Source organism: Helianthus annuus, chromosome 16, assembly GCF_002127325.2.
Source record: "Helianthus annuus cultivar XRQ/B chromosome 16, HanXRQr2.0-SUNRISE, whole genome shotgun sequence".
NCBI lineage: Eukaryota > Viridiplantae > Streptophyta > Magnoliopsida > Asterales > Asteraceae > Helianthus > Helianthus annuus.
Window position 1 is genome coordinate 3,697,357 of NC_035448.2, and position 144,179 is coordinate 3,841,535.

The 144,179-nt window shown below is 38.7% G+C and overlaps 3 protein-coding genes and 3 long non-coding RNA genes across 6 annotated transcripts; 4 read left to right on the forward strand and 2 right to left on the reverse strand.

The window, feature by feature from the left end:
* Positions 1–8,683: 8,683 nt before the first annotated feature.
* On the reverse strand, positions 8,684–11,228 carry LOC118488421. The gene is made up of 2 exons (XR_004884656.1): positions 10,963–11,228; positions 8,684–8,894 (listed from the first exon to the last, which is right to left on the reverse strand). It is a non-coding gene; the product is annotated as an uncharacterized LOC118488421 (long non-coding RNA).
* Positions 11,229–27,565: 16,337 nt separating this feature from the next.
* On the forward strand, positions 27,566–28,915 carry LOC110918825 (mitogen-activated protein kinase kinase kinase 17). Its single transcript, XM_022163106.2, has one exon. It carries the CDS (start codon positions 27,758–27,760, stop codon positions 28,913–28,915), a length of 1,158 nt encoding a protein of 385 aa, XP_022018798.2. The 5' UTR covers positions 27,566–27,757.
* A 17,834-nt stretch (positions 28,916–46,749) lies between these two features.
* LOC110916049 lies at positions 46,750–47,380 on the forward strand. The gene is made up of 2 exons (XR_002579449.2): positions 46,750–46,936; positions 47,135–47,380. It is a non-coding gene; the product is annotated as an uncharacterized LOC110916049 (long non-coding RNA).
* A 7,996-nt stretch (positions 47,381–55,376) lies between these two features.
* On the reverse strand, positions 55,377–58,386 carry LOC110917409. The gene is made up of 3 exons (XR_002580550.2): positions 58,258–58,386; positions 56,988–57,076; positions 55,377–55,515 (listed from the first exon to the last, which is right to left on the reverse strand). It is a non-coding gene; the product is annotated as an uncharacterized LOC110917409 (long non-coding RNA).
* An 11,848-nt stretch (positions 58,387–70,234) lies between these two features.
* On the forward strand, positions 70,235–72,647 carry LOC110918826 (mitogen-activated protein kinase kinase kinase 17). Its single transcript, XM_022163107.1, has 3 exons — positions 70,235–71,576; positions 72,430–72,482; positions 72,581–72,647. The coding sequence occupies exons 1-3, from the start codon at positions 70,410–70,412 to the stop codon at positions 72,645–72,647; spliced, it is 1,287 nt and encodes a 428-aa protein (XP_022018799.1). The 5' UTR covers positions 70,235–70,409.
* Positions 72,648–81,049: 8,402 nt separating this feature from the next.
* Positions 81,050–82,445, forward strand: LOC110917501 (mitogen-activated protein kinase kinase kinase 17). The gene has a single exon (XM_022162041.2). It carries the CDS (start codon positions 81,215–81,217, stop codon positions 82,361–82,363), a length of 1,149 nt encoding a protein of 382 aa, XP_022017733.1. The 5' UTR covers positions 81,050–81,214; the 3' UTR covers positions 82,364–82,445.
* Positions 82,446–144,179: the final 61,734 nt, after the last annotated feature.

Consider the following 144,179-nt stretch of genomic DNA (forward strand, 5'->3'; position numbering starts at 1 on the left):
AATGACCCATGCACTCATGTCGGAGCTTAATTGTGAGGCATAATCTTCTTGACATACGAACATTGCGTTCCTTTATCTTAGGTGGCACTCGAACCACAAGCACGTGTTTAGTTGTAGACTAAACACACCAGATAGTCCATTACATCAATGAACTTGAAAAATTCATCAAAAGCTACAGATGTAACCTTTTAGAACTTTTGGTACACTAATGTTATCGGGTATATTATATAGGGTTATTGGATTTTATCACCCTCAAGTATAGTGTAACACCTCGGAAATTCCTGTCCATTGAAATAAAGACACGTGTCACGAGAGACAGACGTGTCAGAAAAGCCGGATTAAATAAAAGATGTTTGGTAGGATTTTTAGGGCGTCATGTTATTTAAAATACCTCTGAACGACCCGAGGACGGCATGTTATTAAAACACCTCTGAGCGACCCGAATTTTTATAAATCCCAAGATCCTTAAATCTTTTGAAAATCATCTTATATGATAACCGGCTGCTCTCAAATAAATAAAGTTGCATCTTTATTAAGGACTTTGGAATTATAGGTTGTTACTACTGAAAATGTTAAATAAAATCCTTGTAAAAAGGAATCAATATAATTATTTTCCTTGGCCAACTATTATGAGAATCCAAGACTCATTCTTGGTAATCTCCGTCACTTTGCAAGACCCTCGAGAGTTGAAATTGAATGGGAAACATGTAAGAGCATGCTAGGCATGCAATGGCTGATCAAGATGCTCCCACATCTGAAAACGAGGGACTGATTTCGGAGTTAGTTTGATTGCTTGGTTAAGACTTAAAAGCTCACAAAATTTTGTCCTCTGGCCATCGGTTACGGACCTTAAAGCCTTAGGCTTACGGTCCGTAAGGAGGATACCTGGGAGCTTACAGCAAGGTCGGATACGGACCGTAAGGATTTAAGCTTACGGTCCGTAAGAAACGCATACGGACCGCAAGGCCATGTGCTTACGGTCCGTAAGGTGGTCGCTGGCAGCAGATTTTGGACAACTGCCTGTTCAACCTGTTAACCGACTTAAAACGTAAATATTTGAAACCAGGGGCTTGCTAGGCAGTATTTAGTCTTATAGGGGCACCTGGGATCATCTCCTAACTATCCTAGAGTTACTTGGCAAGATCCTAAGGCACTTGGCTTACTATAAAAGGAGCTTGTATTGTAACCATTTTTCACTTGCTCACTTGGCACTCTTGTTCAAGATCTCTTGGAGCTTCTCTGGACATCACCAAGTTTTCTTAGGCTCCATAATTCTTCTTAGGACTCTTGTAAGTGTCCTTAAACCCCTCTAATTACTTTTAGCTTAGTTAATTAGCTAAAAGTCAAACCATCGTAATTAAGGTTTGACTTCGTGATTACTTATAATGTGCTCTGTCAAATCACGAATTAAAGATACCTTTAAGTAGGTAATTATGTGGGTAACAAACCCTTAAAAGGGTATTTCCAGATTCCCACTTTAAGCATGCAAATTGTCGAGTCAAAGCTAACTATAAAAAAGTCAACAGAACGCTTAACTTCAAATTAACTTAAAATTAGCAATGTAGGTTACATGCAATCTGTTTGATCATTAAAATAACTTGGTAATTAATGTAAGAACATGTTCCAACATGTTCAACTCGACAATTTTCAGTTTAGGCTCGGTTTGGAACCGAAAGTCGCAAAGTTTGACTTCTGCTTTGACTTTCAGTTCTGACCCGTTTAAGCCAAGATTAGGATTGCCTTAGAGCTTCTTTTGAACCTATTTTCATATTAGTATAACTCTCTGAGTTTATACAACCCGGTTCAATAGATATCCTATTCACATGCATGTTTCCGTTAATTGCTTATATGTTGACCATTATGCCCATTTGACCCTAAAACGTGATTTTTGAAAATGTAAAAGGGTAGGCACCTTAGTTGCTAATTTATAAACTTGCACCCAAAATTTGAAGTCAGTTTGAGGTCTAGATTAAGAGTTATGCTCAATAGCGTAATTAAGAGCTTCTTTACTAATTAAATGGCGTAAATTACGTATAGCCTATTAAAACCCAAATTTTATACTAAACTTTTTACCCACTGTTATAAAATAATATTTTGGGAATTTTGAAGATTTTTATTGATTTTTAGGCTGAGCATAACTTAGTGTTCTAAGGTTTATTCGGTTTATGCCGGTTTTGCCCTTTTTAGCCATAAAATGAGTTTTACAAAACCTTTTGACCTCAAACCAATTTCTACTGATTTGTTATGATAAATAAATTATTTTGAGCCTTCTAGAATATTAAAAATATCAGCTTTTTACAGAAAACCCGGAAATGGCTCCAAATCGCCTTTTTAGGCATTTTTTTTAACACATAAGTGTGCATTAGAACCTTATTAAGCCTAAGGGATTGAACCTACTGATGTGATTAGCAAGTTTTTATATTTTAAACAGTAGGCAAATGTTTTGAACTCAGAATTCCAGAATTGACCTTTTTGGCACTTGTGAAATTACCAAAATGCCCCTACGGTGCATAGTAAGGTTAAAGATAATAAATTTCACATAATTTTGATACCCTACTGTTATAACTTAGTAAATTAAGTATATTTACTAATGTAATCAGACCTGTAACTCAGGTCATTAATTTAACTCTTTTACACCTTAGAAAATGACCAAAACGCCCTTATGAGGCATAGTTTGGTTTAAAAATCATTTGGGGCATAATGGAAGTTATCATTCTGATATCACAACATATTTTAAGCATAATAACTTCAGAAACTTGTATTTAACTCCTATGGTTACTCGTTACGCATTATACGCGTTCGGATCGGCTTATGTGGTTAATTTGACCCTTATAGCCGAAACGGGTCAAACCATATCTTTTTGGTCGCAAAATTCAGAATGTGATTATATTACCCATATAAAACAAGTGTGCAAGCTTGTTGGGTCAAAACCACGTTCTTAAACGGTCTTCGCCTTATTGTGCGTTTAAAACCGTAATCTTTATATAAAACTAACCGGTCTAAGCTTAAGACCCGCTAGGATTCTAATAGGTTATTAAAACCTTAATTTCCAGATCTAGGAGCCCAGTAAAAGCTACTTGCACTCATTATATTTGGTTTATACTTGCTCAGGTAAATACATTTAACTTATTTTCCCTATACGGGCTTGGGGTACGGTATATAAAATACCGCTTGGTCGGGGAATTGACCTTAACCAGTTGATGGTTAAGTGCTGTCAAATTAACTCGTTTGAAAATGCTGTTTTGTTTGTTTAACGCCTTTGGGGGTTTAATGACCATATCCCGGATATCCTTGGCATCATTCCATGAATGGCCACGAGCTTAGCACACGGGTGTAGGCGTACACCCGTAGTGTATTTTATTGCATATAATCGTCGACACGGGAGGAGTCTCGCGGCGATTTATATTAAGTGGTGTGTCTATTGAGCTTTAACCCGGCACGACCTGGGCTACTGAACGCAGAACAAACATGTAATTCTTTTACAAGATTATTAAGCAAATAATTATCCCAAGTTATAAAAAGTTTTATGCCACGTGCATTTAAATCAATTTTAAATGTTTTTCAAAATGAGTCAGTTGAATTGTATTTACCAGTGTAAACTGACGTATTTTCCAAAAAGACTAAGTGCAGGTACTACGCGAAATAGGCTGGTCACTCCTTAAGCATCCATAGAAGTCTCGCAAGCTTAGGATGCATGAAGTCTGTTGAAATGAAGTTTCCTTTTTGTTTGATTCTGCCTGTGGATTTTATTTCGACATTTTGTGATACTTGGATATTACAATAAATTTTAAGTTGAAATAATTCTATCTTTGCTTCCGCTGTGCATTATAATTTGTGTTGTTTGACTATGACGATATCAACTACGTCACGATAATCCCCCACCGGGCCCACCGGTGACACGTGGAAATGAGGGGTGTGACAGGTTGGTATCAGAGCCAACACTGAGTGAATTAAACACTAGCCTTTTGTGTTTAGTCTCAGTGCACGAATTGCACATTCTTCGAGTTCCGATGTCTAGACAGAACATAGGACAAACTCTGTTTTGTTTTATTTTTGGGTCTTATATTATTATATTGTGGTTTTCTAAAACTTGTATGCAGGTCAATATGCCACCAAGGTTTCTTCGCGGACGAGGCAAGGCCCCTGTCACGGGTCACGACCACGAAGCCGGGCCTTCGCACCGGCGTACCCCGTCCATCACCATGAGCACTAGCCCACAAGAGCCGTGGAGGCTCTATGTTGAACCCGGGAGACGATCAGTTTCCCTCAGCTCTTCACCTTCTTACCAGCATTCATTTGGGCCCCAGTCAGAAAATGAGCCCAACGAACAACCACCCTCTTTCATACCTCTGCAGAGATCCAACTCCCACCACTCCTTTGGTGACCCAACCCCAACCTTCCAGAGTCGGTTCAACCCGGCCAACATTTTTCCAGAACCCGTGGGTTTTAACCCACTTGGACCGGAAGACCACTTCTCTGGGGATAACGATATGGACGAGGATACTGACCCTATGGAGCCTGCTACGGGGACGCCCAACCACCCGATAGAGATCTCTGACGGATCATCTTTTCATGGATCACCTTATCGCGGTCCAGACAGCTACGAGGAGAGGTTCCGAAACATCGACTGGTATTTTACCCCCTCACACCACTCGTCCCCCTACCACCAGCAGCAACAGCAGCAGCAACAGCAACAGGATCCTTCTCAGGATTCTCGTTTCGTGGCAGATACTCCGCCACCACCACCACCAGTGGAACAGCAGCCGCCTCCGGAGCAACCGAGGCGGAGGAGATCGAACGCACGGATGTCCGTGCGAGGGGGTGTCCGCATCAGCACACCCCAACCATCAAGTGGCAGCCATTATCCGCCACTTCAGGAGGAAGAGGAAGAACCACAATTGGGGGGTCCATCAAGCCCCATTCCAGAAATCAACTCAGTACCTATGGCACCTCCGTTGGGTTTTGACAACCCAATCCCTGCATACGCTGGTTCGGCAGCGTATAACCCCTTTGAGCAGCCAGCGCATACTCACTACAACTTCGGCTATGCGGAGGTCGATCCATATCAAGTAGCTCGGGACTACAACGCTCTTCATCCTGAAGGACCATACGGAGGACCATGGACCACTGGTTACCCGACTTATGGGTACCAGCATCCACCACCTCCTCAACCTATGTACCAGCCGCCGCAGCCACAGCTGATTCCGCCGGAACATCAACAGGAGGTTCTAGAGAGGTTGCACCAAGTCGAACAGGAAGTTCGAGAGGACCGCAGGGAGCGGCAAGGCTTCTTCAAGGGCCTGTCAGACTTGCTAAAGGGGAAGTCTAAGAGGAGGGGTCATTAAGGACCTTTGATGTTTGTCTGCTTAGTTGTAATCAGTTCCTGCGTGGACTTTATGTTTCTGTATTCAGCTCCTGCGTGAGCTTGTCTTTTAGTATTCTGCCCCTGCGTGGGCATGTCTTTCAGTTGACCCCTGCGTGGGTTTGTTTGTTGATTTATTTGTTGTATTTCGCCCCTGCGTGGGCATGTTGTTGTAGAAGTCCCGTTTTGGGCAAATGATGTACTGTTAAATCTTGATTTAGTGAAATGTTGCATTTAAAATTTTTATGATTGTTGTTATAAATAAGTATATGAATAAACTTAAAATAAAATGAAAATAACTTTTCCTAAAATAAAAGAAGACCTACCATTTGTGTAAAATGGCAAAATCTAAAAAGGGACAAGACCTAGCCACATGTCATTTTTAAGACAAGGCCAAAATGGTATCTCCATAATTAGATTCAGGTCCATAATTAACGTCTCAACTTAGGATTGATCTACGTTATAAAGAGAATCTAAGGGGTAAAAGCCTAGCCACGTGTCGTTGCAGACATGGCCAAGACGGCAGAACCTGTCTAAAAGATTCCAAATTCTGTCAACATCTGTAAGTATGTTGACATATTGGGCAAATTGTGACCCAGTAGAAGTCACATAGACCATCATTGAAAATTTGGTTAATTTAAGATTCCCTGTAAGTAAATGACCATTCCTTAAGAATGAAGTACCTACGGGTAGTAATTAATGTCCTAGGGACTAAAAGACAGTTTGAGTCTGCAACTCACTGTCTAGAATAGGGTAGTGAACTGTGATTCAAACCCTAATGCCTTGATTCTGTAAGAATCCGGGTTATAAGCTAACACTGTCCTTGTGACTAAGTTATATGTTAATTCTTAACTATAATATAGGGTTATAATGCAGACCCTGAATTTATGTTTAATTAATAATTTAACCTGCAATGGCTATTTAAAACCATGGTTAATAAAATACATAAAATACTGTATTAACTATTAAATAAAACCTTGCCCATTATTGTTTATATGTAGCAATTGAAGCTACATGGCGGAGTCGGATGAAGTGAATAGTCGTCCGGTGGAGAACCACGATAATGCAAAGATACAGTTAACTGGTGCGGAGTTGAAAGCACTGGTAGATGATGCGGTTACTAAGGCTTTAGAAAGACAGTACAGTGAGTACAGTGGGACCCATAGTAGAACCCTGTCTACACCGCATAATAAATCTAAGACTCATTCAGAGGCTCACAGCAAGCCACCTTCTATCAAACCCAAGTCTAAAAAGGAGGAATCCAAGAAGGAGGACTCCAAGAAGGAGGATGATAGACATTCTTCGAATGAAAATGATAATCATTCCAAGAAGATTGTGCTTTATGATGCCCCACGTGCCAAGGGTTGCACGTATAAATACTTTGTATCTTGTAAACCCCAGGATTTCACTGGGGAGAAGGGGGTAGTAGACTGTATGACTTGGCTTGATGAGATGGAGATGGTAGTGGATATAAGTGGCTGTGCTGAAAGAGATATTGTGAAGTTCGTGACGCAATCCTTCAAGGGTGATGCCCTGCAATGGTGGAAGTCGTTGATTCAAGCCACCGAGAAAATACCTCTATACAACATGTCTTGGGAACAATTTGTTGCCCTAATCAAGAAGAATTATTGCCCACAGCACGAGGTCGAGGGAATAGAGTCTGATTTCCTATCTCTGGTTATGAAGAACCTGGACTGCCAGGCTTATCTCACAACCTTCAATACCTTGTCGAGGCTAGTTCCCTATCTTGTAACACCCGAACCAAAGAGGATAGCCCGTTTCATTGGGGGTCTGGCCCCAGAAATTAAAGCAAGCGTCAAGGCCTCTCGGCCCACTACTTTTCGATCGGTGGCTGACCTATCTCTGTCCCTTACAAAAGATGCAGTTAGACAGAGATCACTGAGGGCCGCAGATGCCGAGAAACAGAAATGCGAAGATGATGGGTCGCGACGCTTAGATAAGAAGCGGAAGGGCAATGACGACCACAAGAAAGGGTCGGGATCCAAGAAGGGAGATCAACAGTCGGGTGAGAAGCCCAGGTGCAAGGTTTGTAAGAAGCACCATTTCGGGAAATGCAGGCAGGAGTCTAGGTCCCAATCTCAGCAGAAACTATGTGGGATTTGCAAGTCCCCGGATCATAAGGCATTAGATTGCAAGAAACTTAAGGATGCCACCTGCTTCAATTGTAATGAGAAGGGACATATTAGACCGAACTGCCCGAAGCTTGCCAAGAAAACAGAAGAGGGAAAGAAGACTAATGCAAGGGTCTTCCGCATGGATGCAAAGGAAGCTATTCAGGATGATAATGTCATAACAGGTACTTTTCTCATTAATGATGTCTACGCAAGGGTATTGTTTGACTCTGGGCGGATAGATCCTTTGTAGATAATAAGTTCTGTGAACTGTTGAAATTACCTGTTAAAGTTTTAAGTATGAAATATGAAGTGGAATTAGCTGATGGAACAATAGAAACAATTTCGACTGTGTTAGATGGATGTGTCCTATCCATTAGGAACCACTCTCTTCCTTTATCCTTGTTACCCTTTAAGCTAGCAGGCTTTGATGTAGTATTAGGAATGGATTGGTTATCGCGCAACCAAGCCCAGATATTGTGCAACAAGAAGCAGGTAGTAATCAAGACCCCATCTGGTGAGCCACTCACTAATCAGGGAGATACTCAACACGGAATACCAGAGCATATGGCCATGCTTAAGGCATCCAGATGCACGAGTAAGGGTTGTGTCATTTATATGGCACAAGTAACCATTGACGAGAAGAAGCCCAGGATCGAAGACATACCGGTCATTTCTGACTATCCCGAGGTTTTTCCGGAGGAACTACCTGGTTTGCCGCCAGATAGGCAGGTGGAGTTTAGGATTGACATCATCCCCGGAGCTGCACCAGTGGCCAGAGCACCGTATAGATTAGCACCAACGGAGATGAAAGAATTAAGGACACAGCTAGATGATTTGCTAGCTAAAGGCTTTATCAGACCTAGTTCATCTCCATGGGGAGCGCCAATTCTGTTTGTCAAAAAGAAGGATGGATCAATGCGTCTATGCATTGATTACCGTGAGCTAAACAAGGTTACTATCAAGAACAGATATCCTTTGCCTAGAATCGATGATCTATTTGACCAGCTACAGGGAGCGAGTTACTTTTCCAAGATAGATCTCAGGTCTGGCTATCATCAATTGAAAGTCAAGGAGGAGGATGTACATAAGACCGCATTTAGGACTCGTTATGGTCATTACGAGTTCCTAGTGATGCCTTTTTGTTACGCCCTAATTCGTATTTGTCAAAAGTCGCAGCGGAAACACGTACCATAAAATTTCTTTCACTATAAATACCTCAACTTATTTAAGATTTAACTTTAACACAGTTCTTTCTCATAAATCCGTCATCCTCTTATTTACTAGTTAAAAACATAGCTTATGTTTACTACATTATGTACATCAACGTTTCCGTACAATCTCTCTAGTGACTCGATCTTCGATCTCCAATCCTTGGATATCCTCATGACTGGTACTACCTGCGCTCACCACATAAAATTTCACATCATTAGTACGTGTTATAAACATACAAGGTTTGTTCACGTTTACTTCTCGTTTCGTTAACTCTTTACATCCCAGCTTTCCCATCCTGATCATATGATCCGTAGTGAGACTTCTTTGGTATTCCTGCGTTACACTTCATTCACCAAGCACGCAACTATTACCGTTAGTACTCAATTTCATTAGATGCATGCGTACATACCTTTCATACAAACTGATACATACCTTTACGGTCACAAATAGCAACTGTCCTACATACGTACCTGCATACATACGTACGTACCTACGTACGTGCATACCTAGTTACATCCATTCCTACCTACATACATACATACCTACATTCATACATACATACATACATACATACATACATACATACATACATACATACATACATACATACATACATACATACATACATACATACATACATACATACATACATACATACATACATACATACATACATACATACATACATACATACATACATACATACATACATACATACATACATACATACATACATACATACATACATACATACATACATACATACATACATACATACATACATACATACATACATACATACATACATACATACATACATACATACATACATACATACATACATACATACATACATACATACATACATACATACATACATACATACATACATACATACATACATACATACATACATACATACATACATACATACATACATACATACATACATACATACATACATACATACATACATACATACATACATACATACATACATACATACATACATACATACATACATACATACATACATACATACATACATACATACATACATACATACATACATACATGCATACATACATACATACATACATACATACTTATTACATGCCTTCACACAAACCTACATACGTGCATACCTTCATGTATGGATCCCCTCGTGAGCCCATATTCATCTAAACGCATACATACGTTCTACCTACCTACACACCAACATACATACATTTAAACGCAAAAGACATTCATACGTATATACCTTTCTTACATCTTTACATCCACGCATATGCTTATGCCTATCTTTATGCATACTTACATGCACCTCTACATACATACATACCCTTCCTACATCGTTACGTACATGCATACACTCGTACATATCTTTATACATGCATACATACACATCTACATACGTACATACTTTAACAAACACGTACTAGATCACGCGTACCTCTTACATAATCATACATCACTAACATGGGTCTTAGACTTAGCTTTATAGCCCATAAACATCTAAGGAACCATCAAAATCATGTTTGGAAAGTCCACCGTAGTCCACGGATATCAAACCGAAGCCCACGGTACATAAATTAACTTAAATAACAAGATTTCAGCTTTTGGGACTTGGGAAGGCCGTCGCCGACGCCCCTAGGGCCGTCGGCGACGGGCCTTGCATTTACCCGTAGCCCAAAAACCCGTAGACAGGTAATTAACCCGTCAGCACAAAAACTGGTTTTCTAGAGCCCGTCGGCGACGCCCTCTAGATTTTGCATTTTTCTGCAGCTCCGTTTCGTCGTCCGTACGCACTAAAACGCGCATAACTTTTGAACCGTTTACCCGTTTAACCTCCCGTTTCTTCCTACATGCTTGTAAATTCATATTCTATCATATGAACTTAAAATCCCACATCCGGATTAAGGAAATTCTTATCTTACGCTCTATTGACTTATTGTCATTTCCTAATTATTTGACCCGTTATGGGTATTTGCGCATTAATTGATCTAAGACTAGCAAAACCATACTTTCCACTTCCATACTTGTCCAAAACATTACACTAATCGTATAACTTGTTTCTAAACCACTTATTAAAATCGTTTACCCAAAATACCCATCAAGGGCATTTTGGTCAACTTAATCCCATCCTTTACGACATAAGACTACAACACATATTTGACCTCAACCATCATGTTTAATTAATCAAAACGCCATATCACCCAACCGAACATAAGAAGTGATTACAGAATCACTTACCTTATACGTCCGTGCTCGTATCCGATTCCTCGCCTTTTCTTGACCCGTTATCCTTTCATGCTTGAGTCCGTCACGACGTGATTCCTATACTTTCATTTCATCGAAACCACGCTCATATTAGCATACTCATTTGTACATGTAACAATCATATCATTCGCATAATTCATACTTAACTTTCCATAGTCATTACTATCAAACATTAAAACATCTAATCAACTTCATATCCTTTCCAACACACATAATTCATCGGGTAATCCAAATTAACACATATTTACCTATTCTTACCAACAACGATTTTCGCTAACATGCATACGACATAATTTGTCAACCACGATATTTAATATCTTCGAAATCCAAATTCATTATCACACATAACACATAATTAATGCCCACATACTCATATCTTCATAACGCTACATTTGACAACCATGTCTTATAAAAATCAAATTAGCATAATCCTAGCATCATCCTTGGTTAGTGAGGTTATATGCTATGTATATTTAGTACATGTTCACTTTTAACCGTAATTAAGGGACTAGTAGACCACATAGCAACCTCACCCGTTCAAACACAATGTACAAGCTCCTAATGCATAAATTTGACCAACATATACCTTCAACCCGAATTCATGTACGAATTCCATCTAAGGCACATTTTTCAAGTTAGTAAACTACTACTTTCATCACAATCGCTTTTTATACATATAAACTTACAACTTGCATACAATTTCACTTTCTAACTTCATCTAGCAATTTCATCGAACACTTGGCGTGCGCACTAACATTTAAGCACATTGTACAAGAAATTTAAGCATATTCTCCCCACATTCACCTCATGAATCCTTTTATTCAAACAAGATCACATTTTCAACTTCATCATATTACTATCAAAACCTAATACGTAACACATGCATCAACATAATCAAAATAATCCATATACACATGCTCATCATAATCATTATCATACTCATAAACATGGGTTTCATTCTAAATCACTAGATAACTAAAATTTAACCAAGATTCAGCTTAAACATGATAACATAGCAAGATTTCATCCTGATTTAGATCAAACCCACGAATTTAACAAAACCCACTCCTTGGTTGTTCATCAAAACTGAAAATTAAGACTTACCTTGGCTAGAACTTGCTTAGATAATCACTATTTCGACTCATGTAAGTTCGAATTCAGCCCAATTCGCATCCAATTTCGTTGATTAGGGTTCATGAGGGGTTTCCCCCTTTCTTTCTCTTCTCTGATCGAACACACACACACGCTCAGGTGTGTGTGTTTGGGGGTTTTTATTTTTGTTTTATATTTAGACTTTCCCTTTATTCAAAAACCACCCCTCATGTTTGTTACTTGCTCATTATTTAACTCAATTTCATAACCTATTTGTTTTAACCAAGTTTTTAACTAGGTTTAATAACCTAGTTATTCCATTCCTTTCTTTTAAACGTGATAACATACTAATAGCTAACGAACTCGAGTTTTTGGGGTGTTACAAGTCTATCCCCCTTAAATGAGGTTTCGTCCCCGAAACCTTTCTCATTCAAACTAGACCAATTATACTCTTACCCCTTTCAGGTTGTTCATTCACTATACTTACTACAACCTAAGCGCATTCGGGACCTTGGCAAAGGTTTTATTCATGCATGAACGTAATTGTACACATCGTTCATATGCCCTCATATTAAGTAAGTTACTTTCATAATTATACTTATGTCCGACTCTTCTCCAGAGCTCTTATTAGTGTCTTGTACTTTATAATACTAGCCCTTAACACATAGCATTACTACGTTTCTTTCATCGAATTTATTCCAATTGTTTATAATTATAAATTGTACAAATCTAAGTACGCGGCTTGTTTCTAACTCCCTATTTAAGCATATCACATTCATATATTTGCTAATCAAAATAAATCGATTTACTTTATACTACTCATTCATCATGTGCCATCTTTCATTTTGTTCAAATGAACATGGCCAACAAGCCGAGCATCAGGGTTAGCATTTCTTAACGATACTTCCTTTCTCACTTCCATTTATACATACACCTATCATGTTTGACTTCTTCTTAACAAATCTATACTTCCCATGCCATACTTCCACGTAACCTTCTCATTTCCTTGACCGACTAGTAATAGTTCATCGTCCCTATATATTCAAACCTATATTAATGCTTACTTATAAAGGCATTCATTACATCCTTTTATGTTTTAAATCCGTCCCACGGATTTAAACGTAACATTCATACCCTTCATTCCTTCTATGTTTGAATCCATCTAGCGGTTTCAAACATGTCATTCTTACCTTTTCTTTCTTACATGTGTTTAACAAAAACTTAAAGTTTTACCTACCTTCAGCAACAAGGTTTTAAGGTTAGTCATCTTAGTTGTCGAATCATAATTACTTCATTTTAGTTCTATTCATATAGGAGCTTTCTTCTTTCTTACACATTCAACTACCCAAGTAAATGGGGTTCGGCATAAACGCTCTCAATGAGAGTTAAGCATACACATTCGACTACCCAAATAATTGGGTTTCGGCATAAACACTCTCAACGAGAGTTAAGCATATATATTCCACTACCCAAATAACTGGGTTTGGCATAAGCACTCTCAACGAGAGTTAAGCATACACATTCCACTACCCAAATAACTGGGTTTGGCATAAACACTCTCAACGAGAGTTAAGCATACACATTCCACTACCCAAATAACTGGGTTTGGCATAAACACTCTCAACGAGAGTTAAGCATACACATTCCACTACCCTAATAACTGGGTCTTTCGCTTTTAATCATAACTTCTTCTTTCAATCCGTATAACGGATTAAGCTTCTAGCATTCATTAGAGCATTCAAAATCACCCGTTTAAAAAAACGGATGGTAGCTTATTCTTATTCGACTTGTTCGCTAGAACCGGTCGACTCGCATAACCTTTCATAACCTTCGTTAGCATAACCAAATCCGCAATGGATTTGCTTTTTCGCATTCGCTACAACATAGCGCCCACCTGCTACCCAGTTCTACCGGACATACCTGCAATAATTGCCACGGTCTCACGAACGTCATATGCTTCTTGCGTACTGGCCAGGTGCGCAATTCACACACTAATTTCGTGCCTTCGTGTAATCATCGCCTTATGCCCGAGAAATGGGTTTCAGTTTCGTGCATATTTCTAAAACTTTCCCAAGACCACATCATTGTCTTTCGTTTAATAATTACCCTCCCAAGGAGACCCCTTCCTTTTTCTTTTGACATCGGTACTCATACATGTTAGTAGTGTGTACCTGGGGTTAATTTGCCTATTTGCACCTTTGCCCGCCTTAGCGTTCATCCTATTCTGCATTCACGGATCATCCTCTTCAAACTCTTAAGCTTACCTTGCACATAACATACTATTAGTTTCCTTGAAATACATAATCTAATCATACTTACATTTGCTTTTGCATTTAGGCCTCGATCGAGTCTTGGATTGTACGGGTTCTTGATTACGAGAGCACACCGGTTTGAGTTCAAGCATTTACTTTCTATTACTTGATTCTCTCAAACCAGGGCTCTGATACCAACTTGTTACGCCCTAATTCGTATTTGTCAAAAGTCGCAACGGAAACACGTACCATAAAATTTCTTTCACTATAAATACCTCAACTTATTTAAGATTTAACTTTAACACAGTTCTTTCTCATAAATCCGTCATCCTCTTATTTACTAGTTAAAAACATAGCTTATGCTACATTATGTACATCAACGTTTCCGTACAATCTCTCTAGTGACTCGATCTTCGATCTCCAATCCTTGGATATCCTCATGACTGGTACTACCTGCGCTCACCACATAAAATTTCACATCATTAGTACGCGTTATAAACATACAAGGTTTGTTCACGTTTACTTCTCGTTTCGTTAACTCTTTACATCCCAGCTTTCCCATCCTGATCATATGATCCGTAGTGAGACTTCTTTGGTATTCCTGCGTTACACTTCATTCACCAAGCACGCAACTATTACCGTTAGTACTCAATTTCATTAGATGCATGCGTACATACCTTTCATACAAACTGATACATACCTTTACGGTCACAAATAGCAACTGTCCTACATACGTACCTGCATACATACGTACGTACCTACGTACGTGCATACCTAATTACATCCATTCCTACCTACATACATACATACCTACATTCATACATACATACATACATACATACATACATACATACATACATACATACATACATACATACATACATACATACATACATACATACATACATACATACATACATACATACATACATACATACATACATACATACATACATACATACATACATACATACATACATACATGCATACATATATACATACATACATACTTATTACATGCCTTCACACAAACCTACATACGTGCATACCTTCGTGTATGGATCCCCTCGTGAGCCCATATTCATCTAAACGCATACATACGTTCTACCTACCTACACACCAACATACATACATTTAAACGCAAAAGACATTCATACGTATATACCTTTCTTACATCTTTACATCCACGCATATGCTTATGCCTATCTTTATGCATACTTACATGCACCTCTACATACATACATACCCTTCCTACATCGTTACGTACATGCATACACTCGTACATATCTTTATACATGCATACATACACATCTACATACGTACATACTTTAACAAACACGTACTAGATCACGCGTACCTCTTACATAATCATACATCACTAACATGGGTCTTAGACTTAGCTTTATAGCCCATAAACATCTAAGGAACCATCAAAATCATGTTTGGAAAGTCCACCGTAGTCCACGGATATCAAACCGAAGCCCACGGTACATAAATTAACTTAAATAACAAGATTTCAGCTTTTGGGACTTGGGAAGGCCGTCGCCGACGCCCCTAGGGCCGTCGGCGACGGGCCTTGCATTTACCCGTAGCCCAAAAACCCGTAGACAGGTAATTAACCCGTCAGCACAAAAACTGGTTTTCTAGAGCCCGTCGGCGACGCCCCCATGCCCGTCGGCGACGCCCTCTAGATTTTGCATTTTTCTGCAGCTCCGTTTCGTCGTCCGTACGCACTAAAACGCGCATAACTTTTGAACCGTTTACCCGTTTAACCTCCCGTTTCTTCCTACATGCTTGTAAATTCATATTCTATCATATGAACTTAAAATCCCACATCCGGATTAAGGAAATTCTTATCTTACGCTCTATTGACTTATTGTCATTTCCTAATTATTTGACCCGTTATGGGTATTTGCGCATTAATTGATCTAAGACTAGCAAAACCATACTTTCCACTTCCATACTTGTCCAAAACATTACACTAATCGTATAACTTGTTTCTAAACCACTTATTAAAATCGTTTACCCAAAATACCCATCAAGGGCATTTTGGTCAACTTAATCCCATCCTTTACGACATAAGACTACAACACATATTTGACCTCAACCATCATGTTTAATTAATCAAAACGCCATATCACCCAACCGAACATAAGAAGTGATTACAGAATCACTTACCTTATACGTCCGTGCTCGTATCCGATTCCTCGCCTTTTCTTGACCCGTTATCCTTTCATGCTTGAGTCCGTCACGACGTGATTCCTATACTTTCATTTCATCGAAACCACGCTCATATTAGCATACTCATTTGTACATGTAACAATCATATCATTCGCATAATTCATACTTAACTTTCCATAGTCATTACTATCAAACATTAAAACATCTAATCAACTTCATATCCTTTCCAACACACATAATTCATCGGGTAATCCAAATTAACACATATTTACCTATTCTTACCAACAACGATTTTCGCTAACATGCATACGACATAATTTGTCAACCACGATATTTAATATCTTCGAAATCCAAATTCATTATCACACATAACACATAATTAATGCCCACATACTCATATCTTCATAACGCTACATTTGACAACCATGTCTTATAAAAATCAAATTAGCATAATCCTAGCATCATCCTTGGTTAGTGAGGTTATATGCTATGTATATTTAGTACATGTTCACTTTTAACCGTAATTAAGGGACTAGTAGACCACATAGCAACCTCACCCGTTCAAACACAATGTACAAGCTCCTAATGCATAAATTTGACCAACATATACCTTCAACCCGAATTCATGTACGAATTCCATCTAAGGCACATTTTTCAAGTTAGTAAACTACTACTTTCATCACAATCGCTTTTTATACATATAAACTTACAACTTGCATACAATTTCACTTTCTAACTTCATCTAGCAAGTTCATCGAACACTTGGCGTGCGCACTAACATTTAAGCACATTGTACAAGCAATTTAAGCATATTCTCCCCACATTCACCTCATGAATCCTTTTATTCAAACAAGATCACATTTTCAACTTCATCATATTACTATCAAAACCTAATACGTAACACATGCATCAACATAATCAAAATAATCCATATACACATGCTCATCATAATCATTATCATACTCATAAACATGGGTTTCATTCTAAATCACTAGATAACTAAAATTTAACCAAGATTCAGCTTAAACATGATAACATAGCAAGATTTCATCCTGATTTAGATCAAACCCACGAATTTAACAAAACCCACTCCTTGGTTGTTCATCAAAACTGAAAATTAAGACTTACCTTGGCTAGAACTTGCTTAGATAATCGCTATTTCAACTCATGCAAGTTCGAATTCAGCCCAATTCGCATCCAATTTCGTTGATTAGGGTTCATGAGGGGTTTCCCCCTTTCTTTCTCTTCTCTGATCGAACACACACACGCCCAGGTGTGTGTGTTTGGGGGTTTTTATTTTTGTTTTATATTTAGACTTTCCCTTTATTCAAAAACCACCCCTCATGTTTGTTACTTGCTCATTATTTAACTCAATTTCATAACCTATTTGTTTTAACCAAGTTTTTAACTAGGTTTAATAACCTAGTTATTCCATTCCTTTCTTTTAAACGTGATAACATACTAATAGCTAACGAACTCGAGTTTTTGGGGTGTTACACTTTTGGGCTCACTAACGCGCCTGCCGCATTCATGGATCTCATGAATCGCGTATGCAAGCCTTATCTAGATAAATTTGTCATCGTCTTCATCGACGACATCCTTATCTATTCAAAGAACCTAGCTGACCATGAGAGGCATCTTCGGTGCATTCTTAAGCTGCTTCATCAAGAGAAGCTTTATGCCAAGTTTTCAAAGTGTGAGTTTTGGCTTCGCGAAGTCCAGTTCCTTGGTCATGTTGTGAGCGAACGTGGAATTCAAGTGGATCCCGCAAAGATAGAAGCTATTATGAATTGGCAAGAGCCAAAGACACCTTCAGAGATTCGTAGCTTCCTAGGCTTGGCTGGGTACTACAGGCGTTTTATTGAAAACTTCTCAAGAATTGCTGCACCCTTAACGTCGTTAACACGTAAGAACCTTAAGTTTAATTGGGGGCCTAAGCAGCAAGAATCTTTTGATATCTTGAAGCAGAAGTTGAGTAACGCACCAGTGCTGACCCTACCAGAAGGCATTGAAGAATTTGTGGTATATTGTGATGCGTCACACACCGGGATGGGTTGTGTGTTAATGCAAAAAGGGAAGGTCATAGCCTACGCTTCACGTCAATTGAAGGTGCACGAAAAGAATTACACCACCCATGACCTGGAGTTGGGCGCCGTTGTATTTGCACTTAAGCTTTGGAGGCATTATTTGTATGGGACGAAGTGTGTAATCTATTCCGACCATAAGAGCCTTCAACACCTGTTCAATCAGAAGGATTTGAACATGAGACAGCCACGATGGATGGAAACCTTGAACGATTATGATTGTGAAATAAGGTACCATCCAGGCAAGGCCAATGTAGTCGCAGATGCTTTAAGCAGGAAGGAAAGAGTGAAGCCGATAAGGATCAATGCCAAGAGCATTGAAATTAAAAGCAGCTTGAATGAAAGGTTGTTAGCTGCACAAAAGGAAGCTGTGTTGGAAGCTAACTATTCCGAGGAGAAATTAGGAGTAACTGAAGAACAGTTGTCCTACGATAAAGATGGAATGTTGAGATTAAATGGACGAATATGGGTTCCTGTACATGGAGGACTTCGTGATGTTATCGTCAAGGAAGCCCACAGTTCCAAGTATTCTGTCCACCCTGGAGCTGATAAGATGTACCAGGATTTAAAGCCGAATTATTGGTGGATAGGCTTGAAAAAGTCTATAGCTGCTTATGTAGCTAAATGCTTGACGTGTGCTAAGATCAAAGCTGAACATCAGAAGCCGTCAGGTTTACTGCAACAGCCTGAAATTCCCACTTGGAAATGGGAAATGGTGACGATGGACTTCATCACCAAATTGCCTAAGACGCCGAAGGGAAATGATACTATATGGGTCATAGTTGATAGACTGACTAAGTCAGCACACTTCCTGCCCATTAGAGAGACCTTCAGCTCTGACATGCTAGCCCAATTGTACGTAGATAAGATTGTGGCCTTGCATGGTGTGCCAGTATCTATTATCTCGGATCGGGATACTAGATACACATCTCATTTCTGGAAGAGTTTCCAACAGTCTCTGGGCACTCAATTGAATTTCAGTACGGCTTACCACCCCCAGACGGATGGGCAGAGTGAGCGTACCATTCAGACGTCGGAAGACATGCTGCGTGCATGTGTGATTGATCTAGGAGGAAGTTGGGACAGGCATTTACCGTTAGTCGAATTCTCCTACAATAATAGCTACCATACTAGCATTAAGGCTGCGCCTTTCGAGGCACTATATGGTAGAAAGTGCAGAACGCCCATTTGCTGGGCAGAAGTGGGAGATACGCAATTATCAGGTCCTGACTTAGTCTTCGAGACAACGGACAAGATTGTCCAAATTCGCGACCGCCTGAAAGCTGCTCGAGATAGGCAGAAGAGCTATGCGGATGAAAGGCGAAAGCCTCTCAAGTTTGAGGTTGGCGATAAGGTTTTGCTCAAAGTATCACCTTGGAAGGGGGTGATGCGATTTGGCAAGAAAGGTAAGTTAAGCCCAAGGTATATAGGACCTTTCGAGATCATCGAATGTGTAGGATCAGTGGCTTATAAGTTGAACTTACCTGAGGAGCTCGATGGTATTCATAATGTATTCCACGTCTGCAATCTAAAGAAATGTCTAGCTGACGAGTCGCTAGTCATACCACACACGGATGTGCATATAGACGAGAGCTTAAAATTTGTGGAAAAACCTGTGTCAATTGAGGATCGACAGGTAAAGAAGCTTCGGAGAAAGCTTGTGCCTATTGTCAAGGTAAAATGGGATGCTCGTAGAGGTCCTGAATATACATGGGAGTTAGAGTCCAAAATGCAAGAGAAATACCCTCAACTGTTTCAGTAAATCTCGAGGTCGAGATTTCTTTTAAGGGGGTGAGGATGTAACACCTCGGAAATTCCTGTCCATTGAAATAAAGACACGTGTCACGAGAGACAGACGTGTCAGAAAAGCCGGATTAAATAAAAGATGTTTGGTAGGATTTTTAGGGCGTCATGTTATTTAAAATACCTCTGAACGACCCGAGGACGGCATGTTATTAAAACACCTCTGAGCGACCCGAATTTTTATAAATCCCAAGATCCTTAAATCTTTTGAAAATCATCTTATATGATAACCGGCTGCTCTCAAATAAATAAAGTTGCATCTTTATTAAGGACTTTGGAATTATAGGTTGTTACTACTGAAAATGTTAAATAAAATCCTTGTAAAAAGGAATCAATATAATTATTTTCCTTGGCCAACTATTATGAGAATCCAAGACTCATTCTTGGTAATCTCCGTCACTTTGCAAGACCCTCGAGAGTTGAAATTGAATGGGAAACATGTAAGAGCATGCTAGGCATGCAATAGCTGATCAAGATGGTCCCACATCTGAAAACGAGGGACTGATTTCGGAGTTAGTTTGATTGATTGGTTAAGACTTAAAAGCTCACAAAATTTTGTCCTCTGGCCATCGGTTACGGACCGCAAAGCCTTAGGCTTACGGTCCGTAAGGAGGATACCTGGGAGCTTACAGCAAGGTCGGATACGGACCGTAAGGATTTAAGCTTACGGTCCGTAAGAAACACATACGGACCGCAAGGCCATGTGCTTACGGTCCGTAAGGTGGTCGCTGGCAGCAGATTTTGGACAGCTGCCTGTTCAACCTGTTAACCGACTTAAAACGTAAATATTTGAAACCAGGGGCTTGCTAGGCAGTATTTAGTCTTATAGGGTCACCTGGGATCATCTCCTAACTATCCTAGAGTTACTTGGCAAGATCCTAAGGCACTTGGCTTACTATAAGAGGAGCTTGTATTGTAACCATTTTTCACTTGCTCACTTGGCACTCTTGTTCAAGATCTCTTGGAGCTTCTCTGGACATCACCAAGTTTTCTTAGGCTCCATAATTCTTCTTAGGACTCTTGTAAGTGTCCTTAAACCCCTCTAATTACTTTTAGCTTAGTTAATTAGCTAAAAGTCAAACCATCGTAATTAAGGTTTGACTTCGTGATTACTTATAATGTGCTCTGTCAAATCACGAATTAAAGATACCTTTAAGTAGGTAATTATGTGGGTAACAAACCCTTAAAAGGGTATTTCCAGATTCCCACTTTAAGCATGCAAATTGTCGAGTCAAAGCTAACTATAAAAAAGTCAACAGAACGCTTAACTTCAAATTAACTTAAAATTAGCAATGTAGGTTACATGCAATCTGTTTGATCATTAAAATAACTTGGTAATTAATGTAAGAACATGTTCCAACATGTTCAACTCGACAATTTTCAGTTTAGGCTCGGCTTGGAACCGAAAGTCGCAAAGTTTGACTTCTGCTTTGACTTTCAGTTCTGACCCGTTTAAGCCAAGATTAGGATTGCCTTAGAGCTTCTTTTGAACCTATTTTCATATTAGTATAACTCTCTGAGTTTATACAACCCGGTTCAATAGATATCCTATTCACATGCATGTTTCCGTTAATTGCTTATATGTTGACCATTATGCCCATTTGACCCTAAAACGTGATTTTTGAAAATGTAAAAGGGTAGGCACCTTAGTTGCTAATTTATAAACTTGCACCCAAAATTTGAAGTCAGTTTGAGGTCTAGATTAAGAGTTATGCTCAATAGCGTAATTAAGAGCTTCTTTACTAATTAAATGGCGTAAATTACGTATAGCCTATTAAAACCCAAATTTTATACTAAACTTTTTACCCACTGTTATAAAATAATATTTTGGGAATTTTGAAGATTTTTATTGATTTTTAGGCTGAGCATAACTTAGTGTTCTAAGGTTTATTCGGTTTATGCCGGTTTTGCCCTTTTTAGCCATAAAATGAGTTTTACAAAACCTTTTGACCTCAAACCAATTTCTACTGATTTGTTATGATAAATAAATTATTTTGAGCCTTCTAGAATATTAAAAATATCAGCTTTTTACAGAAAACCCGGAAATGGCTCCAAATCGCTTTTTTAGGCATTTTTTTAACACATAAGTGTGCATTAGAACCTTATTAAGCCTAAGGGATTGAACCTACTGATGTGATTAGCAAGTTTTTATATTTTAAACAGTAGGAAAATGTTTTGAACTCAGAATTCCAGAATTGACCTTTTTGGCACTTGTGAAATTACCAAAATGCCCCTACGGTGCATAGTAAGGTTAAAGATAATAAATTTCACATAATTTTGATACCCTACTGTTATAACTTAGTAAATTAAGTATATTTACTAATGAAATCAGACCTGTAACTCAGGTCATTAATTTAACTCTTTTACACCTTAGAAAATGACCAAAACGCCCTTATGAGGCATAGTTTGGTTTAAAAATCATTTGGGGCATAATGGAAGTTATCATTCTGATATCACAACATATTTTAAGCATAATAACTTCAGAAACTTGTATTTAACTCATATGGTTACTCCTTACGCATTATACGCGTTCGGATCGGCTTATGTGGTTAATTTGACCCTTATAGCCGAAACGGGTCAAACCATATCTTTTTGGTCTCAAAATTCAGAATGTGATTATATTACCCATATAAAACAAGTGTGCAAGCTTGTTGGGTCAAAACCACGTTCTTAAACGGTCTTCGCCTTATTGTGCGTTTAAAACCGTAATCTTTATATAAAACTAACCGGTCTAAGCTTAAGATCCGTTAGGATTCTAATAGGTTATTAAAACCTTAATTTCCAGATCTAGGAGCCCAGTAAAAGCTACTTGCACTCGTTATATTTGGTTTATACTTGCTCAGGTAAATACATTTAACTTATTTTCCCTATACGGGCTTGGGGTACGGTATATAAAATACCGCTTGGTCGGGGAATTGACCTTAACCAATTGATGGTTAAGTGCTGTCAAATTAACTCGTTTGAAAATGCTGTTTTGTTTGTTTAACGCCTTTGGGGGTTTAATGACCATGTCCCGGATATCCTTGGCATCATTCCATGAATGGCCACGACCTTAGCACACGGGTGTAGGCGTACACCCGTAGTGTATTTTATTGCATATAATCGTCGGCACGGGAGGAGTCTCGCGGCGATTTATATTAAGTGGTGTGTCTATTGAGCTTTAACCCGACGCGACCCGGGCTACTGAACGCAGAACAAACATGTAATTCTTTTACAAGATTATTAAGCAAATAATTATCCCAAGTTATAAAAAGTTTTATGCCACGTGCATTTAAATCAATTTTAAACGTTTTTCAAAGTGAGTCAGTTGAATTGTATTTACCAGTGTAAACTGACGTATTTTCCAAAAAGACTAAGTGCAGGTACTACGCGAAATAGGCTGGTCACTCCTTAAGCATCCATAGAAGTCTCGCAAGCTTAGGATGCATGAAGTCTGTTGAAATGAAGTTTCCTTTTTGTTTCATTCTGCCTGTGGATTTTATTTCGACATTTTGTGATACTTGGATATTACAATAAATTTTAAGTTGAAATAATTCTATCTTTGCTTCCGCTGTGCATTATAATTTGTGTTGTTTGACTATGACGATATCAACTACGTCACGATAATCCCCCACCGGGCCCACCGGTGACACGTGGAAATTAGGGGTGTGACAGGTAGGCTATTGGCCGCTGCCATCCTCAACTATCACTTTGGCACCTGTCACCCCCAACTTAACTCTTAGCGTGTTCTGTCACCACGCCGTTAACTAATCACTAACTTTTGATCTTGTTACTATACTTTTGGGGTGTCGTAAGATCCCTAAAACCTTTCTAAGATCACTCTGACACCCCGAAAAGTATAGTACCAAGATCAAAAGTTAGTGGTGAGTTAACAACGTGGTTACAGAACATACTTAGTGTTAAGTTGGGGTTGACGGGTGTCAAAGTAAATAGTTGAGGGTGATCGCGGCCAATAGCCAATATGTAGGGGTGGTAAAATCCAATAACCCTATTTATATTATCTTAAAAATAAAGGTCAGTGGCTACAGTGCCACCGACACAAATTACAACTTTACCCTTTGTTTAGAGCTTCATTTCAGCCTACATTTAGACAAACACGGTACAAATTTCCAGGTCCACCCAAACAGTTTTTACAGACCTCCTCCTTGTCCACCTTAGCGGTGAACCACCGTCGACCTCCGGCTCCGTATTAAGTTGGACAGATAACACAACGCTTCATATTTTTTTTAACTTTCACTGCATGATTTTACCTGGCCCTTAAAGGTACATTTGTTCGGAGGGCGTTTTCTCCACCCACTACAACATCCCCCAATGGGTTCTACCGCCACCACCGCCGCTAAGAGGCGGTTTCACCACCGCAGCCACAACCGCAACCGCAACCACAACCACGCCATCGCCAGGTACTACAACCACTACCACCTCCACTATCCATTTTTTCAGATTTGTTCTTTCAGTGGGTTGATGTGCTAAAAGTTTGGATTTTTTAGAGAGAAAAATAGGGTTTTCAAAGAGAAATGGAAGCTAGAGAATTGGAGAAAAAAAATATTGGAACTTGGTGAGAGATTGTGGTAGTGGCTGCGGCGGACTTGGAGTGTGGAGGTGGTGTGGCTACGACGGTGGCAGTGTGGGGAGAAAGGAAATAATAGAGGGAGGGAGAGAGTGAATGGTGGCAATTTTGTTTGATGGTTTTAAAAATCCAGTTGTATTAACCTAATAATATTTATTAAAATCCTGATAAAAAATATAAATTCTCAAAATTCAGAAGTAATTCATTAGTTTTCTCAAAATAATTAATAAAAGGATTGTTTTAAAAGCCTCTATCATCATTTTCACTTTGTAGTTTTTCTTTTGATAAAAATAAAGTGAAATAAAAAATATATTTGTACATTTTACATACAATATTTCTAATTTGTAAGTTATCGGAAATGGAAGATTTAGTTTATTTTATAAGATTCGCTAAAATAGAGTTTTTAATAATTATTGTACTAATGTCTTGGATATAACGTGTGTAATAAGTCAGCACGGGCATTAAATGTTAATGTCATCATCGTAACACGTGTAACGTAGTCGTAAACACGTTGTTGCCGCCGCAACGCGCGGCACGGGTCAAAAGTCTAGTTATATATACATTACAAAATAATTTAAAAAAAGAAATTTTAATACTTTTTTTTAATTTTAGTTTCAACCTTATACTGTATATATCATACACCTTTAACTCATTTAACCTTTTGATAATTTTATTTTTCTCAAATAAATTGTGTTTGTCAACTTAAAAAATCACTAAACAGTAGTTGTGTTTGGTTCCTTTTCTATCTACATTTTGATTTAAATTTTGTTGTGAACGAAACATTATTCAAAATAAAATATTTATCGTAAACTGTAAACTATGCTGGGTACCGGTGTCGTAATAAATCGAACAACATCAGTATCGGTGTCAATACCATCGGGACCAATGTCACTGTTAGTTTTTTTTTATGGTTTTCCATTGATTTAAAATACGTGTCAGTATCCTTTTTAGGCATATCACAACTATATTTTTTTGTGTTTTATCATTTGGTTAAACAGGCGCCTAGTATTTGTAATTAAATCCAACACTGCTATAAATTTCGTAGTATATACATTTTCCTGGTGGCATTGGGGTGGAACTTACTAATTGTATTTACATTTTAACCATTTCTTATTTCATGGTGCACATATATCTACGTATACATAGATGCATACCTTCATATATTAAACTAATTTAACTGTTTGACAATAATGATCTCCTAGCAAGGTCTTGTTTTGTTTGCATCTTAACTCTATATCGGGAACGAAAATTAACCGTTTAACTTGGTGGTTTTATACTTATGGATTATGTTAAACAAAAGACATAATTTTTACTAAACTTTTTTGTGTTCTTTTAAATCCGAGTGATCAATAGAGATCTTGTTATGAGTAAGTTACTGTTAATGCAGATTTTGTGTTCGATGCTGTTCGAATAGATTAGATTTATTTTATGTTGATTTTGTAATAGTTAGTGAAACGGTCTAACGAACGTGTATAGACTCGCTCGTTTGAAATGGTCAAAAGAGAGGTTATTCGTTAGACCGTGTGTGTTTGAAAGACAAGGGGGTGTGCCTATAAATAGCAACCCCAAGTCATTTCCAACACTTGAAGCTTTAGGAAGTGTTAGACCTCAGAGGGAGAGATCACCACTTGGTCTCTCCCCGGATGTGTACTCCTTTGGTAAGGATCGGTTAGCTTGTTAATCGGGCCGGCTTGTATTGTTATGCTACTTAACCTATACAAGTAAGTTTTTCATCCGTTTCTAATCTTCCCGTCTATGAACTAATCACATGATAATCACGGTTTCGGTCCCGAAACACGGTCCTACAGTTTCCAAAATCGTAATTGTATCTTGAGATATTTGTGGTTATTACGCTTTTCTGTTAGACCATGTATAGTGACTTGGCACCCACTACCAAGTCACCTTAAAAGAACGCTAAACAATGCGTAGGCTTGTTAAAGAAGGGGTCAAAGAGGATGAGCACCAAAGAGTTAGCGGGTGTGATGGCTTTGTGAAGCGAGGCCAACTCACAAGCAAACCATTTACTCACATTTTCTATATAAAAAAGATTAATAATTTTCAGAGTTAAACCACAACAAAAACTTTAACACTTTTTAGTTATTATTAAAACTATTCCCTTATTATATAAATAAAATAGTTTAAAAACTATCTATTTAGTAAATTTAAAAATGAAAAACATCAAACAAAAAAGAAACAAAAACCTAAAAGGGTTTTGATTAGTTGTTCTGACTATATTTGGATGAGTTGTATATTATCACATACAACGCGGTTATAACGAAACTTTATATTAAAACAAAGATAGCAATAATCACTCGTAACAGTTTTATAATAAAACATACCTTAAATGAGATTAATAGAGTTATCTTAAAAACTCATGTTCAAGTGAATTACACTATGCTACCTTGGCTTGTATACTAATGTAGTGTTAATTATTAATTTTTAATTAAACTATATATGATGTTCTTTTTATTATTTTCTAAAGAAAACATTTTCCTAAGAATAGGATAAAACTTGACCGTGAAGGCAGGTTAAAAAACCGTTATTCTGTGCGATATATACCTTCATTTATAAGCTTTCATCCGCACTTCGACCATTAACAAACCAATATCCATTCCATACGCTTTCTTCTACTAAACCCTAACCCTAATTAAGCTCACCACTGATCATCCTTCTAGACTTCTAATTTCATCGCTTTTACATACACACACACAATTGTAACACCAATACCCACAACGTATAATTTGCATAATTTGTTTCACAAAAACCTTACGTTTTACGCATCAGTTTGCATGAAAATGAACTTACAGGAGTCGAAGACGACGATGAAAAGACGCTTGTTTGGTGGAGACAAGGATCATGAAGGAAAAAGAAGTAAGCAAGAAGATTGGACGAAGCATGCACAAAAGATGTATGGAGATGGTGCTGCATGGGTCAGAGGTGTAATGATCGGAAAAGGCAGTTTCGGTTGTGTTTTCATTGCAAATTTGAACAACTATAAATCCAGATACAGCTTCTATCCACCGGTTATGGCCGTGAAATCTGCTGAGGTTTCTGCTTCGGGTTCAATTCAGAAGGAGAAAGAGGTTATGGATAATATTAGCGGTTGTCCGTACGTGATCAAGTGTTTTGGGGAAGAAATCACCAGCGGGGAGAGCGGTCGGATGGTGTATAACATGTTGTTGGAGTATGGTTCTGGTGGAACCTTAGCCGATGCAATCAAGAGCTCAAATGGAAACGGATTGCCAGAATTGGATGTGAGGCGACATGCGCGATCCATTCTTCGCGGGTTGAGTCACATTCATAAAAGAGGGTATGTTCATTGTGATTTGAAGCCCCAAAATGTATTGCTAGTAGCCAATGAAGGTAAAACTGGTGGTTTTGTTGCTAAAATTGGCGATTTGGGATCGGCAAAGAGGATGAAGCACGTTAAGAAAAATAAATTGAATAATTATGGGCCTTGTTGGAGGGGTACACCTATGTATCTATCACCTGAAGTTGTGGTTAATGGTGTTCAAGAAAAGCCTGCTGATGTTTGGGCGGTCGGGTGTATTGTTTATGAGATGTTGACTGGAAAACCGCTTTGGTGTTCATATCAGCATTTGGGTGTTAATGAGATGATAAGTCGGATTGGTGATGGACGTGACTTGTTTTCTGTTTCTAGCCGTTTGTCTGCCGAAGGGAGGAGTTTCTTGGAGAAATGTTTGTGTAGAAAGGTTATGTGTAGATTATCTGCTAACATGTTGTTAAAGCATCCTTTCTTAAAAGGATTGCCTGATGATGATGATATCGATGAGGTCGAAGAATCACACGAGGTTTTTGACATAAACACCATCACCTCATCATCATTGTTCTCTGATGATGATGAGTTTTGGTTGTCTTCTTGTTCAGAAGATGAAGATATGAATGCTAGATTTCATGAAGTGCGGAGATTTCCAGTAAGATTATAACCATTTCCAAGAGATTGTAGCTACTTGCTTCGCTTTGATTTTTGGGTGTTGAATGAATTTGGCTGTTGTTGGTTGTTGATAAAAAAGGAGATTATAGCAAGACTAATTGATGATGGAATTATAGTTTTTAATTTTAACTCTTATAGTATATATATATATATATATATGATACACCTTTAACGTTTTGATAATTTTATTTTTCTCTAACAAATTGCGTTAACTTAAAAAAAACACTAAATGCATAGTTGCGTTTGGTTCCTTTTTTTTTAATCTATATATAGATTGAATTTTATTAAATAGGGCCTAGTATGTGTAATTGAATCCAATACTGCTATAAATTTTGTAGTATATGCATTTTCTTGTTGTCATTGGGGTGGAACTTTTACTAGTATTTACATTTTGACGATTTCTTATTTCATATTGCACATATGTGTAAATCTACAAGATACATACATCTATACTATACTATATTATAATGCATGAGACAAGGGCATTTTAAGATACCCAAAAAATAAGAACTTTTCCCCCCATTTATTTATAAAAAGACCCCTAAAATAAGGGTAGTTTGGTCTTTTAAACGCTATTTATTTTTTAGCTCCTAAACTTATTACACTTAAATCCCTGAGTTTTTAACATAATTATAGATAATTAGTTACAACTCACCCTTCCACAACAAACTTATAATTTTTTTTACATATTCTTGACATGTTTTATAAACTATATTGTTTAAAAAAAATCCAAAGATAGCATGACGACCTACATATTTTTGTCGACGTTTCGGTACTTGTCTTGTTCAATATCGATGCACGGATTAAAAGGTACAAATCAAGTACAAGTGATTAAAGAAAAAAATAACAACTAATTCTATATCTTTCAAATTTTTACGAATTATATTACTAGATATTATTCTTTCATGTTCTGATTGCAAATTTTAGGAATTATATTTCTAGGCATTTTAAGATATCTAAAAAATAAATTTTGTTATTTTTATTTTAAAGCATAACGTACAATCTTATGTGATGTAGATAACACTAATTACATTTTGGTCCATTTATTTTATTTTAGTTAGACTTTAATTTCCTTTTTTATCTTTCACAAAATTATCGGTAATTAGGTAGTAGAGTCATTCATGCACCATATGCGGATCTCATATCACCAATTTGAATTCCCGCTCCTCTCCCAAAAACCTAGCAGTCGTTGTTGCTTCTCCCACGACATTTCCTCTTCACCCTTCAAGATTATCAAGTGTTCGACATCACTTCTGACGTATCACAACCGATTTCATCACACTATTGCATTAAAGAATCTATTAGAGTTTCTCAACATAAGCCCTAGCGATTAAGGTAACCAACATGTCAATTTCAGCTTTTATTTTGAAATTTGATAAGCGATGCATCATCTGGGTATTCACCACATCCTTCTTGGTCTTTCTATTTGTTCAAAATATTGATCAATGTGCGTGGATTTAATAGGTTAGTTTCACAGGTAATAGATTCTAACTATGTTCAATCAAACTCATATGAAAGGATTGTTGTACTTTTTCATCCATTTAAGTTTTTGGGTTCTTGGCTTTCGAATTAGGGCTTATGTGAGATGCTGATTACTTCAGTTTTTGGGGTACTCAACATGTGGATATCCCAGGTAATGGATTTTAACTTATATAAATGGATTGCTATATTTTTTTTGTTTTTGAATTAGTCCTCGTGTAAGGTGTTTATTTATTTATTTGTTTTTTTAATAAAAGTGTGAAAGCACCGGATCGATGACGAACATCAAACATTGCACTTGATTCAAGACATGAAGAACAAAATATGAAGAACAAGATAGAAATATGTAGAAGATGAACTCTTTATTATGAATCAGACATCACAGATTACACAAACCAAAGGAGTATACATCATCTACAAGCTGGTTTAGATCACAAAGATCTAAACCCTAGCTTTCTCTCACTAACACATAGTCTCTCTCTCTCTCTAGAATTCACACAGAAGAATGAACGAGTGGGAGAGGTGCACAAAGCTTCAAGAGTTGCACAAAGCTTTCTCTAAATCGTTGCCCTAATCTACACAATACACACATATATATAGGCTAGGGACTAAACCTCGGACAAACCAATTCTACACCAAAACTCAGACAAAACTTCTCCCTAGGAATGGGACAAATTGTCCCTAGGAACTTCTTGGGACTAAGTTTGGACACTTGTTCAATAAAGACCCTAAATGTTGGAAGCCTTGCACTTATCACCAAAAGTGCATTAACAAACTCCCCCTTGATCAATGCAGGTCTTCATGTGGTCTTGAATTCTTCGTTATGGTTGACTTTAACTTGGACTTCTGCTTTGGTTGACCAGAACTGATAAGCGACAGTTACCCGGAAGGAACTGCAGTTACAGTCTCCCCCTTAACTGTTGCATCAGTTCTGTGTGGCATCGATAATCTTCAATCACCGGATACTGCACTTAGAGACTCCCCTTTAACTGAAGATATCATGTCAGCTTTCAACTTTGGCTGAGACTTGATCTTTTAGGTAGAGCACAGCGATCTTCAACCCTTCTAATCAAAGACTTGCTGATGATCACTTAAGGCCGCTTTGAGAAACCCGAAGAATCCAACATCGAACACTGTAGATCCTCCCCCTCAAACTACTCCCGAATCAAATTAACGCGAACCGACCTACAACCACATGTAGGAATATCGCTCGATACATTAATCTTCAAACCTAACCGGTAGCAGAAAGAAACATTGGATTTCCAATGCCCAATCTTGAACACTTCAAACTTCACAAAGACATGAAGCTCAGTTCGATAAGTTAATAACAAACTGAACTTTGTAAAAGTACATCCACCATTGTTTATGCACTTGTGTCTGTACTTTGTCTGTATTCGGTCACGATGTAAACGATGTCCTTGTCAGTCCTGTAAGTTGACCAAGTAAACCGTCCTCCTGGTATGACTTGGCAACAGTTAGTAAAATTGATGTAAGTTGTCTGACTCGAAGGATGAGTGATCGAAGGATAATGTAGATCCTTCGATCACCTCGAAAGATATGCTTCGATAGATAGACCTCGAAAGACAATCTTTCGAGGTCCTTGCTGATCCTTCGAAAGCATCGTATTCGAAAGATGATCCTTCGGACCATCTATCGGATCCTTCGGTCAGACCTGCTGTGTATGGGTATATATATACCCATGCAGTGTGTTGTGTTTCAAAAAAAAGAGAGACTTACACACAGACAGAAAGATATACTCGAGAGCTTGAGAGCATTCTGTCAAGAACACACACACATACTTGAGAGTTTGCAAGTTAGATTTGTAAACATTGTGCTTGTAACTGGAACCTTCATACGTATTAATACAGTGGTGTTAATCGGTGAACTCTTGTGTGTTTGTTTCTCTACTTGCTTCATCTCGGTTTGCTTACTAGCTTGGATTCCGCACTCGCTAGTAGGTTTGTATAACAAGGTTTAGGTTCGTCATCCTCCGTGAAGGGACCTACAAGTGGTATCAGAGCTTGGCTCTTTACCTTGTTTAAAACCGGGTTGTTCGAGTTCTTGGTGTGTTTGGACACTTGGCTTAGCACCCATTTTGGTGGTTTTTCTTGCTTTTCTTAACTGAAAAACGGTTTCTAAACCTTTGGGAGTGTTCAAGGTTGGGTTGGGTAACTTGAAAACTTGTTTTTAAGTAATTTGGTATTTTCCGGCGAAAATTCCGGTCATATCTCCGGTAACTGGTTCTGGATAAGGTGTTCCATTTTTGGAATATTTTATTTCAAAATCAGAGTTGGTGGGAAAAGGTGAGGTCTGACCATTCCTTTTGCCGAAAGTTAACTTCACCAACCCATCACCTTTTTCACCAACCTGTCCCATCGTGTCAGTGTGTCAGAAGCTTCCGAAAGATATCCTTCGATTTCGAAAGATCATCTTTCGATCAGAGACAGCTCGACAGATTGGCATCTTTCGAGTAGTCTTTCGAAGTCTAAGCATTATCTTTCGTTTCTGGAATCTTTTCGAAAGTTAGTTGTCCGAAAGATAAGGATTCATCTCGAAAGATAAGGATCTTTCATTGTGAATCTTTCGAGATCAGTATTCGAGAGATAAAGATCTTTCGAATTGTGAATCTTTCGTGATAATTGCTCGAAAGATAAGGATCTTTCATTGTGAATCTTTCGAAGACTTTGCTCGAAACTCAACAGTAATCTTTCGATCACTGTTGATCCTTCGAACAAGTCTCGATCTTTCGAACAAGTCAGTATCTTTCAATTCTTGTCTGTTTAAACTTAACAGTTTGTGTTTGTGAAGGTTCTCAATTATTATTTCATCAAAATGAGTTGTACAAGTCCTTGGGATTGGAGTTTGGACTCACAATCTAATAGTCAAGAACTAACGTCTGCTGCAGCTTGGGCAAAGAGTATGTTTCCTGCTCCATCAATCAGTCCAAGTCAATGGGCTTTGGTATCCAATCAAAGTCAAAGCATTCAAAACCTTTTGATCAGTGAAAGCGAAACGGGCAGTAACAATCGTCCACCAAAGCTAAATCATATGAATGAATTTCCATCATGGAAAAACCGCTTTCACACGTATGTCCAAGGGCAAAGCACCGATCTTTGGACGTGTTTTATCAATGCATTCAATGAAAATCTGGAGACTGCTGCGTCCACTTCTGAGGGTTATGCCAATATGCTTGAAAATGACAAGAAGGGTTATGAATTGGAGAAAAAGGCCTTTGCCACACTTACTCAAGCACTCAACAAAGACATCTACCATCAGTTCTCATATTGCAAGACCACGAAAACATTGTGGGATGCCTTAGTTGCTAGAGGAGAAGGCAATGCAGCTGCTCGAAAGTCTCGGCATGATTTGTTGAAGAAAGAGTTTGAATCTTTTCAGTTTTTGGAAAACGAGACTCTGAATGATATGACCACACGTTTCTATCATTTGATTAGTGAGATGTGTGCTTATGGAGTTGTCTCTACTCAACAAGACATGGTGAGTAGGTTTGCTGACGCCTTACCTCCAAAGTGGAGCTCTTTCATTGAGCTGTTGAAGCATACTGGAACTCTAGATCAAGTCAACATCTATGAGTTTATTCAGAAACTGGAACACAAAAATGATGAAGAAATCAGGAAAGCCAAGAGAGCTCCCGCCCCTCAAAATACAGAAATGTATCTTCCGGGTTTCGATGCTCTAGCAAGAGCAGCTGCAGCTCAGCAACCTAAACTGCAGACTGCATTTGTCTCCAACACAAGTTCCTTTCCATTTCCTCAGTCAACAGCTGCTCCACCACAACCTCAATTTGATCCGAGGTCTTACATTCCTGTCCCAACACAGCCACAACCACAACCTCAACAACAACAACAACAGCAAGCTCATTATGCAAGCAATCCTAAACCTCAACCCCAAAATCCTAACACAATCCGAGTCGACAACTCAAATCTTTCACACCTTAGCATTGAAGTTGCTAAGGAGCATATGGAAATTATCAACACCATGGTCAGTGCTTACTGTGGTTTGGTAGTAGGTCAGCTTGGAAACATCAATATGACCAATGAAGACTACCAACAGATCGACAAGGAAGAAATGGAGTTGATGGATATCAAGTGGGCTTTTGCAAGTGCGGTTAGAAGGGCCAAAGACTTCATGGCTCGTACTGGTAGAACTTCGTTAGAAGGAAAGAAAGATACGAAGTATGGGTTTGATATCAACGCCGTTACATGCTTCAACTGTGGTAATAAAGGGCACTTCAAACGTGAGTGCACTTTACCAACAAAACACGGCAATCACAACCCCTTCAGAAACCAGACGAGTACGACGAATGTGAATGAAAACCGTGAGAGGAGGATGGTGGCAGTTAATAACAATCAGGGCCAGCTTGGATCTTCAAATACCAATCGGGCCTTGGCTGTTCAAGCTGATGAGGGCTGTGACTGGTCAGTGCAGTTTGGTGAAGGTGATCAGGGAAGTGGAACAGCTCTTTATGCAAAGATCATTGAGCATGTTCATAAAGAAGAGTCTTCTGGAAGTGATGATAGTTCTGGTTATTCTGGAAGCTCAGATGAAGAAGGCTCTGTTTCTGGCGATAATCACTCAGAGCCTGATAAGAAGGAGGAAGGAGATGATGATATTCAGGATCTATTGAATGAAGCTGATGAGCTTAAATGTCAGAAATCAATTCTGATTAGGAAGGCTGCTACCGCATCAAAGGAAATGGAGAAGCTATTTTCTGAAGATGGAGCTTTTTCTTTTCAAACTGCCTTTATGGCAAATGGTTCAGCCTCTTCTAGTCAGGTAAATTCTGAACCTCCTGCTCCTATTGTTTGTGAAACATGTGCTGATATGAAGCTTGAATCAGAAAAGCTTCATAGTCATAATCAGAATTTGGTTATTGAACTGTCGAAATGCAAAGAGGCAAACATGGCTTTAACTCGGAATGAAAAAGAATTTAAATCTGTAATAGAAACATTAAAGAAAAACGTGTCTGAGGTTAACAAAGTAGTTTACCACAAGCAAGTAAGTATAAACGAATACATTAACATTGTGGAAGAAACTAAAAAGCAATTAGCCATTGCCCAATGCGAGCATGATGCGATCAAACAGAAATTGGATAGTTATTCTAACTCCCAATTTGTGCTTGATCACATCATCGATGTTCAACAACCAAAGGGAAATCAGAAAGGCATAGGGTACAAGAAATGTCCGCCCCCTTTGATGAACAATTATACCAAGATGCCTGATGAGGAGGAAATGCCTCGGTATGAACCCAGTGTGCCTCTAGATGTTGAGGAATTTGCTACTGGCCTAGGGTTCAAACCGGAAAATTCATCGTCTAAGCAACCAGAAACGTCATCATCCGTGAAGCAAAGTCCTCCAATCATTGAGGACTATGATTCTTCAGATGATGAACCAGATGTGAATAACAAGGATGAATCACTTGATGAAACAAAAGAAGTAGAAATTCCAATTGAGAATCATATTCTTTGTGATCCTCCTACTCCTGTCGTGCAACCTGTTCAGAAACAAGTGATTAATCCTGTCAAAGTTGATAAGACATGTGTGTCTACTGTTAAAAGCAGTAATGTGTTGTACACTTTGGTTGGAGATAATAAAATCTACTCAGATCATGTTTTCCCAATTAAAAATGTAAATAAATCTTTGATTGACAAAGTCTTTGAAGACAACACAAACAAATTTTTGGGAAAAACACTTCCGGGAATTGTGGTAACACAATGTGATCCAATTCCTAAGGCTGAGATTAGAAAACAGTTTGGTAAACAAAAATCTTCAACCACTCAACAACCTGCTGCTTCTAATGGTAAACAACCAGTCAAACGAGCTCAAAAGCATAAAGTCTCTCAGATGAAGTCTGAAACAAAAGGAGCTCGTTTTCAAAAGAAAGCAAAAGATGTCAAGTTCGTGTCATCCAAGGGTACTGATAAGATTGAAACTTTTGAAAACAAATCTAACACGGATTTTGTAAAACAAGTAACAATCTTAAAGCGTAACAGTGATAACAATTACACTCAACGCACAAATGGGTGTGATGAAAAGGCTAGTACCTCGGGTTCCACGAGTTCGACATCTTGTGGTCAATCAAGTTCTCCAAAATCTATTGAAAGGAGAACATGTTTTAAATGTGGAGAAATTGGGCACATCATCAGAAACTGCCCAAATGCTCCAAAGAGTAAATTTGTTGAGAAAGCTCCACCTGAAACAGTTCATCCTCAACGTCGGTCAGTTTCACCTAAACAAGATAAACGAACTGTAAAAGAACAAGAAACTAAACAACGACGTAAGAACATGAAAACTGTTGAAAAAGCTTTAAAATCTGAGATTAAAACAGTTCAAAGGGAACCAAGTGTGTCACAACCTGTAAAACCAGAATCTTCAAAAACTGGTAGGCAAAGACGAACTTGGTTACCTAAGTCGGGTGACAATTCAGGGGGAGCAGTTGTTCTTGAAAACCATCAAGAGATTGATATCACATTTCGTGATGCTCAGGGACGACCCAAGACCACTAAGGCTTGGGTCCCCATTCTCAACTGATGTTTTTACATGACATGTGCAGGATGTTCTAGGAGGACCTATTAATAGTCATTGGATTGTTGATAGTGGAGCATCCAGGCACATGACTGGCGACTTACGGCTCCTATACGACGTGAGAAACATTAGAGGAGGGTATGTTGCTTTTGCGGGTGACAAAGGAGGTTTTATCACGGGAGAGGGAAGTATCTCCAACGGCATCGTGTGCTTTGATAAGATCAATTATGTGAAGCAAATTGATCACAATGTTCTCAGTGTGTCGCAAATCTGCGATAAGAAATTCACTGTGCATTTTGATGATGCCGGCTGCTATGTGCTGAAACCTGGATTCAAAATTCCACAAGAATGGATTCTCTTATCGGCTCCGAGAGTTAATGATCTTTATATTCTCGACATGAGCCAGGCGATTACTACATCTGCACAAGTCACTTGCTTTGTCTCAAAAGCCACGGAAAAGGAGTCTATATCTTGGCACAGAAGAATGGGACACATTCACTTGAGGAAGATGAACCATTTGTTGAAAAATAATCTTGTAAATGGTGTGCCTGTTCGAAGTTTTCACCTACAAGATATCTGTGTCTCGTGCCAAAAAGGGAAGCAAACAAAGAAGTCTCACCCTTTGAAGAAAATCAACACTGTCAGCATGCCTCTCGAACGTCTTCATATGGACCTTTTTGGACCTATGAAGCACAAAACAACGTTCGGAGATGCCTATTGTTTAGTAGTTACTGATGACTACTCTAGATTTTCTTGGGTATCCTTCATGGCACACAAGAGTGCAACTCCTGGCATCCTCAAGGATCTTCTTACAATGTTGGAGAATCTCTATTCGTTGAAAGTAAAGAGGATCCGAAGCGACAATGGAACCGAATTCAAGAATCAAATTATGGATGAGTTTTGTACTTCTAAAGGCATTCTTCATGAGTACAGTTCTCGTTATACTCCACAACAAAATGGTGTCGCTGAGAGGAAGAATCAGACGATTATAGAAACTGCAAGAACAATGTTAGTAGAGTCGGAACTCCCTATTCAATTCTGGGGGGAGGCTGTATCAGCTGCATGCTACACGTTAAACAGAGTTCTTACAGTAAAGAGACATGGCAAGACTTGCTTCGAACTCCTTCAGAAAAGGAAACCGGATCTTTCTTACCTTGAACCGTTTGGTGCTCCATGTACTATGATTGAGCCGGATGGAAAGTTTGGTGCAAGAGCTATTGAGGGTTTCTTCCTTGGATATGCTACTCCGAATTTTCGTGTTTGGAATCTAGCTACCAAAAAGATTGAGCTATGGAGTGAAGTTAGGGTTCAAAGGTACACGAGTCCTGTTAGGGCTTCGGGTGATCCGTGGATGTTCGATTATGATAGGCTATTTGACTCCTTCAATCTGCCAACCTTTGACGAAGAATCAGCAGCGGCTAGGATGTTGTTGGAAAGTGACAACGCTGCTGTCTCGCCTTTGGTTAGACCTATTGTTGTTGATCCTCAAGTTTCTTCGTCTGTCAACAATATGGTTCAAAATGAGGTTTATGAAGATGCTGCTGATTATAATGAATCTTCTGAAGATGATGAATATCATGATGCAGCCGAAGGATCTTCAGCTCCAGCTGCTCCTGTTCAAGGTGCCTCTGGTGATACACCTCATACGTAGAATATAGATACTGCTGAAGGGAATGCATCCACCTCTACCCACATTCCTGGTGTGGAGTTGGTTGTTGATCTTAATCTTACCAATTTGGGTATCAATGCTCGTGTGCCAGATAATCCTGAAATGAGGATTCACGATACCCATCCCCAGCAGAACATAATAGGAGATGTCCATCACGGTGTGCAGACGCGTAATCAGCTGAGAAACAACCGGAATGCTGGTTTGTATTCAGCTATAAGAGAATCTGGTCAACAAAATGACTGGTCCTTCGCGTGTTACGTATCACAAGAAGAACCAAAGTCGTGGAAAGAAGCATTGAAAGACAGTGCTTGGGTTGAAGCCATACAGGAAGAATTACAGCAATTTCATAAGCTTGGTGTTTGGAAGCTTGTTGAAAAACCTGAGAACTACAAGAAGATTGGCACTCGATGGGTCTTCAAATGCAAGAAAGACGACCGTGGAGTGGTTATTCGGAACAAAGCTCGTTTAGTCGTTCAAGGTTTTCGTCAGATTGAAGGGATCGACTACAACGAAGTGTATGCACCTATTGCACGTCTGGAAGCTATTCGGATCTTTCTGGCTTATGCCTCTTTCAAAGGATTCAAGGTTTACCAGATGGACGTCAAAAGTGCATTTCTACATGGTGTGGTTGAAGAAGAGGTATATGTCGAACAGCCTCCAGGTTTTGAAGATCCTGTCCATCCCGATCGGGTTTGGTTGCTCAACAAAGCTCTCTATGGTCTTCATCAAGCGCCACGAGCTTGGTATGCAACCTTATCTACATATCTGCTGGAGAACGGTTTTCGAAGAGGTCTTATCGATTGTACTCTCTTCATCATAGAACAAGATGGAGATCTTCTTCTGGTACAGGTATATGTTGATGATATTATCTTTGGGTCTACTAATGATGTTTTGTGTAGGAATTTCGAGCGCATTATGCAGGATAAGTTCGAGATGAGTGCTATGGGGGAAATGAATTTCTTCTTGGGCCTACAAGTGCAACAAACGGAGTCTGGGATATTCATCCATCAGACTAAATATGTTGGTGACATCTTGAGCCGGTTCCAGATGTCCGATGCAACGCCCATTGGTACCCCATTGCCAACTAATCACGGAATAACTCCTGACTTGAAGGGTGAACCTGTTAGCCCTTCATACTATCGCGCGATGATCGGATCCCTTATGTACCTCACAGCATCAAGGCCAGATATAATGTACCCAACGTGCCTGCTTGCCAGATATCAAGTTAACCCGAAGGCCTCACATCTTGCAGCTGTCAAAAGGATTTTTCGCTATTTGAAGGCGTACCCTGACACCGGTCTGTGGTATCCTAGGGATAATAACTTTGACTTGGTCGCATTCAGTGATTCTGATTTTGGCGGATGTAAAATCGACGGCAAATCCACAACGGCTGGATGTCAGTTTTTAGGAAATCGCCTAGTCACATGGCAGTGCAAGAAGCAGACATGCGTCGCTACATCAACATGCGAAGCTGAATACATTGCTGCCTCAAGTTGTTGCTCCCAAGTTCTTTGGATCCAACAACAATTGCGGGACTACGGTTTTGAATTCCTAACTACTCCTATTTACGTTGATAATTCTGCTGCTTTAGATATCACTAGAAATCCTGTGCAGCATTCAAAGACCAAACACATCGAAATCAAATATCACTTCATACGTGATTGCTTTGAGAAAAGGCTAATCGATGTTGTTAAGGTCCACACCGATGACCAACGTGCCGACTTATTTACCAAAGCTTTTGACAAATCTAGATTTGACTTCTTAGTATTGGTAAACGGCATTAAGGTCAAGCAAGAGTAAACCAACATCGGAAAATCATTTTTGTAAATATCTTTGTGTCTTTTAAATTTGTCTTAGTTTGTTGATTTTAGGGGGAGTAAATCCAAAAATCGGAAAATCCAAAAACATCGAAAAATTTCAAAAACACAAAAACAATAGAAAAACAAAAATGAGTTTCCTGGCGAGCAAAAGAGAAAATGATAGTACATCAGTGGTCTATCCAAACCTCTTTAAACCTTAAATGAAAAACGATAAGCAGCTCTATATAAGATGTATCGGTAGGCTCACAATCATTTTAAAGTGTGCAGGGTGATATAAATCTTAAATCGACTGAAGACCAGGTGGGAACCATTCATTGGCATATGGTCTTAGTACCGAAATTTCGTTTGATAGATTGCCGAGGTTCTGAGATATTCGGTCTTTATGCTGCTTATCATCTGGGTATCATGGTTGTATCTTTTACCTGTTTGATAACGGGGACGCAAGTCTAGATCTTCCATGATACTATACATACGTGTACATATTACATACTGCATTCGACCTCAATAAGTGATAAACAATCACATGTCCAAAACAAATAAGTGATAAAATATCACATTTATCCGGGTGTCAAGTTCGTCTCTCTGCTGTACGGAAGTACTGACCTGTTCACGGACTTGCACCTGTGCCCTCATGCATATGAAAATCAAGTTCCTCATCAATAAGTGATTATATCACATAGGGCTTGTTTTCAAATCAAAATAAGTGAGTATCTCACAATTTATACGGTCAAACAGATGATAATCGGTATACTCACCGGTAAGATGAACTCTCGTGCATACCTTGATACGGGAATGTGTCGTGATGTGGATGAACACCGGTCGGTAAGTATAAATCATACCTTAACGTATCCCCTCGCCATGATTACATCTGATAAGTTGAGCTTAAGTGGATAACAATACCGATAATTGTTATAGGATGCTTATCTTAATGTTAACTAACTGAACAACAAGAGTGTTTTGGCATGACCGTACACTGATATGATTCTCTTACCCTCGAAACTCGCAAAAAGAATGTCTATATATATTTATTTACTGCTTAACGTTTATTGTTTTCTTTTAAACAGTTTCGTCGTTTGGTGCATATCAGCACGACATTAGCGGTGATGTCGTTTGATAACACTCAAAGGATATTAAAATTGTTGCCTTTTAATCTATTCAAAAATACCAAAAAGATTTTATGTGTGTTTTAATATAAACTTTATAAAAGCCAAAAAGATTTTATTTCTACTTTATTTTCGATCGTACGATGTTGGAGCTCGAGTCTTCGTTACCTGAAACCTGAACGAAAACCGAATTGACTAAATATTCATAAACGGTCAAAATTTGCAAGTGTTTGAAAGTTGAAAACTAAAATTGATAAATTTGTAAAACTTTCAAACTGTCGGACGGTGTTTGATTATGACATGGTCATTCGTGTGTCATTTGGTCATACTAACTATTCCAAGCAGTTGTTCTCATTACGCGTTTAGATTTCTTGCATGTGCAGATTCTAAAGGCTAGGAGAACATGGTCGATGACAAGCTTTGGAATGAAGACACGACGAGAAGGCGCTCAAAAGATGAAGATGATCGATTTGCCGCTGGCCATCATCAACACCACAAGGATCTCACTTCATAAAGATCAAGTCATTCACGAGCATAACTCAAGGGGGAGCTTATGTAAAGGGGGAGTTTGTCAACACACTTCCTACATGATACGGGTAGTTTGTTGATACACTCTCTGCTTTCAAGACGTGAAGACTTTGAAGATCCTCCGACATTGAAGACTTGAAAGGACATCAGAGTTTTGAGAACTCGAAGACCAAAGACCATCGAAGTTCGAGACGAGTCTACATCTATAGAAGATAAAGACAAAGCTACAGCCAAGGGGGAGTTTGTTGATGCACTTGTGTCTGTACTTTGTCTGTATTCGGTCACGATGTAAACGATGTCCTTGTCAGTCCTGTAAGTTGACCAAGTAAACCGTCCTCCTGGTATGACTTGGCAACAGTTAGTAAAATTGATGTAAGTTGTCTGACTCGAAGGATGAGTGATCGAAGGATAATGTAGATCCTTCGATCACCTCGAAAGATATGCTTCGATAGATAGACCTCGAAAGACAATCTTTCGAGGTCCTTGCTGATCCTTCGAAAGCATCGTATTCGAAAGATGATCCTTCGGACCATCTATCGGATCCTTCGGTCAGACCTGCTGTGTATGGGTATATATATACCCATGCAGTGTGTTGTGTTTCAAAAAAAAGAGAGACTTACACACAGACAGAAAGATATACTCGAGAGCTTGAGAGCATTCTGTCAAGAACACACACACATACTTGAGAGTTTGCAAGTTAGATTTGTAAACATTGTGCTTGTAACTGGAACCTTCATACGTATTAATACAGTGGTGTTAATCGGTGAACTCTTGTGTGTTTGTTTCTCTACTTGCTTCATCTCGGTTTGCTTACTAGCTTGGATTCCGCACTCGCTAGTAGGTTTGTATAACAAGGTTTAGGTTCGTCATCCTCCGTGAAGGGACCTACAACCATCTTGATCATAGTCTTCAACCGAGTGTCTGAAATCATTTCATCTCGAATCTTCATGAATCAATCTCCTATCTTCGCGAATCTCCTGAATCCCCGATGGCTTTCATCTCCGACCTTCCCCTCAAATCAAGAAGCCCCACATTATTTCGAGACCAGAACTAATCTTCTCTACTCTAAATAGCAACTTAATAAGGCTCAATCTTCAACTAGTCGTCAACCGATAATCCAGCTTCATCACGACAACACTTGATTAATAACATAAACACACGTGACAAAACTCCATCACACACGAGCTATTTCACCCACAAGCTTTATATTTACAAAGAAAATAGGAACTTCAAAATTTTTACTCCCCCTTGACTTTGTAAACAAAACAGAAAATCCAAGCAAGTCTTATTTTCTTCACCTCCTCACTTGATCCGGACAACATAAGTACCATAAAACTTTTCGATAATCCGAAAACGACTTCAAGTCTTCAAACTACGCATAATTCTGACTCTTAGTTAGTTATCCGGTACCCCAGGTAACCCAAAATAACTAGAAAAACTCGGAACATGCACAACTCGAAACTTCCGAACTACACAAGCTTCTAAACTTAGTTAAAAATCCGGTACCCCAGGTAACCCGGAATTCTAGAAAATTCGGAACTCGTAAAACCCGAAAGCTCTTGAAAACTCGAATCAGATCATCGGAATAGTACTTAGATTACAAAGAAATTCAGAACAAGGAAAGAAATCCGAAAAACCCATAACCGTTCACCAGTTCGTTGTAAAACCGTTCGAAGCTTATTTTCCAAGCCCCGCAACAGAACCGGTTTCCTGATCACCCCGTTCATCCCCACTTGCAAACATCGCTCCCACACTTGTTCTTCGGCGCTCGCAGTCAACGTAATAATCAATGGTCGATTACGGCTACGAAACTTACGAATCCGTGTGGCAACTTCGAAGCCGTCCTTCTCAGGCATGTGGAGATCCAAAATCACGACGTAAAACGGGCTCATTGTGGGCCCGAGCGAGCTCAAGCAATCGAAACCCTCATTAATAAATACCAACAACATCTAATGCGATTTCGCACTACCGTCAGCCACCAATGGTTTCGCAATCACCGGAAACTTCGAGTTCAAACCCTCACCAAACGACGCCGTTTCATTAATACTCAACTTCTCCGGCTCGTATACCACAACCTGCTTCGGTATCCCAAACGACGCCGTGTCACCGTCTCTCAAAAACTCGGAATAACAATCCGCTCTCAAAAACTCGGAATAACAACATCACAAAACTCGGAGACAACTGAATAAAACTCGGACAAGATTCATATTAAAACTCGGATCCGTTAAACATATAAAAAACTCGGAACTGTAAAATAGTTTCATCTGCAATGCTTTAATTACATCGGAAACATTTTAAAAACCCAAACTCAGAGACTATCAAAACTCGGATTATCAACCCCGAACTCGGATTATCAACCCCGAACAAGAAACTCGGACAGAAACCTCAGAAACGGACACGGTTCAAGTAATTAACAAAAAAGTCGGAACTGTCTTTAAAACTCGGAACACTCATACTTTAATTCTCGGTGACCTTTCAAAACTCGGAACATACATAAAACTCGGAAATATATCAACCAGTCAATCCTTGGAACAGAACCTCGGACATATAAGCTCAAAATAGACCTCGGACCATAACAAACATCGGACCAACCAAACTGTTGAAACTCGGAACTGTGGAACCTGTGGAACCTCGGACACTGAGAAGTATTTGAAACTCGGGACAGTTTGCTGAGAAACTCGGAGCTCGGAACCAACACGTTGACTGATATGACACAGAAACTCGGAGAAAACAAGAGACTCAATATAAGCCTCGGACCAATTAAAGCCTCGGACCCACTGCACACATATTTAAACAAAAACTCGGTACAGCAGAGCTTGATGAACCTCGGAGTGAAGAACTGTTACTCGGAACCAGATATGAACAAAAAAACTCGGACCATAGAGACATATAATTACTTAGCAAAACTCGGAACAAACAGAGTTTAAGTTAAAACTCGGAAGTTCAAAACTCAGATATACAGATAAAACTCGGACATATAAAAGTTCAAACCTTCGGAGCATATACAGAGGTTAAAAATCTGACAGGAATCAAGGGTTAAAACCCGGATCAAAAGCTTAACTTTGAAACTGATTAAACACGGAGACTGTTGAACATCTATAAAACACGGAGTAGACAAAACTCGGAGTTAAGTCAAAAACTCGGACTGACTGTTTTCTTTACTCAAATCGATGGTCGGACCATTACTCAAATACTCGGACCATTAACTCAGACTTGACTGAAGAAAACTCGGACTTTTAAGTAGTCCTGAAACTCGGAATTGATCCTTGGAACACATCCTCGGAACAGACAAATGAAAAGCTCAGAAAAACACAAGTCTCCGGACAAACTCCCTAGTGTGACTTCACACTAGTTCACCAAAACCCCGGAAATACAAACACAGAGTTTTTAAAAAAAAAACTCAGACAAGTTTAACACTAAGGAAAACTCAGACAGAGCAATTTTTGGATCAAACCTCATATCTGCAATAACTTGGAGAACAAAACAACCAAGAACAGCTTCATTTTCTTCAACTTTTCTCCAAAATCTTCAAGTCTTCAAGATGTTTGGCGGAAACAAACATCAAATCAAGAGCAATGGTGATTCGGAAGGCGGTTAGACCATTCCGAATCGGTAACCATGCTCTGATACCACTGTGAAAGCACCGGATCGATGACGAACATCAAACATTACACTTGATTCAAGACATGAAGAAACAAAATATGAAGAACACGATAGAAAGATGTAGAAGATGAACTCTTTATTATGAATCAGTCATCACAGATTACACAAACCAAAGGAGTATACATCATCTACAAGCTGGTTTAGATCACAAAGATCTAAACCCTAGCTTTCTCTCACTAACACATAGTCTCTCTCTCTCTAGAATTCACACAGAAGGATGAACGAGTGGGAGAGGTGCACCAAGCTACAATAGTTGCACACAGCTTTCTCTAAATCGTTGCCCTAATCTACACAATACACACATATATATAGGCTAGGGACTAAACCTCGGACAAACCAATTCTACACCAAAACTCAGACAAAAGTTCTCCCTAGGAACTTCTTGGGACAAATTGTCCCTAGGAACTTCTTGGGACTAAGTTTGGACACTTGTTCAATAAAGACCCTAAATGTTGGAAGCCTTGCACTTATCACCAAAAGTGCATTAACAAACTCCCCCTTGATCAATGCAGGTCTTCATGTGGTCTTGAATTCTTCGTTATGGTTGACTTTAACTTGGACTTCTGCTTTGGTTGACCAGAACTGATAAGCGACAGTTACCCGGCAGGAACTGCACTTACAAAAAGGCGAGTTATATTAAAATAGAAATGCTCAAACACAATTACAAAGAGTACAGAAATGAAAATTTTGAAACAAGCATGTTCAAAACTACATGTCAGGAATAAAATTACAATGGTAAGTTTACAAAGCAGAATCTGCACCATCTTTGCCACTCAAGGTTGTGTGCTTTCGCCCGACTCCTAATCCAAAATAATGAGGCTGCTTTGATATCACCCGACAGTTTCGTCAAGGAAGGTGGTTTGTTTTTAAAGATCCTTTCATTTTGCGTCTTCCATACCATCCAGCATGTCGTGGCAACAATTTGGTAAATCGCTTTCTTGTTTGTCTTGGGATGGCTGGAGTAATTGATTCTTTGCTTGTAAACATTGTATATTTATGTTATTAGAGGATAAGCCTGCATTAGTAATATTGGTTTTACATTTGCAGGGCTTAATGTTTTTTTTAAAGGTTTTGTTTGTGGGAGATTAAGATGGAGGTGGATTAGAAAGAGGTTTAAATGGAGTGTTGATAGGAAATGATAAGTTAAGAAGAAGACGATGGAACAGAAGGCTTTGAAGTTGCAGGAAGTAACTTTTGTTTTTTTAGTGGTAAGTTTTTGAATTCAATCATTAAGCTTTGATATTGAATTTGTAGTGTTACTCTCCGAATTTGTTGCAAAAAAGTGTTAAAGATGGTCGCAAACAGAAGAAATCATTGTTTATTCTCATATGATTTCTAAAATAGATTAGGGCTTTTTATAGTTAATGGTTTATCGATTATTCTTTGAAAAAATATTTCACTTGCAGCAAATATTGGATGTGGGTTACGCATTTGTTTCTACTTCTGTCGTAATGTCATCAATTGAAACCCTAATTTGTGGCCGGTGTCTGCTACAGTGGGTGGATATTTCGATTAAGCTGGTGCTGGAAGTGGCGCAAAGTTGGTGGTGAATAAGGTTAGAACGGCTTGTGGATAATCAATTGGTTCTCAACAATTTTCCTCCTATCACTGTAAGCGTCTATTTTAATAACACCAAATCTTAATCTAAAAAAGTTAACAACTTAGGGTAAAAAAGTTCTTTGTTTATCCAGAATCATAAAAGGCACATCCTTGAGTTCATGGGATGCAAGTGATAAATCGTTGCTCCTGTTTGCCTTGAGTTGCATTGCTTTAATAACAAAACTGGTCCATACGGGAGTTGGTACTTTGACCCGTTTACTTATGAATTGGTTGGTCTTGGAGACTTGAGACTCTTGGTTGCGTTTTTATCTTAATGATAAAATAAAAATTAGTTAAAACGGAAATTTGTCAAACTGTGTTGAACATTTGGATGGGTTGAAAGTTTCTCAACTTTTTTTTCAACTCCTCCAACCTCTTAAAAAGTTTAGATTTTTGTAAGAATGTTTTTCTGTATACTTTCATATTAACTTATGAATATTAGTTGATATGGAAATTTATGCATCTTTTCAGATTGGAATGTCTATTGCTGCTAATTGGGTGTCTTGCGACTTTATATATACACTCAGATGTTGGGTATCAGTAAGCTTCTGTTTGGAACCATGCGCCTCAAAGCATATAACTGGGTGGTGGTTGTTGCTTTAAGCTCTACCCCTAAAGCTAATTCATCAAAACTAAACCAAAAGAGTCATCTACTCTTGAACCTTCAAAGCATTACTTACAACCATTTTTGCATAGAGCAGTGTTCACAGTACCAAATCATACCATCCAGTCGGAGCGGAAACTAGCTACAAAGCGGTGTTCACAGTACCAAATCATACCATCCAGTCGGAACGGAAACTAGCTACAAAAGTAACCGTGTCAACTACTCCTGAACCACCTTCATTTGGGCTCACTGGTTTTCATGCCGATTATTGAACCGACAAATTGGTGATTGGACTAAATTTTCAAAGCTTTTTAAACATTTTTAAAGTTTTTTCCTTTCTAAAATAGTAAGATTTCATCTAATAATTAATTTTAAACTTCAGCCCCTATGTTTTGCATTGCAAAAAGTTAAATTACTTCTGTATTTTGTTTTTGTTAGTTATACAAAATTTTTAAAAATTTTAAATTACTTATGATGTTTACCAGTTTTAGGAACTGGCCTGATTAGTGGACCGTCAAGGTGGCATGTTCATTGACATGTCAATTTTATAAAAAAAAAAACATTGGTATAGAGCACAGCCGTTTTGAGAACTTGCTGGTTTAATCACATGGACACATCTAAGTCGATATCCATTGACTCAATGAACATTTAGTTTAAAAATTTTGATTTCGGGTACAGGTGATACTTTAATTCAAGCCAAATAGATGCATTATATTGTAAACTGAAAACATATTCTTGACTTGGTAATTCTTTGTTATTATTGTTGTTTTTTCATTTAACAACACTTGATTAATGAAAGTTATTTATTATATGATATCCACTTGAATTCCTTCTGTTTTGGTACTTTAGCTTCATAACTAATCCAAGCAGTTTGTTGAAATATGTATTAACTAAAAGTTTAAATGATAATTAAAAAAAGTGAATCAATTTTTAACATTCTCAAATCCAATAAAAAGGTGTAAATGAACGATTTAAGTCAATATAATGAAAATGATTAGTAATTTATATAGATTAAATAATATATGCATGTACTTTTTTAGTTTCACCCTTATACTAATAATATAGTTTTTAACACATTTAATATTTGTTCACTACGACAGAAATGATTTGTCTAGGCGATGGAAACGAAGGTTATGAGCGGTTTTCTGACCGCCCAAAAAACCTTGTAAATGTAAGTATCATTTTGGGCTACAGTTAATCCGCCCAAAAAGATTCAAATGATTCAAGGCAACAATCAATCGCTCAGAAAGAATTAAAAAGGAATTTAAAAATAAATTATAATAATTTCATCAAAACAATATCAATCCAGCCAAAAAGAAAGAAACCCAAACAAATTCATATATAAAACCTGTTTAATTACATTATAACTTGCATAGTTTACAAAACTTGTTCAAACACAATACAATACAAAACTAACCTAACCGTATCTAGCTACTATCATAAAACTAGTGGATTCAGCCCGCACGTTGCACCCATTCATAGAGGATTGTTCACCCAAGAAATTGCTTTCCACAGATCAACTAACTGGACATCATGGTTCTTGTTAGCTAATGTAAGACCCTAACACGCTTTAACTGAAAAGACGCAGCGGAAATACGTACCATAAAATTTCTTTTCTTTTAACTACTCTATTATACTTGAATACCATTTAGGTCAACCCTTTTAACATAAATAGATCATTCATCATTTATTTAATGTAACTATGTTAACAAATAATTAAAAACAACGTGACCACTTTCCCGTACAATCCATGATCTTTAACTCGACCCTCGTTCACTTGTCCATCATCAATATCTGACTAACCTGCGATCACCATATATAACCAACACGTTAGTACATGGTGACATCATATATAATTTAATACATATACTTAAAAGGCTATATCACATTCTAACTACGTAAGGTATTCCATTGAAACATCCTCTCAATTTTATTACTCGAGTACGACATCAATTCCTCGAGAGTCCGGCGTTCCCATGCCTGCACTCCATTTCATTCTCAATAGTAACATGGTTAGGGATACGTTATCTCAAACATATTGAAAACCCACATCTTCACATATACGTATACTAGTGATCTACAATCATTAGATTACAACACGTGTATACACTTTCATATATCTAAGTACATTCATACGTATCCCATTCATACGTGCGTACATACAAGTTCACACTACTTACACACGCTACAGTTCCATATCTACATACATACATACAAGTCACATTCACTTATTGTAAGTTGAGCCTTATCTATAAACATATCAACATAAATCAACGCAATTACAAACAAACATAACCGACTAACTTCCAACAAACATGAAGAACATTCCATTAACACGGTGAACATTCAGCAACATAATGAACATTCTATTAACACGATGAACATTCAGCAACATAATGAACATTCCATTAACACGGTGAACATTCAGCAACATAATGAACATTCTATTAACACGGTGAACATTCAGCAACATAATGAATATTCTATTAACACGATGAACATTCAGCAACATAATGAACATTCTATTAACACGATGAACATTCAGCAACATAATGAACATTCCATTAACACGGTGAACATTCCGCAACATAATGAACATTCTATTAACACGATGAACATTCAGCAACATAATGAAAATTCTATTAACACGATGAACATTCATTAACATAATGAACATTCCATTAACACGGTGAACATTCAGCAACATAATGAACATTCTATTAACACGATGAACATTCAGCAACATAATGAACATTCCCTTAACACGATGAACATTCAGCAACATAATGAACATTCTATTAACACGATGAACATTCAGCAACATAATGAACATTCCAATAACACGGTGAACATTCAGCAACATAATGAACATTCTATTAACACGAAGAACGTTCAACAGCATAATGAACATTCTATTAACACGGTGAACATTCAGCAACAAAATGCTCATTCCCTTAACACGATGAACATTCAGCAACAAAATGCACATTCCCTTAACACGATGAACATTCAGCAACATAATGCGCATTCCATTAACACAATGAACATTCAACAACATAATGCACATTCCATTAACACAATGAACATTCAGCAACATCATGCACATTCCATTAACAGATGAAACTATCATCTTAATTTACATTAAGGATAGACGAAGTTCATATGAACTTACCTTGGTACTTACCCTTACCTGTAAATTCTTACTTGGTTTCCCTATATACCACATATTAAACTTCATTTATAAATAATAAGTGATTTCAGAAATCACTTACCTTAAGTGTTCGTATTCGCATCCGTTTCCTCGCCTCCTTTTTACCCGTTAACCTTCCATGCTTCCATCCATCTTGACATGATCCCTATACTTTCATGTCATCGCATTCACATTCTTGTTAGCATACATGATTGTACATATTAACAATCATATCAAATTCATGTTTCACATTTGACTTTCATTAGTCAATTCTAACAAGCATAAGGCATATTTCCACAAGTCAATCTTTCAAACTCATATAATTCATCATGTCATCACATATAACACATATGGATATAACACGCATCATATGACTTTCTATAATATTACAACTGTGACAAAAGTCTAACATTGCTACTTATGCACAATTGACTTTCAAAAAGTCAACAATTTATCATATGAACTTTCGACTTAACCTCATACATCCATGTCATTATAGTAGACTATACTAATGACACTATATACATTTCATACTTACGATGCAATAAGCATACAACCACATGATCATCTAGTTATATGCACATACCAAACATATTTAATTCTGTTCATTCTAGTAACATAATTCTACAACTAACACCATGACCTATGCTTAACAACCCAACATCATTCTAACTTCATCATGTTCTAATGATCTCATATGCTTCACATTTAGTGTACTTTTACTTATGAATTTTGATTAAGCAATTATTCAAACATGTAGTAAACATCATACCACTCCAACATAGAGTACAATATTCTAATGCATGAATTCCAAATAACATGGCCAACCAAATCCTACATGAGTTCCATCTAAAAATAGATTTCTCATGTTAATTTATCATCAAATACATCATATCCCCATATTATACGATTTCATCCGTTACGTGCATACCATTTCATCTATTAATCTCACCTAGGCATTTCATCAAACACTTGGTGTGCATACCACAATTTATGCATAATGTACAAGTGTTTCATGCTTTACTTCCTACTTCATGCTTTCATTCATCAATTAACACAAAAACATCAACAAATTCATATCACATTCAATCTACCTAATAAGAACGCATTACATGCAACATAGCACAACAAGATTTGAACAAGGATTGGACATGGGTGACACACCCATGTCGCCATCTTCACCACTAGAAGTGGGTTTCACCTCCAAACATCAAATTACTCCAAATCGTTCATAATCCATATTCTATATGATGATTCTAACACATGCTCATACTTAATTTCATACTAATTCATGGATTAGAACATAACCCACTTCGTGCAAGATCACCAATCTAGGTTTTAAAACATACCTTATGATCCCCTTGTGAAGGTGATCATTAATCCATGTTCGGTTATGAATTTAAGCTTCATTTAGCCTTCCAATTTGAAGATTTTAGAGAGACTAGGGTTTGAACCCTTTTTCTTCTTCCTGGACATCGATACACACACATATACTATGTGTGTGCGGTGCTTTAACCTTAGTTTATAAAACTCATGTTCCCCACTTAACGGTTTTGGTCCCTCAAGTTTCATTTTGATTATATAAGAGACTAAAAAACTCATTTCTTTATATCAACCGGGTTCTAATTTACCAAACCCGTTTTTGGGTGTTACAAGTCTACCCCCCCTTAAATGAGGTTTCGTCCCTGAAACCTTTCTCATTTCCATTTAACACTAATTATCTTTCCTTCCCGGCCCATCAACAAGACCACGAGCCCATCTAAGAACCCGTCCCAGAGTTCTTATTAGTGTCACTTTCACTAAATATTGCTAGTGTCTATCACGCTTCATAGCTAGCGTTTATTCATCATTCCAATACTCGTATATCACGTGCAATATACCATTTTGTTTACTTGAAACAATTCCAACATCCTATTAATAACATTCCTTTTTGTTTATTCCGATATTCATATCGTTTTCATCGACTATACGACTTACTTTGTAATTTATACATGCTCATATATGCTTAACTCTAACTGGTACACCATAAAAATGGGTGACTATTCATTCTTGATTCATAAATTATTCAAATAATTGACTTCTTCCTAATAAATCAATACTTTCCTTATCATACTTTCACATATCATTTTCATTTCCTTGACCTGTCAACAACGGGCCAATACACATGCTCCTTCAACTTGTAATCAGACATACATTCGTATGACCCGTTCTTAACGGATCTAATATCTTTATCTCATAAAAAAATTACATTCTCTACATGCACTGTATAACATTTAACTTTTGTTTTGTTACCATAACAAAACTACTATTACATAATCCCACCTACATGCTTAACTCCAACGTTAACCTCATTCTACGTTTTCTACGGTTACTCGTACCTTGCATACCTTTACATTACTTTTAAATCATTTCGTTCATTTCACATTACTATTGCTTTCACTTCATGCTGTATTACTTAATATACACAACTAAGCGTGTCGTGCAAGTTAATCATACGAGAGTTTAATTAGTACTCAAAACTTTCACTCACAACTTTTGAGATTTACTTCTTAATTAATGACATAGTTCTCTTCTTACATCAACTATTAAAAGTCATACATTCCATGCCCTACCATACCTATTCCATTATTCATCTCGTAGGTCGCTTTTAAATTTACTAATCCATATCTATCCGGTATGAGTTAAAACTTTATACTTGCTTTGATTTCATTTCGTGCTTCTGAGATCCGTAAACCAGATCGATCGGCTCCTTCGCGTGTACTAACCGTACCAGGCCAGCTTTCATTCATCCTGTACTGAGCTTTTACTCGTGCACATTCATTCACCAATTCGTTTGGTTTCATCACTTTGAGAGTTCTACCATTGACATCTACAAAATTAGCGGTTAACACTTTTCATTCAAACATTCATTATACTAGGTGATTACTCACCTATAATTCTTTTACAATTTCCTACGTACATGCTATAACATTTTCCACACTTCATTCCTTACATGCAATTCTTTTATTTTGGTTACTTATTTTGTCGACCTTTGCAGTTTGACTTTTCAAGGTCAAACCGACATTTCTTACTTACCGTAGATGTAAAGAGGTACACATTCATACGTCTTTCCCTTCATGTTTACCTACAAGGACATCCATTACATCATTTTGGTATTCTTAACAAAACTCACCCTTCTCATTCATACTTAAATTATTGTCCGCGTCGTAGCCCGTCATTTATTATGACTCCTAAGAGTCAATTTCTAACACATTTAACACATAACTTGTTCGAAACTTCTTCCTTTCGTTTTAAAATTTAGGTTTGCGTGCCAAGTATGATCATTCTTTCATTCAGTTACTTTATATTTACTTGCTTAGTCTGTAATTGCTTACACATTCGAATCTTTTCATTCTTATCATTCATCATGTTTCGAACCCGTCGCGCGGTTTCTAACATATCATTCATACTTTTATTACTTCTTGGTTTCGAATCCGTCTTGCGGATTCTAACATATCATTCATGCTTTCATTCCTTTCATGTTTCGAATCCGTCTCGCGGATTCTAACAAATCATTCATACTTTCATTCCTGAAAGTCTTACATTTCTCTTCACCCTCACGTCCACCTACTTCCTAATTCTAACTGACATACCTGTAACAATTATCACGGTCTCACGAATATCATATGTTTCTTGTGTAGTGGTCAGGTACACAATCCACATACTAGTTTCGTGTCTTCGTGTAATCACCGCCTTATGTCCGAAGAAATAAGTTTCGGCACGTGTAACGTTTTCAACTCTTCATTACCATTCCATTATTATATTTCATTCAAAATTTTCTTTCACTTGCTAGATCATACCATTATGTGCGCCCACATGTTAAATTTACGTACCTGGGGTCACTCTTATTACATGCCTTGACGTCGGTCCTAGACCGCATTCACGGATCATCCTTTCCAAGCAATCATGCTTACCTTACACATAACATACTATTTGTTTTCTTCAAATGCATACTTAAGTACATACTTACCTTTGCTTCTACACTTAGATCTTGATCGAGTCTCAGATTGTACGGGTTCCTTATCACAAGAGCACACAGGTTTGAGTTCAAGTATTTACTTCCTCATACTTGATTTCCCTCAAACCAGGGCTCTGATACCAACTTGTAAGACCCTAACACGCTTTAACTGAAAAGACGCAGCGGAAATACGTACCATAAAATTTCTTTTCTTTTAACTACTCTATCATACTTGAATACCATTTAGGTCAACCTTTTAACATAAATACATCATTCATCATTTATTTAATGTAACTATGTTAACAAATAATTACAAACAACGTGACCACTTTCCCGTACAATCCATGATCTTTAACTCGACCCTCGTTCACTTGTCCATCATGAATATCTGACTAACCTGCGATCACCATATATAACCAACACGTTAGTACATGGTGACATCATATATAATTTAATACATATACTTAAAAGGCTATATCATATTCTAACTACGTAAGCTATTCCATTGAAACATCCTCTCAATTTTATTTACTCGAGTACGACATCAATTCCTCGAGAGTCCGGCGTTCCCATACCTGCACTCCATTTCATTCTCAATAGTAACATGGTTAGGGTTACGTAATCTCAAACATATTGAAAACCCACATCTTCACATATATGTATACTAGTGATCTACAATCATTAGATTACAACACGTGTATACACTTTCATATATCTAAGTACATTCATACGTATCCCATTCATATGTGCGTACATACAAGTTCACACTACTTACACACGCTACAGTTCCATATCTACATACATACATACAAGTCACATTCACTTATTGTAAGTTGGGCCTTATCTATAAACATATCAACATAAATCAATGCAATTACAAACAAACATAACCGACTAACTTCCAACAAACATGATGAACATTCCATTAACACGATGAATATTCAGCAACATAATGAACATTCTATTAACGCGATCAACATTCAGCAGCATAATGAACATTCCATTAACACGGTGAACATTCAGCAACATAATGAACATTCTATTAACACGGTGAACATTCAGCAACATAATGAACATTCTATTAACACGATGAACATTCAGCAACATAATGAACATTCTATTAACACGATCAACATTCAGCAACATAATGAACATTCCATTAACACGGTGAACATTCCGCAACATAATGAACATTCTATTAACACGATGAACATTCAGCAACATAATGAACATTCTATTAATACGATGAACATTCATCAACATAATGAACATTCCATTAACACGGTGAACATTCAACAACATAATGAACATTCTATTAACACGATGAACATTCAGCAACATAATGAACATTCCCTTAACACGATGAACATTCAGCAACATAATGAACATTCCCTTAACACGATGAACATTCAGCAACATAATGAACATTCTATTAACACGATGAATATTCAACAACATAATGAACATTCCATTAACACGGTGAACATTCAGCAACATAATGAACATTCTATTAACACGATGAACATTCAGCAGCATAATGAACATTCTATTAACACGGTGAACATTCAGCAACAAAATGCACATTCCCTTAACACGATGAACATTCAGCAACATTTATGCACATTCCATTAACACAATGAACATTCAGCAACATAATGCACATTCCATTAACACAATGAACATTCAGCAACATCATGCACATTCCATTAACATGATGAAACTATCATCTTAATTTACATTAAGGATAGACGAAGTTCATATGAACTTACCTTGGTACATACCCTTACCTGTAAATTCTTACTTGGTTTCCCTATATACCACATATTAAACTTTATTTATAAATAAGAAGTGATTTTAGAAATCACTTACCTTAAGTGTTCGTATTCGCATCCGTTTCCTCGCCTCCTTTTTACCCGTTAACCTTCCATGCTTCCATCTATCTTGACATGATCCCTATACTTTCATGTCATCGCATTCACATTCTTGTTAGCATACATGATTGTACATATTAACAATCATATCAAATTCATGTTTCACATTTGACTTTCATTTGTCAATTCTAACAAGCATAAGGCATATTTCCACAAGTCAATCTTTCAAACTCATATAATTCATCATGTTATCACATATAACACATATGGATATAACACGCATCATATGACTTTCTATAATATTACAATTGTGACAAAAGTCTAACATTGCTACTTATGCACAGTTGACTTTCAAAAAGTCAACAATTTATGATATGAACTTTCGACTTAACCTCATACAGCCATGTCATTATAGTAGACTATACTAATGACACTATATACATTTCATACTTACGATGCAATAAGCATACAACCACATGATCATCTAGTTATATGCACATACCAAACATATTTAATTCCGTTCATTCTAGTAACATAATTCTACAACTAACACCATGACCTATGCTTAACAACCCAACATCATTCTAACTTCATCCTGTTCTAATGATCTCATATGATTCACATTTAGTGTACTTTTACTTATCAATTTTTGATTAAGCAATTATTCAAACATGTAGTAAACATCATACCACTCCAACATAGAGTACAATATTCTAATGCATACTTTTACCAAATAACATGGCCAACCAAATCCTACATGAATTCCATCTAAAAATAGATTTCTCATGTTTATTTATCATCAAATACATCATATCCCCATATTATACGATTTCATCCATTACTCGCATACCATTTCATCTATTAATCTCACCTAGGCATTTCATCAAACACTTGGTGTGCATACCACAATTTATGCATAATGTACAAGTGTTTCATGATTTACTTCCTACTTCATGCTTTCATTCATCAATTAACACAAAAACATCAACAAATTCATATTACATTCAATCTACCTAACAAGAACGCATTACATGCAACATAGCACAACAAGATTTGAACAAGGATTGGACATGGGTGACACACCCATGTCGCCATCTTCACCACTAGAAGTGGGTTTCACCTCCAAACATCAAATTACTCCAAATCGTTCATAATCCATATTCTATATGATGATTCTAACACATGCTCATACTTAATTTCATACCAATTCATGGATTAGAACATAACCCACTTCGTGCAAGATCACCAATCTAGGTTTTAAAACATACCTTATGATCCCCTTGTGAAGGTGATCATTAATCCAGGCTCGGTTATGAATTTAAGCTTCATTTAGCCTTCCAATTTGAAGATTTTAGAGAGACTAGGGTTTGAACCCTTTTTCTTCTTCCTGGACATCGATACACACACATATACTGTGTGTGTGGTGCTTTAACCTTAGTTTATAAAACTCATGTTCCCCACATAACGGTTTTGGTCCCTCAAGTTTCATTTTGATTATATAAGAGACTAAAAAACTCATTTCTTTATATCAACCGGGTTTTAATTTACCAAACCCGTTTTTGGGGTGTTACAGCTAACTCTTCAACTTACCACTAGTGTCGTTGCCAGCGCTACGCTGCGAGTTTAAAGTGCGATGTGCAATGATAAATAGTGTGAGCGCGATGTGGCGATTCTGGTGAAAATTTGACACTATGCATGCATACCTGTTAACCCAAGTTATAAGTTGTTCAAGTGTTAAAAAAATGAGCTAGGATTTTGCTTTTGAGAGTTAAAAAGTAAATATATCATTATATGAACTCTTTAGTACTAATTTTAACCTGAGTTTAGAATTGAGTTGAGCTACTCGTTTTTACTTGTTTTGTTTTAGCCTTTTGCTCAACTTCCTTTTGCGGTTGTTTTTAAGTGCAATCCCATGTTCTGAAGCTATGTAATCTTTTTCCTATGCATAATCACCGTGAAAATCTTATCTTCAAAATCATGAAATCCAATTAAAAAAATAAAATATAATATATAGACTATAGAGCAAGTATATGTTTATCTAATGTTGAAACTCTTTTACACATACCTTTGCTTTCAGTGCCATGCCAATATATTACTTATCTTAGTATCTTGACGAACATAACGAGCCTTTGTATACTGTAATACAATATTTAAAACATCACTTAATTTATAAAACCAATGCAATAAAAGACAATAAATGATAACAGGTTGGCTAGACTCCTTTGACCCACAACAATGCAATTCGCCACCTCTATTCAAATGATTTAGAGAAGAGGGTCTTAGGAAACAGTTACCTCTGCGTCAAAAGCATCTCCTCGTGCGTCTCTTTTTCTACGTGGATCTCCTTAGTCTGATTTTCCTCCAACTATTTTTTCATCAAAATATGTAAACAAATACCCATAAAGAATATAATGGTGTAAGATAACAAAATGAATATACACAGATATAAAATCACATTACACTTCAAATTTAGATCAAACTAACAACATTTGAGTAGCCAATTTGTCTATGTAACTTTTAAATAATAGTCTAATCGTTAAGTATCTAGATGAAAACATTAGTAGAGTTCAAAGTATGGGAGATATTCGTAGGAATTCAGATTAAAATTAGTATAGTTCATGTGGGCAATAGGGTAGGAACTCAGAATCAAATTAAAAGCAAAAGGAGGTAAAGAACACATAATGTGTGGGTACTTACCTGAACTTTGCATCGAAAACCGAGTGAAATAACTGAACTTCTTCCTAGAATAATTGCAGTTTTGAAAATTATATCAGCTTCAAAGAGAGGCAACAAAACTTAGAGCATGCATTTTGTTTATGGTGCCCGTAACATTATTGTGTGGCAAAAATGTAAACTACTGGATTGTTGCACCGTTAAGCATACATTTGATAACTTTGTGTTGCAAAAAGCTACAGTTGACTTGTTTATCTACGTAGGAACCAAAATTAGTGTACTTATATGATTTTTGTATAACATATGTTAGGGAATGTATAAGAGTAGCAGGTGGATACATAGTATTTTCTTACTACATCAACCTGACATGATTAATCAAGTATCCATCCATAAAACACAATATGCTTGTAGTCTTTTGGCGCCAAATGGATTGTGGGTTTGCAGAATCATAAGCATTAAGCGGGTCATGGATCGCCTTTTGGTTTGGTCGGACGGACCCATACCGATGCCAAACCGTATGGCCATCTTTAACTTGATTGTACTGACGAACGACGGCTAGCAATTCTGGGTCGCAATTGCTATCAATAAGCATATTAACTATAACACTTATAGTTATGTCCAACAGAAAATATGCAGAAAAACCAACTATATGCTTAATCAAGATCTAACTCTCTAATATGCAGAAAATTAAAAACAAGATGTTGACTAATTAGCAAATAAACATGACTTTTGTCATCAAAAACATATCCATCTGGGGTTTCAAAAGATTTATTTAAGCAATAGAACTATAATAAACTTAAATTTAGTGGCTTTAAAATGTAAAACTATATATAAGAAATAAGAATGAAAGATCACCTATCAAATCACTAGTATAAAAAGAGCATAATATAATAACAATAACAATAATAATAATAATAATAATAATAATAATAATAATAATAATAATAATAATAATAATAATAATAATAATAATAATAATAATAATAAGCCATAAACGAAGATTAAAAGAAAACTTTATTGAATTGAAGAAGGAATAACAATGCACTGATACACACATACATATATTATATCAAAATCAACCAACAAATATAAGAGACCACATGAGATACTCATAAACCCCTAAAATTCTAGAACAATAATCAATTTCATTCAAAACTACTTAAACTTCACAAATCTCTTCAAAATAAGCTCCAACACATATCAACAAACTAAAATTCTAGAATAATAATCAATTTCATTCAAAAGATTACACTAGAAAGGAAAGATATAAGGAAAAAAAGTAGAGTTGTTACCAATTTCTTCTGTGCGTTGCGATTTGGGGAAGAGAGGTTAGGGTTTCAAGTCTCTCTAAGTTTGTTTGGAAGATCCATTTTGAGGTAATTATTTTTTAGTAAAATGTTTGGCGGTATCATTTGCCGCTTACATGAAAAATCTTATTTTTCTGGGCTTTCACCAAATTTGGCCCAAAATAAAATAGTTGTTTGGGAGTTCACTGTACACCGCCCATAATGAGATTTTTTAAGCGATTATTTATTTTTTTGGGCTATTAATTGGCAAGAAAATAAATAAAGCAATGTTTTAGGAGGTTTTAGGTTATGAACCGCTTAAAACAAAATATTGAACGGCCTAAACTCTTCCGTTTTCTACTAGTGTGTTTAATTTGCTACTCTTTAATACTTGTATTCGTTAACTTATTAAAAAAAGGCCGAATACAATTGTATTAATTTTTTCCCACATTACCACATAAATTTTGATGAAAACATAGTTGTATTCAGATTTCAGAGTATAGTACTTGTTTGGTAGCATAAGCTATTCAGATTTCCAATCGAATAATATCGGTAAGGGTATCGATTGTTAGTGTCGTAATGAACCAAATCAGTATTGACCTAAATCCTGTTGCGTAAAATAAAGGAACTCACTATAATATTTTAATTCTACGTACCTTTTTAATATGTTACATGAAGGTATCGTTACGTTTACGTTTCCATTTAAACATTATTAAAAATTAGTATCTGTCGTAAGCGTGTGAAAATCCACTAGAGGATTGATAAACTATCAGAAAACGAGTACCGCATTGTCAATTGTCGCCCCCGCCGCATCGCGCGGGTTTCCTACTAGTGTATATATTAAACTAATTAGACTATTGGACAAAAATGATCTCTTCTAGCAAGGTCTTATTATGTAGCTTAACACTAATCTGGGAATGAAAATTAACCGCTTAACTTAACTTTACTTATGGATTTATGCTAAACAAAAGACATAATTCGTACTAAACCCCTTTTTTATTTTTTTAATCTTTGTTCTTTAAACTCCGTGTGATCACTAAAGATCTTGTATTAAGGTCAACATCGGGCAAATCGACAAGCTTCCATACACTCAGTTTCTCGAGTTATAACAATTCTTCCTGCATTGCATTTACCCAACTCTCCTTAGTCAGTGTCTCTTTGTAATTCTACGTTTCTATTTGAGAAATATAGCATTGAAGAGAAAAACGATTTTGCAACCGAGCCACTTGGGTATAAAAACATCTCAAACCCTGATTAATTTAACTTCTTGTCTTCACTCCACTTTGCAGTTCACCAATAATATTCTTAGAAGGATGATATGCCAAAGATCTTGGCGTAACTTTAATTGAAACAACTGCTTCTATTTCTCGATTGATTGTATTTTGATCGGCTTAAGTCTAAAAGACATTGGATGTAGAATCTTGAACACCGGAATTTTGTTCTTTTAGACCATGTGTAGTGACTTGGCGCCCACTGTCAAATCACCTTGAAAGGATGCTAAACACCACGCCGGATTGTTAAAGAGGGGGGATCAAAGAGGATGTGTACCAAAGAGTTAACGGGCATGATGGTGTAGGTCCCGATATTAGAGGATCGATAACACAACCTAATCCTTGTTTATAGAAAACAAAGTCACGTGTGCGGAATCCACGTAACTAAGCCAAATCAAACATGTAAGACGGTAACACACAATGGTTTAACCAACGAAACACAATCTATTGATTAAACGGGATGAGAACCAGATCAAACTGATACACACACAATTTGACAGAGTAACTTTAAGGGTATTCTCTCATCTCTTGCTCTGAACGAAATAGAATGTGCTTATATATAGCAGCCTGGGCCAGTGTTCGACCAAACACAAGGTGGGCTCGACGAAACACAATGGGCCAGACACTGGGCCAAAACAAGCCCAATCAGACGACGAAATAAGTCTGTTTCGTCGCTGATCATGACGAAACAGAATCAAATGACCAAGGCCTGTTTCGTCGTTATATGTTCGATGAAACAGCCTGTTTCGTCAAAGGCTGCAATATGTGATCTGTTTGCTGCAAACAGACAGTTGCAGCAAACCACAAACAAACACAATCATAATGACAGAAATACCCTTGTATGCAACATGCATTGTTCGTGTTATCATTACATACCAAAAGGAGACAAACAAGTCGGACACAAGCGGATAGGAGGATATCCGACTTGGTCGACGGCAAATACAGACTCGATAAACGACAAAAGACCGTACAAAATACATCGTAATTACAAGACTAGTGACAGACACAAAAGTGCATCAACAAATTCCGGATCCAGATAAGCGATTTGATTATGACGCTTTTCAGACATAATCTCCTCTTCCGTCTTGTTCTCTTTCTTTGTCGCGGGTTTCCGTTTGCCTCCTTGTTGCGACTCGAGACTTCGAAACCAGTACAACTCGAGACCGCTTAGTCTCGACTCGAGATCGTTAGTCTCGACTCGAGACCGTGAACACTTGCACATTATCATTGGACTTGCACTGTCACGAGCCCAACTGATTGGGCCGGATACTTGGACTTGTTTACGTGTCTGCTTTTGGACTGCTATGAAATACTTGTGCATGCCATGATTTTACTTGTGTACATTACGTGTAGAACATACGTGCCATATTCGAATACGAACCTGACTTGTATGATAACCATGCTAGGACGTGGTTGATCACCATATAGCTTACTTGAGCTTTCTGTGTATCTGCCGAGCAAACCAAGGTGAGTTCACACAGCCAAGGCATGGGATTCCCGGGTTGGGAATTGGGTTGGAAGATTTGGATTGGATAATTACTCGTACTTACGCTATTGCTAGACTATATACCATCGTCCTCAGGTTAGTCAGGACACTTACGTAAAACCTACGTAAATTAGTATCTACCACTGTCTCCCGGGTCGGGAGGACACTTACGTAAAACCTACGTAAACTCATACCTACTACTGTCTTCCGGGTCGGAAGGACACTTACGTAAAACCTACGTAAACCCCACGCGTACCACTGTCCTCGGGGAAGGGCACTCACGTAAAACCTACGTGACCTTGTACGTATTCCTGTTCTCGGGCTAAGAAGAACATATGGTTGCAAATAGTCTAGTAAGTATAAATATGGGTAGCCCCCACTAGTAATAAGTATAATCACGGGAAACCCCCACTAGTAGTACATACATACTTGGGAAGCCCCCACTAAATGAACATACGTTTTGCTATTACGAACTTACTTACTGTGAACTCGCTCAACTAGTCGTTGACTCTCTGCTGCATGCCTTGCAGGACCTTAGGTACTTATGGAGCTTGCACAGGGAGGAGCAGGTCGTTGTGGGACATGGATCGTGGATGCCATGTTAACGTTTAAACATTTGAACTTATGATTCACTTTGGGTTTACATACTTATGCTTCCGCTACTCGAATTATGTTTTGCTAAACACCAATTATATTGTGATGGTTTGTTTTGATTACTTTTAATATTTAAATGCTATGTTCAATATGATTGGTGGCTTGATCCTGGTCATGTCACGCCTCCAAGCGGTGGTACTCCGCAGTGTGGATTTTGGGGTGTGACATGTTATTCACTGCTACAATCCTCCTTTCACGATTCTCTTGATGGGCATTGACATTGGAAGTACTCGTCTGATTTCTGAATGGGTTCTGATTGCCTTGTTTGCTAGGTCGGGTGCACTCACGTTTGAAGTGCCCCTTTTCCCCACAATTGAAACATGTGACTGCATTTATATCAAACCCGTACTTCGTATCCTTTTTTCCTTCCAACGAAGTTCTTTCGGTTCGAGCCATGAAGTCCTTTGCCCTTCTAACTGCACTTGCAAATGCCCATTTGATATCCATTAACTCCATTTCATCACGGTCGATCTGTTGATAATCTTCATTGGTCATATTGATGTTTCCAATTTGACCTGCGACCAAACCGCAGTAAGCACTGACCATCGTATTAATGAGTTCCATATGCTCCTTTGCTACTTCAATGCTAACTTGTGAGGGGTTTGAAGTATCGACTCGGACCGTGTTAGGGTTTTGAGGTGGAGGATTGTTGGTATAATGAGCTTGCTGTTGTGGTTGGACTTGTGGTTGTGATGGAACAGGAATGTAAGCCCTTGGATCGAACTGAGGTTAAGTAGTATTAACTGGAGGTGAAGGTTGAGGTGTTGGAATATAGGCCCTTGGATCGAAAGCCGGAGTAGGAGTTGACTGAGGAAACGGAAAGGAACTTGTATTTAACACAAATGTCATTTGCAGTTTTGGTTGCTGAGCTGCACTGGATCTGGCCAAAGAGTCGAATCCTGGAAGGTACATTTATGTATTTTGAGGAGCAGGAACTCGTTTAGCTTTCCAGATTTCTTCATCATTCTTGTGTTCCAGCTTCTGAATAAATTCATAGATGTTGACCGTATCTAGAGTACCCGTATGCTTCAGCAACTCAATGAACGAACTCCACTTTGGAGGTAAAGCATCAGCAAACCTAGCAACCATTTCCTGTTGAGTTGCCAAAACCCCATAAGCAAACATTTCACTAATCAAATGATAAAAACGTGTAGTCATATCATTTAGGGTTTCATTTTCCAAGAACTAAAATGATTCAAACTCTTTCATTAACAAATCATGGCGAGACTTTCGAGTAGCTGTATTTCCTTCTCCTCTCGCTACCAAGGCATCCCATAATGTTTTCGTGTCTTTGCAGTAAGAGAATTGATGATAGATTTCTTTGTTAAGCGCTTGTGTAAGAATAGCAAATGCCTTTTTCTCTAAGTCATAAGCTTTCTTGTCATCTTCAAGCATATTAGCATAACCTGCTGAAGTTGATGCTGCTACTTCGAGGGCAGGGTTGAATGCATTAATGAAACACGTCCAAAGTTCGGTGCTTTGCCCTTGAACGTATGTGTGGAAACGACCTTTCCATGATGGAAAGTCGTTCATATGATTCAACTTGGGTGGGCGATTGTTGCTACCCGTTTCACTTTCGCTAAGCAGAAGATTTTGAATACTTTGATTCTGATTCGACACTAACGCCCATTGACTTGCACATATGGATGGTTGAGGAAACATACTTCTTGCCCACGCAGCTGCGGAAGTTTGATCTTGACCTGGTTGTGGGTCCGTACTCCAATCCCACGGACTTGTGCAACTCATCTTTGATGTATACAAGTAGAATACCTGATCAAATACTTGAAAACACAATGTTATAACACTTTTGCAAACCTTCTGTTTAAAAATGACAATACACACGATGAAACACTTCCCACGAAACAGATTCTGTTTCGTCGAAATCACTTATGACGAAACGAAACGTGTTTCGTCGATGGATTATGGCGAAACAGTTTGTATTTCGTCGAAGATTGTTATCGGCGAAACGCTTTTGTTTCGTCGTTTGCTTGTTTCTTCGTTAACCTGATTCGTTGATAAAGTAAACAGATAGTTGGTGAATTGGTTGGTGAGACTTTTCAACCCAAACCTTACCTTTTCACTGACAAAGTAACCCGTTTTCAGCTTACACCATTCTTAACCACCAACCAAATATGGAGAACAATTTTTTTAATTCATTTAATTCTTTTTGGTTTTAACTTTAAATTTTAAAAACAATGAATACTCAAGAACACTTGAATGTTTCTTGAATATATGAAGAACAAGCCCAGAAATATGAATTTTTCGGTCACCAACAAATTTTCTGAAAACGCGAAATTGCACAAGACTTTCAATAAAAACCCGGTTTATCACTAGCACAATCAATCTAACAAGGTTTTTGACAAAACTCTTTAGCAAACAACAATATTTAAGCAGTTTTTTATAGCACTTTTCCGGAAAATATGAATTTTTAAGAAACCTTTTGAAAATCAACCACAAACACTTGATAACAACTGAACGATGTTTGATTTTAAACAAGGATAAGAGCCTAAAGCTCTGATACCACTTGTAGGTCCCGAAATCGGAGGATCGATAGCACAACCTAATCCTTGTTTATAGCAAACAAAGTCACGTGTGCGGAATCCACGTAACTAAGCCAAATCAAACATGTAAGACGGTAACACACAATGGTTTAACCAACGAAACACAATCTATTGATTAAACGGGATGAGAACCAGATCAAACTGATACACACACAATTTGACAGAGTAACTTTAAGGGTATTCTCTCATCTCTTGCTCTGATCGAAACAGAATGTGCTTATATATAGCAGCCTGGGCCAGCGTTCGACGAAACACAAGGTGGGCTCGACGAAACACAATGGGCCAGACACTGGGCCAAAACAAGCCCAATCAGACGACGAAACAAGTCTGTTTCGTCGCTGAACATGACGAAACAGAATCAAATGACCAAGGCTTGTTTCGTCGTTATATGTTCGACGAAACAGCCTGTTTCGTCGAAGGCTGCAATATGTGATCTGTTTGCTGCAAACAGACAGTTGCAGCAAACCACAAACAAACACAATCATAATGACAGAAATACCCTTGTATGCAACATGCATTGTTCGTGTTATCATTACATACCAAAAGGAGACAAACAAGTCGGACACAAGCGGATAGGAGGATATCCGACTTGGTCGACGGCAAATATAGACCCGATAAACGACAAAAGACCGTACAAAATACATCGTAATTACAAGACTAGTGACAGACACAAAAGGGCATCAACAAATGGGTTTATGAAGTGGAGCGAACTCAAATTATACCATTTACTCACATTTTCTGTATAAAAAGATTAAATATTTTTTCACAATTAAACCACTACATAACAAAAACTAACACTTTTTAGTTATTATCAAAACCATTCCTTTGTTATAAAACTAAAATAGTTTAAAAACTATCCATTTAGTAAATTTAAAAAGAAAACACCTATAAAGGAAGATAAAAAACAGAAAAAAAAAGAAAAAAAAAACCTAAAAGGGGTTTGATTACTTGTTCGACTATGTTTGGATGAGTTGTATATTATCACACACAACTCCGTTACGAGGAAACTAATATCAAAATGAAGGTAAAAATAATCACTCGTAACAGTATATTAGAGTTTTCATAAAAAAACAGGATGGAGATACAATAGAAAGTTTATTTGGCTAAGAAGGCTAGGAAGTGATCTTGACCATCCATTTAGTTAATCAAAGGCTAAGATTAAATGAATGAAATTGAAGCAAAAAATAAAAAGAAAAAAAAAACCTAAAAGGGTTTTGATTACTTGTTCGACTACGTTTGGATAAGTTGTATATTATCACACACAACTCCGTTATGAGGAAACTAATATCAAAACGAAGGTAAAAATAATCACTCGTAACAGTATATTAGAGTTTTCATAAAAAAACAGGGTGGAGAGACAATAGGAAGTTTATTTGGCTAAGAAGGCTAGGAAGTGATCTTGACCATCCATTTAGTTAATCAAGGGCTAAGATTAAATGAATTAAATTGAAGCAAAAAAAAAAAAAAAAAAGAGGTGCGTGGGTTTGTTAGGGGCATTCTAGTCAATCCAACACAATAGTTTCTCTCTCCTCCAATTCCCTCCAATTTTTTAAACGTTAATAACTTTTTCATACGACATTATTTTTTTTACAAAAATTGCACAAAAAACGAGCGTTTTTATCTTTAAAACGAGTATACTATTGCTATATTTTCGATTTTTTTTGAGAACCCAGTTGCGTAAAACGCAATGGAGAAAACCCAGTTGCGTAAAACGCAATGAAAAAAAAACATAAAAATGACTTTTTCTAAAACGCAACGCACCAAAAACACAAAAGAAATGTCTTATTTCTAAAACGCAATGACCAGAAAACACAAATAAATGTCTTATTTCTAAAACGCAATAGCCTAAAAACACAAAAGAAAGTGTACTTTCTAAAACGCAATAGAATGAATGTGTTTTACCTATAACGCAATGCACCCAAAACACTTAAAAATGTCTTATTTCTAAAACGCAATGGCCAGAAAACACTTAAAAATGTCTTATTTCTAAAACGCAATGGCTAGAAAACACTTAAAAATGTCTTATTTCTAAAACGCAATGCCTAGAAAACACATAAAAATGTCTTATTTCTAAAACGCAATAGCCTAAAAACACAAAAGAAAATGTTCTCTCTAAAACGCAATGAACTGAATACACATCAAATGTGTTTACCTAAAACGCAATGAGTAAAAACATTTCAAAAATATTTTATTTCTAAAACGCAATGACCAGAAACTGTTGTTCACAGAACCAGAAACTGTCTAAAACGCAATGACCAGAAATTGTTGTTCACAGAACCAGAAACTGTTGTTCATAGAACTAAAATCTGTCTAAAACGCAATGACCAGAAGACGTTGTTCACAGAACCAGAAACACTGTCTACGATTGCAGTTTTGTATGTGAATTGTCTGAACCAGGAAGCAGAAGATAAAAAACTGTCTACGAATGCAGTTTTGCAGAGGTAATTTACAGAAAATTTAATTTTCTGATGCATTTTTATTAAAGCAGTTGAATCGGAAAAAAAAAATTCCGCCAGGGGCGATGCCCCCGGACCCCGCCAAGTACGTAAAAGGCAACGACTAAATCAAAAACCCAGATCATAAAACTGAAATTAAAGAATTTCTAACATGGATCGAAGCCGATTTCTTCAACGATTGACGAAATTTGAATGATAGAAACACTTATCAGCGATCGAATCAAACGGATCGAGTGATTATCTTCAAAATCATGAGAAAAAACGAGATTTTGTATGAAATTAAACTGGGTTTTCTTCAAAAAAAGCTGAAGAACACGTTGATCGGGTGTTTGAATCATTGATTGTTGACGAAAATCGCACTATAATGTAGTGATTATTGAGATAGAAAGCGAAGAAAAGGTTGAAGATGGGTTTTGAAAATGGCGGGTTTTGAAGTTACTGGGGAGAAAAAGGAAGAAGAAAGGATATGATTGACTAAAATACCCTTGCTCTTTATTTTAAATATTACCACATGTCATAATCCTATTGCTTCCTATCCGCCAAAATAAACTTCCTATTTTATATTTTCCCATAAAAAAACATACTTTAAAAGAGATAAATCGAGTAATTTTAAAAACTCATGCTCAAGTAAATTGTACTTTGTTACCTTGGCTTCTATACTAATTTATGTAGTGTTAATAATTAAAAATTAATTAATCTATGATGTTCTTTTTATTCTTTTCCAGAGAAAACAATTTCCTAAGAATCTAGGTCCCGTAGAGGATAAAACGTGACCGTGAAGGCAGATAAAAAAAACGCTATTTTGTGCGATATATACCTTCATTTATAAGCTTTCATCCACATTTCGACCATTAACAAACCAATATCCATTCCATACGCTTTCTTCTACTAAACCCTAACCCTAAGTTCACCACTGATCAGTGATACTTCTAATTTCATTGCTTTTACGTACACAATTATAACACCAATACCCACAACATATAATTTGCATAATTTGTTTCACAAAAATCTTACGTTTCACGCATCAGTTTGCATGAAAATGAACTTACAGGAGTTGAAGACGATGAAAAGACGCTTGTTTGGTGAAGACAAGGATCATGAAGGGAAGAGAAGTAAGCAAGAAGATTGGAAGCATGCACAAAAGATGTATGGAGATGGTGCTGCATGGGTCAGAGGTGTAATGATCGGAAAAGGCAGTTTCGGTTGTGTTTTCATCGCAAATTTGAAGAACGATAAATCCAGATACAGCTTGTATCCACCGGTTATGGCCGTAAAATCTGCTGAGGTTTCTGCTTCGGGTTCAGTTCAGAAGGAGAAAGAGGTTATGGATAATATTAGCGGTTGTCCGTACGTGATCAAGTGTTTTGGGGAAGAAATCACCAACGGGGAGAGCGGTCGGATGGTGTATAACATGTTGTTGGAGTATGGTTCTGGTGGAACCTTAGCCGATGCAATCAAGAGCTCAAATGGAAAAGGATTGCCAGAATTGGATGTGAGGCGACATGCGCGATCCATTCTTCGCGGGTTGAGTCACATTCATAAAAGAGGGTATGTTCATTGTGATTTGAAGCCACAAAATATATTGCTAGTAGCAAATGAAGGTAAAACTAGTGGTTTTGTTGCTAAAATTGGCGATTTGGGATCGGCGAAGAGGATTAAGCAGGTTAAGAAAAATATATTGAATAATTATGGGCCTTGTTGGAGGGGTACACCTATGTATCTATCACCTGAAGCTTTGGTTAATGGTGTTCAAGAAAAGCCTGCTGATGTTTGGGCGGTCGGGTGTATTGTTTATGAGATGTTGACTGGAAAACCGCTTAGGTATTCATATCAGGATTTGGGTGTTCATGAGATGACAAGTCGGATTGGTGATGGACGCGACTTGTTTTCTATTTCTAGCAGTTTGTCTGCCGAAGGGACGAGTTTCTTGGAGAAATGTTTGTGTGGAAAGGTTATGTGTAGATTAACCGCTAACATGTTGTTAAAGCATCCTTTCTTAAAAGGGTTGCCTGATGATGATATCGATGAGGTCGAATCACACGAGGTTTTTGACATAAACACCATCACCTCATCGTCATTGTTCTTTGATGATGATGAGTTGTGGTTGTCTTCTTGTTCAGAAGATGAAGATGTGGATGTCACTGCAAGTGCAAACGGAGAAAGTATTAATGCTAGATTTCAAGAAGTGCGGAGATTTCTGGTAAGATTATAACCATTTCCAAGAGATATTGTTGCTACTTGCTAAGCTTTGATTTTTGGGTGTTGATTGAATTTGGATGTTGTTGGTTGATAAAAAGGAGATTGTAGCAAGACTAATTGATGATGGAATTATAGTTTTTAATTTTAACTCTTATAGTATATATATTATACACCTTTAACGTTTTGATAATTTTATTTTTCTCTAACAAATTGCGTTAACTTAAAAAAAAAACACTAAATGCATAGTTGCGTTTGGTTCCTTTTTTTATCTATATATAGATTTAAATCTTGTTAAATAGGGGCCTAGTATGTGTAATTCAATCCAATACTGCTATAAATTTTGTAGTATATGCATTTTCTTGTTGGCATTGGGGTGGAACTTTTACTAGTATTACAGTTTGACGATTTCTTATTTCATATTGCACATATGTGGGTGGGGGATAGTGCACGGTCCTCCCAACCGCCGGAGTGATCTCGCTCCGGGAGCCGCTACCCGACCAAGCTAGCTCCGCGGTGACTTCCCCATGCTGAGTTCTTACCCTGGGCGACATATGCCACTCCCAAGACTCGAACTCGGTACCTTTGAGAAGAGGTGGGTGTCGGTGGCCAACTAGGCTACCCCAGTTGGTTATTGCACATATGTGTAAATCTATATTAAACTAACTAGACTATTGGACAAAAATGATCTCTTCTAGCAAGGTCTTATTATGTAGCTTAACACTAATATGGGAATGAAAATTAACCACTTAACTTAACTTGGTGGTCTTGTACATATGGATTTATGCTAAACAAAAGACATAATTCGTACTAAACCGGTTTTTTTTTTGCTTCTTTTAACTCCGTGTGATCACTAGAGATCTTGTATTAAGGTCAACATCGGGCAAATCGACAAGCTTCCATACTCTCAGTTTCTCGACTTATAACAAGTCTTCCTACATTGCATTTACCCAACTCTCCTCAGGTAGTGTCTCTTTATAATTCTGCGGTTCTATTTGAGAAATATAGCATTGAAGAGAAAACCGATTTTGCAACCGAGCCACCTGGGTATAAAAACAACTCAAACCGTGATTAATTTGACTTCTTGCCTTCACTTTGCAATTCACCAATAATATTCTTAGAAGGATGATATGACAAAGATCTTGGTATAACTTCGATTGAAGCAACTACTTCTATATCCCAATTGATTGTATTTTGATCAGCTTAAGTCTGAAAGACATTGGATGTAGAATCTTGAACACAGAAATTTTGTTCTTTTAGACCATGTGTAATGACTTGACGCCCACTGTCAAATCACCTTGAAAGGATGCCAAACTCCGCGCCGGCTTGTTAAAGAGGGGGATCAAAGAGGATGTGTACCAAAGAGTTAGCGAGCATGATGGGTTTATGAAGTGGAGCGAACTCAAATTAAACCATCTACTCACATTTTCTGTATAAAAAGATTAATATTTTTCACGATTAAACATAACGAAAACTAACACTTTTTAGTTATTATTAAAACCATTCCTTTTGTTGGTGCACTTGTGTCTATACTTTGTCTGTATTCGGTCTCGATGTAAACGATGTCCTTGTCAGTCCTGTAAGTTGACCAAGTCAACCGTCCTCCTGGTTTGACTTGGCCAACAGTTAGTAAATTAGTTGTAATTTGTCTGTCTCGAAGGATGAGACTTCGAAGGTTGATTTAGATCCTTCGATGTGCTCGAAAGATGAACATTCGATGGATGCTGTTGGACCTCGAAGGATACACCATCCTTCGAGGTATATGCCTATCCTTCGAATGCTGGATGCTCGATAGATCATCTATCGAGCAGTCCCCTTGATCCTTCGGACAGACTTGCAATGTATGGGTATAAATACCCATGCAGTGTGGTCAAGACAGACAGATGCACACAGACAGATAGAGAGAGTTGAGAGCATTCTGTCCGAAAACACACACACACACTAGAGAGTTTGCAAAGCACATTTGTGAACATTGAGCTTGTAACTGAAACCTTTCATACGTATTAATACAGTGGTGTTAATCGGTGAATCTTTGTGTGTTTGTGTTTATACTTGTCTCATCCCGGTTTGCTCACTAGCTTGGATTCCACACTCGCTAGTGGGTTTGTATAACAAGGTTTAGGTTCGTCATCCTCCGTGAAAGGGACCTACAAGTGGTATCAGAGCTAAGGCTCTTTACCTTGTTTAAAACCGGGTTTTGTTCAAGTTCTTGGTGTGTTTGGACACTAGGTTTAGCACCCGTTTTGGTGGTTTTTCTTACATCTTAAAACTGAAAAACGAGTTCTAAACCTTCGGGAGTGTTCTAGGTTGGGTTGGGTAACTTGAAAACTTGTTTTTAAGTGACTTGGTAATTTCCGGCCATATCTCCGGTCATTATTCCGGTGACTGGTTCTGGATAAGGGGTGTCCATTTTGGGTAATATTTTCAAAGTTGGTAAGAAGGTACAGTCTGTCCATACCTTTTGCCGAAAGTTGACTCTCACCAACCCATCACCTTTTCACCAACCTTTCACATCAGTGTCAGTGTGTCAGTGAATCTCGAAAGATATCTTTCGACATCGAAAGACCATCTTTCGATCAAGGAAGGCTCGATAGATCATCATCTTTCGACCCATCCTTCGAAGTCCGAAACATATCTTTCGATCAGGGAATCTATCCGAAAGACAGTTATTCGAAAGATAAGGATATATACTCGAAAGATAGGGATCTTTCAAATAGTGAATCCTTCGAGCTTGTGAATCTTTCGAAATCATTGTTCGAGATTCAACAGTGATCATTCGAGCACTGTTGATCCTTCGAACAAGATCTGATCTTTCGTTTGTGGTCTTTCTATTATTAACAAGTGTCTGTGATTTCGAACAGGATCCTTCGGCTGTGTGATCTTTCGGAATATTCACTTAGCATTTATTTTGCTTATCAATCATGAATCCGAATTGGTGGAATCCGGCCCCAGACAGTGGTAAATATACAAGTTCAGGTTTCACTCCCTCATGGTGGGGTACACCGGCTCCAGACGATGGAAAATAGACGATGGAAAATACACGAATACAAGTTTATCTCCATCATGGGCCGAATCTCCCACACCACCTCGAATTACTGCAGAAATGTGGGCATCAGTTACCAATCAAAGGCAAAGTGAACCGAAAATAAAAACAGATTGGTTTGGCAATCCAATACAAGTTCCTGTAAAGCCGGCTCCGACCACAGACTTGTATGGAAATCCATTACCCCCAGTTGGTTTACAACACCATCGTTCTACTGTAGAACCATCATCTCTTGATCAAAGGAACAGTTGTCAGACAAAATCGGCGTTGTATACTGAAATTGTCAAAGATGCAAGCAATGGTGAATCCTCGGGAAATGATAACAGTTCTGAATGTGATAGAAGTTCAGATGAAGATGTTTCAACTTCAGTTGAGGGTGATACAACTTCAAGTTCGAGCGAGGATGGATCTAAATGTGAATCATCAAGGGAGGTTATTAATTCTGATGCAGAAAGGCCAACACCTGAGAGTGATTCCAGTCAGGTATGTGCCGATAAACCCACTGCTGTAGATTGTGATAATTGTGCTAGATTAAGGGTTAAGTGTGCTGATCTAGAAGCAAACATGTCTGAGTTGCAAGGCAAACATGATGCTTTACAAGCTAGTTTGTTTGACTTGCAAGACAAACATGTTTCATTGAATGCCAAGTGGTGTGAATTGCAAAGTAAGCACGAGGCTTTGCAAGAAAAGTATGATGTGACATTTATTCACAACCAGAAGTTGACCGTGGATCTTTCAAAGTGCACTGAAGCCAACATGTTTTATGAGAACCATGAAAAAGAGTTTAAATCGGTAATTGAGAACCTGAAGAAAGATAAACCCGAATTAACAAAAATGGTTTCCAGAAAACAAACTGATATTAACTTGTATATATCTCGGCTTGAGATAATGCAAAAGGAGATGGCTTGTGTCAAAACTGAAAGTGATGCGATCCAGCTTAAGCTAGACAGTTATTTGAGCTCTAGCTATGTGTTGGATCACATCATTGACGTTCAGAAAGAAAAACGGGATGTCACATGCATAGGTTACAAAAAATGTTCACCACCTGTGAGACACAATTATGATGCATTGCCTGACGAGGAGGATAGAGTGTTCTTTGAACCATCTGTTCCTCTAGATGTAAAGGAGTTTGCTGCAGGACTCGGATACAAGAAAGAAGTACTCTCAGATTCAGATGTGTCAGCAGATACATGTGTGTCTTCTGCTGAACTGAATCAGGATCCTCCAGTTATTACTGAGGATGCTGATTCTTCTGATGATGAATCTGATGATGCTGTCCCGGCAAAGTCTGATGCGGAAGTCAAAGATGGGGACATACCTCTCGAGAATTACATTCTATGTGATCCTCCTGCAAAACCCGCTAAGACTGTTGCAATCGAGTCCTCGTCTGAGAATGAGTCAGAGAGTGTGAACTTGCTGTACACTCTTGTTGGTGATGATAAAATTTACTCAGACAAAGATTTTCCCATTAAGAATGTTAATCAATCCTTAATCTGTAAAGTCTTTGAAAATTCGACAAGTAAGTTTTTGGGGAAGACAGGACCACGTGTTACAGTTACACAGTGCCCTCCTATTCCAAAGGCTGAAATTCGAAAACAATTTGCCAACAAGAAATTACCAACAGTGCCAAAACAGCAAAATCACACCAAGCCCAAAGCAAAATCACCGGCTCAAACTCAAAAGAAGCCGAATCAGAAGAAAAACAAGAATGTAAACTTTGTGAAATCGACGGGAACGGACAAAATTGAAACGTTTGAAAATAAATCTAACTTAGATTTTGTCAAGAAAGCTACTGTTTTGAAAAGAAATGAACAAAACTGTTCAAAACCTAGTACCTCGGGATCACAAAGTTCATCATCGTCGGCAAGACGATCACATGATGCTTCGGGGATTGTTGAACGAAGATATTGTTTTGAGTGTGGTACAATTGGACATATAATTCGAAATTGTCCATATCTTCATAAGTTGAAAGCAAAGGTTGATGATCCCCGTGAACAAAATCATGCCGCCCAAGAGAATAGAAAAGGCAAACAGGGCGAAAACAAGAAAAAGGATCGGAAGATAAACTTCGTGAAAGCAAGAGGGACTGATAAAATTGATACTTCCAAAAACAAATCCAATAAGGATTTTGTTAAACAAAGTAAAATTTTGAAAAGAAACAGTCAAAACAACTATACACAACACACAAACGGTTGTGATGTAGGACCAAGTACCTCAAGATCACGAAGTTCATCATCCGGCTATTGCAGTTATGATACTCCGAGGTTTGTTGAGCGGAGAACATGCTTTGAATGCTGTGAGTATGGACACATCATTAAGAATTGTCCATATCTCACCAAGAGAAAGTCAAAAATTGATGCCCCCCATGGTAACAATTACCATAAAAGATCTGTTTCACCAAAACAGGACCCTCGTCTTGTTAAACAACGAGAAAAGAAACAGAAAAAGAAACAAAGAAAAGAAGTTGAAAAGGTTTTAAAACCGGAGGTCATCCAAACAAAATCTGTTAAATCAGATGTTAAACATGAAAAACAGAAACAAATTTGGATACCAAAACCGGTAACTGTTTCAGGGGGAGCTACATCAATTCCGAATCATCGGGAAATGGATGTTACAATTCTCGATGATGACGGACGACCCAAGTCTGTGAAGGCTTGGGTCCCCCTCTCCAACTAATCTCCGAATGAGTGTGCAGGATGTTCTAGGAGGAACTATTGATAGTCTTAGGATTGTTGATAGTGGAGCGTCCATGCACAAGATTGGCGACATAAGGCTCCGAAATATTGTTATATCTAGGAGAATGATGTTGTCATTAATGGAGAGGAAGGAAAAGGAAAAGTAGACAAAAATGTCTGATGAAAGAATGTGGCTGAATGAAGTTGCAAAATTCGACCAAATGAAGAACGTGACAAAATTTTGGTTGTTATGGTTTTTGATCGGGTCCTCAGGAAAGAATACAATGAAATGTGTGCAGAAGCCTTGGCATGGATTGAACATCCGCACATCATTTCTGAAAGAGAAAGTCAAAGACCTTCGCTGGTGCAATATGGAAGGCCAGCCGGAACCAAAGGTTTTTGATCATGTTGCTGTGAAACGATTCTTCAGTAGCTACAAAATCGACTTTGAAATCCACACCGGGTGGATATCCAGTTGGGAGAGCATTCAGATTCCTTGCAACGCACGAAGCAGTTGCAGGATACGGTTTTGAATTTCTAATCTCTCCTATGCTTGTCGATATTTAAGCTGCTTTATGAATTATTATCATCTCATACAGCACTCTTTGACCTGACACATTGATCTCGAATATCACCTCACACGTGATTGTTTCTCTATGAAACTCGTCAATGTTGTCATGGTCCGCACCGCTTACCGACATGCCAACTGATTTTTTCCAAAATTCAATAAAATCATTTCTGATTAAAATTAATTTTGGTAAACGGCATTGAAGTAAAATACGAGTAATACCAACATCGGAAAATCATTTTTGTAAATATCTTTGTGTTTTCAATTTGTCTTAGTTTATTGATTTTAGGGGGAGTAAATCCAAAATCTGAAAATCCAAAAACATCGAAAAATTTCAAAAACACAAAAACAATAGAAAAACAAAAATGAGTTTCCTGGCGAGCAAAAGAGAAAATGATAATACATCAGTGGTCTATCCAAACCTCTTTAAACCTTAAATGAAAAACGATAAGCAACTCTATATAAGATGTATCGGTAGGCTCACAATCATTTTAAAGTGTGCAGGGTGATATAAATCTTAATCGACTGAAGACCAGGTGGGAACCATTCATTGGCATATGGTCTTAGTACCGAAATTTCGTTTGATAGATTGCCGAGGTTCTGAGATATTCGGTCTTTATGCTGCTTATCATCTGGGTATCATGGTTGTATCTTTTACCGAAAAATAACGGGGACGCAAGTCTAGATCTTCCATGATACTATACATACGTGTACATATTACATACTGCATTCGACCTCAATAAGTGATAAACAATCACATGTCCAAAACAAATAAGTGATAAAATATCACATTTATCCGGGTGTCAAGTTCGTCTCTCTGCTGTACGGAAGTACTGACCTGTTCACGGACTTGCACCTGTGCCCTCATGCATACGAAAATCAAGTTCCTCATCAATAAGTGATTATATCACATAGGGCTTGTTTTCAAATCAAAATAAGTGAGTATCTCACATCATATACGGTCAAACAGATGATAATCGGTATACTCACCGGTAAGATGAACTCTCGTGCATACCTTGATACGGGAATGTGTCGTGATGTGGATGAACACCGGTCAGTAAGTATAAATCATACCTTAACGTATCCCCTCGCCATGATTACATCTGATGAGTTGAGCTTAAGTGGACAACAATACTGATAATTGTTATAGGATGCCTATCTTAATGTTAACTAACTAAACAACAAGAGTGTTTTGGCATGACCGTACACTGATATGATTCTCTTACCCTCGAAACTCGCAAAAAGAATGTCTGTATATATTTATTTACTGCTTAACTTTTATTGTTTTTCTTTTAAACAGTTTCGTCGTTTGGTGCATATCAGCACGACATTAGCGGTGATGTCGTTTGATAACACTCAAAGGATTTTAAATTGTTGTCTTTTAACTTTATAAAAGCCAAAAAGATTTTATTTCTACTTTATTTTCAATCGTACGATGTTGGAGCTCGAGTCTTCGTTACCTGAAACCTGACTGAAAACCGAATTGACTAAATCTTCATAAACGGTCAAAATTTGCAGATTTTGAAAGTTAGAATTTAAAATTGATAAATTTATTAAACTTTCAAACTGTCGGACGGTGTTTGATAGTGACATGGTCATCAGTGTGTCATTTGTTTATGTTAACTATATTCCAAGCAGTGTTCTCATTATGCGTTTAGATTTCTTGCATGTGCAGATTCTAAAGGTGGGGAGAACATGGTCGATGACAAAGCTTTGGAACGAAGACACGACGTGAAGGCACTCAAGTGATGAAAATGATCGAGTAGCCGCTGACCATCATCAACACCACAAGGATCTCACTTCATAAAGTTCAAGTATTTCACGAGCATAACTCAAGGGGGAGTTTATGTTAAGGGGGAGTTTGTCAACACACTTCCTACATGATACGGGTAGTTTGTTGATACACTCTCTGCTTTCAAGACGTGAAGACTTTGAAGATCCTCCGACATTGAAGACTTGAAAGGACATCAGAGTCTTGAAGACATGAAGATCAAAGATGATCAAGATTGAGACAAATTCACAACCATCGAAGTTCGAGACAAAGCTACAGCCAAGGGGGAGTTTGTTGGTGCACTTGTGTCTGTACTTTGTCTGTATTCGGTCTCGATGTAAACGATGTCCTTGTCAGTCCTGTAAGTTGACCAAGTCAACCGTCCTCCTGGTTTGACTTGGCCAACAGTTAGTAAATTAGTTGTAATTTGTCTGTCTCGAAGGATGAGACTTCGAAGGTTGATTTAGATCCTTCGATGTGCTCGAAAGATGAACATTCGATGGATGCTGTTGGACCTCGAAGGATACACCATCCTTCGAGGTATATGCCTATCCTTCGAATGCTGGATGCTCGATAGATCATCTATCGAGCAGTCCCCTTGATCCTTCGGACAGACTTGCAATGTATGGGTATAAATACCCATGCAGTGTGGTCAAGACAGACAGATGCACACAGACAGATAGAGAGAGTTGAGAGCATTCTGTCCGAAAACACACACACACACTAGAGAGTTTGCAAAGCACATTTGTGAACATTGAGCTTGTAACTGAAACCTTTCATACGTATTAATACAGTGGTGTTAATCGGTGAATCTTTGTGTGTTTGTGTTTATACTTGTCTCATCCCGGTTTGCTCACTAGCTTGGATTCCGCACTCGCTAGTGGGTTTGTATAACAAGGTTTAGGTTCGTCATCCTCCGTGAAAGGGACCTACACCTTTGTTGTAAAAGTAAAATAGTTTAAAAACTATCCATTTAGTAAATTTAAAAAGAAAAACACCTATAAAGGAAGATAAAAAAAAAAACTTAAAGGGTTTTGATTACCTGTTCAACTATGTTTGGATAAGTTGTATATTATCACACCCAACACCGTTATGACAAAACTTTATATTAAAACAAAGATAAAAATAATCACTCGTAACAGTTTTGATTAATAGAGTATTTTTAGAAACTCACGTTCAAGTGAATTGTACTATGCTACCTTGGCAGGTATACTAATGTAGTGTTAATTATCGAATATTAATTAATCTATGATGTTCTTTTTATTATTATTTTCTAAAGAAAACATTTTCCTAAGAATAGGATAAAACTTGACCGTGAAGGCAGATTAAAAAAACCGTTATTCTGTGCGATATATACCTTCATTTATAAGCTTTCATCCGCACTTCGACCATTAACAAACCAATATCCATTCCATACGCTTTCTTCTACTAAACCCTAACCCTACGTTCACCCCTGATCAGTGATCATCCTTCTAGAGTTCTAATATCATTGCTTTTACATACACATACACAATTGTAACACCAGTACCCACAACATATTTCCATAATTTGTTACAAAAACCTTACGTTTTACACATCAGTTTGCATGAAAATGAACTTACAGGAGCCGAAGACGACGAAAAGACGCTTGTTTGGTGGAGACAAGGATCATGAAGGGAAGAGAAGTAAGCAAGAAGATTGGAAGCATGCACAAAAGATGTATGGAGATGGTGCTGCATGGGTCAGAGGTGTAATGATCGGAAAAGGCAGTTTCGGTTGTGTTTTCATCACAAATCTGAAGAACGATAAATCCAGATACAGCTTGTATCCACCAGTTATGGCCGTGAAATCTGCTGAGGTTTCTGCTTCTGGTTCAATTCAGAAGGAGAAAGAGGTTATGGATAATATTAGCGGTTGTCCGTACGTGATCAAGTGTTTTGGGGAAGAAATCACCAGCGGGGAGAGCGGTCGGATGGTGTATAACATGTTGTTGGAGTATGGTTCTGGTGGAACCTTAGCCGATGCAATCAAGAGCTCAAATGGAAAAGGATTGTCGGAATTGGAAGTGAGGCGACATGCGAGATCCATTCTTCGCGGGTTGAGTCACATTCACAAAAGAGGGTATGTTCATTGTGATTTGAAGCCACAAAATGTATTGCTAGTAGCCAATGCAGGGAAAGCTGGTGGTCTTATTGCTAAGATTGGGGATTTGGGATCGGCAAAGAGGATGAAGCAGATTAAGAAAAATATATTGAATAATTATGCGCATTGTTGGAGGGGTACACCTATGTATCTATCACCTGAAGTTGTGGTTAATGGTGTTCAAGAAAAGCCTGCTGATGTTTGGGCGGTCGGGTGTATTGTTTATGAGATGTTGACTGGAAAACCGCTTTGGTATTCATATCAGGATTTGGGTGTTAATGAGATGATAAGTCGGATTGGTGATGGACGTGACTTGTTTTCTGTTTCTAGCAGTTTGTCTGCCGAAGGGAGGAGTTTCTTGGAGAAATGTTTGTGTAGAAAGGTTATGTGTAGATTATCTGCTAACATGTTGTTAAAGCATCCTTTCTTAAAAGGGTTGCCTGATGATGATATCGATGAGGTCGAAGAATCAGATGAGGTTTTTGACATAAACACCATCACCTCATCATCATTGTTCTCTGATGATGATGAGTTTTGGTTGTCTTCTTGTTCAGAAGATGAAGATATGAATGCTAGATTTCATGAAGTGCGGAGATTTCCAGTAAGATTATAACCATTTCCAAGAGATTGTAGCTACTTGCTTAGCTTTGATTTTTGGGTGTTGAATGAATTTGGCTGTTGTTGGTTGTTGATAAAAAAGGAGATTGTAGCAAGACTAATTGATGATGGAATTATAGTTTTTAATTTCAACTCTTATAGTATATATATATATATATATGATACACCTTTAACGTTTTGATAATTTTATTTTTCTCTAACAAATTGCGCTAACTTAAAAAAAACACTAAATGCATAGTTGCGTTTGGTTCCTTTTTTTAATCTATATATAGATTTAAATTTTGTTAAACAGGGGCCTAGTATGTGCAATTGAATCCAATACTGCTATAAATTTTGTAGTATATACATTTTCTTGTTGTCATTGGGGTGGAACTTTTACTAGTATTTACATTTTGACGATTTCTTATTTCATATTGTACATATGTGTAAATCTACATATTTTGAATACATACATGTATATATTAAACTAATTAGACTATTGGACAAAAATATCTCTTCTAGCAAGGTCTTATTATGTAGCTTAAGGGTGAGAGGGGCACTCCTCTCTTAGGGGAGTCCCCTCTCTTACACACGGCCAATCAGCACGCGCCACGTCAACTCCCCTCTTAAGTCCCTATTTTGCACTCAAACGTTGGCATCACTCCACTCACACAATTATTTTTTTATAAAAAAAGAAGAAAAAAGTATGATTGGTGGAAAAAGAGTGGACCCACATTAACAACCAATCACACTCTCTCTCTCCTCTCTCTCTCTCTCTCCTCTCTCTCATGCGGTAACCTCTCACCGATCCCCCACCCCGCTTCCCCTCCCCGAAGTGATGGCGGTGGTGTTCCCGCTCGGGGACTGGGGTTACCGCACCACTCCCCGCATAGTGCCCCGTATACCCTAACACTAATCTTGGAATGAAAATTAACCGCTTAACTTAACTTGGTGGTCTTGTACTTATGGATTTATTTTAAACAAAAGACATAATTCGTACTAAACCCCTTTTTTTATTTTTTTTACTTTTTTTTTCTTTGTTCCTTAAACTCCGTGTAATCACTAAAGATCTTGTATTAAGGTCAACATCGAGCAAATCGACAAGCTTCCATACACTCAGTTTCTCGAGTTATAACAATTCTTCCTGCATTGCATTTACCCAACTCTCCTTAGTCAGTGTCTCTTTGTAATTCTACGGTTCTATTTGAGAAATATAGCATTGAAGAGAAAACCGATTTTGCAACCGAGCCACTTGGGTATAAAAACATCTCAAACCCTGATTAATTTGACTTCTTGTCTTCACTCCACTTTGCAGTTCACCAATAATATTCTTAGAAGGATGATATGCCAAAGATCTTGGCATAACTTCGATTGAAACAACTGCTTCTATCTCTCGATTGATTGTATTTTGATCAGCTTAAGTCTTAAGTCTGAAAGACATTGGATGTAGAATCTTGAACACCGGAATTTTGTTCTTTTAGACCATGTGTAGTGACTTGGCGCCCACTGTCAAATCACTTTGAAAGGATGCTAAACAACGCGCCGGATTGTTAAAGAGGGGGGATCAAAGAGGATGTGTACCAAAGAGTTAACGGGCATGATGGGTTTATGAAGTGGAGCGAACTCAAATAAAACCATTTACTCACATTTTCTGTATAAAAAGATTAAATATTTTTCACAATTAAACCATTACATAACAAAAACTAACACTTTTTAGTTATTATTAAAACCATTCCTTTGTTATAAAACTAAAATAGTTTAAAAACTATCCATTTAGTAAATTTAAAAAGAAAACACCTATAAAGGAAGATAAAAAACAAAAAAAAAGGAAAAAAAAACCTAAAAGGGTTTTGATTACTTGTTTGACTATGTTTGGATGAGTTGTATATTATCACACACAACTCCTTATGAGGAAACTAATATCAAAACGAAGGTAAAAATAATCACTCGTAACAGTATATTAGAGTTTTCATAAAAAAACTGGGTGGAGATACAATAGGAAGTTTATTTAGCTAAGAAGGCTAGTATAACAACCCTGCACCGACACCTTCGATAATTTTTCGGACACCCTAAAATTATTTAAAATGTCCCAATATGTCTTATATTACACCCCGTATGTGAAAACTGAGCCCAAACTAGATCATAACATATAAAATAAATTAAAAACAAGAAAAATCAAGTTGAGGCGGGCCGCGTAGACCCACCCCAACCATTCACGCGGGCGGTATCAGGGTTGAACCTGATATCGTTGATTTCTTTAGTTCAAGCGGGCCGCGTAAGTGTTATGTTAAGTTAACGCGGGCTGCGAGAAATCAAGAACGCGGCAGAACCTGGTGCTGACACGTGTCCCCTGCGTGTTGAACCTAGGTGGTGACCCGGACCAGCTACGGCCTAAACCCCCTACGACGCGGGCCGCGTAAGCCTTTGCTTACCTTTACGCGGACTGCGAGAAAATCCAGTATCAGCCCTATAAATAGAACGCATCGGATTTCATTTCCGTTCGCTCACAATTTCAATCTCAAATCACAATTTCTGTAGGAAAGTTATTATACTCGGGTATTATACCCCCTAAATAACGAGGTTCTGCTACGATGTAAGTATTATAACCCCTGGAGACGTATTAGATACTCTGCCCGATTGATCTAGGGTTCCGTAACGACTGTCGTGGTTCTGCCCGACGTAGTCGTTGGAATGCCGTCTCGGGGAGGGTATTACTAATGTTAAAATGGGTTATTATACTAACACACGTGCATTTGTGTAATTTATAGATTTTCACCAGGAAACCCTAAAGAGTAATCTAAGACAGCAATGTGAGTTGATCCACTTTTTGTAAATCTTTTTGTTAACTGTTTTTACAAAACCTTAAATATCTTTCCATGCGAATAACAGTTATTGAGTTTTGTAAGAATACAATTACAGTCGGTAAATTTGGGGTTTTGTATACAAAATTTGTTACCACCTGGTAAAGGAATAACATCACCATAAGTCGGAACGACATTACCGTGTGGTGGTAATTGATATAACTTGGAAACAAATGTAATTCCAGATGCGCCCTCAATACTGTTCACTGTGAGTTTTTATTTAAACTTGATTAAACTGGGATTCACTCACCAGTATTTCCCACTGACAAAATGTTTTTAAAACAATATGTGAAAGCCAAATAGAAGCCAGCTGGACAGCACTGGAGGCTTGGAAAAGTGGCAATAAAGTTACCTAAGAATAAAATAGATGTTTTTATTAAATAAAATACGATTTATTCCTATGAAATGTGTGTACTGAAAACTTGGGTTTTACCCATGTGTTTAATATTATAAAATGTGGTGGTTTACTCTGATAACATATTTCCTAACTACGGTTCTGATGAAAAATTCCGCTGCCAAATTGATTAACAACGCGATACTACCGACACTGGCTCGCGGCCGCCCGTTCCCGAGAATCAGGGATCGGGGGCTGTGACAGAAGGTGGTATCAGAGCTATGCCACTGATTCAGCCACAGAAGTGTTCCGCTGACATCAAAATTCAAAGTGTTTGTAAAATAAATTACGGAAATACGTGCATAATTGTATTTTCTTGTTATGTGTTATCTGACTATCTGCTAGTTTACAGTATGAGCGACCAAGGACCATCTGACGCGTACCGTCAATTGTCTGGTTCGCCTAGGAGCGAAGGCACCTCCTCTTCTCAGCCTGCCCTCTCAGGGTACTCTGCTGATACGGAAGAAGGAATCTTTGTGTTTAAGGCTCAGTCTGAAGAGTCATTTCCTCAGAAAAAGAGGGGATGGTTCAGCAGGGGAGCACACGAGCATAGAAAACGTATGAAAAAGTTGCAGGAACAGCGAGTGTTAGCCGCAGCTAAAAGAGAAACTAATGCCTATGCCCAGGATATGCTCAATAGGGGTATAACCATTATCCATATTTTAGCAACCACTGCAGCTTACCCAAACCTGGAACAAATGCTAGCACCCCAACCACAACCTCCAATTCCTGATCAACCCATGGAAATAGAAAACCTTGGAAATCAAGGAGAAATGCCTGATTACAACCCGGAGGAGATACCTAGGGTACCTGCACCAAATCCCCTAGACTCAAACAATTACGACCTCTGGTGGGACGATGTTAGGGACTATGTGCAACAAAACCCGATACAGGAAAATGTGCCAATGCCCAACCTAGGAGCCTACCCAGGGTTAGATCCATTACGTTAATGATGCATACATTAGGGAGATCTTAGAGAATCCCTACCCATCCCAGGCCCCGTACCAGGAACCTGCACCCCAGATTCCAAACCCAGTCCTAGAACCTGCACCCCCAATGAGTGCAGAAAACGTACAAGAACTTAGGACTTTCGGTGAGGAAATTTTATAAAGCAGTGAGAGAATGAGACAGGTGGGAGAGCATCGCGTATGGAAATACGACAAGCGCAATATGGATTTTTGGATGAATCCATATCAGTGAATGTGATGACAGGAACGGTAGAAATAATAATAATAATATAATAATAATAATATATGTGTGTATGTGTTAGAAAAAAAAACTATGGATGCATACTACTAGTATTGTAGCTTTACATTTCAGTCGGTATTGTAATTTTAATTCCAGTACTGGTGTGTAATAGATGCATAATATATGAATAGAGTAAAAGTCGCAATGCTCGACGCTTTTGACCAAAAGTGCTTGTCATGTGATTGGCTATATTCAAATATTATTTGTGATATTAATATTTGGTAAATGTTTAAAATTCAGATGGATAACGAAGTGAATCAGGAAAACCAGAATGATAATATTCAGAACGCCAACCACTCAAATAACAATAATCTGAATAACGAGAATCCGAACAACAATGGAAACCAAATGGATAATAGTGTCGTTCAACACATAGTGGCACAAGGAATTATAGATGCAATGCCATTTATTATTCAAACGGTTCAAGAAGCGAATAATAAAAGTAAGCATAGCGGTAAGCGACCAACTGAACCAGAACACAGCGTGAACAATGGACCCGTGCTTCAAGCACCCATTCCTAAAAGAAGAAGAACCATGCCATATGGTTGTTCTTATAAAAAATTCTGGTCCTGCAAACCAATAGAATTCTCGGGAAATGAAGGACCCAATGCAGCTCTACGCTAGATAGAGAAGACTGAGGCTGTTCTAAAAATAAGCAAATGTGCTGAAGAAGATAAGATAATGTTTGCTTCGAATTTGTTTAAAAATGCAGCCCTAGAATGGTGGAACACTATCCTCCAGTCAAGAGAAAGTGATAGGGTTTATAACATAAAATAGGAAGAATTCAAAAACATAGTAGAAAGGAAATTCTGCCTCCCAATGAAAAGGAACAGATAGCAAATAAGTTTCTGAATCTTAGAATGACCGAGGTAGACAGTAAGGGTTACACTACCACATTCTTTGAATATGCTAGGATAGTACCAACCCTTGCATCACCTGAACCGGTGTTAATCTCCCGTTATTCATTGGAGAAATTAGACATGTAGTTAAGGCAGCTAGACCCCAAACCATAGAAGAAGCAGTAGAACTAGCCAATACCTTGACTGATGAACTGGTGCGTACTAGAGAAGAAGACCAGAGGAGAAACTTATCCCTGAGGCTTACTCAAGAATTCCGTTCGGGGAATTACAACTGTAGAAATGTAGGTTCTACCTCTGCACCATACTGTAAAACCTGCAGAAAGAAGCATTCTGGAAGATGCTCTACTTACTGCAATTTCTGCAAAGCACCAGGACATAAGGAAGAAACCTGTAGAAGGAAACCAACTAATGGAATGTGCTTCAACTGTGGAGAAAAAGGACATATCAAGCCAAACTGTCTGAAGTTAGCTCCAACTGCAAACAACAAGAACCCTAAAAATGCTAGAGCATTTGTTCTAACTGCAGATGAAGCCAAGATGATTCCAGACGTCATAGCTGGTACGTTTTTAGTTAATGATATTTTGCTAAAGTATTATTTGACTCTGGTGCAAACCAAAGTTTTATTAATACTTCGTTTTGCAAACTTCTGAATCAATCATTAACTAAACTAACACAAGAATGTCTAGTAGAGACAGCAAATGGAGAAACCGTTAGAATTTCTTAAATCTTGCAGGGAGCAAGAATAGAAATTTTTAATAAAAAAATTTATTGCAAACCTTTACCTAATGAATCTGGCAGGATTTGATGTTGTGTTAGGAATGGATTGATTAATAACCAATAAAGCTAGTATTATATGTGATCAAAAGTCAATTCAAGTAAATTCACCAAAGGGTGAAAGGATCACAATTAAAGAAGATAAATCATCTAGATCCACTAAATTCATCTCTGTGATGAAAACTGCAAGTTATATAAGAAAAGGATCTATAGTGTATTTGATTTCTATAATCACTAACACTAAAGGAAAAGAATTAAAAGACATTCCAGTCGTGTCCCAGTTTTCAGATGTCTTTCCAGAGGAATTAACAGGAACAACACCGATTGCTAAAGCACCTTACCGTTTGGCACCCGCCGAAATGCAGGAATTAAAGAAACAATTAGACGAATTATTGGAGAAAGGATTCATACAGCCAAGCTCATCGCCATGGGGGGCACCGATATTGTTTGTTAAAAAGAAGGACGGATCAATGCGTATGTGCATTGACTACCGTGAAGACAAGGTCACGATTAAGAATCGGTATCCATTACTGAAGGGGCATGGTCCTAAATCGACCATCACCCTTATCATATAAACCCCCACCAGCAATAAACCGCGTCCATGCGGTCACATACTTCGAATCCAATCGGTCTGAGGATGAGAAGCCTTACCTTGTATGTGGAAGCAGATGAACATAACGATGCGGCTGGCACCGCATCATATGGGCATTTTCGTCACGACAAGGGATGCAGGCAACAGCAACAGTCTCCACGGACGACGATGCGGCTGGCACCGCATCTCGCGTATTTCTTGATCAAAGCATGAGACGCAGGAACATCAAAAGTAACCGCAAGCAGCGATGCGGCCCGCACCGCATCCTGTGCGCTCAACAAGTGGGACTGACACCACAGTGCAAGTAGCACCAATGACAGTCGCCTGTCAGGTCTACGTAAGCGACAGACTGACGTGGTGTTACCTCCACAACTGACAAGCCTGACACACCTGCAAAGGTGCAGCATGTCGTCAGTCCGTCCATCCACCTCCTCCTTCACTCCTCGGCTATAAATACCAACCCCAAACCAGGTTTGAGGTATCTCTTCACAACTCTCTCACTACTACTACTATCATACTTTGCTTCCCAAGCAGATTACTGATTCTCACGCCGGAGAGTGGTAACAAGGAGCACCCCCCACCCCATCCTCCTTGTTGCGAGTCAAGGTTTGTTTTCCTTGTGCAGGAGATCAACCAGCAGACGATCTAGCCAGCGATCCTCGAGAGGAAGGGATTAACCCTTCTTGACGAGACCAGTGAGTTAACCCCGCCCGGTTAACCATTGTTTCATCATTGGCGCCCACCGTGGGGCTTTTAGTACTTTCTTCAACCATCCTTCTCCCTCTCAAAAGATCATGTTTGATCACCTAAACAACACCACTGGGGATAACCTAAACCCCACAAACCCAGGGCCGGTAGGGACTACTCCCTCAGCCCCAAATCCTGGCCACATTGGCACATCGACGCAAAGGGGTCTGTCCCTCACATTCGGACACGACCTATCACAATACGCATCTGTGATTCCTCCAGACATGGACCCCCATGCCTGGTACGACCAGTAGGCAGCCCTACTGGCCGCAACATACAAAATCCGCTTGTGCGGAAGCGCAAGTACAAGCCGAGCCTACCCTGGCACCGCATACACCTGCAGGTCGTATTTTACAAAACGACGGCAGGGCACCCTCACGTCCAGCCTCGAGAAGCAGGCGTGAAGATCGCGGATCATCTTACTGTGATGTCCGCACAATTGATGAGGATGATTCCTCATACGGGTCCCACAGCAGGGGCCTAGTACATGCCCGCTGATATTGGGTTAAAATATGTCGCATTTTATACTAGTTTATGTAGAGTACTAGCACATTAAATTTATTAATTCATATTTGTTATATACTTATTGTGTATTGGCGTTATTTGTGTTTAGTAGGTATTAAAATGGGTAATGAGAGTAAACGAGTTAAAAGCAGGTTCGATAAGTCAGCATGGGATGTAGGCTACAGCACGATGGACGAAGGGGCGGCTACATGGACTTCTTTGTGAGCATCACTTGGATCTTGAAAAAAAAAATAATAAACAAACATCATTATAGTGGGCCGCCATTATTCATGTGAGGGATTGGACTTTTGAAGAGTAGCCAACAACATGTGAGGAGCAGTGCCTTTATATCACAAAATCACATATATACATAGGCAGACTTCGAGACTGGGCATCTATCAATTAGCCATCATCATTCTCAACTATATACACGCATACAAAGGAAAGTGGGGGACTTATTTTGAGCATCACGTGAATATTTTGGTTTTTATATATAAAACATTATCACATCTCATTAATAGAGGATTGGAGGGTTGTTGGGCCACACATGGGCTTGGCAAACTTTTTACGTGAATAAGAGGGGGTATTACAATTCAAGGAGGACGGCTGTCACATTACGAAGCATAGAGTATGAATTCAATATTTTTCATCAGCCAATCCATGAAGTCTAACCTAATCGAGATGACAACCGAAGCGGCAAAGGCAATCATGGGCGGCTAAATCTTTCAGTGACTTTTGCCCGGATGAACTTTTGCTTTGTTTGGCATTGAACTTTGTTTACGGATTTTTGTAATTGGTACAGCTTGACCACTTGTGTTGGATTATTGGTAAACGTATCTTGTGTTTGAATTATCTGTCGTTTATTAAGCGTATTGGCAACTTCCTTGCGTTGTTAGCGTGTTAGTAAATTGGTGGGTAGTTGATACAAACAAACGGGTTATTAGGTTGCATAGTGAATCTTAAAAACTATCCCTATTAACTAATCAAATTCATTAATTCCGAGGCCATGTCTATGTGGTGTTTCAAATCAGTAAACAGGTTTTTATGTTAAACGGGTAATTGGGATTCCGGGAGGAAGTTACTTTTTCTCATCTTGGTTACAACTTCTTTAATTAGTTCTTATATTATATTTTTTTTACAATTAAAATCATCAAACCCCCAAGTTAGATAATTAGTTTTTAGTTAAAATCTCTACACTGACCACAAATTCCCCGTGGATACGATACCCTACTTACGCTATCTACGTAGTTTATTTAGGTTTTTGATTGACCCTTACGACAGTCGTCAAAATGGCGCCGTTGCTGAGGAATTCGTGCGCTTAGTGTTAGTTTAGTAGTAGTTGTTTCTTTCATTGTTTAAAAAAAATCATAAAAACCCAAAAATATTTCTTTTTGTGTAGTTTTCGCTTGTTCGGTATTACGCTTTGTTTTCTTGTTTACTTGTGTGCAGGTAATCTTTTTGCATGCATACTAGGTTTTCAGGAAGATCTTCCCCGCTCTGGTTTGATCCCGAAATTGAAAAGACTGAACGTCAAAATCTGCTTCTTCGTTCAGCCTTGAAGGGAAAAGCAATTCAAGCCACAATGAATCCATCAGAAAACCAATCTACCCCACAACAGCAACCACCCCAACCAACATCGACTACTGAATTGCCACCAATGCCACCACCTCCATTTACATCTGAATCACAACAACAAACCACACCCATTGCACCATCATCAAGCACAACCACCCAACCAACCTCTGCTCCAACCGGAGAATTTCATGTTATTGGTGGACCACTCTACTCTCTAGAAAGCCGATTACCACCACAGCCCGATCCGTTGCGGGCCGCGAATCAACCGAATTTAATACCACACCCGAACCGGTCGGGTGCTATGTTTGAGCAAGTGGACAATAGGGCGAGAACAGAGACATGGGATGATGGTTATGGAGACGAGGAGTAGGGGATAAATGAGGGGTATATGGGTTATCCATGTCACAACCCCCGTCCCCCTTATACAAACTCGGGAACGGGCGGCCGTGAGCCAGTTTCGGTGGTATCGGTGTTTATCAATTTGGCAGCGGAATTTTTCATCAGGACCGTAGTTAGGAAATATTTTATCAGAGTAAAACCACCATATTTTCATAATATTAAACACATGGGATAAAACCCAAGTTTGCAGTACACAAATTTTCATAGGAATAAATCCTATTTTATTTAAAAACATCTATTTTAATTTAGGTAACTTTATTGCCACTTTTCCAAGCCTTCAGTGCTCTCCAGCTGGCTTATATTGGCTTCATACTAAGTTACCTGAAACACGTGTTTAAAACATTTTATCAGCAGGAAATACTGGTGAGTGAATCCCAGTTTAATCAAGTTTAAATAAAAAGTCATAGTGAACAGTATTGAGGGCGATCCCGCAATTACATTTGTTTTCAAGTTATATCAATTATCACCCGTTGGTACTGTCGAAACCCGACTTGTGGAAATGTTACTCCTTAACCAGGTTGTAACCAATTTTGTATACAAAACCCCAACATACCCACGATAATTGTATTCTTACAAATACTCAATAACTGTTATTCGCATAGAAAGGTATTTAAGGTTTTGTAAAAACAGTTAACAAAAAGTGGATCAACTCACAAAAATGAGTACATAGAAAGAAGGATCACTCACATTGCTATTATAGGGCTTTCCTTTGTGACTTCCTGGTTATAATCTAATTAAATATACAATGCACACGTGTTAGTATAATAACCCATTTTAACATTAGTAATACCCTCCCCGAGACGGTATTCCAACAACTACGTCGGGCAGAACCACGACAGCCGTTACGGAACCTTAGATCAATCGGGCAGAGTATCTAATACGTATCCAGGGGTTATGATACTTACAACGAGGCAGAGCTTCGCTAATTAGGGGGGTATAATACCCGCGTATAATAAGCCTACTATCAGAAATTTGAGAGAAAGAAACGTTTGTGAGCGAATTCAACTGAAGATCCGATGGCCTGCTTATATAGTGCTTCACCTGGGTTTTCTCGCGGCCCGCGTAATATAAGCACAAAGCTTACGCGGCCCGCGTCAAAACTGGGTCAACGCGTAGCTTGTCCTGATCATTGTCTAGACCTGCCACGATGATGACACGTGCCATCACCGGGCTGCGCCACTATCCTGATCTCTCGCGGCCCGCGTTATTGTTAAGGGAACCTTACGCGGCCCGCTTTAACTTATAAATCAACGACATCAGGTATCCACCTTGAAACCGCCCGCGTAAACTAAGGGTGAGGGTTGTCGCGGCCCGCCTAAACATATATTTTCTTGTTTTTAATTATTTTTAATAATATATTGTATTTCGTGCTCGGTTTTCACATACGGGGTGTATTTTAGGAAGTGTATGGTGTCAGAAAAATATTCGGGAGGGTTGTTATATTTTGGGTATCACTCCTGGGTTATTTAATAAAATATATAGTGCACTCACATTAAGTATACTAACCCAATTCTACTTTATCCCTATGTCACGAGACAGAACCCCAACGAATTTAGGCAGAGCCTTGACATACGTTACGGGGCCCTACGTCACTTGGACAAGGTATCAGTGATCAAGGGTTAAAACACTTAAAATGGGGCAGGGCTTTGGAGTATCTTAAGTACAATACTTAAGGAAATAAAAATAGAACTATAGACTTAAAGAGAGGGATCGAAAGGGATGAACATAAGCAATTGTTTGAAAGTTAGTTTCTATATATAGTAAAACTTTGAACCTTAGCCATCACGTTGCCATAATTACATCTCATATTTCTTGCCACGTACACTATACAGATGTTCATTTTGATTTAATATTCTATATTAAAACCTACCTACACTTTTTGTTAAATGTAGGTTTTGATTTTATTAATTCATATTAAAACGTACCTACACTTCTTTTGTAAAATGTAAAATTTGATTTTTATTAGTTTATATATTATATAATTAATTAAGCTGCTTCACTTATTTGGTGCTTATAACTTTAAAAATATAACGTTTTATAAAATAATAAATATGCCATTAGAACGAGAATAATTTTATCTACATTTTGAACCAAGTTTCATTAAAACAGAGTAGGTTCAAATATAATGTATTTTTATAATTTAATTATTAAATAGTTCCTACGCTTACCCAAAATACCTCATATTTCCATTGGTTAACTTTACCCATGATGCATTCTTTTAATAACATAAGTATTTATATATTTTATATAAATAAAAATTTAGGGAAAGTTACATCCTCCCCACCTTGTTTTAAATCTCGTCCTCGAGATTCCCTGAAATATGGATGAATATTTAGTTAGTTTAGTTTCTAGGTATATTCTGTTTTTTTTTTTTTTTTTTTAATTTTGAATTTCACTTTACTTTGACCAGAACTATTCTCTATGCTTTGAGATTCTTTCCTTTAATTTGTATGATCTTTTAATAGATTTAAATTCTTCATTTACTTCTATAACCTTTGAAGAGGTACAATTAAAGATTTATTAATTAGGTACGTATTCCTATCATTTCAAACAAATTTAAGGGTTCCGAATGGTAAATCTTAGTAGAATCATAGGGGAAGAAAGTTCTTGTAAGTATATCTAGTCGTGATTACTCTGATTTTCTCAAGAGCTCTTAATAAAGGTAAAACGATTCTTTATAAGTTTTTAGCTGTTTTGTGTCTTAGCACAACTTTTGGTTACAGGCTTCCTAATGCATTAATAATCGTAAAGGGAAATCTTATACTTTCCATGGCGTCCCAACTTATAGGGTTCTCGTCGTTCATTTTGTCGCACGAGTTTCGAGACTGATGATCAAACGAAATAATGTTTGACATTGGAATTATAGACGTATACGAGAGAGATTCCTGATAATTAAATCTAGAATTATCATTGACACACATGTTCGTGATTTATCCCTAATTGTCAATCAATATGGTCTTTGGATTTCCTCATAGATATACATATCTATATAATCATATATTTCACATACTGTAATATACACACCATTCATCACGTCAGTGTATTTAACAGATTCATATTTCCAAAAACAGGTTAGACATCAAATCATGGTACTATTTAGGGAATTCCATTAACATAACATATACCCCATCTCACCCGGTCTCGCCGGAGAGGTACCCCCATCTCACCCGGACAAGCTGGAGTGTATACCACATCATACCCAGACTTGCCGGAGAGGTAGTTATCATTGTATTTCCCATAAATAGAATTTTCTCAAATAATGATTTTAGAAGTACATTATTTATTATGGCTTGTATCAAGGAACAAGGAAATTAGTATTCTCATGATGGATCATATTCTAGAACCGAGTAGTATCAATAAACAAGAAATAACAGTGGCCAGTTGTTATTGCTTATTTATCATACTTGCACTGTTCTAGTCATCATCCTCACGGGATACCAATAACCATCACACTGTATCTACGCAAGTAATTGGCTTATCTCAAAGCTTTATACTAAGGCATTTTTCTTAGATTCAAGTCTAAATACTGTCCTGGTTGTTACCAGTAAATATCAATATCCTAACTCTTTCATTTAAGCATAGATATTATTATGGTTATGATTTTCTTTTGGTTGGAGAATGGAGTTTCAAATATATCATTGTCTCCCTTGATACTATAGCTAGGTTCAATGTAATAAGTATGCTTACAGCCAACTTTATTCATGCTTATATTATGAGATTCCGATGCACGGAATATTTTATTGAGACAGATGGTATTTTAAAACATAATATGTTTCAGGATTTATTCTTATATGACTTCATGTTTTCATAAGAATCACCAATGATATTTTCTCTTATGTTTATTGATGTGCTAAAAGTGGTCCAATTAAAACTAACTAATTTTAACCTAAACTAGACACTCTAAGTTTTAAATTTATAAACTAAGACTCTCTAAAACCTAGACCACACAACCGGCAAGTGTACCGGTCAATGCAGTATAGCCTAAGTAAGTCCGAGTATCGAACCCACGAGACTCTACTGACTACATTAACTAGACTCTGACTAGACTGACTAACCTAACTGTACTTAACTGTTCTGTTGTTTGGGGGGTTTTCTAAATATCCTAAAATTACAATTAAAATTAAACTAATTAACTAAATTAACTAGACGTGATTTTGGACGAAGGTTTAGATCAGAGGTGGCGAAGCAACTACCTAGGTTAGAATCCTATTTAACTAGGAATGGATTTCTATTCGTTTCTAAAGTGGTATGGAACCGGGATCTTTGTGTGCTAAACCCTAAGAAATCCCTACTAAGACCTCCCGACCCTTCTCAGGAAGAAACCTGTGAGACTCTACAGGGCTGTTATGACTACCGGTTGGTTAGACTTCCTCTCAGTCCTCTAACTTCTTTAAAAGTGCCTTAATCCGACAATCTACCTCTCAGGGCGAAAGTCTAAGGAAACTATGGATTTTAATTTAGTTTAATAGACACGAATAAGATTAGGGAACTAAGACCGATTTCTCTCAAAACCTAATCCTAGCTATATATCAAACCGAGACCTATTAATAAGCTCGAGCCTCTCAGCGACAAGATTAGCAGAATATCAAGTTCTAAATATATTTTATTTATCGTTTCTAAGGTTATTGGCCAATTCACCCAAAGACTACCCGAACCCTTCAAAGACTCGAACAATCAACACAAACCTATCCTATGAAAGACATTCACCAAGGTTCATGTGAAACGAATAAACAATCAATAATCAAAACTAGATACGCATATGCACTAAATTAAAGATTCCAAAGTTCTTTACTTTTTAAGAAAAATCCATACACACGATAATAAACGAATAGAAATCCAAACTTTATTAAATATTCATCTTAACCTAGGTAGCAACGAAAGGTTTAGCCAAAAAACATGGTTTTAAAGGCAACCAAACAAGGTTTAAATTCAGAATTCATTGGATAAAACAAAGAAAATAAGAAAACTAAAAGAATCGGATAACTAAACCCGGTAATTCCTTGTTCTCCAAGCCTCCCGCTCGATCCCGATGATTCCGTAGCCTTGAATCTTTGCTAAACACCTTCCTGTTCGTGCGTCCCCAATCTAATCTTCTGTTCGATCGTCAATGTATATGATATCTCCCCCAAATTCTCCTGTACGATTTCTGATGTGATCGATATATATGGCTGCTCCCAAAGTTTGCGTGCATCTGATGTGCATGGGCTTGGCCCAATTAATTTCTGTCAGCCCTAATTCTTTTTCGTCCCTCCATGTACAGCCACTTCTATTTTTCTTGTGTGTATATCAAAATCTAAGTGGGCCTGGCCCCATTCGAAGTCTGCACACCAACAACGAAAACTAATTGAATGAATGTTGCCTCCTCTCTTTTCTTGTGTTGTCCACTATACTCTAAAAGAAAAATAATATATATAAATCTCATCGAACATCCATCTTCTTTTAGATTCCCTCAACTAAATGTCATGCAGTTTTTTTGTTTTAATATAACATATGAAAAGCGGCATCTTATTCTATAGAGATAGCGGGCTCGGTTCAATCAAGAAAAATAGCGACAATTCCAATTCGGCCCCTGGCACCCCACTCTGCCCAACTGGCTGGTTATTCCCTTATTGCTCATTTTCGCTCCATTTGCACCAGGACCTAGCCAAACACAAAATAATGTAATATAATACTAAAAACTAAATAAAACAAATAAAAACTATACAATAATTATACAATTTACACGGGACAAATATGTGTATTTTACCCACATCATTTATCTTCAGAAGATATTTGATTATTATATTGTGTATACCAACCATCAAGAGATTCTGGTATGTATATACATGTGTATATTTATTATTTGGAAACAAACGGAATTTTCAAATCTCTGGTTTAATATTTAAACTTATGTAATACATACACATATATGTATGATATTAAATTATTTTATAATATCTTTAATTTATAACAATACAACTATATAATCGATGGTACCAATCATCGAGCTTATTCCCATTACTTTATTTATCCTTTTATAATAGTAGTATGTCAAATACAATATTTTGGAATTAAAAGTTTAGGAAAATAAATTACTCAAAATAAAAATTTTCTGGACTCATAAGAACAATTTCATTTTTAACTAATGGGTTAAACTATACCAGACTCACTATTTATATTACCTTAATAATTTCTCCTCAAGTAACCATCTATATATCTATTCCAATTATCACATGCCTACCTTTTCCCTTTTGAATCAATCATAATATACATTTAAGATTGAGAGGCATTATTTAGAAGAATATGTGCATATGTGACCCATGACATTGTATTTATGGGTTATCAAGAGATATATACTATACATAAATTACTTTCTGTAATTGAAAACTTTAGCTATAACAATATAGCGGATATATATAAGATTAAATAGTATAAGCTTAAAACACATAACACATTTTTTTTCAACCTTATGTAGCGTACTTCATCCCATACTATCAAAGTATGTCTATTTTATATTCAAAATATGTTAAGATTAATACTTTACTTTGTATATATTCGAGATTTATTTTTCAAGTATTCAATTAATAGATCTTTTATAGATTCACGTAACCGACTTTATATAATTTATTTGTGTCACAGGTACATCACTGATATTTTATTACCACAGTTATTTTATGAGAATCTCCATTTCCATTATTACTCTTTTAGTATTAAGTTTAACCAATCACAATCCAATCTCATCTCTTTTATCTGTATTATAGTCTTTTTAAATTATGAGAACTTCGAAACTACTTAAAGTAAGTTTAACATCCAATTTATCAACTCAACTCATTTACTAATATTGTATTATTTAGCTATTATACATTAGCCAGCTGACTTGAATACTTTTCTTTATAAATTTAGGATACACAATCCTATAACTAATATGACTGGTTAATCTTATAATATTAATTATTTCCAGGCATAAGACCTATTCTGGACATGTCTTAATATTAAAGATCTGTAGAAATGCTTTTAACGTTTAGTTAGGCATTTTTACGTAATCTAACTAACCCAAATCTCAAAAATTTAAATGATTTTATTTAATCATGACTACCCATCATATTCATTTAACCATTTATTTTATTGCTAAGTATTTTAATAGAAACCTTTACAAATAATCCCAACATAAAATTATGAAAGTATAAAGTCTTATGGCCAACTGGTTACAAACCAGAAGGAATAAAATAAGGTGGAAAATTGGTACACCTGGGTTTCAAAAACTTGCTTTGGCTCAATCCACTAAAGCAATCTTTTTAATTTTAATTTTTTTTTCTAATTCTTAAAAATCATTTCGGTTAATCTAATAGCTTCGGTTTTATTTATTTAAATATAATTTATTTTGAAACAATATTATTAAAACCACAAAGTTTTAAAACTTTATACCATATATTTCAATATGTATTTTAAACCAAAGTAAATGATTGGTTCCAAAAGAAAGTCATGAACATGATTGTTTTGTCAACTAACTTAGTTTGATGTATATTATAATGTTATTTGAGTAGGTGGTATTAATTATCACAGACAAATTTCTAGTATAAATATTTGGGTACCATCATAAAAATAGATTGATTAAAAACGGCGAGCATTGCGACTTATATATATATATATATATATATATATATATATATATATATATATATATATATATATATATGTATGTATATTTATTGCAACTACAACTGGGGTTCAAAATATACTAGGAATTATGCATTCATAACTTATTTTAGTCTATCTAGGTTATAGGAGTATTATGCTCAACATACTTTTATGTATGGTTTTATTCTATCTTTTTCTTTTACTAGGTTGTTTATTTAATGGGCAAAATTTCTTTTAAAATTTCTGGCTCATAGGTGGCATGGGTGTTGGTACTGGTTTTGCGGTTCAACTATAAATTAATATTTACTTCTGTAGTGGCTAACATATGGAGATTTACCCATTGTTTATCTTCCCATGGTAGGTTATTGCCTGTTTCCTGAGTTTGTGCATTTGTTTCCTTATTAATTATTACTTCCTTTGGTTGTGACTTCTTTATTTTCTTTATTTTCTCTTGACTTCTTGACTTTTTTTTTCTAGTAATCCTACTTCTCTATTTAGTGGTAAATAGTTTCTCAGACTGTGCCTTACGAATAAAAATTTCTTTCTTAGTATCTGTTGAGTATCCTGAGGGATTTGGTTGAAATGAGGTTCCCTTATTTTTACTTCTTAAAAACATTAACTATTAACTCTCTTTTATACCGATTGTACAAACTATCAGACCCATTTTTTTAATAGTGTATTATAACGTATGTTTATTAGAAGTATACTATACTACAACGTGTATATTATTTTACATACAATTAATATTGTATATTAACACGATTTCTGGATTTAATGTCAATTCAGGAATTTACCATAATCTATACCACCATTCATAAGGATAGATCATGGTATAGATCATGAAGTCTATGAATCAACTTAAAATAATATACTTTTATTTATTTAAGGTGGATACATAATGTTATTCGATTTCTTATGTAAATTTACCATAAATTATGATTTTAGATTTAATATCCAAAATTTATACACATGATCTATGAATATTTTTACAAAATGAACGTGTATTAATATTTCCTAGTAAGGTTGATATACACATAGTAGTATATACACACATATATATATATATATATATATGTATATATATTACGGTACATTCATTTATTTAAGAAGAGATCTCACTCAAGGTGATACCTTAAGTTACTAATTGTATAATAGTGTAGTATAATACATCTGCCGAGGTAGCCTATGGGTACGTCTAGTCATATTGGTTACTCATACTCTGAACTCAAAACATAAAAACCATAATATAAATATTAAGATTTATCTACACAGAATAACACATAAATTGTTATATTAATTTCCTAACACAGAATTTAAAACTTAAGTGTCAGCAGAACACTTCTTTGGCTTGAACCAGTGGCATAGCTCTGATACCACCTTCTGTCACAACCCCCGTCCCCCTTATAGAAACTCGGGAACGGGCGGCCGTGAGCCAGTTTCGGTGGTATCGGTGTTTATCAATTTGGCAGCGGAATTTTTCATCAGGACCGTAGTTAGGAAATATTTTATCAAAGTAAAACCACCATATTTTCATAATATTAAACACATGGGATAAAACCCAAGTTTGCAGTACACAAATTTTCATAGGAATAAATCCTATTTTATTTAAAAACATCTATTTTATTTTAGGTAACTTTATTGCCACTTTTCCAAGCCTTCAGTGCTCTACAGCTGGCTTTTATTGGCTTCATACTTAGTTACCTGAAACACGTGTTTAAAACATTTTATCAGCAGGAAATACTGGTGAGTGAATCCCAGTTTAATCAGGTTTAAATAAAAAGTCACAGTGAACAGTATTGAGGGCGATCCCGCAATTACATTTGTTTCCAAGTTATATCAATTATCACCCGTTGGTACTGTCGAAACCCGACTTATGGAAATGTTACTCCTTAACCAGGTTGTAACCAATTTGGTATACAAAACCCCAACATACCCACGATAATTGTATTCTTACAAATACTCAATAACTGTTATTCGCATAGAAAGGTATTTAAGGTTTTGTAAAAACAGTTAACAAAAAGTGGATCAACTCACAAAAATGAGTACATAAAAAGAAGGATCACTCACATTGCTATTATAGGGCTTTCCTTTGTGACTTCCTGGTTATAATCTAATTAAATATACAATGCACACGTGTTAGTATAATAACCCATTTTAACATTAGTAATACCCTCCCCAAGACGGTATTCCAACGACTACGTCGGGCAGAACCACGACAGCCGTTACAGAACCCTAGATCAATCGGGCAGAGTATCTAATACGTATGTCACACCCCCAAAATCCACATGCGGAGTACCACCGCTTGGAGGCGTGACATGACCAGGATCAAGCCACCAATCATATCGAACATAGCATTTAATATTAAAAGTAGTTAATGTATTTCATCACGACATGATTGATGTTCAACAAAACGTAAATTAAGTAGCGGAAGCATAATATGAAAACCCAAAGTAAAGTTATAAGTTCAATTGTTTATCGTAACGTCTACGATCCGTATCCCACAACGACCTGCTCCTCCTTGTGCAAGCTCCATATGTACCTAAGGTCCTGCAAGGCATGCAGCAGAGAGTCAACAACTAGTTGAGCGAGTTCACAGAAAGTAAGTTTGTAATAATCATGCGTAAGTTCATCTGATAAGGCTTCCCAAGCAAGTGTATTTTATTGGTGAGGAATTCTCACGTTTATCCTTTATAACGGGCTTCCCATTATGGTACTTACTAGACTAACTTCCGACCATGTGTTCTTCTTTACCGAGAACAGGAAAACGTACAGGGTCACGTAGGCTTTACGTGACGTGCCCTTCCCCGAGGACATGGTACGCGTGGGGGCTACGCAGGCTTTACGCAGCGTGGCCTTCCGACCCGGAAGCCAGTGGATGGTATTGGGTTACGTAGGCTTTACGTAACGTGTCCTCCCGACCCGGGAGACAAATGGCAAATACTGGGTTACGCAGGCTTTACGTAACGTGTCCTGACTAACCTGAGGACGATGGTCTATAGTCTAGGGAATGCGTAAGTACGAGTAATCATTCCATATTCAACATATCCAACCCAATTCCCAACCCGGGAATCCCATGCCTTGGCTGTGTGAACTCACCTTGGTTTGCTCGGCAGATACACAAAGAGTACAGGCAGCAAGTAAATGGTCAACCACGTCCTATCATGGTTATTATGCAAGTCAGGTTTTGGCTGAGGTAAAACACGTATAGAACATACAAGATAACATGTTTCGAGCACGCATAGAACATGGTAACACTTAGCAGTCAGGAGCATACTTGTGCGTTCTAACCCTGGCCCAACATAACCCGGCCCAATTATATACCACATAGTAACCTTGTGCGATCCAATGTCTAAGCCCGAAAGGTAATCCGCCCAAATGACATATCAGCCCAAACAGATAAGCAGTCCAATAACATAACAGTCATAAGTCCAATTATTTGGCCCAAACGATTGGGCTCGTGACAGTGAAAGCCCAAAACAGTGTACGTGCAAAGGTGGTCTCGAGTCGCAACGGAGAATTACGAGTCGCAAGAAGGTTACGAGTCGCAACTATGATTCCGGCTCATCATGGTCCAGTTACGAGTCGCAACGGGACTCGCAACCGTGGTCTCGGCTCATCACGGTTTGGTTACGAGTCGCAACATGACTCGCAACCATGGTTTCGGCTCGTCACGGTTTGGTTACGAGTCGCAACATGACTCGCAACCATGGTTTCGGCTCGTGCTGCTGTGTCGGTGTGAGGTTTCGAGTCGCAACTGGAGGTACCGACTCGCAACCGTGTGGGTCTATCAATTTGTAACAGATTTCCTGATTTCCATACTTTAGCATATCGGTTACAATCATTTAACACGTTTCCGAATTTATAGAAATCAATTAACAGTTTCTAAACCACCAATCATCGATCAAACAAGGAAATCAAGTATCAAATTCATATGAACCCTAAGCTAATCAACACGTAATCATGAACAATAATCAAACATGCAAGACCTTCAATCGCATTAACAGTGATTCCTATTACTAGCATACACACTAGCATAGCCATAAAATAATTCAACCGATTGATCAAACACCCGATTCCTAACATCATACTATTTTCAAATCTACAATGATTTATATCTACTATGCATGCAAACCGATTATCATGAACATTAAATCTCATCATCCAATACACAATAATCAATCATATAAGCAACATACTAACCGAATAAGGATGGGAACAAGGGATTGATCCGAAGCAAGGAATGATCTACGAAGGAGAGGGTGATCCGAGCACTTGATCTTCGATCACCAAGAATGTTATTGCCGTCGGGTTCCAAGCAAACAAGAGAGAGGTGTCTAGGGTTTGTGTGTGTGTGATTTGTAACAACAATGAGAATCAAAACCCTTACCAAAAGGTTTTGTGTTTGCGAGTGGGGAGTGGGCCGAGCCCACTCGGCTGCCTAATGGATCCGTATACAAGGTGTGGCCCACAAGGCTTGTGTGACCGGTTATAATGTGCGGTTTGGGTTTGGCTCGACTAACATGCAAACATATATCACACAATGCGCATAATAACACACGTACTCACATAATTATATAATCAAGTTCACATAATACGTAACATCATAACATTCGTTAACTCAAAGTGTCATATAAGCACGTAACGTTACATCTAAGCAAGTCTAAAGTTCGAGTTGTCACATTATCCCCAACTAATTGGAAATTTCGTCCCGAAATTTGGTATGCACTCACTGAGGAAGCTAGGTAAACTGTATTGTTCACTGATTTTCCTGGGGTGTCACATCCTCCCCCCGTTGATCTGGAATTTCGTCCCGAAATTCCGAAGTAGTAGCTTCAGCCTCAGTAGTGGTAGCTTTGGTTACGAATAACTGGGGGTACTTTTCTGTCATCCTGTCTTCGCGTTCCCAGGTGTACTCTGGGCCACGTTTGGAGTTCCAACGAACTCGAACAAGAGGGATTCTCTTGTGTTTGAGGACCTTCACATCCCGGTCCGTGATTTCAACTGGTTCCTCGACGAACTGCAACCGCTCGTCGATAGTGAGTTCCTTAAAAGGAATGATGAGGTTTTCATCTGATAGGCACTTCTTTAAATTCGATACATGAAAGATATTGTGAACTGCCCCGAGTTCAGCTGGTAGGTTCAATCTGTAGGCTACCTTGCCAATCTTTTCTATGATTTCGAATGGTCCGACCTACCGCGGATTTAGTTTGCCCCGTTTGCCAAAACGTACCACACCCTTCCAGGGTGAAACTTTTAATAAACCCGGTCCCCGACCTGAAATTTCAAAGGCTTTCTACGCTTGTCCGCGTAGGCTTTCTGACGGTCGCGTGCTGCCGCCATGCGTTGTCGTATTTGTGCAATCTTTTCTGTGGCGTCCACTACAATCTCTGGACCCGTGATCTGACTATCCCCCACCTCTGCCTAGCAGAAGGGTGACCGGCATTTACGCCCGTACAATGCCTCAAATGGAGCGGCTTGGATGCTGGTATGATAACTATTATTATACGAGAACTCCACCAAAGGGAGGTGCTTTTCCCAGCCGTTGCCGAAGTCGATAACGCATGCCCTAAGCATGTCTTCAAGTGTTTGAATCGTTCGCTCAGACTGCCCATCAGTCTGAGGATGGTATGCTGTGCTAATGTCTAACCTTGAGCCAAAGGATTTATGCATCGCTTGCCAAAGCTCTGACGTGTGTAACACCTCGAAAAATTTCGTCCAATAATGTCTTGACACGTGTCATAAGGTTCCGTTATGTGAAAACATACTTTAGAGGGACTAAAAGTGACAAACGGTGAAAACTATGGAACGTAAGGGTCCAAAGTGTCAACAATGGATAAATAGACTCTATGATAACCCTACATAATGTTTATAACCTTTAACGGATGGTTCATGGATCATACGACGCGGAAATTGCACAAAAGTGAAGTATTTCAAACTATGGGGGCCAAAAGTGTCAACATGTTTAATTTATACCTCTGAGTGAACTTTTGGCAGACCCGAAGCTTTGTAAAGCTAAAATATACTCACTAGAATATGTGGTAAAAATTTCATGAAGTTTCGTCAACGTATGAGAAAGTTATGGCCAAAACCGTACTTAAGGGACTAAAAGCGTCAACGTCAAATTTCATGGCTTTTCGGTTGAGCGCAAAGTTATCCGAGGATATTACCATGTTGGTAAAAGTCCTAAGGTTCTTAAAAACCAAGTTTGGGGGTTTACGGGTCGAGAAAAGTAGCCGAAACATCGCGTACAAGTTCAGGGGTCAAAGCTGTCAAGTTTGAAACTTATTTTGGCTGAACCAGGGTCAGGCGACCCGCCTGGTAAAGCCCAAGCGGGCCGCGTGGGTTGCCCAGCGAGCAGAAATTCGTTTTGGGTCATATTGAGTCCGAATTCAAGTGCATTACAGTTGTATCTTGCCTCCAAATGCTCCAATTAGAAGCCTTGCATGCCTACATCAACAGTAAACCTCAAAAACTCTGCTTTAAATCCGAATTCATCTCATTTCTTGGCATTTACAATTGTGAACAAGAACACCAAGACTTGCAAGAGCTCTCAAAGCTTCTCTGGAGATAATCTGATCATCAAGGCCGACTTCTAGTGTCCACTAAACACCTATAGAACCTTTGTAAGCTTTCAATTCGTTCTTTAATCCATTCTTGTTGTGATTATTGATAAAAGTCAAACTGGGTGTTCATAACCTTTGACTTTCTGATTAAATGGATTTCTTTCAGTCATTTCTCGAATTGAAACTTGTTATAGATTGGTATTTATGTGGGAAACAAACCCTCTAAAGGGTACTAACTGATTCCCACTACATGCATGCTAAATGTCGAGTCAAACCTATTTCTAAAAAGTCAACAGAAACGATTTTTGGTGAAAAATGACATGATTAATGATATAGATGACATGCAATCTGATTGATCATTAAAAATAACTTGTAATACATATAAGAATGTGTTTTAATCATCATCAACTCGACAATCTATTGTATAGCCTCGAATCGGAACCGAAAGTCTTGTAAAACGATTATTTCGTAGACTATCGATTCGGATTCGTACATGCATGTTCGAGATCTGTATTGGAAAGTATTTTTGACTATTTTTATTTTAGTTAAACTTTCTGGAATTTTCTTTGATTGAGTCTATGCTTAGCCGATTCGAATGCATGTTTCCTATTTATGCATAAAGTTGACTATTTTGCCCTTTTTGATTTAGAACGTGATTTTTGGAAAAGTGAAAGGATAGAAACCTTTATTCCTAATATATGAACTTGCACCGAAAGTTTCGGATCAGTTGGTGGTCCAGATTGTGAGTTATGGCCATTAGCGTAAAACTATATTATAAATTTACATAAACGGTCCTTTTTGCGTAGAACCCGTTTCTGGCCACGTTTTGGTACAAAACTTTTTACCAACTGATGTATTATAATATTCTGGGAATTTTGATGATTTTTAATTAATTTTTGGCTGAACGGATCCTAGATCATCTAGTCATTTCGGCTTATGTCGGTTTTGACCGTTTTAGCCATAAAATGAGTTTTACACATCCTTTTGACCCGAAACCTTTTTCTACTGATTTTATATGATGAATAAATTATTTTAAGTATTCTGGAAATATAAAAATCTCAGATTTTATTTGAAAGCCCGAAAACGCCCTTGAATCGCATATTTAGCGTTTTAAGCGCATAATAAGCGTTATACTTGTTTTAAACATATAAGACCTATACCTACTGATGTGTTTAGCATATTTTCATATAAAAACAGTAAGTATAAGTATATGAACTCAGATTTCCAGTTTTGGCACTTTTAGCCCTTGTGAAATTACTAAAATACCCCTACGGTGCATAGTTTGACTTTAAATGATAAATTTGATATATGGGTCATACCCTACTGATATAATATGTTATATTAAGTATATTTACTGTATGAACCAGACCCGAAACTCAGATTTCTAATTTTACCCTTTTATTATCTTTTAAATGACCAAAATGCCCTTCTAAGGCATAAATTGAGTTTAAAATTATTCCGGGCAATATAGAACATAACTTACTGATATAATATCATATTTTGAGCATATTACATCAGGGAACTTGCATTTGAATCATTGGTCTACCCGTACCGCCCTTTTCGCGTTCGGTTCGGTTTACGTAACTAGTTGCGTAAATTGACCGAAACGGGTCAAACGATATCAGTTTTATTTCAAAATCCAGAATGTATTTAGTATACCCATATTATACAAGTATTCAAACTTGTCGGGTCTAAATCACATTCTATCCGGTCTTTCGCTTAATCGTGCGTAAACCGTATCATTCCTAAAACTAACCGGTCAAAGCTTAAGCTTAAATAAAAGGCCGTTAGGAATCTAATAGGTTAATTATAAACCTTTGTTCCAGATTAGGAGGCCCGGTAAAAGCTACCAACACTTATCATTTGTGACTTATACTTGCTCAGGTAAATACATTTTGACTTATTTTCCCTATACGGGCTTGGGGTACGGTATTTAAAATACCGCTTGATCGGGCGCACAAGTCCTGCGCCTTATAGGTGTACAGTCTTGAATAGCTTGTGCGATTTCGTTTAAACAGTTTTGTCTTACTTAAAGGCTTTGGGGGGTTATTGACCATGTCCCGGATATCCTTGGCATTATCTTACGAGATGGCCACGACCAGAGCACGGGGTGTAGGCGTACACCCGACGTGTATAACTCTTTAATGTGGTGTGTCATTTAATCTCTAGCCCGGACAGTAGATCCCGGGCCACCAGAGATAAAAGTGCATGTAATTCGTTCACAAGTTTATATTTTATAATTATCCCAAGTTAATAAAAATATTTATGCCTTGTGCATTTAAATCAATTTTAAATCATTTTCAAAATGAGTCGGTTGATTTGTATTTACCAGTGTAAACTGACGTATTTTCCCCAAAAGGTTAAGTGCAGGTACTATACGAAATAGGCTGGCTGTTTCCTAAAGAGCGTCCACAATAGTCTCGCAAACTCGGACGACAAATATCTGTTGAACTATTTTATCTTATTTTATTGATCCGCCTGTGGATCCATTTCAACTACTGTGATATTTATTATTGCACTTTATTTAAAGTTGAAATGTTTCTATTCTGCTTCCGCTGTGCATTATTATATTGTGTTGATTGTCTATGACGATGCCAACTACGTCACTGTACCCCACACCGGGCCCACCGGTGACACGTGGAAATCGGGGTGTGACAGGTTGGTATCAGAGCCAACGCTGAGTGAATTAAACACTATCCTAATGTGTTTAATCTCAGTTACACAATTGCACATTCCTCGATTTTCGAGTCTAGACAAAGAACTTAGGAAATGTTCAACATTTCGTTTATTTTATTTTTATTTATTATTGCATTGTCTTATATATATTGTTGTGCAACTTGTTTGATTTTTGACAGGATCACTATGCCGCCAAGAATGAGAGGTCGAGGAGGATTTGCTACAACCCACGACCATGAGGCAGGGCCCTCACATAGGCGAGCACCATCCGCCACGCACAACACAGCCGCCAACGACCTTTGGAGGTCTTTCGCCGAGCCTGCCAGACACTCGGTATCCGCCAGCACTTCACCGTCTTTACCCCACTCGTTTGGGCCCCACTCGGAGAATGGGCCCCATGGTTCGCATGGATCCTACATACCTTTGCATCAGTCACCGCACCAGTATCCAGCGCCAGTCTACCAGGGTTTATATGACCCTAATGCTTTTGTGGATGAGCCAGTGGGCCATAACCCACTTGGACCGGAGGACCACTTTTCTGGTGGTCACGAGATGGACGTCGACGAGGATACGGACCCCTCGCTACCGCCATCAGGTACGCCTAACCATCCGATTGAGATATCGGATGGGTCGCCATTTAGGGGATCACCCTACAATGGTGGGGACAGCTTTCAGGAGAGATTCAAGCAGCATGATTGGTATTTTACCCCCAGCCACAACTCTCCGATGATCCAGTCTCACCAGGTTTCACCGGTGCACTCGCAGCACCACTCGCAGCAGCTTCAGCAGCAGCCGCCTCTACCGCAGGACCTATCTGAGGCCCTGTGGCGTGACGTGATCACTCCGTCACCACCGCCGCCACCAGTCTTACCTCCTCCGCCTCAGAGGCCTAGGAGGAATGCGCGCATGTCTACGCGCGGAGGGATTCGCATAGGCACCCCTCCACATGTTAGTAGCAGCCGCTACACGTCTCTTCCCGGGGAGTCCGAGACAGGGGAGTCTCAGCATCCCGTATCGGAGGTTACCTCCGTACCGATCCCGCCTCTGCCGCCGCAGAACTATGGAGAGCCGATTCCGGCTTATGCTAGTGCCGCTCAGTTTAACCCGTTCGAGCATGTTTTCCCTCAGGGTTATGATTACACAGGAGACCCTTACTGGCAAGCTGTGAACTACAGCTCACTCCCACCCAGTGGTCCGTTGGGAGACACTTGGGCTGCTGGGCAGTCTACTTTTGGTTACCCTCCGGGTTACCAGCAGCTACCACAGCCGCAGCAGTACCAGCCACCGCAGCCGCAGCAGTACCAGCCACCGCCACCGGCGCCTATGATGTCGCCACCGCAGGTTCAGGAAATCCTGCATGGGATTGATAGCATGCGACGGGAGTTGCAAAGTGATCGCCGACACAACCGCGGTATGTTCAAGAAGGTATTTGACCTGCTCAAGGGTAAGAGCAAGAGGGATCATTGAATCCTTCGATTATTGTCTCATTTACTCATGTCCCTGTGTGGACATCTATCCTTGTACTCTACCCCTGCGTGGGTATATCTATCTTATTCTACCCCTGCGTGGGTATGTTATCCTGTTAACCCCTGCGTGGGTTTGTTTTATTTAGTTATTGTTGTTATTTGTTTAGCCCCTGCGCGGGCATGTTATTCATGCTATTCATGTTATTTCAAAGTCCCGTTTAGGGCAAAAATGTACTAGTACTTTATTAAAATTTGAAATGGTTAATTTGAATTTCTCATTTAATTATGTGCATGAATTTAACATTAAAATAATGGAAAATATCAATTTTGTCTGATTTGCCATTTTATAAGGATCTTAGTAAGGTATAACCTAGCTTGAATGCCTTATTAACAGGCCTGGCCGTGACGGTAAAACCTGGTTGAAAGGATTCAACTCCCTGTTAACATCTGAGAAACATGTTAACATTCCGGCCTAAGCGTGATCTGTAGAATCACACGAGCCGCCTTTTTAATAAATTATCTACAGATTATATCTGTACACAAGTCTATTAATGGCTTGATACCTACGGGTTATGACTATGTCATATAAGTGGCAGTTGTGGTTTATGACTCCCTGCCTAGTAAAGAAATACCTACAGATTATATCTGTATACAAGTCTATTAATGGCTTGATACCTACGGGTTATGACTATGTTATATAGTGGCAGTTGTGGTTTATGACTCCCTGCCTAGTTAAAGATTAATTACAGAATATATCTGTACACAAGTCTATTAATGACTTGATACCTACGGGTTATAACTATGTTATATAGTGGCAGTTGTGGTTTATAACTCCCTGCCTAGTAAAGGGTTATTTGTTTAAATATACAATTTATAATCCTATAAAAATCTAAATTTATAATTTAGTAGCTGTCCGTAGTGACTAGGCCAATGGTGCCAATATATATATTTTCATTCATTGATTGCTAATAAGAGCCTGAATGAAATTTATTAAATTAACTGCTAAGGTTCTTGATACCATGGTTAATACATCGTCTAGAACGATAATACTGTTAGGTTCTAAATTAGACCTTGTCCTTTATTGTAGCTTAAAGCTACGATGGCCAAATCGGAGGAAACCAACAGTCATTCTGGGGAACACTCAGATAATGCAAAGATTCACGTTACCGGTGCAGAATTGCAAGCACTGATAGATAATGCTGTCGCCAAGGCTATGGATCGGCAGTTCAAGGAATCTAGTGGTACTCGGAGTAGGACCCGAACAGAAATGCACGCAAAGCCCAAGACTCATTCTGAGGCTCATAGTAAGCCACCCTCTAAGAAGAGTGAGCCGAAGAAAGCTGAGGATGATAATCACTCCTCCAACCACAGTAGCGTCCCAAAGCAGGAGATTAAGCTGAAACATGACACGTACAGCAGGTCCTGTACGTACAAGTATTTTGTATCTTGCAAGCCCAGAGATTTCACTGGGGAAAAGGGAGCCGTCGATTGTATGACGTGGATTGATGAGATGGATACTGTGGTTGATATCAGCGGGTGTGCTGATAGGGACGTCGTGAAGTACGTATCCCAGTCATTCAAGGGAGATGCGTTGGCATGGTGGAAGTCACTCCTACAAGCTGCCGGTAAGGCCACACTGTACGGTTTGTCATGGGAACAGTTTGTGGCCCTGATTAAAGAGAACTTCTGTCCGCAGCACGAGGTCGAGCGAATCGAATCGGATTTTGTATCCTTAGTTATGAAGAACCTCGATTGTCAAGCGTATCTTACTACGTTCAACACGTTGTCTCGTTCAGTGCCTTATCTGGTGACCCCGGAGCCGCGTAGGATTGCTCGATTTATTGGGGGTCTGGCACCGGAGATAAAGGCAAGTGTCAAGGCTTCAAGGCCTACAACATTTAGATCCGTAGCTGATCTATCCCTCTCCCTCACTCAAGACGTGGTTAGATTGAGAGCCATGAAGAGCTCTGAGGAGAACAAACGGAAACGTGAGGATAACACCTCACGAAGATCTGAAAAGCGACATAGAGGGAACAACGACCACAGGAAAGGGTCGGGGTCTAGGAAAAGTGATCATCAGTCGGGTGAGAAACCCAGATGCAAGATCTGCAGGAGGCACCACTTTGGGAGATGTCGTTTGGAGACGAAATCCCAGTCTTCAGAAAAACGATGTGGAATCTGCAAGTCCACAGATCATAAAGCTGTGGATTGCAAGAAAATGAAGGATGCAACATGTTTCGGTTGCAACGAGAAAGGGCATATTCGGCCCAACTGCCCAAAGAATGCGAGGAAAGCAGATGATGGGAAGAAGACTAATGCGAGAGTCTTCAGAATGGACGCAAAGGAAGCAGTTCTTGATGATAACGTCATTACCGGTACGTTTCTTGTAAATGATGTTTTTGCTAGAGTCTTGTTTGATTCAGGAGCCGATAAGTCGTTTGTAGATGATAAGTTTTGTAAATTGTTGAACCTTCCTGTTAAAACCTTAAGCGTGAAATATGAGGTGGAATTAGCCGATGGAACCATAGAAACCGCCTCAACTGTTCTAGATGGATGTGTTATATCCATTAGGAATCATTCTTTCCCGTTATCCTTGCTTCCCTTTAAGTTAGCTGGATTCGACATAGTGATAGGCATGGATTGGTTGTCGAGTAACCAAGCCCAGATTCTGTGCAACAGAAAGCAGGTGATAGTGAAGACTCCGTCTGGTGAGTCACTTACTATTCAAGGAGATACCCAGCATGGATTGCCTGAGCAAGTGTCCATGCTCAAAGCATCCAGATGCATACAGAAAGGATGTGTCATTTATATGGCACAAGTTACCATTGATGAGCCGAAGCCGAAGATTGAAGATATTCCTGTTATTTCGGAATATCCTGAAGTTTTCCCTGAAGAGCTACCTGGTTTGCCACCAGATAGGCAAGTAGAGTTTCGGATAGATATCATACCAGGCGCTGCACCTGTAGCAAGAGCACCATACAGATTGGCACCTACGGAGATGAAGGAGTTGAGGACACAGTTGGATGATCTATTAGCTAAAGGTTTTATTAGACCTAGCTCGTCTCCTTGGGGAGCGCCAATCTTGTTCGTTAAGAAGAAGGATGGATCGATGCGCCTGTGCATCGATTACCGTGAGCTTAATAAGGTCACTATCAAGAATCGGTATCCGTTACCCAGGATCGACGATCTGTTCGATCAGTTGCAAGGAGCAAATTACTTCTCCAAGATTGACCTGAGGTCAGGTTATCATCAGTTGAAGGTCAAGGATGAAGACGTACACAAGACAGCGTTTAGGACTCGTTATGGACATTACGAGTTCCTAGTGATGCCGTTTGGGCTCACCAACGCACCAGCCGCATTCATGGATCTCATGAATCGCGTCTGCAAGCCTTATTTAGATAAGTTCGTCATCGTCTTTATTGATGACATTCTTATCTACTCGAAGAGCCAAGCTGAACATGAGAATCACCTTCGTTGTATTCTCAAACTTTTGCATCAAGAAAAGCTTTATGCCAAATTCTCAAAGTGCGAATTTTGGCTTCGAGAAGTCCAGTTTCTTGGACATGTTGTAAGCGAGAGTGGTATCCAAGTAGATCCCGCTAAAGTAGAAGCAGTCATGAACTGGCAGGAGCCGAAGACTCCTACCGAGATTCGCAGTTTCCTCGGATTGGCAGGATATTATAGGAGATTCATCGAGAACTTCTCAAGGATTGCTGCGCCCCTAACCTCATTGACCCGTAAGAAGATTAAGTTTGATTGGGGCCCTAAGCAGCAGGAATCCTTTGACATTCTGAAGCAGAAGCTGAGCAATGCGCCAGTGTTGACATTGCCCGATGGTATAGATGAATTTGTGGTGTACTGTGACGCATCACACACTGGCATGGGTTGCGTACTCATGCAGAAAGGCAAAGTCATTGCCTACGCTTCTCGACAGCTCAAGGTGCACGAGAAGAACTACACCACCCACGATTTGGAATTGGGTGCAGTTGTATTTGCTTTGAAGCTATGGAGACACTACTTGTATGGAACCAAGTGCATAATTTATTCGGATCACAAGAGTCTTCAGCATCTGTTCAATCAGAAGGAATTGAACATGCGACAAAGGCGATGGATGGAAACTCTCAATGACTATGATTGCGAGATACGATACCATCCAGGCAAGGCAAATGTGGTTGCCGACGCCTTAAGCAGAAAAGAAAGGGTTAAACCAATCAGAATCAATGCCAAGCGCATTGAAATAAGAAATAATTTGAATGAAAGGGTGTTAGCTGCACAGAAGGAAGCTGTGCTGGAAGCTAACTATCCTGCAGAAAAGTTGGGAGTAACTGAGGAGCAGTTATCCCACGACAAAGATGGAATGCTACGCCTAAACGGACGAATATGGGTTCCAGTTTATGGAGGGCTTCGGGATGTTATCCTCCAGGAAGCCCACAGCTCTAAATACTCCGTTCATCCTGGAGCTGATAAGATGTACCAGGATTTGAAATCAAACTACTGGTGGATTGGTTTGAAAAGGTCTGTGGCCGAGTATGTGGCCAAATGTTTGACTTGTGCGCAAGTCAAGGCTGAGCATCAGAAGCCGTCAGGTTTGCTTCAGCAACCTGAAATTCCCAAGTGGAAATGGGAAATGGTGACGATGGATTTCATCACCAAGTTACCAAAGACGAAAAAGGGAAATGATACCATATGGGTCATAGTAGACAGACTGACTAAGTCAGCTCATTTTCTACCCATCAAAGAGACGTATAGCTCAGATATGTTAGCTCAATTATACGTCGATAAGATAGTAGCGCTACATGGTATACCTATATCTATTATCTCTGATAGAGATACTAGATATACGTCACATTTTTGGAAAAGTTTCCAACAGTCGTTGGGCACTCGTTTGAATTTTAGTACGGCTTACCATCCTCAGACTGATGGTCAGAGCGAGCGTACTATTCAAACTTTGGAAGACATGCTTCGTGCATGTGCGATCGACTTAGGTGGTAGTTGGGATAAGAACCTACCCCTGATTGAATTCTCCTACAACAATAGCTACCATTCCAGCATAAAGGCTGCGCCTTTTGAGGCCCTATACGGTAGAAAGTGTAGATCGCCCATTTGTTGGGCAGAAGTTGGAGATGTCCAGTTGTCTGGACCAGATATCGTCTTTGAGACGACAGACAAGATCGTTCAGATTCGCGATCGTTTGAAAGCTGCCAGGGATAGGCAGAAAAGTTATGCGGATCCTAAGCGCAAGGATTTTCACTTCGATGTAGGTGATAAAGTGCTGCTTAAGGTATCACCTTGGAAAGGTGTAATGCGATTTGGAAAGAAAGGCAAGCTAAGCCCGAGATACATAGGACCTTTCGAGATTATCGAACGTGTCGGGTCAGTCGCTTACAAGTTAAACTTGCCTGAAGAGCTTAGTGCTATTCATAATGTGTTCCATATCTGTAATTTGAAGAAGTGTTTCGCTGACGATTCACAGGTTATACCGCATACAGATATACACATAGACGAAAGTCTAAAATTTGTGGAAAAACCTTTGTCGATTGAGGATCGACAGGTAAAGAAGCTTCGAAGGAAGCACGTGCCTATTGTCAAGGTCAAATGGGATGCCCGTAGAGGTCCCGAATACACGTGGGAAGTGGAATCCACGATGCAAGAGAGATATCCCCATTTGTTTGAATAAATCTCGGGGTCGAGATTTCTTTTAAGGGGGTGAGGATGTAACACCTCGAAAAATTTCGTCCAATAATGTCTTGACACGTGTCATAAGGTTCCGTTATGTGAAAACATACTTTAGAGGGACTAAAAGTGACAAACGGTGAAAACTATGGAACGTAAGGGTCCAAAGTGTCAACAATGGATAAATAGACTCTATGATAACCCTACATAATGTTTATAACCTTTAACGGATGGTTCATGGATCATACGACGCGGAAATTGCACAAAAGTGAAGTATTTCAAACTATGGGGGCCAAAAGTGTCAACATGTTTAATTTATACCTCTGAGTGAACTTTTGGCAGACCCGAAGCTTTGTAAAGCTAAAATATACTCACTAGAATATGTGGTAAAAATTTCATGAAGTTTCGTCAACGTATGAGAAAGTTATGGCCAAAACCGTACTTAAGGGACTAAAAGCGTCAACGTCAAATTTCATGGCTTTTCGGTTGAGCGCAAAGTTATCCGAGGATATTACCATGTTGGTAAAAGTCCTAAGGTTCTTAAAAACCAAGTTTGGGGGTTTACGGGTCGAGAAAAGTAGCCGAAACATCGCGTACAAGTTCAGGGGTCAAAGCTGTCAAGTTTGAAACTTATTTTGGCTGAACCAGGGTCAGGCGACCCGCCTGGTAAAGCCCAAGCGGGCCGCGTGGGTTGCCCAGCGAGCAGAAATTCGTTTTGGGTCATATTGAGTCCGAATTCAAGTGCATTACAGTTGTATCTTGCCTCCAAATGCTCCAATTAGAAGCCTTGCATGCCTACATCAACAGTAAACCTCAAAAACTCTGCTTTAAATCCGAATTCATCTCATTTCTTGGCATTTACAATTGTGAACAAGAACACCAAGACTTGCAAGAGCTCTCAAAGCTTCTCTGGAGATAATCTGATCATCAAGGCCGACTTCTAGTGTCCACTAAACACCTATAGAACCTTTGTAAGCTTTCAATTCGTTCTTTAATCCATTCTTGTTGTGATTATTGATAAAAGTCAAACTGGGTGTTCATAACCTTTGACTTTCTGATTAAATGGATTTCTTTCAGTCATTTCTCGAATTGAAACTTGTTATAGATTGGTATTTATGTGGGAAACAAACCCTCTAAAGGGTACTAACTGATTCCCACTACATGCATGCTAAATGTCGAGTCAACCCTATTTCTAAAAAGTCAACAGAAACGATTTTTGGTGAAAAATGACATGATTAATGATATAGATGACATGCAATCTGATTGATCATTAAAAATAACTTGTAATACATATAAGAATGTGTTTTAATCATCATCAACTCGACAATCTATTGTATAGCCTCGAATCGGAACCGAAAGTCTTGTAAAACGATTATTTCGTAGACTATCGATTCGGATTCGTACATGCATGTTCGAGATCTGTATTGGAAAGTATTTTTGACTATTTTTATTTTAGTTAAACTTTCTGGAATTTTCTTTGATTGAGTCTATGCTTAGCCGATTCGAATGCATGTTTCCTATTTATGCATAAAGTTGACTATTTTGCCCTTTTTGATTTAGAACGTGATTTTTGGAAAAGTGAAAGGATAGAAACCTTTATTCCTAATATATGAACTTGCACCGAAAGTTTCGGATCAGTTGGTGGTCCAGATTGTGAGTTATGGCCATTAGCGTAAAACTATATTATAAATTTACATAAACGGTCCTTTTTGCGTAGAACCCGTTTCTGGCCACGTTTTGGTACAAAACTTTTTACCAACTGATGTATTATAATATTCTGGGAATTTTGATGATTTTTAATTAATTTTTGGCTGAACGGATCCTAGATCATCTAGTCATTTCGGCTTATGTCGGTTTTGACCGTTTTAGCCATAAAATGAGTTTTACACATCCTTTTGACCCGAAACCTTTTTCTACTGATTTTATATGATGAATAAATTATTTTAAGTATTCTGGAAATATAAAAATCTCAGATTTTATTTGAAAGCCCGAAAACGCCCTTGAATCGCATATTTAGCGTTTTAAGCGCATAATAAGCGTTATACTTGTTTTAAACATATAAGACCTATACCTACTGATGTGTTTAGCATATTTTCATATAAAAACAGTAAGTATAAGTATATGAACTCAGATTTCCAGTTTTGGCACTTTTAGCCCTTGTGAAATTACTAAAATACCCCTACGGTGCATAGTTTGACTTTAAATGATAAATTTGATATATGGGTCATACCCTACTGATATAATATGTTATATTAAGTATATTTACTGTATGAACCAGACCCGAAACTCAGATTTCTAATTTTACCCTTTTATTATCTTTTAAATGACCAAAATGCCCTTCTAAGGCATAAATTGAGTTTAAAATTATTCCGGGCAATATAGAACATAACTTACTGATATAATATCATATTTTGAGCATATTACATCAGGGAACTTGCATTTGAATCATTGGTCTACCCGTACCGCCCTTTTCGCGTTCGGTTCGGTTTACGTAACTAGTTGCGTAAATTGACCGAAACGGGTCAAACGATATCAGTTTTATTTCAAAATCCAGAATGTATTTAGTATACCCATATTATACAAGTATTCAAACTTGTCGGGTCTAAATCACATTCTATCCGGTCTTTCGCTTAATCGTGCGTAAACCGTATCATTCCTAAAACTAACCGGTCAAAGCTTAAGCTTAAATAAAAGGCCGTTAGGAATCTAATAGGTTAATTATAAACCTTTGTTCCAGATTAGGAGGCCCGGTAAAAGCTACCAACACTTATCATTTGTGACTTATACTTGCTCAGGTAAATACATTTTGACTTATTTTCCCTATACGGGCTTGGGGTACGGTATTTAAAATACCGCTTGATCGGGCGCACAAGTCCTGCGCCTTATAGGTGTACAGTCTTGAATAGCTTGTGCGATTTCGTTTAAACAGTTTTGTCTTACTTAAAGGCTTTGGGGGGTTATTGACCATGTCCCGGATATCCTTGGCATTATCTTACGAGATGGCCACGACCAGAGCACGGGGTGTAGGCGTACGCCCGACGTGTATAACTCTTTAATGTGGTGTGTCATTTAATCTCTAGCCCGGACAGTAGATCCCGGGCCACCAGAGATAAAAGTGCATGTAATTCGTTCACAAGTTTATATTATATAATTATCCCAAGTTAATAAAAATATTTATGCCTTGTGCATTTAAATCAATTTTAAATCATTTTCAAAATGAGTCGGTTGATTTGTATTTACCAGTGTAAACTGACGTATTTTCCCCAAAAGGTTAAGTGCAGCTACTATACGAAATAGGCTGGCTGTTTCCTAAAGAGCGTCCACAATAGTCTCGCAAACTCGGACGACAAATATCTGTTGAACTATTTTATCTTATTTTATTGATCCGCCTGTGGATCCATTTCAACTACTGTGATATTTATTATTGCACTTTATTTAAAGTTGAAATGTTTCTATTCTGCTTCCGCTGTGCATTATTATATTGTGTTGATTGTCTATGACGATGCCAACTACGTCACTGTACCCCACACCGGGCCCACCGGTGACACGTGGAAATCGGGGTGTGACAACGTGAATCGTGCGTCGCGATCCGAAATGATAGATGTGGGCACCCCGTGCCTCGAAACAACTTCTTTAAGATAGACGTCTGCGAGAGTGGAGAACTTATCCGTTTCCTTTATAGGTAGGAAGTGTGCAGACTTAGTGAGTCGATCCACGATCACCCATATTGCATCGTTCCCACGCTGGGATCTATGTAGGCCTGTAACGAAATCCATGGAAATTTCTTCCCATTTCCATTGAGGTATCTTAGGCTACTGAAGTAGGCCAGCTGGTTTCTGATATTCAACCTTGACTCTCGCACATGTCAAGCATTTTCCAACGTACGTAGCAATGTTGGCCTTCATACTAGGCCACCAATAAGTAGTGCTGATGTTGTGGTACATTTTATCCGACCCTGGATGTACCGAGTAGCGAGACTTGTGAGCTTCATCCATTACAAGTTCGCGTAGACCGCCATAAAGTGGGACCCAAATACGCCCCGTTACATAGTAGGCGCCGTCTGCCTTCTGTTCCATCTGTTGTCGTGAGCCGCGTAAGGCTTCAGCCTTGACGTTTTCTGGTTTCAGTGCTTCTGTCTGAGCAGCTCGTATCTGTGTAGGAAGGCTAGACTGAATCGTAAGCTGTAGCGCTCGCACGCGCCGTGGTAAAGTGTCTTTCCGACTGAGGGCGTCAGCCACAACATTGGCTTTGCCTGGATGGTACTTGATGGCGCATTCGTAATCGTTTAGTAGTTCAACCCATCTTCGTTGACGCATGTTCAAATCCTTCTGCTTAAGGATATGCTCGAGACTCCTGTGATCGGTGTAAATCGTGCACCTGGTACCGTACAGATAGTGTCGCCATATCTTAAGCGCGAAAACAACAGCTCCCAGTTCTAAGTCGTGCGTCGTGTAGTTGCGCTCATGAACCTTGAGTTGACGGGAGGCGTAAGCGATAACCTTGTCGCGCTGCATTAACACACATCCAAGTCCCCGAATGGATGCATCACAATATACCACGAAGTCATCTGTGCCCTCTGGCAGAGAGAGAGGATAGGTGCACTGCAAAGTCTATCCTTTAGGTGCTGAAAAGCAGTCTCCTGGGGCTCTCCCCAGCGATAGGTAACACCCTTCTGTGTCAGTAACGTAAGTGGCTGAGCAATCTTCGAAAGGTCTTTAATAAACTGTCTGTAATAACCCGCCAAACCCAAGAATTGGCGTATTTCTGTCAGTGTACGCGGTGCAGGCCAGTTTCTGATCGAATCTACCTTTGATGGATCGACATGGATCCCATCCCTGTTCACCACATGGCCTAAGGAGTGGACTTCACGAAGCCAGAAGTCGCATTTAGAAAGCTTGGCGTACAGCTGTTCCTTCCGAAAGAGTTCCAATATCAGGCGAAGATGCTGCTCGTGTTCCTCCTGACTCTTGGAGTAAATCAGGATGTCGTCGATGAATACTATGACAAACTTGTCAAGATAGGGTTTGCACACCCTATTCATAAGATCCATAAATACGGCAGGCGCGTTCGTTAACCCGAACGGCATGACAAGAAACTCGTAGTGACCATAACGAGTTCTGAAGGCTGTCTTGGAGACGTCCTCATCCCGGACTCTCAGCTGATGATACCCTGACCTCAAGTCTATCTTGGAATAGTAGCACTACCCTTGTAACTGGTCGAATAAGTCGTCGATGCGCGGAAGAGGATAACGGTTCTTCACCGTTACCTGGTTGAGTTCACGGTAGTCGATACACATCCTGAATGTACCGTCTTTCTTTTTCACGAAAAGTACTGGAGCTCCCCAAGGCGAAGAGCTTGGACGAATGAAACCCTTTTCCAAGAGCTCTCGTAGCTGCTTTGACAATTCTTCCAGTTCAGTTGAAGTTACGCGATACGGTGCGTGAGCTATAGGTGCTGTCCAGAACTATAGGAATGAGGTCTGTAGGGAACGTCTGACCAGCGTGGATAAGATTTACAATCCTGAACTAAGTACAGCTTCTAGACCTTACCATTAACTAACACTACGACACGTTGGGTGTTTAAGGGAGTTGGTGTATGTTCTATCATTCGACTAATTTTAAGGACATATAATTGATATTCACACCCAAGTCAAACAACATAGTAACATAGAAGTCGTCAAGAAGAAACTTACCCATTATTACGTTAAGATCGTCCCTTGCATCACCCTGACCCATCCCGATCACACGGCCATGGGCGTCGTTGTTACCATTGTTTCCCCCGTTGCTAACCCCATTGCCGTTCCTGCTTCCATGGTCGTGGTTCTGGTTCTGGTTCCAGTTCAATTGTGGATAGTGTCTCTCATAGTGATCCTTCGTACCATACTGTAGACATTCTCTGAAATTTTGCTGCTGCCACTGAGCCTGTGGGGCTTGAGGCTGTTGTTCCTGACCTACAGGACGTGAGTTTCGACAATCCTTAGCTTCATGATCAATCTTGAGACATCCCTGACATCGTTCCTTGCGACACCGTCCACTGTGGTGTCTGTTACAATAGTTGCACCATGGGTGAATTCCTCGATATCTTTTCTGCCCATGATTACTAGTAAACTGCTGTCCGGGCCAATGGTAGTCATCTGTCTCTTGCATCTGCGTCAGAGGCTGGACCAAAATCAATCCCGTGCTCCGGTTTTCATCCCACCTACGTTTGTTATCTGTAGAAGTACATGCAGTATCAGTCTCAGTACGCTTTGGTAGTTTGTTCTGTTCTACAGCCTGGTCTGTGAGTCGATGAGCCAATCGAGTGACTTGCTGGATAGTGCCAAGGTTAGCTGTGGTCATAAGACTCTGAATTTCGGGCACTAGACCCTTGACATACAGTTCGATGCGCTTGGTGGGAGGGTCTACCATAGTAGGACAAAATGTGGCTAACTCGTTTGATCTCCTCGTATAAGCTTCAATTTCAGACCCCACCATCTGTAGGTTGAGGAACTCTACCTCTAGTTTGTGGATGTCCTCTTGACTGCAAAACTCTTCCTTAATTAAATCCTTAAACTCATTCCAGGGAGTGGCATTAGCCGCTGCCAGCCCTAACATCTGAACCTGAGCTTCCCACCAGGTTAATGCAACATCTTCGAGCGTGCTAGTAGCAAACTTCACTCTACGAGACTCAGGGCAATCATGCACCTCGAAGTCAGTTTCGAGCCTTTCGAACCAATGGAGGAGTCCAACCGCTCCCTCCGTGCCGCTGAAGGTACTTGGATGACAGTCCATGAAATTCTTGGAAGTGCAGACTGGTTGCTGTGCTAGTTGACCTATTGTGTACGAATAGGACAAGGTTTAATTACAGGGGCTAGTTTAGGAATGTAGGATCTAAAGATCCTAGTGTGTGCTATAACCACAGGATATACCTCCTGCTTGTGCGGCTGCAAGTGCCGCAGCAACTTGAGCTTGAACTAAAGCCTCTAGCTGGGCTTGTGTCAGGCTAATTTGTCCAGACATGATCTTCATAGTAAAAGTAACGTAAGTGAGAGTGGTTCGCGAGTAGGGCGATGACAGAAAAGCGTAAGCACGTAGGTGTTCTCATGAAATAAAGTCATGTGTATCTAAGCGTAATGCGAGCAAAGTTCTATATAATTCTAGCATACAGGCAATAAACATAAACCTTATTACCTAGGATGTCGAGTCTTGCACGTGGAGCGAAGCGTCGTTGTGGATCGTTGAGAGCACTGTTCTGGTTATAGTCCGGTTTTAATAAAAACGTTTTCCCATATTAAAACCAAGTTCTGTATAACCAATGGCTCTGATACCAATCTGTCACACCCCCAAAATCCACATGCGGAGTACCACCGCTTGGAGGCGTGACATGACCAGGATCAAGCCACCAATCATATCGAACATAGCATTTAATATTAAAAGTAGTTAATGTATTTCATCACGACATGATTGATGTTCAACAAAACGTAAATTAAGTAGCGGAAGCATAATATGAAAACCCAAAGTAAAGTTATAAGTTCAATTGTTTATCGTAACGTCTACGATCCGTATCCCACAACGACCTGCTCCTCCTTGTGCAAGCTCCATATGTACCTAAGGTCCTGCAAGGCATGCAGCAGAGAGTCAACAACTAGTTGAGCGAGTTCACAGAAAGTAAGTTTGTAATAATCATGCGTAAGTTCATCTGATAAGGCTTCCCAAGCAAGTGTATTTTATTGGTGAGGAATTCTCACGTTTATCCTTTATAACGGGCTTCCCATTATGGTACTTACTAGACTAACTTCCGACCATGTGTTCTTCTTTACCGAGAACAGGAAAACGTACAGGGTCACGTAGGCTTTACGTGACGTGCCCTTCCCCGAGGACATGGTACGCGTGGGGGCTACGCAGGCTTTACGCAGCGTGGCCTTCCGACCCGGAAGCCAGTGGATGGTATTGGGTTACGTAGGCTTTACGTAACGTGTCCTCCCGACCCGGGAGACAAATGGCAAATACTGGGTTACGCAGGCTTTACGTAACGTGTCCTGACTAACCTGAGGACGATGGTCTATAGTCTAGGGAATGCGTAAGTACGAGTAATCATTCCATATTCAACATATCCAACCCAATTCCCAACCCGGGAATCCCATGCCTTGGCTGTGTGAACTCACCTTGGTTTGCTCGGCAGATACATAAAGAGTACAGGCAGCAAGTAAATGGTCAACCACGTCCTATCATGGTTATTATGCAAGTCAGGTTTTGGCTGAGGTAAAACACGTATAGAACATACAAGATAACATGTTTCGAGCACGCATAGAACATGGTAACACTTAGCAGTCAGGAGCATACTTGTGCGTTCTAACCCTGGCCCAACATAACCCGGCCCAATTATATACCACATAGTAACCTTGTGCGATCCAATGTCTAAGCCCGAAAGGTAATCCGCCCAAATGACATATCAGCCCAAACAGATAAGCAGTCCAATAACATAACAGTCATAAGTCCAATTATTTGGCCCAAACGATTGGGCTCGTGACAGTGAAAGCCCAAAACAGTGTACGTGCAAAGGTGGTCTCGAGTCGCAACGGAGAATTACGAGTCGCAAGAAGGTTACGAGTCGCAACTATGATTCCGGCTCATCATGGTCCAGTTACGAGTCGCAACGGGACTCGCAACCGTGGTCTCGGCTCATCACGGTTTGGTTACGAGTCGCAACATGACTCGCAACCATGGTTTCGGCTCGTCACGGTTTGGTTACGAGTCGCAACATGACTCGCAACCATGGTTTCGGCTCGTGCTGCTGTGTCGGTGTGAGGTTTCGAGTCGCAACTGGAGGTACCGACTCGCAACCGTGTGGGTCTATCAATTTGTAACAGATTTCCTGATTTCCATACTTTAGCATATCGGTTACAATCATTTAACACGTTTCCGAATTTATAGAAATCAATTAACAGTTTCTAAACCACCAATCATCGATCAAACAAGGAAATCAAGTATCAAATTCATATGAACCCTAAGCTAATCAACACGTAATCATGAACAATAATCAAACATGCAAGACCTTCAATCGCATTAACAATGATTCCTATTACTAGCATACACACTAGCATAGCCATAAAATAATTCAACCGATTGATCAAACACCCGATTCCTAACATCATACTATTTTCAAATCTACAATGATTTATATCTACTATGCATGCAAACCGATTATCATGAACATTAAATCTCATCATCCAATACACAATAATCAATCATATAAGCAACATACTAACCGAATAAGGATGGGAACAAGGGATTGATCCGAAGCAAGGAATGATCTACGAAGGAGAGGGTGATCCGAGCACTTGATCTTCGATCACCAAGAATGTTATTGCCGTCGGGTTCCAAGCAAACAAGAGAGAGGTGTCTAGGGTTTGTGTGTGTGTGATTTGTAACAACAATGAGAATCAAAACCCTTACCAAAAGGTTTTGTGTTTGCGAGTGGGGAGTGGGCCGAGCCCACTCGGCTGCCTAATGGATCCGTATACAAGGTGTGGCCCACAAGGCTTGTGTGACCGGTTATAATGTGCGGTTTGGGTTTGGCTCGACTAACATGCAAACATATATCACACAATGCGCATAATAACACACGTACTCACATAATTATATAATCAAGTTCACATAATACGTAACATCATAACATTCGTTAAATCAAAGTGTCATATAAGCACGTAACGTTACATCTAAGCAAGTCTAAAGTTCGAGTTGTCACATTATCCCCAACTAATTGGAAATTTCGTCCCGAAATTTGGTATGCACTCACTGAGGAAGCTAGGTAAACTGTATTGTTCACTGATTTTCCTGGGGTGTCACAACGTATCCAGGGGTTATGATACTTACAACGAGGCAGAGCTTCGCTAATTAGGAGGGTATAATACCCGCGTATAATAAGCCTACTATCAGAAATTTGAGAGAAAGAAACGTTTGTGAGCGAATTCTACTGAAGATCCGATGGCCTGCTTATATAGTGCTTCACCTGGGTTTTCTCGCGGCCCGCGTAATATAAGCACAAAGCTTACGCGGCCCGCGTCAAAGCTGGGTCAACGCGTAGCTTGTCCTGGTCATTGTCTAGACCCGCCACGATGATGACACGTGCCATCACCGGGCTGCGCCACTATCATGATCTCTCGCGGCCCGCGTTATTGTTAAGGGAACCTTACGCGGCCCGCTTTAACTTATAAATCAACGACATCAGGTATCCACCTTGAAACCCCCCGCGTAAACTAAGGGTGAGGGTTGTCGCGGCCCGCCTAAACTTATATTTTCTTGTTTTTAATTATTTTTAATAATATATTGTATTTCGTGCTCGGTTTTCACATACAGGGTGTGTTTTAGGAAGTGTATGGTGTCAGAAAAATATTCGGGAGGGTTGTTATATTTTGGGTATCACTCCTGGGTTATTTAATAAAATATATAGTGCAGTCACATTAAGTATACTAACCCAATTCTACTTTATCCCTACGTCACGAGACAGAACCCCAACGAATTTAGGTAGAGACTTGACATACGTTACGGGGCCCTACGTCACTTGGACAGGGTATCAATGATCAAGGGTTAAAACACTTAAAATGGGGCAGGGCTTTGGAGTATCTTAAGTACAATACTTAAGGAAATAAAAATAGAACTATAGACTTAGAGAGAGGGATCGAAAGGGATGAACAACAGCAATTGTTTGAAAGTTAGTTTCTATATATAGTAAAACTTTGAACCTTAGCCATCACATTGCCATAATTACATCTCATATTTCTTGCCACGTACACTATACAGATGTTCATTTTGATTTAATATTCTATATTAAAACCTACCTACACTTTTTGTTAAATGTAGGTTTTGATTTTATTAATTCATATTAAAACGTACCTACACTTCTTTTGTAAAATGTAAATTTTGATTTTTATTATATAATTAATTCAGCTGCTTTACTTATTTGGCGCTTATAACTTTAAAAATATAACGTTTTATAAAATAATAAATATGCCATTAGAACGAGAATAATTTTATCTACATTTTGAACCAAGTTTCATTAAAACAGAGTAGGTTCAAATATAATGTATTTTTATAATTTAATTATTAAATAGTTCCTACGCTTGCCCAAAATACCTCATATTTCCATTGGTTAACTTTACCCATGATGCATTCTTTTAATAACATAAGTATTTATATATTTTATATAAATAAAAATTTAGGGAATGTTACAGTCCAGGTGGGTTTCAACATCAGGCATTTAATCGTAATCAGCCATTGTATCAGCAACAGAGACAGCCACAGGGAGTAGATGCTTATCAGACCCCGCCACAGGTTCATAGAGCACCAATTGCACCTCGCCAAATACAAAGAGACCCTCGATTTCCGGATCCGAATATTCGAGGAGTTGAGAGCCACTTCAGGCCGCACATTGCTGAGCATGCATCACCGATAGTGATGCCAGTAGCAGCGGGTAATGTGGAACGTTCGTTTGAAGCAAAACCACATATTCTGAACATGCTACCTACCTTTCACGGGAAAGGTACTGAGGAGCCATATGCACACATAGCAGATTTTGAAGCAGTTTGTGGTATGGTTCCTGGACACGGGTTCACGCCAGATCAGGTTAAGTTGATATTATTTTAGTTTTCATTAAAGGATGCTGCGAGGGATTGGTTTACATCGTTGCCATATGCTAGTATTTATACATGGCAAGAGCTGCAGCAGCAATTTTTGGATGAGTACTATACCCCACAAAGAACCAAAACGGGGAGAATAGCAATTAGAGAGTTCCAACAATTACCGGGTGAGTTTCTCTACGAGTCTTGGAAACGGTTCAATCAATTGATCCGTAATTGTCCTCACCACGGTATTCAAAGATGGGAGTTGATTACCGCATTCCACGATGGGATTTCAAATGAGGATAGACGGGATATTAAGGCTATCACTGGGGTACCTTTTTGAAAAATCATATGGATGTAGATTGGGACTACTTGGATATTGTTGCTGCGGATTCGAAGAGGCAAGCACAGTCGGATAGGAATAAAAAGTATCCGATTGTGGCACCATCAAGTGCGGGAGCCTCTAATGCAAGGGTTGCTCAGCTAGAGAGAGAAAAGGAGGCGTTGGAACGTCAGTTAGCGAAGTTTAAAGGTCTTGGTGCACGGGATGCATTGCATGCGGCACAAACCTTTCCGGTTTGTGATTCATGTGGGGAGTTGGGTCATACTTTAGATGCATGCCCAGGTTAGTTTGTAGCGGCTGAGGAAGACGTGAACATGGTGTATGGAGAGCAAAAGAATTATGATATGAGCTCAAACACATATCATCCAGGTTTGAGTAATCATCCAAATTTTCGGTACAGTAATACTAATCAATTGAATCCTAATTTTCAGGTACTAAACCAAGGAAGCCAGCTGTATCAGAACCGTCAATCGAATTATAATCAGAATTACAATCAAGGAAATTACAACAAGGGCAACCAAAGAAGTTATCAGCAACAACAGGAGCAGGGCAAGTCAAATACTTCAAACGAGGAGATTTCCAATCGTGAGATTATGGAAGTGTTGAAGCAAATCAAGAAGGATCAAGAATTGCAAGCTAAAGCATATCAATCCTTAGAAAAGCAAGTTGCTCAGTTGGCGATTGATGTGAAGGAGGTGAGAAGAGATCCAGGGAAGTTACCGAGTGACACCACGAAGAATCCACAACATCACGCAAGAGTTAATTCGGTAAGTACCATTCCTAATTCTGACATTGTTAATACAGATCTTACTTCTTCTTCCCAAGTAGTTGCAGGTATAAGTGATGGAAGTGAATAAAGTGAATTAGGAGCGCCGCATGTACCTATTAAGGTAGGGAAGCTGAAAATCCACAAGGCATTGTTGGATTATGGGGCGAGCACGAATATTCTGCCAGGCAGCTTGTTTGATCAGTATGAGTTTGGTCAGTTGCATGATTTTGATAGAAAGGTGATCCTGGCGGATGATACTTGGAAACAACCGCGTGGGGTTGTTAAGGATGTGAAGATCCAGTTGGGTGAGTTCTATTATTCGGTTGACTTTTTAGTGTTGGATTATGCACCCACGAGGACGAATGAGCAACAAAAGGTGATATTGGGACGTCCGTTCTTGAACACCGCCAATGCGCAAATTAACTGCAGAGAGAGATTGATTATGATGAGTTATAAAAACCGTAAGTTAATTTTTAATGTTTATCCCAAATCTATTACTTACGAAATTATTAATGATTTATATGAAGCAGTTGCTACTGATGAGATCGGTATTAAGTGTGACAGGTTTAAACAAGAGACAAACGAAGAATCGGTGAAAAAAGTGAAGGTGGAGAAAAGAGGAAAAAAAGGTAAACCACCTGATGGTGGAAATGCTCGGGGCGATGAGGCCGAGTTCAGTCATAACTGTTATGAAGCTGCGAACTTTCCAGACTATGCGGAGCGAATTGATTTAGAAAAGTCTGGAGGTGAGCCGATCTTTGAACCATCTTGAAGATTGCAGGTATGATCTGGCTGAAGATCTAAAACTTAGCGCTCTTAGGAGGCAGCCTAAGGTTTGTCGTTTATTTTATTTTTCGTATTAGTGTAGTTTATTATTTTTTTTTTTTTGTGTCAAAACCGTGCAATCGTTCAAGTGTGGGGAAGTCCAGGAGATTTGGTTAAGCTCTAGTGCAGTTGAGGACAACGCACACTTGTTTGGGGGTAGGACAAAGTGGTTATAAGTTTACATAAAAAAAATTGGCTCGAAAAATGACTTTTGGAGAGTTTTTGGACATATTTTCGGTTGTTTTCGGTATATTTTCGGAGTGTTTCAGGGATATGAGATGATTCGAAGAAGGAAAACAATGAAAAGAGGAGTGCTAGGTACGTTTTTATTGACAAATTATCATAAAAAAATCGTTTGAGATGTTTTGGAGGTGAAAACATGAAAAAAAGTCAAAAAAAATTTTCCAAGGCACTAGAGCCAAAAATTGAGTGTTTCTACTGGAAAACCCGTCCACACACGTGTCGCGGGGGGGTGTGTCGGAGTGTATCGCGGCCCAGGTCAAAAAAATAAAACCCTTTTCCACACGTTTGATTCAGACCTTTGCACTCAAAAGTTAAAACTATCTCCTCCCTCTTTTTCTCTGGTGAATAGCCAGCCGGAGTTTATACATCTCCCCACACCATCATCGACGACAACTACAACCATCCCTGCCCATTACGGTAACCACCCTCTACCAACCTTCTTTTTCACCTCCGGCAAACAAGACCGATCATCGTCCACCACCACCCACCTCTTTCTTCCCCTCCATAACCGAGACTACCCTCACCTCCGATTACCCTCGCCGGCGACCACCATAACCACCGTCGATCATCATAAACGACGGCGGTGACCACCACCTACCATCTTCGGCGAATCACGGCCATACCCACCTCCGATCATAAACTCCACCTCCGACAGACCACGGTCGGAATTGTCGACCTCCGAGCGACGACTAGATCTTTTTTATTAAAAGCTTCATAATTTATCTGTTTGTCAGTTTGAAAGGAATCCAGGTATGAAAGCATTATTTCTCTACGGTTATGCAAAACTTTCATATCGTGTTCTTGAATTTTTGGAAATTAGTTGGTTGGATTGTTCTGTGGGTGATAAAATTGTCTATTGAAAGATTTGTGTTGAGTGGAAAGAGATGGGCCAGGAACAACGTTTTAGGCTGACTTAATTTAAATGATGAGAGTTTTGGGATTTTGTTGAACAGGGGTAGTTGGATGCAATAGTGAGAAAGTCTGCTGTTGAATCGAGAGTTGTTGAAAACAGGAATTTAAGTTGATATGAGTTGGAATTGTGATAAAATGAGACACAGAATGCGTTTGACAGAGTGTTGGATTAGTCGAATATAAGAGGTGTAAAGATGTTTGTGCTAGAATGGTTAAGTGCGAGTAGGCTGAACCGTAGAATAGTTTGAAATTTATATGTGTGATGAAATTGAAGTGAATATGTTGCGATGATAAGGTGAATCATGAAGTTGTGATTTTTGGTTAATTGATATGTGTGTTATGTTTGTCACGAAGGTTGTTTAATGTGGGTAGTTATTGAGGTATAATCAGTTAGTTGAGTTATGTCGGACATAGGCGCGAGGTGTATTGTGGTTAAGAAAGAATGTGAGCAGATAGGAAGTAATTAGCGTTGAGGCGATTCAGTTTGAGCGAAAAGTAGGCCGGTTGATAGTCGGGGCTCGAGTTGTAAGTTCATTATAAAAAAATCTAGTTTTTCACTCGTTTCTCTTTGTTACTAACCGTTTAACCTGTTTTGGGAGCTTGTGAGATATTTTGCAGGTGTCGATCGCTTTTGTCCATACTCAATCTCCATTTGGACGAAAGTGACTCGAGTTATTTCAAGACAAGCGTCCAATGTTGAAGCAACCGCGAATGAAATGCTATACGGTTGCGGTGGAACAAGGCTTAGAAGACTCAACCGCGTCAAATCAGGGGAGTCTGTTCCATTTTTGTTGTTGTATTTTTTTTTAGTTCGTTAGTTTCTTGCTCCATTGAGGACAATGAAGGAATTAAGTGTGGGGAGGGGAGACTAGCGTCTAGTATGTCGTAATTAGTGTTAGTGTCGTTAAAAAAAAATCAAAAAATAAAAAATCCAAAAAAAAAATTGAAAAAATTGAAAATGTCCCGTGAAGGTTTTTGCACAAAATGGAAGATGATAGGTATAATCAGTTCATTGGCATTTGATTACTATATATATGAGATAATGAACAGTCGGTTACGCGTCTAACTTAGGATATGTGAGTAGGCCCATCCGGTTGAAAGGTTTCTTAGGATCGATATAATATAACTTAAAATAGGAGTCTTGTGGGTTCCCACCTTAGGAGGTATGGTAAAACTGAAACTGTGGAAGGTATAAGGGGTACGTCATAAGTAAAAAAAACTTATAAGTTTCCCGATTAAATTGGCACACCTTTTTTCTTTTTGTGAAAACAAATCCGAAACAGTGTGGCGCCCGAAAAAAAAAAAAATTCCATCCATTCATCCATTCATCTGGGCACATGTAAAAAAAGACGTGAAGTTTATGGCATTAACCATGGGGATGGTGACTCGTGTGGCGTATGTCCGCTGAACTGATCGTATACAAAAGCATGTAAGCTCACAATATCATCCATCTATCCATCATTAAGTTTAATCGGAATAATATAAGAGTTTTTTATATAAGGCGGTAAATTATAAATCTTTTAATCTCATAAGCTTGAAACGGGAATAGGTGGAGTCGTAGTCTTTTGAGTGTGGGATCCATAGACAATTATAAATTATTTGAACTTAATAGATCGAAAATAAGGGCTTCGAAACTGGCGGTTGGGTTTAGGTGGATCGTATACTTGCAATCCTGGTTAACGTGTGGTTTGGCTTATTAATAATATAAACGAAAATATTGAATGTCAGTGTTTCTGATTGTGATTCCATTGCAGAGTATTTTTTCGGGACGAAAAAATGTAAGTGTGGGGATGTGATGTTGGGTTAAAATATGTCGCATTTTATACTAGTTTATGTAGAGTACTAGCACATTAAATTTATTAATTCATATGTGTTATATACTTATTGTGTATTGGCGTTATTTGTGTTTAGTAGGTATTAAAATGGGTAATGAGAGTAAACGAGTTAAAAGCAGGTTCGATAAGTCAACATGGGATGTAGGCTGCAGCACGATGGACGAAGGGGCGGCTACATGGACTTCTTTGTGAGCATCACTTGGATCTTGAAAAAAAAAATAATAAACAAACATCATTATAGTGGGCCGCCATTATTCATGTGAGGGATTGGACTTTTGAAGAGTAGCCAACAACATGTGAGGAGCAGTGCCTTTATATCACAAAATCACATATATACATAGGCAGACTTCGAGACTGGGCATCTATCAATTAGCCATCATCATTCTCAACTATATATACACGCATACAAAGGAAAGTGGGGGACTTATTTTGAGCATCACGTGAATATTTTGGTTTTTATATATAAAACATTATCACATTTCATTAATAGAGGATTGGAGGGTTGTTGGGTCGCACATGGGCTTGGCAAACTTTTTACATGAATAAGAGGGGGTATTACAATTCGAGGAGGACGGCCGTCACATTACGAAGCATAGAGTACGAATTCAATATTTTTCATCAAGCAATCCATGAAGTCTAACCTAATCGAGATGACAACCGAAGCGGCAAAGACAATCATGAGCGGCTAAATCTTTCGGTGACTTTTGCCCGGATGAACTTTTGCTTTGTTTGGCATTGAACTTTGTTTACGGATTTTTGTAATTGGTACAGCTTGACCACTTGTGTTGGATTATTGGTAAACGTTTCTTGTGTTTGAATTATCTGTCGTTTATTAAGCGTATTGGCAACTTCCTTGCGTTGTTAGCGGGTTAGTAAATTGGTGGGTAGTTGATACAAACAAACGGGTTATTAGGTAGCATAGTGAATCTTAAAAACTATCCCTATTAACTAATCAAATTCATTAATTCCGAGGCCATGTCTATGTGGTGTTTCAAATCAATAAACAGGTTTTTATGTTAAACGGGTAATTGGGATTCCGGGTGGAAGTTACTTTTTCTCATCTTGGTTACAACTTCTTTAATTAGTTCTTATATTATATTTTTTTTTTACAATTAAAATCATCAAACCCTCAAGTTAGATAATTAGTTTTTAGTTAAAATCTCTACACTGACCACAAATTCCCCGTGGATACGATACCCTACTTACGCTATCTATGTAGTTTATTTAGGTTTTTGATTGACCCTTACGACAGTCATCACCCGCCTAGGCCCTTACAGCGAGGACAGGCGGCAGTCCACAACCCGGCAGGGCTCCGGAATTCATAGCCGGTTGGGCCCACAACCACACAACGAAGGGTATGGCCGTACCGATCCGGACGACCATACATATTGCGGGGACTCTCACGCTACCAGTAGCAGACCGGGAGGACGGCACTATATTCCTCCCACTCACCCCCGCAACACATACCTAAGGGCTGCGAAGCGCCCTGAGAACCTGCCCTATAGGCCGAAAGCTGCAGCCGAAAACTCCAAATTCGCCCCGAGAATCGCCCACGCCCATGTCACCACCACAAAATTCCCATTTAGCATTGGGAAATACAACGGTTCGTCTGACCCGGACGACCACATGAACATTTTCATGGGTGCAGGGTGCAACGGCAGGTGGGACGAACCCACCTGGTGTCATTTTTTCCCCCAAACCCTCACGGGTCTGGCCAGGGCTTGGTTCGATTTTTTGCCAGTAGGATCACTGGCCTCATTTGAGGACTTGCATGCAAAGTTCCTCGCTCATTTCAGCCAGCAACGACGTCACGAACGTGATTCGATAGACGTCATGAATATCTAGCGCAGGGACGACGAATCTCTCGAAGCGTTCGTCGTCCGATACAACAAGGAATGCCGGGAGATAGGTAACGTGGCAGACCAAATGGCACAGAACCATTTCATCAAGGCCGTCAGAGACGAGTAGATGGTTATGACCATCTCCGGCAAGGAGAGCTTGCCAAAAAAATGGGAAGATGTCATGGCCGCGGTCAAGACATACGCCCAGACACAGCGGTCCCTTAAACCGCATCTTGCAAAGGCACAGCCCCAAGCGGAAGGTCAAACCTCCCGCCACGAGCCCAAGCGTAACAATAAACGTAACCGGGACACAGGGAATCGCGGCAGCGATCCCAAACCGTATTTCCCGCTGACCAACCCGTTTGACCCAAGGGCAACAATTAACGCCCAACGGGACAACCGGGCGTCAAAGAAAGATTCTCAGGACCGAAACTGGACCGAGATCACTATGTCGCCAAGCGAAGTCCTTCTTATGGACGCACAGTACCTGCGACCGGCCCAACCAATGAAGTCCAAGAAAAATCAAGATCTCACTCTCTATTGTAAGAATCACAAGGACTCGGGCCACACAACAAACAACTGCATCAGTCTCCGACTGGAGATTGAGCGAGCCTTAAAGGAGGGGAAATTGCAACATCTGTTGCCAGGTGGGCAGAAACCCACCAAGCGCATTACCCCCCACGGCGAAGGCACCTCCTCAGGGAAAAGGACCATGTATGTGGCCTCAACCCACATGATTAACGGAGGCAAAGGAAGGCCGCGCAAGGCGGCGAGAAGACCGGACAATGACTGGAAAGATGAGCAAGTCGTCTTTCCAAAAGTCCGAGGCGGCCCGCGCGACAGGCGCGCCGTTGTTTTTACAGGCCAACTGGCTCATTACTGCACCGAGCGTCTATTCATCGACCCGGGCAGTACTTCTGATATCATCTATGAGCAATGCTTCAACCAATTCGATCAGGAGGACAAAGATCGGTTGCAAGCAGTGGATTACTCGTTGGCCGGGTTCGCAGGGGAAACTGTCTTTCCCCTGGGCCAAATTACTTTTCCTGTGCGCCTCACCAACGGGAGGCACACACGAACAGAAGAGGTGAACTTTATGGTTTTACCTCATACCTCCAGATATGACGTGCTCCTCGGGAGAGAATCCCAAGGAGATTTCAACATGATTACGTCCGTACCCCACTCTGCTGTCGGGTTCCCAACCGAAACAGGGGTAGCGATAATTTACGCACGCAGAGACGTTATGATGTCGGACGAAATACGTCCGACCAAGATAGCAAGGCCTACCCCCAACAACCAACCAGAAAAATGGGTTCTCAACGCGAGATACCCAGAACAAAAGGTCACGTTGGGCCACGCCTTGTCCCCTAACACCAGAGCACACCTGAAGCAGCTCCTCTTTAGGAACCAAGACATTTTTGCATAGACACCCGCAGACATGACTGGGGTTCCACGCGAAATCGCGCAACATTGCTTGAATACCTTGCTAGGTATCAAGCCGGTGATCCAAGGCCAACGCCACCTTGGATCCGCAAAAAACCAGGCGATGCATGAGCAGGTGGAAGAACTGCTCTCCGCAGGCATCCTGCGGGAAGTCAAATACCAGACTTGGTTGTCCAACCCGGTCATGGTAGAGAAACCATCCGGGGGCTGGCGCATGTGCGTCGATTATAAAGACCTCAACAAAGCCTGTCCCAAGGATTGTTACGCACTTCCGGAATTCGACGAAAAGGTCGATAACCTCGCACCATTCCGATGGAAGTGTTTACTCTATTGTTACAAAGGCTACCACCAGGTACAGATGGCAATCGAGGATGAAGACAAAACGGCATTCCGCACTCCTACCGGAAATTACTGTTATACAAAAATGCCGTTTGGGTTGCGCAACGCGGGCGCATCCTATCAAAAACTGATGAATGACACTTTCCGCGAGCAAATAAGCAAAAGTGTCGAAATCTATATGGACGACCTAGTCGTCATGAGCATGGAAGAGGATACCATGCTCACTGATATCGAAAGAACATTCAAACTCTGCGAAGCGTCAACATAAAGCTTAATCCAGGAAAATGCTCGTTTGGAATGGAAGAAGGAAAATTCCTTGGATTCATCGTAACCAAAGATGGATTCAAGGTAAACCCGGAAAAGGTTCAGGCGATCGAGCGCATGCCATCGCCTTCAACGATGAAAGAGATGCAACGACTAGCCGGCAGGCTAGCCGCACTAAACAGATTCTTAGCCAACCATGCAGCAAAGTCTTATCCTTTCATCAAGACCCTGTGGAACTGTTTAAAGAAAGAACAATTCCAATGAAAGAGATGCAACGACTAGCCGGCAGGATTTATTCCTATGAAATGTGTGTACTGAAAACTTGGGTTTTACCCATGTGTTTAATATTATAAAATGTGGTGGTTTACTCTGATAACATATTTCCTAACTACGGTCCTGATGAAAAATTCCGCTGCCAAATTGATTAACAACGCGATACCACCGCAACTGGCTCGCGGCCGCCCGTTCCCGGGAATCAGGGATCGGGGGCTGTGACAGCTAAGAAGTGATCTTGACCATCCATTTAGTTAATCAAGGGCTAAGATTAAATGAATGAAATTGAAGCAAAAAAAAAAAAGAAAAAAAAAACCTAAAAGGGTTTTGATTACTTGTTCGACTATGTTTGGATGAGTTGTATATTATCACACACAACTCTGTTATGAGGAAACTAATATCAAAACGAAGGTAAAAATAATCACTCGTAATAGTATATTAGAGTTTTCATAAAAAAACAGGGTGGAGATACAATAGGAAGTTTATTTGGCTAAGAAGGCTAGGAAGTGATCTTGACCATCCATTTAGTTAATCAAGGGCTAAGATTAAATGAATGAAATTGAAGCAAAAAAAAAGAGGCGCGTGGGTTTGTTAGGGGCATTCTAGTCAATCCAGCACAATAGTTTCTCTCTCCTCTAATTCCCTCTCATTTTTTAAACGTTAATAACTTTTTCATACGACATTATTTTTTTGATAAAAATTGCACAAAAAACGAGCGTTTTTTTATCTTTAAAACGAGTATACTATTGCTATATTTTCGATTTTTTTTTGAGAACCCAGATGCGTAAAACGCAATGGAGAAAACCCAGTTGCGTAAAACGTAATAAAAAACGTAAAAAATGACTTTTTCTAAAACGCAACGCACCGAAAACACAAAAGAAATGTCTTATTTCTAAAACGCAATGACCAGAAAACACATATAAATGTCTTATTTCTAAAACACAATAGCCTAAACACAAAAGAAAGTGTACTTTCTAAAACGCAATAGACTGAATGTGCTTTACCTAAAACGCAATGCACCCAAAACACTTAAAAATGTCTTATTTGTAAAATGCAATGGCCAGATAACACTTAAAAATGTCTTATTTCTAAAACGCAATGGCAAGAAAACACTTAAAAATGTCTTATTTCTAAAACGCAATGGCCAGAAAACACTTAAAATGTCTTATTTCTAAAACGCAATGCCTAGAAAACACATAAAAATGTCTTATTTCTAAAACGCAATAGCCTAAAAACACAAAAGAAAATGTTCTCTCTAAAACGCAATGAACTGAATACACATAAAAATGTGTTTACCTAAAACGCAATGAGTAAAAACACTTCAAAAATGTTTTATTTCTAAAACGCAATGACCAGAAACTGTTGTTCACAGAACCAGAAACTGTCTAAAACGCAATGACCAGAAACTGTTGTTCGCAGAACCAGAAACTGTTGTTCACAGAACTAAAATCTGTCTAAAACGCAATGACCAGAACATGTTGTTCACAGAGCCAGAAACACTGTCTACGATTGCAGTTTTGTATGTGAATTGTCTGAACCAGGAAGCAGAAGATAAAAAACTGTCTACGAATGCAGTTTTGCAGAGGTAATTTACAGAAAATTTAATTTTCTGATGCATTTTTATTAAAGCAGTTGAATCGGAAAAAAAAAATTCCGCCAGGGGCGCTGCCCCCGGACCCTCGCCAAGATCGTAAAACGCAACGACTAAATCAAAAACCCAGATCATAAAACTGAAATTAAAGAATTTCTTACATGGATCGAAGCCGATTTCTTCAACGATTGACAAAATTTGAATTATAGAAACATTTATCAACGATCGAATCGAACGGATCGAGTGATTATCTTCAAAATCATGAGAAAAAACGAGATTTTGTATGAAATTAAACTGGGTTTTCTTCAAAAAAAAAGCTGAAGAACACGTTGATCGGGTGTTTGAATCATTGATTGTTGACGAAAATCGCACTATAATGTAGTGATTATTGAGATAGAAAGTGAAGAAAAGGTTGAAGATGGTGGGTTTTGAATATGGCGGGTTTTGAAGTTACTGGTGAGAAAACGGAAGAAGAAAGGATACGATTGACTAAAATACCCTTCCTCTTTATTTTAAATGTTGCCACATGTCATAATCCTATTGCTTACTATCCTTCCTAGCCAAAATAAACTTCCTATTTTATCTTTTCCCATAAAAAAACATACTTTAAGAGCTTGTGTAGTGGGGCGCTATATGCCAATATAAAGCCCCTATAAAGCCCCAAACACCACTACTGGGGGCTTTATGAGATAAAAGATGGTGGGTGGCGCTATATATATAACGCTTGATGGGGGGAGGATTTCAAAAATGGACCAATAAAAAAAAGCAAGTGTTTTTTAATTAATTAATAAATTTTAAAATTAATAATTAGGTAATGATAGGTAGGGGCTTTATGACTACGGGCTCTAGTGATATAACGTCCAATAAAGCCCCTGTGTGACGTGGCACGACACGTGTCGCATAACGCCCCACAAGGGGCTTTATGACTACGGATGGCCTAAAAGAGATAAATAGAGTAATTTTAAAAACTCATGCTCAAGTAAATTGTACTTTGCTACCTTGGCTTGTATACTAATTTATGTAGTGTTAGTAATTAAATATTAATTAATCTATGATGTTCTTTTTATTATTTTCCAGAGAAAACAATTTCCTAAGAATCTAGGTCCCGTAGAGGATAAAACGTGACCGTGAAGGCAGATAAAAAAACCGTTATTTTGTGCGATATATACCTTCATTTATAAGCTTTCATCCACACTTCGACCATTAACAAACCAATATCCATTCCATACGCTTTCTTCTACTAAACCCTAGCCCTAAGTTCACCACTGATCAGTGATACTTCTAATTTCATTGCTTTTACGTACACAATTATAACACCAATACCCACAACATATAATTTGCATAATTTGTTTCACAAAAATCTTACGTTTCACGCATCAGTTTGCATGAAAATGAACTTACAGGAGTTGAAGACGATGAAAAGACGCTTGTTTGGTGGAGACAAGGATCATGAAGGGAAGAGAAGTAAGCAAGAAGATTGGAAGCATGCACAAAAGATGTATGGAGATGGTGCTGCATGGGTCAGAAGTGTAATGATCGGAAAAGGCAGTTTCGGTTGTGTTTTCATTGCAAATTTGAACAACTATAAATCCAGATACAGCTTGTATCCACCGGTTATGGCCGTGAAATCTGCTGAGGTTTCTGCTTCTGGTTCAATTCAGAAGGAGAAAGAGGTTATGGATAATATTAGTGGTTGTCCGTACGTGATCAAGTGTTTTGGGGAAGAAATTACGAACGGGGAGAACGGTCAGATGGTGTATAATTTGTTGTTGGAGTATGGGTCTGGTGGAACCTTAGCCGATGTAATCAAGAGCTCAAATGGAAAAGGATTGCCGGAATTGGAAGTGAGGCGACATGCGAGATCCATTCTTCGCGGGTTGAGTCACATTCACAAAAGAGGGTATGTTCATTGTGATTTGAAGCCACAAAATGTATTGCTAGTAGCCAATGAAGGGAAAGCTGGTGGTCTTATTGCTAAGATTGGGGATTTGGGATCAGCAAAGAGGATGAAGCAGATTAAGAAAAATAAATTGAATAATTATGGGCCTTGTTGGAGGGGTACCCCTATGTATCTATCACCTGAAGCTTTGGTTAATGGTGTTCAAGAAAAGCCTGCTGATGTTTGGGCGGTCGGGTGTATTGTTTATGAGATGTTGACTGGAAAACTGCTTAGGTATTCATATCAGGATTTGGGTGTTAATGAGATGATAAGTCGGATTGGTGATGGACGCGACTTGTTTTCTGGTTCTAGCAGTTTGTCTGCCGAAGGGAGGAGTTTCTTGGAGAAATGTTTGTGTAGAAAGGTTATGTGTAGATTAACCGCTAACATGTTGTTAAAGCATCCTTTCTTAAAAGAGTTGCCTGATGATGATATCGATGAGGTCGAAGAATCACACGAGGTTTTTGACATAAACGCCATCACCTCATCATCATTGTTCTCTGATGATGATGAGTTGTGGTTGTCTTCTTGTTCAGAAGATGAAGATGTGGATGTCACGGCAAATAGAGAAAGTATGAATGCTAGATTTCATGAAGTGCGGAGATTTCCAGTAAGATTATAACCATTTCCAAGAGATTGTAGCTGTTGTTGGTTGTTAAACAAAGGGTGTCGAATGAATCTGGCTGTTGTTAGGGATCATTTTTTATGTGTTCATAGTTTATAGCATGGTACATATCATGGATGTTGATTGTTGAAGGCTTCTCTACATATCATTTCGCATTTGGCTGTTTTGTTCTTATTTCTTCGATTACTTAATTGCTTCAACCCCAAGCAACCAATATGATTACGCTACACAGTTATTGTATTTCGAATTTGTAAACTATATCATATCATTGTGATCAATAGCTTCCTTTATTAACCCATATACCAAACCCTTAAATTGGATATTTGTTTTTATGGGCAATTTAAATTTAGTAAACACTACTGAAATACAGTTCTTGCATATCCGCAATCTATGGCAGTCAACTAGTCTATGCTTAAAATCTAAATAAATACTATAATTTTTTTAATTTTACACGAGGGCTGTTTTTAAATAAAAAAAAAAAATCAGACATGCAGTATTGCACACAAGCCTACATAAATTTGAAAATAAAATGCAACAAATATGTTTTTGTACATAATAATCACAATCAGTTAATTTTATTACAACATGACTCTAATGGTTAGTTCACTCACAAACAACTTCCCTCCAAAAATGCCAAAAAACTTCTCCCTTTTCTTCTGTTGAATCTGGCCTAATCTTTATTTCACTCATCTGTACGTGTGTCAGGGGCGGACTTAAGGCTTGCCCAAGGTGGGCGGGCGCACCCCCGGGAAAAAAAAAAATTTAGTGCTAAGTTCCGATGAAAATCCCGTCCGCACCCCTTGAAACTTTTTGTCCGCACCCCTTGGAATTTTTTGTCCGCACCCCTTAGGTAAAAAGTGTTATCAATTTATATTTTAAATTTTTTTTAGTAAACTCTTATTTTTTTAAAAACACTACCTAAATTATATAACTTTTAATACCTAAATAACTAAACTCAAATACCCAATACCTTTCACTTCACTAGCCCACTACTAAGTCTTAGTCCAATAAACAAACCCAATAAATCAACAATATTTCAAACTAAAATAAAATAAACAAGCCCAAAACCTTACATATTCTCTCCTGCTCTCTATCATCCCTGCACGCCAGCGATCAGAACATCAGCGACAACAGCAGCCGCATACCACCGTAATCAGCCATCATACCACCGCCGATCGAACACGGGTAATTTTCTTTGTTATTTTTGATGATTTTTGGTGGGGTGGGACGGAACCTGTAGCCACCGGAAGTGATTTTTTATGGCAGGAGACATGTGCTTCTTGTTAGTGATGATATTTTATTTTGTGGTGGGTTATATATTTATATTTTGTTGGTAATGATGATGATATTTTGTCTTTTTGTGGTGGGTTAAATACGATCAGACCTGATGTTTAGGTTTTTTTTTAATGGTGTATATGATGTTTAGATGATTTTTAGTGTGATTTACATTATGATTTCTAGTGTTTGAATACTTGATACACTATGTAATATGTTATGGAGCCATGAAGTTATAGATCAATTTGTTTGTGATAGCCGATAGAAACCATGAGTAGGGACGTTATGACGCGATTTCTCAAGAGGAAGGTTGATACATCTTCCAAATTCGTTGATGTGGATACTCTTCCTTCGGATCCTTATAATCGCAAGCGGATTGAATCATATAACGTGAATCAACGAGATGAGATTAGAAGGGCATAGCTACTAAGAGGATCATATCAACCATTTAGTTTGATGTTCTTTTGTTTTACATGACCCGACCCGACTCGAACCGACCCGATACGAACCAATATGTTTACTTATATACCTTGGGGCCTAAATTTTTTAAAAATGTTCCGCACCCCCATGAAAAATTTCCTGGGTCCGCCACTACGTGTGTGTATATTATTATAAACCACAAATTCCTCTGTATGTCCATCACCCACCAACACGTTTTCAAGACACCGTTGTCGCAGTCGTTGCTGCCTGTTGGTTCAGGCCCTTTGATTACACACGACACACACGTATTTTGTAATATATGTGAGGTTAAATAACTCTCAAATATGAAGACAAATAAGATGTACGTAAGAATCAGTAGGAAAGATGAAAAGCTGCACATTCTAGTTAATAATAGTAACACTATCTCCAATGCTAAAGGCATCCTTAAGCGCCTTTAGCTGTCACGTCATCTGTCACATAATATACTTACAAATCCTTAAAAACCCTTATTTCATCTAGGGATGACGTCGGTATCGACCGGTACCAAACCGGTACCGGAACCGAAAGTACCGGTACCGAAAATCCTCAAAAGTGGGTACCGGTACCGGTACCGAATATACCCGGTACGGTTATTTGAGGGTAAATATCGGTACCGAACCGGTACCGAAAATGTCAAAAGTCGGTACCGAATCGGTACCGAAAATGTACCCGGTTCGGTAAATTCGGTACCGGTTCGGTACCGGTACCGGGTCCAATTTGCCCATCCCTAATTTCATCTCCAACCCTACAAATGTTCTTACCTTCTTTAATTTCCACCTCATCAACTACCCATTAATTACACACAATATTTCAATAAGACTTTTCTTTTTTTACTTTGGGTCCACCTCATCACATAAACCAAGACAAACGCATGCCCTTGTGCAAGGGCATCTCAGCTCCAATGGTAAAGGCATCCAAGGGACTCTAAGGGCTTGGTCTCCGAGGGCCCATTGGAAATAGTCTAAGGGCTTTATATAGCCTAACATGCACAATCAACGTGGGAATAGAAAACAATAAAAAACTAGCTGCTATCCTAAATGGTTATACTATTGTTAGGTTTTCGAGGGCAAAATTATAGTTATATCTCCTGTTGAAGAGCTTCAAAGGGTAGAACGAGAACCGCAGGTTTGTTATTCGGCTTTACATTCAATAAGCTCCCTCAATCTTTATGAAATATTAAAAATAAAACTATTATAATAACTATAAGAGATATGGATCTTGACCGATGCTTAATCCACAAAAAGCTCATGACTTTGACCTCTTTGATAACATTCGCCACCATAGGTTGCTTACGATTAAATATAGCGT

Coding starts and splice junctions, on each gene's coding strand:
- LOC110918825 (XM_022163106.2), top strand. CDS start 27,758: ATGAAAATGAACTTACAGGAGTCGAAGACGACGATGAAAAGACGCTTG.
- LOC110918826 (XM_022163107.1), top strand. CDS start 70,410: ATGAAAATGAACTTACAGGAGTTGAAGACGATGAAAAGACGCTTGTTT. Junction 71,577..72,429: donor AAGAAGTGCGGAGATTTCTG/GTAAGATTATAA, acceptor TGTGATCACTAG/AGATCTTGTATTAAGGTCAA. Junction 72,483..72,580: donor GACAAGCTTCCATACTCTCA/GTTTCTCGACTT, acceptor TGAGAAATATAG/CATTGAAGAGAAAACCGATT.
- LOC110917501 (XM_022162041.2), top strand. CDS start 81,215: ATGAAAATGAACTTACAGGAGCCGAAGACGACGAAAAGACGCTTGTTT.